The following is a 144,179-nucleotide window of genomic DNA, read 5'->3' as shown; positions in this document are numbered from 1 at the left end:
AGGCTTCTGTCTTGTTCACTCTGCAGTCAAGGCAGACTGAAAATTAGAACACCTGCAGAGGTGTGGATGTCTTTCATCTGAATAGGATCTTAACTTCGAAGGCGGTATTTGACTCTTTAAATGCTTAGGGCTCAATTTTCAGTTTGTAACAAACTGCAGAGAGTTTGTGACCACAATCACAGTTTAGTTTCCAGTTATTCCTGTTTCAGCAGGAGTAAACCTGATAGCACTTACTTCCCAATGTACCTGCAGGGAGCTACAGTCTCGCCACCTCAGTAAGCAGCCCAGCGAGAGCTTCTGCACAGCTCCTGCGGCAACTGCAGTAAGGCCAGTCTGGCAGGGAGAGAGCGAGTGCCTTCAGACCCTTTGCTGCACAGGTCTGTCGAGGGAATTACAGACTTGTCCTGGGGTTCACAAAGCAATTTAACAAATAGATTCCAGGTGGCCAAACCTGTATTTTTACATGTAGCATTTGACACATACATGGGATGTTATGCAATCTCACTTAGAACAAGTAATAAAATGTCTTTTTTTGTTCTACACAGGTGAGTGAAAACCAAATCAAACTGAACTGCATGCAGATGAATTTTGCCCTTCATTCTCTGCAGTTCTTAAGTCCCAGTGATAATTACAACTGTTTTTACAGTGTTAAAGACTCATTGACTTCTCATGGAAAATATTGACAAACATTCAACACTGGGAAACAATCTGCCCCCTCATGAATTATAATGACAAACAGCTTCCACTCTACCTGGTGGAAGCACTGATAAAAACAATTGTGCTTATGTCTCACATTTATGATAAAGATCTTTTGTATAGATTTTCTTGTAAAATAAGAGAGGCTGTATTGACAAACATGTGAGTATCCAATATTATTGGAAGACATTTCTGAAAGCACTCAAGATTTTTAAAGTAGAAAATATTTGAGATGAAATTAAATGTAGCATTAAAATTGTAACATAACTTCCTGAGAACACTGTAAAATAAAATCAAGTTGAGTTTGTCTCTTGGATTCCAAATGATACAGATAAGTATCTGAAGTGTGATGCAACTCCTCCACACTTAACATATGCTTATGGTATATGAGTGCTTAGGCCCCATTTATTCCCATTATCCAGGGCTGTTCACATCTTGTGGATCTTATTTTCTTTAGGCACCACAAATTAACTTGAAGTTCCCTGAACTTTGCACTTTTATTTAAGTTACATATTAAAAAAAAGATGCTGTAGTCCTATTCTGTGTTTTCTTTATATTACTTATACTGCTTTTGCTGTGTAAAGTGTGAAGAAGAATCGTACATGGCAAATTTTATATTTACAGAAATGCAAAGTTCTCTGAACTTTAAGATCCAGGCAGAATGTGGGGAGTGTTCCTGCCTGAGCAGGAAGGCATTTACTTGCACATTGCTGCACTCAGGTAAGTCAGTTTTGCTGAAACCTGTGAGAGACGTCTGAGAGGTTAGATAAAATTAGATATTTCCCACATAGGATACAGAAAATTTAAGCATGATGTTTTCTTCAGCCTGAAGAACATGAAATCCCAAAGGACCACCAGACGGTGGGTTATCCTTGGCAAAGAGGACACGAGTGACTTTTTGGTCAGGACAAGCATTTCTGTAAATATAAAATTTGCCATGTACGATTTTTCTTCACACTTTACACAGCAAAAGCAGTATAAGTAATATAAAGAAAACAGAGAGTAGGACTACAACATCTTTTTTAAACATATAACTTAAATAAAAGTGCATATTCCTAATATCATATTTTTGGATGGCTTCCAAAAATCAGCTGTTAAACATCACTAGCAGTCTTAGAAAGTTCTCAGAGGGATAACACATACTAAGCAAATTCATTAGTTTGATTAGGCAGGGTTAGCAGCCATTTCATGCAGACCTCCATATCACAGAAGATGTAGAGTAGGAGAACAAAGTTGTATGAATACAACCAGATACAGAATATAAGCTTAAATCTACATAAAGAAATTAATGCTCAAAAATTCTGTGCCTGTGATTTGATCGCTGTGGTAGAAATAGTACTATTCCAATTAGAAATTTGAACAGGTTGAGAATTTTAGATATGAAAATTCGTATAAAATAGTGTGTCCCATAATAATAATAGAACTCATCTTCACAGAAAATTATACTTTCAGCTAAATGAATGTAATTTGTTCCAAGAATTTCATGGCATAGTTTTGAAAAAAACTTTTGTTACTATGATGGGTTGACCTTGGCCAACTGCCAAACACCTACCCAGCCACCCTCTCACTCCCCCTCTTCAACAGGGCAGGGGGAGAAAATAAGGTGAAAAAGCTTATGGGTTGAGTCAAAGACAGGGGGATCCTGTACTGGTTACTGTCACAGATAAAACAGACCTGACTTGGGGAAAATGAACTTAATTTCTTGACAGTTAAAATCTATATATGGATGGTGAGACACAAAGAAAAAAACTAAAACACTTTCCCTCCACCCCTTCTTTCCAGGATTAACTTCAGTCCTTCATTCTCAACTCTTCGATTTCACCCCATCCGGAGCAGTGCAAGAGAGATGGGGAATAGGGTATAAGGTCAGTTCATAAAAGTTCCTCTCTGCCGCTCCTTCTTCCTCACACTCTCCCCATACTGCTGCATGAGCTCCCCTCCACAGGCTGCAGCTCCTGCCAGGAGCCTGCTCCAGTGTGGACTCTCTACTGGCTGCAGCTTCCTTCAGGGAATATCCATCTGCTGCAGCATGGGGTCCTCCAGGGGCTGCAGTGTGGGTATCTGCTTCCCCATGGTCCTTCATGAGCTGCAGGGGGACATCCTGCTCCACGTTGGCCTCCCCATAGGCTGCAGGAAAATCTCAGCTTTCGTGTCTGGAGCTCCTCCTCCCCCTCTTTCTTCACTGACCTTGGTGTATGCAGGATTGCTTCTCGCGTGTTTTTTTCCTCACTCCTTTCTCTCACAGACCGCCATGCAGCGTTTTGCCCTTTCTTCAATATGTTTTGCCAGCGGTACCACCAGCGTTGCTGATGGAACTGGTTGGAGTGTCTGGCATGGGGTAGCCCCTGGCCTTTTCTCACAGAGGTTAGCCCTGCAGTCCCCCTTCTTCTACCAACACCTGCATACCTACACACAATACAGTTACAAAAAATTCTGATGCCTCTTTCCTGAAAAATAGAAAATAGTTTTCAACTAGCATTTTCACTTCTTCAGTAAAAACTCCCCAGAAAGGAGTGAGCTGGTTTGACATCTGAAAACTGAAGTTTTCTTCTTTCCTTGTCTTTTAATGCTCACAAGATTGCCTTTTCTCATTTTCCATTTGCCAAAAGAAAAAGCAGACTTTTTCCTGTTTGTGATTAAAAGAACCATAAAATTATGGTTTTAAATCCCCCACACATTCTATTCTGTGTTCTGCAAATGTTTCTAATTGGCTGAAGTGATAAGATTTTTCAACAAAATACAGGTGTTTTTGGTGTTTTGTTTTCCTAATTAGAGGTCAAAAGTCTTTGGAACAGTAACAAACAGAAATAGATGTAGGACATACCTATAAGGTGCACGAAGCATACAGCACAGCCGTTGGAATATGGCAGGAACAGACAAACAGAGAGTGATGACAGAAAAGTTTAAAAATTACAAATGTAAAAGAATTCACCTTTCTGTCTCCTCCTGTGTCTAATGATGCATTTCAGACTGATTTTAGAGGTAAAGAGCTGCAGTAGTTGACCTTGAAAACCTAAAGAAAAGTCCTATCAATTTTCCCTTCAAACATGTGTCAAATAGGATCAGTTCCTAATTCCAGACAAGGTAAGGAAGTTGTTTTGCTACAATATATGCAGAGAGTCAGTTATTTGGAAAGAGATGGTAGCATTTGTTCTGTATTTTCAGTGTGTCTGGAAGAGTGCACAGAGGAACTGTAGTCTGTAACTACAGCCTCGTCAGTAATAATGCAGCTAATTAATAGCAATCCATTATGTAATTTATATTATATAAAACTTAACTTTTCATTCAGGAGCCAGGTGCACTACTCAAGAATCACTCAGAGCAAAACGGTTTTACACTTTTAGACCTCAATGCCTAAGTTCTAACTGATCAGCATTGTATGACTTCAACATCCGTGCACTCCAACTGGTTCCAAATGCCTTTTTTAAAAAGTTGGGGTTTTTTTAACTGCATTTATTTGATTGGAGTTGTAGAGGCAATTTAGCAGCAACCTTACTCTGCTATTTTTAGTCTCACTTTAGATTAAAACTAACCTTCTTGTTCATTCAAGCAAATCTACACCACTAGATTGATTATAAATTGCATTGGTGACAGTAGCTACTGTTCCACTGGCAATGCTGAAGAACTAGAAAGGCACAAAGGGCAAGATTTGCAAAGTGGACTTTGATGTATATTTGTTGTGTTTGGTGCCACTGGCAATTACAAAATACAACGTATTTGCCACCTACATCCTAAATTTCTGTTCATGCAGTGAATGATTGCACAGATTATATGCTTAGTTTACAGCTAAGTTTGAGACTGATTTGCAAAACAACAATTCTTATTTCACTTACCTACATACTCTGATTCAGTAGGCATGCTCAGAGCTTCTGGTTGCATAAATAATGCCAAGAAACTACTGCTCAATAAGTAATTAGGGTTTCTATATGAAATATGGAAGATTAGATGAAATTCCTTTCTTTAATCTTTGATCTGGAGTACGAATTAGTAATTTGTTTCTCACATCCTCCTTCCTTGTAGGTAAGGCAGCACAGGCAGCAACTTATTTATTCTTACTCTGGTCTGCTGTATGCATGCTAAAACACTTGCTTTGCCAGAAAATAGCAATGACTCCGTGGACAGATTATTAACACAATCACCAGGGTTCCAGTTCCTCATTAACATCCTTCTCACTGTAGAGAAGTTTAACAAGAGAGACTTTGCCACGCCATGATATACCTCAAAAAGACATATAGAGTCAACTCATGCATAAAAGTATGTTTTACATGGCTGAAATGAAGAGTAAAACTAATAGAATATGGGAAAACAAATTTTTTATTAGGAGAAATGGCTGGCAAGAATATCCAGTGTCCAAAGTGGGAATACTGTTATGCAGCCAGAAAGACTTCTCTCTCAAAGTTAGATGTCGACTTACTGGATTAATCAGTTAGACTCTGCCCATGGTATGTCCCAGTAGTTAGCTTAGATGACTCCCTAGTGAGCATATAGATTTACCTGAACTTTATATCTAGGTGTCTGCCTCCTCTTGTGATCGTAAAGCTTGTATCCCTATACATTTATGGACCGTGTGCATACATCCTTATACATATATCATTAGGTCCTTGAGGGCACTGCTAGGCCTTATTGTCCCTGCCCAGCCCCACCTGCTCCCCATCCCTTTGCCCATGGGCCCAGGAGCCCTGTTTCAGCCCACCCTAGAGTCATCTGTCCATGCCCCAGTCATGTGGCCGGACTACCTGTCTCCAGCCCTCTCTCTGACCCTGCCTCCTGGAAGGACCTTGGCTCTTCTTTGCAAGTAGCTCATCTCCTGGGTGGACCCTCAGGCGCCCACCTTCTTTTGCCCCTCACTGGTGCCTCTGGCTAGCCTCTGGCCCCGGCACATCGCTTGCCATGCCTGGGGTTGTTGATGACCCTGTGCTGTCCACCTTGTGCAGGTCCAGTGCGTCTGCCCCCCTTGGAGAGGGCACAACCTGTGATGGGGTAGCCCTTGGCCCCTGGCTCCCCTGGCTCCCCTGTCCCTGCTGGGCCTCGCTGCACTCTTATATGTATATTCTATGAGCTTAATTGAGAATTGTGTTTTTCACTAAGTACATTAGCGTGATATTGTGACACTTAGTAACTTAGACTATATTCCTGTTGGAATTATAGATCCAGCTGCTTGCTGAACAGTAAATCCACCAAAGTTCCTCAGGGAAGTCAAAAGAAATCCAAGTGAATGCAGGCATGTGGAGAGACAATAGCTGGAAGCAGACGTTTTATCTCCAAATCAGAGTCTTGATTAGGGGAACAATTCACATGTATAAAGTATGTCAGAAAACCTTCTTTGAAGAAAAAATGAGACAGAAAACTCTGTCTTGAACTGACAGAGAAAAGCGTGGTATCCAATGGGAATTGTTTGCATGCTTCTGAAACATATTTCTAAAAGGCAGAAAGTTATAGGCTTCTTTCCAGAGTATATAGAAATGTCTGTTATATTCTCTCTCTTTTAGGTATCTAAGCGTGAAACCAAGTGTTTTAAAGATAACACCAACTTACTACACAGTTTTCTCTTTTCTGACCTTTTTGACTGAAAAGTGCACTTAGATACAAAACTTGTGCAAACATTCATCTTGAGCTGCATTTGGGATGTGTAGCCAGCTAACCATGTCCTGCACTTCAGGGGTTATGAGCACTGTGCTATCATCAGGAACCACAGTGAGGTTCCTCATCTTTAGATGTCCCTGAAGCTTAGCAGCCAACTTTGAAAGCATCTAGTTTTTCTCCTAGGTGTTGATAATTAATGATAGCTACTTCAGAAAACACTCTCCTCTCCTCTCCTCTCCTCTCCTCTCCTCTCCTCTCCTCTCCTCTCCTCTCCTCTCCTCTCCTCTCCTCTCCTCTCCTCTCCTCTCCTCTCCTCTCCTCTCCTCTCCTCTCCTCTCCTCTCCTCTCCTCTCCTCTCCTCTCCTCTCCTCTCCTCTCCTCTCCTCTCCTCTCCTCTCCTCTCCACTCCTCTCCTCCCCCTTTCCCATTCTTTTCCCTGTCCCCTTCCCCTTCCCCGTCTTATCTCTTATGTATGACATTAGGAGAATTCTTTGGGCATACTAAATTGGTTTGACCATTTTGGCCTGCCAAGTATGTATTTCATGAAAGGTGCATCCTTTACAATAAAGGCAGCAGAGCTGGCTGTTAAACGGGCAGCCAATTCCTCTATAACATATTTGGTTGTCCTTTGTGTAAATTAATTAAAACAACATATTCACTGAATATGTAAAAACCTCACAAAATCTGCAGCAATATCACCAAGTTAGGAAAATATTACCTGTGGGCTAAAATCTCAGACATACTCAGGTACATGCCTATCTAAATATCAAGTTTCTACTACAATCCCTATAATCAGTGTTGCCTGCTTCTGCTTAAAGTCATGTTTCTGCTGCCAGACATATGCAAAGTCTTCAAGTATGCAACTGCCTTCAAGTTAGTAAGCTGCTCAGAGCTCTGCTCAACCTGAAGCTCAGACAATCTTCCAAATCACTCTTGCCAGGGGCCTGAATCAGTAACAGGTACTGAATACACCTAAAGATAGAATCTTCCTAAAGTACTGATGAACAATCTGATTGCATTACCCCAGAAAAGATATGTATCTAAAACATAATCATTTTCCACTGTAATTGTGAAAACAAGGGAGGATTCCTGCCTAACCAGAGCTAGACAAATGACAGACCTTTTCTTTCCCTGCAGTTCAACCCTGGCTTGCTTAAGGCAGTTGCCTCCTGAAAAAACCTGGCTAACATATGTACCTTGTGGCAACAAGACACCCAGGAACTGGGCATTGAAAAGCCAAAATGCCTTAAGGACCTATTGCTTCTTCTAGATTTCTTGTTTTCTTCAGCTATCTGTTTCAGTGGATTTCTGAGCTTCATTTGGGAGCACAGGAAATTACCATGTCCATTAAAGTTTCTGATGCCTGAGACCTTTGTTACAATGTGCTCCAAAATGTGCTTCAGAAATACGCTCTTTGCCTATCACTGGTCATAAATTACACTCTGCCTGACGAATGGAATATCTACTTATTTGAGATGTTTTAAAAGTCTCTATCATTCTACTTGTGCAATTAAGGTAGGTTTAGAGATCTTTTGGTTCAAAGGTGCTCCCCCTCTATTCAAATACAAAACTTGTATATTCTGATGCTAAAACGTACTGCAGGCTATTGTGGCACTCCGGTTAGGTGAAGAGAAGAGAGTGGCCCTTTTTCACATTTATTGCTATTTGTTTGAAACTCTCCTGACATTTTACAGGCAATAGAGAAAGCAATGAACCTTATTTTCTGACAGATCTGCAGTTTTAGGGGCTTTGTTTGTTTAAAATAAAGGTTTGTCCTTTGTAGAAGAAATTATAATCATACATCTTTTCTACTCTGTTAGGGCTATTGGTTCAAACACACACAATGAAGAATCTATATGTGGCAGAAACTTGCAAGTTACTAAATTTTTTCTTTTCATTTAAACCTTGAATTTTAATACATCACTCCTTGATGAAACTCAGGAACTGCTGGTCAATCAATAGATACATCATATACACCAGGAAACATTTGAGGAAATGTTATACACTAATAAAGTCATGGGGTGTATAAGAGAAGAGATTTGGATCACAAAAAATTACTGTTCTCTAAGCAAGTCTTAAAATAGTGTTAACCTACCAGATGTCCTCCGTGAATCTTGGATATTTAAAACTCCTTTAAGAATCTAGTTTTTTTCAACTGGGAACTGGTTAAATTACAGAGTAGAAAGCTCTCTATTTGCCAAATGTCTGATAATTGCATCTCATCTGATTAAGTACCATTGTTTCATGATTTTGTATCCCATTTTCAGTGTTTAATATGATCAATTAATTCCTCTTTTAAAATTATTTGCAACATTGGCAACAAATTGAAATACACTTTGTCTCAAAACTGGACAAAAATATATTGATTTAAAGAGACAGAGAATATCAGAAGAGGAAGTGGAGGAGTGACAAATTTAACCAGGCACAGTTTGGTTGTTAATGCTGTGTTTAATAGCACTCTCACCTGTTAAATTCTGGAAACCAAAGAGTCTAACTGTAAACCAGTTGTGATCTTTAATGTGAACAAATAGAAACAGGATAGGTCTAAGTTCAAAAGTAGATCAGTACTATTTACCTGGAGCTGGCAGAAAATGGCATCAATAAATCTTATACTTCAGTTCACTTAGCATGATGCCTTCCTTTGTGTCAAAATGAAATGAGCTTTGTGAGCTGCTTGGATCTTAAGGTATTTGGACATAAGCTTTGTTTCCTTGTTTTTGTTTTGTCTTCAGAAAAACTTTTATTGTGTGTGTGAGTGTCTCCATACGAATTAAGTCAGGCAGAAAGTACAAATCAGTGACTTTGAAACAGCAGCAGTTTCTCCTGAAAATGACAGGACCTGGGGACATATGAGTCTCTAAAGATACACAGTCGTCTTCAAACACTGCACAGAATTCTTTAATCATTGTTCACTGCAGTTATACACTTGATATGATGACTCAAAAGAATGATTTGGTGAATAGAAGAGTAGACTCACTAAATAGACTGGTAACGTCAGAAAATCATAAGTTCCAAGGCAGAACATTTAAAATTGACTTGAAAGTTATTTGGCATGCTTCCTAGTACCATACAATCATGTAGGATATTGAAGAAATTAAAACAGGGTAATTCATAAAATAGATTGTGAGTTTAAGAAAAGAAATCACCGAATGGTTAGGATTCTTGACATTATGAAATCAATGTAAACTATTGCAAAACAAGAACTGCCTCAAACCTTTCAAACTCAGGGTGTATTGTGGTTATTTCTAGAGCCTCTAGTGAGATTTTACCTTCTCAATAAATTAAAATATTATTAAAGCTGCACTAATTATCTGTATGCTTTCACTTGCACATGATTATACGCTTGAAAGCAAAATAGCAAAAAAGGCACTCTGTTGTTTCATGATAATAAAGTCTTCATTACACTCAACTCTAGTTCAATTTTTCTTCTTCCCTGTTTTTTTTTTAATGGGGAAAGCTATAGCAATCTTTGCTAATGTTAATAGGCAGCAGAGAGACTTAAAATAAGCATGCATCCCAAGTATATGCATTAAAGAACAAGCTCATGTATTTTTTACCCTGGAGGAGGTGCTGGGTTTGTGGGTCACTGATTCAGCAAGACAGATAGAAACAGGTGACCTGAACACTGACACTTACAATAGCTAGAGAGAGGTTAAAGGGGAGCTGGTTAACCTTTACAACACTAACTACTATGTACAAATTGCTTTAACAAAACTCTGCTTCCTCAAGCTGATGACTTGCAGTGGCTTTCCCATACCAGGGCATTCTCTTTCCCTGAAAAGATGGAATTTTGGTCTCTAGCAACGGCTCAGACCTATTTCTTCTTTTTTTTTTTTTCCTCCCCTGCCCAAAGGCTGGTTTAAAAGGCTAACAAGAGGGAACAACTGCCACATTGCTGCCAAGAATATTAATTGACTATTTATGGTTGAAGAGAGCATTGGGGCCTTCATGTCCTGGGCATGCATCCCACAGCTTTCTTCTGCTTCTGGGGGCAAGAGCAGGGTTTTAGTCACGAGTGTTTCTATGTCTTCTACAGATTCCAGTGAGGATAAAGTTAAAAGCATTTCTTTTTTGCCCCCTTTTAAGTTAAGCTTCCTTTCCACTTGGGAAATAGACATTTCTCCCTTCCATCTGAAAAGATGCAGGTGAAAATATGACCACAAGCTCTCCTCATTCGCTTATGGCCTCATGTGATATGTAAGAAAGTATGTGGATGGTCTTGTGAGATATTCCTTCCTTAATAACTCTGTTTTGGGGGCAGACAGGCAATACATAACATTGAAATCTACCCATAGCTATTTTAGATTCCTGGAGACTCTAAATCAAGATACATAACTGTCTGGACAATGCTTTTGAAGTAAAACTGGTTATTGACTCATTATGATCTTCATTTTTTCAGAGGAGAAAAATGGCTGGAAAATGAGAGAAGCAAAATCTCACTCTCTTGTTCCGATTTTGACATCATAATACCAGGTGTGCTAACTTTCTTCTTCCACAGCAGAAAACAGTGCTTGGGGTAGCATTTTGGAAGTCCTCACTTCAGAAGTATTGAAGATGTCTCTGAAGAAGCACTAGAAGTGAGACTCAGAAGCCCTTTGAGTATAGCCATCAGCAAATTATTTATTGACAGAGCTTATACCGGAAATCTGTAAAAAAAATAAAAATAAAAAACCCGCAAAACACAACACTGCTGGTTATGAGGAATTCAAGCAATAGCTTTGGATGACTAGAAGATAAAAGGGTAAAAAATGAAATGTTAAAATAGATCATTCTGGTAGTTCCAGAACACTGTTTTTCATTCATGTAGAAGTAATAATACTTTGATGAACAGAAGTATCCCTAGGAAACCTAATTAAGGAATCTAGTCTCATCTTCACCACTTAGCTAATTCAAAAGACATCCTTTGACCAACTTTTCTCACTGTCTCAGTGATTTCTTTTGGTATTAGTCTATAAGCAATTTTATAGGAAGTAAATCAGTTTCAACATAAGCTGTGCAAATAACTCAGTATCTCTTACCGCCCAATTGGTGCTTGCTGTAAGGAAGAATAAGGCTTCAGAGACAAGAAAGAAACGTTGGCTTTGTACCAGGTCTCCAATATCCCATTCTAATAGGTAAACATTTGGTTGGAAGTGGAAAGGGAGATCAGCTCCATATTTCTGGTGTCGCATGGGATCTATAGCATTAAAATTTAACCATGCGGACCTAAACTTTTATTTTTGCTAGAAATGCTGCGGGGTGGGGAGGAAGTGCCATAAATCATTAGCTTTTAAATGAGTTGATGGTCAAGAAACAAAGTTTGAACTGAACCTGAACTGGCCTTTCTCTTCTCTTTCATTCTCCTTAGGTCTTCCTGAAAATTTTTACCACAGATCTAACTTATATCACCAGTAGTCAGCATTCCCATTTTCCAGAGGGAAAAAAATCCCATTATTTTCCTGTATAAAATTATCATATCTAACATATGATTTTTTTAGGTCAATTTTACTATATATTGATATAGCTTCAACTGGTTTTATTATAGGAAACCTCGAAGTACTGGGCTTTGCATTGGGACTAGATAGTGGTGAATCTTACGGTCTTTCTCAGCTTCTCTAGGCAGTGAATTCCAGTATTTTATTCTAATCTTCAAAAATATGACGACTCACCTCCTTTCTCATGGAGTTAGGTAGTTAAATTCTGAAGGTCAGAGTAACCCTGTCCCTGCTCAGTCAGAAACTGGAAAACACTAGATGAAACATTAAATGTGACTCAGTGTTCCTTCTGTAAGGAGCTAGTGCCAAGAGCAGAACAGAGGGTGTAGGTACTTATTGTGTTCAGGCTTCAGTAAGCTTAATCATGATAATTAATTCATGAGATAAGGAAGGTATACATGGTTAAGGTCATTTCATCACCAAACAAAAAGTGAGAAGTCTCTTAGTCCTGGTGTTCGTGTATAGGCTGCTATTTATGAGTCCACGTTCAGAGTGGAGTCTAGAAACTAAAGGCTCTTTTGGTGATTTGTGTGACGTCTTCAAATGAAGAAGCGAATATGATGGAAAGGTCCCTAGAGGTTTTCTTCTGCCTGCAGGCATAACCTCTTTCTTACTTGGATTTAGTTTCAATTAACTCCTCATCAGCTATGTGCTGAGCTCAGCCAGGCACCAGACCAGCCAGCAGCCTTCATAAATCGTGACAAATAAACAGATTTTAATGTAATCTGAATACTGAACAAGAGTGCATCATATCCTAGCCTTTCTTCCATGTTTGGTTGCTGACCATGTGCATGCTGATTCAGCATTACTCTGCATTTTTGCATGGTTATTTGTGCTCCCACATAGTGTCTGTAAAAAGGTACCTTCTCTAATCTGCTCATATTTTGCAACCCTTTTTTCAGTGGCAGTGAATAGATCTCTAGACATTTGGTCTACATATTTTTACGGTCTACATTGTTTTACTTTCTACATTTCTTTAGGTTTGCTAAGTAACATCTAAATTAGTGTATCCCCAAGACATTTAAATACAGTCAGCAACTATATCTGTATTTATTATTGTAAAAGTGTTTGACGCAGGTGACTAATTTAAGTGCAGCCATAAAAAAATGTTTATGCAGGACAAGATAACTCTTAGAATATATTTGAAAATTGCCTGGAGCTGACCTGACAAAAGGGACATTTTTAAATGTTCCCTCTAGCCATGATCTAATATTAAAATACATTTTATGTACTATCACTTGAAAGCCAGCTTCTGTTTTACTTTCACAGGGTTGTTCTGGTATGTCAGAAACCATGACAAAAGACACTGCCTAGGTCAAAGCTATCTGCCAAAAAAATCAGCATCTCATTCAAGAAGAGCATGATGATGAGACAAACTTTTTAAAAAGAAGACCAAAACTCTAATCAGGAGGGTGCCTTAGGGAACGTTGGTGATCCAGATTTATTCTAACTGCTTAATGGAGTGGGAAGCTGGACAAGTATTCATAGTATAGGAACAAGATCTATCTCAGAAATTACTTCAGATGTCCTTCTACGAACTTATCATGTTCCTACAGGCAATGTCCGTTCATAAATTTTGCATGAGTCTGCCAGAAGTCTGGGAGAAATCATTACAGAATTCCTCAGTACATGTAGGCTTGTTTTTCTTTCACTGGTTAAGACCTGGAAAGGTCCTAAGAAACCTAAGTGGTACCCAGTTTCTGCTTACATATCAAGAAGGATGCAGGGAAGTTATTGAGCTAGTTGCAGAGGCCTATCATACAGAAGATAGTCCTTCTCAGGAAAATCAGAATGGAATATGGGAAAGACCATCTCTCCATCCAACACCACCTTATTTTAATAAAGTAGTCTAAGATACTGCTTACCTACTTACGTTCTTTTCATTGTACAAGTTAATATCAACCTAGTATTGTAATAATGCTAACAATTTCCAGTTTCTTGCTACTGCTGGAAAGGGTTTTTTTTCTCCCTTTTAGGTATCACAGAAGAATGCAAAAGAGTACAGACAGACTGAGTTTTTTACTGGCTTTTGTCTAACATAGCAGTGAGGATATTGCATGATGAAGTGTGTTCCAAGAAAAACTTAAAGCAAGCCTTGAATGTTATGGCTTGTCTTTGAGAATTCAGGCAGACCAGATGACACCTCTGATGCCTGCAGAAGGTGCCCTGAGGAGGATCCCCACTGATATCCTATTAAAAGGTCATTTTCTAAGCAATGTGTAGTAATTCAATGCACTTCTATGATAAGGGGAAGGAAAGAAGCAGTAAAGCTTCAAGTTGTGTCTTTTCCTTTTTTTTTTTTTTTGGTTACAATTATAGTGTTCTCATAAGCAAGGAGGAAAGTAGATAAAATTAGCTAAGAGCAACTATGGCATCTACTAAAAGTGGTAAATATCAGTAGCCAAGTGGCAGACCAGAATCTAGCTACTGCAGGACTATGGATAAACTTTCTTTTCTAGGTCCAGTAGCGCTCAGTATTTTCATTAATAACCAGGATAGTGAAATAAAGTGATAAGAAAATGTGAAAATTACATTGGTCCGGAAAGGGACTCAGGCCCCTTGGAAGACAGCCGTAGAGTTCAAAATGATCTCTGCAGTTTGCCATGACTATCAGTTGTAAAGTCCTGATACTAATGACAATACCAAACAGCCAGTACATACTCGGTAGATAAGCAAAGGAGAGAGAGAGGCAAGCTAAGAGGTAGCTAATGAGCACTAGTGGCAATGGAAAGGCCTCTGCTCAGTATTAGACATTGATTTCACAGTGACACTTAGGAAAAATTTAGAATCAAAATGACACCATCAAAATCACTGAAAAATTTAGAAAATTTGAATGTGGAGACAGGTTAAAGGAATTTGCCTCTGATTAGAAAAGGCTGCAACTGAATTTTCCAATATAAAATTTTGCAATTAATGAGCATGATCAATTTTTCTTTATGTCCCTTGCATGCAGTACATTAAGTATTCAGCTTAATTTACAGTAAAGAACATTTTGGATAGAACAGGAAAACATGCTTCTAACTATAAGGATAGTTAAAAGTTAGAACAGGCTTTTTAACGGGCTGCAGAAACAGTATAATTTCAAGCTTTAAAAGAAGTCATACAAGCTTCTGTCAGGGACAGCCTGGCTATACTTGAATTGTCTCAAAACAGATAAATGATCTTTTGTGGTGAGGGTTGGGTTTTGGTTTTGTTTTTCCATTTCTATGCTTTTCCTGTTTAGGCTGGTTTGTACCTAAAAGATAAAATTTACTTTTCCGTTTAATTTTTTTCCCACAAGCCCATGATGAATTTTCAGGTTCAAAACATCACATCCAGTTTATCAAGTAATCTGGGACCTCTTAGGCTTATAGAAGATTCCCCCTATCTTGCTCAGCTATTCTTGATGCAGCAGTAAAAATTAAGCCAGTATGTTAAAACAGGTTGACAAAGATTATGATAGATGATAAAGAATAATTGTAGAAATGGGGGCAAAAATTACTAGTTACTAGTGTATTAGAAGCATTAAAGTGAATCTTAATGTAAAGGTAATGTTGGATTGAGTGACAAAGCTTTAGAAAACTATTTTAAAACCCTATGAAAACTACTGAACAAAAGATGTCAGCCTTTGAAACATTACCCAAGGAGGAATTATGCAGCCAGAACATCATGTAGTCAGAAGGGTATCAACAAAACCTGAAGGACATATCCAAGAAAGAAACAAAAGAATCTTTAGAACTGCATGCAGTTCTTACTTAAACTGTGGGTCATGCTGAAGCTATCAGAGACGCAGGAAGGAAATGCAGATAGAGAAGAAACTATGAGTCTTCCATAATGAAAAGAACAAAACAATCCAGCTTCAGCAAAAAACCCAGACATTTTTAAAAAAACTCAAGGGTCCAGCAGAAGACAATGACTTAGATACATTCCCCAAGATAAAGCAGAAAAGCAGATCTTCGTGGTCACAGAAAAAGAGCATGTCATATCCACCTGTAAATCTTGGAAACAGCTTATTTAATGCATTGCTTCGGCTGAACTGAATAGGAATTGAGCAATAAAACTCCCCTGTATCAGCTTAGTCATGCGATAAGAGAACTCAGCTGATATTGCTAGCTCAGAAAAGAGTTATTTTTATTTTGTCCAAGAAAATGTTGGTGCTGCCTCTTTTTAAGTTTCTATGAATCAGAGAAAGAAAAGAATTGATTAGCTACTTTACTAATACTTATAAAATGTTTCCTATTGAGATCCATCCATTATTCTTTTATTGTTTTGGAAAAGAAACTAAGACAAACTTAATAAATAAAGAAGACCCTCTGAGACAACTACTGTAAACTGCAGGAGAGAAGGAAACTAAGAAAAAAATTGTACAGCTACTTTTGTGTGTCCAAATCAAGAAAAAAAATTAATACAATTTTACACAAGAAAAGTGCTCAGCACTCTTTGGAACACGAAATGTCTTCAGCTGAGCAGCAAGAATTCCTAATTGCTTTTGAATTTTGAAAAAAATATTTTCTGCAGAGAAACTTGCACTTTTCCCCATCACATTTAAACAAGTCTTCTAAAAATGCACGTGGACATCTGCAAAGTAGCACAACATTTCATCTACACAAGCTGAGTTCATCAACTTATCTTGATAAAAGTTGATAAGATATAGCTCAGGTCTAGGCAATAATTTAAATGTATTTAAATAAAAAAAATCTTGTATTTTTTATTTTTTTCTACTTTTCTACTTTACTACTACCCAAAACATTTGAGTTTTATTTACTATACCTAAAAGTTTTTTATTTATTCTACCTAGTACTAGTATTAGATCACCATTGTTGTTCCCCTCACAAGCTGTTTTATTATGAACTGGAAATGTGTAGCAGCAAATCAGTCCCATTGTTGCTTTTTCATATAGATGTACCCTGTGAATACAAATTGTAACCTTTCCTTATTATCAATCTTTTAATTTTATCATTTAACATCACTAAAATTCAATATGTAAATGAAAGGTTTTAACTACAGGAGAAAAGATGAAGTCAACCAAACATGGAACTTAAAGCTTGAGGGAAAGAACCAGAAACATTGCACTTCATCTTTCTACGGGGCCTGGCATGTTCAAAGGGCTGTACGGGCATTCATTAGCGAAAAATGTCTCCTTTCATCCTCTCATGCTAATGACTGAGAGAAGCAGCAAAACGTTAGTAGCGGTAATGTGCATATACACTGCACAATGTAGTACTTTACCATGTATTAATTAGCATGAGAGCAGGAGAGAAAACTTTTATTGGAAATATTCCAGGAATGCAAAAGCAGCATGAAGGGAAAATACTGTTCCAAAGTACTTGAAGGTAGCAAGATATAAAAGCCAAATAAAACAAAATCTGAAGAAAACAGCTGGCTGCAATATTTTGGCAATTTTTTAATTGTCATAGTGAAAGGGGAAGTATTTTTTTAATGATGAATCTCCACTCATTCTCATTCAACTCGTTGCCTGTATTCACAGAAAAGTGTAAGTGCCTGTTGACTGATCCTCAATTAAATATAATTAGTAAGTTATCTTCCATCATAACCCTGTTTGTGCCCATAGTGAGCTTGTAAATCACACAAGTTGAGCACTGTGCCTTTCTCAGATGCTGTGCAGGGTGAAGACTGTGATCTCTCAGATATTTCTTAGAATGTCTGTCTTCCCCTGTGAAGTCTCTAACTGGAACTTTAATGTGATTCTCCACTGGTTTGTTTTATTTTAGAAGTCTGTGGCAACATTTCTTTTTTGTTTTAACCAATTTTCCCACTAATTTTCTTTTCCAATGAGAAATGCAAAACTTCATAATACTTTTAAGAATAACACTTGTTCATTTCCATGGAGAAAATAATATTTTATCTGTTATTTTCTCATTCCACTAGTAACTAAAAAATGAGGAAAACTGAACAATCTTCTGGCAGAATGGAGGGAAATGAGAATTATTTTTCCCTATATGTATATAAAGTTAAAGTTATATAGTTGTTTAAAATACTACCAGAGAAATATTAATATAAATATATAAATATAATGTTTAAATACTTTGAAACAAACAAACAAAACCAAGAAATTATGACTGTTTAAAGAGAATAGTCTAAATACTACCAAATATTTTGCTTCAAAAGAATCATTTTCATGAAATAAAATTATCATTTCCTGTATGTCAGTCTTATGTGTTTTAAAGCCACATGTGGAAGATGCAGTTAAATTCTCCAATAACATGAATGCTTAGTCCAGTAGGAGGTCATCCTTTTCTCTCCCACCTTTGAGATTTGAAATCTTTATGGTACAGCATACTACTTAAAAATGTAATTCACATCTGGCTTCTGAAGTTTTTAGGCACACGAGGGAAGACAGAATATCCTAGCAAAAGTCAGGGTTGATTAAGAAAAGAATGCAGCTATGTGAAAAATCTTATTACCACATGTGATTTAAAAACATAGATGAGAGCGTAACAAAATGGAGTAATAATTTGATGTTTATTCACCCACAGGTGCAAGGGTATGCCTAAACATTGCAACCTGATTCAACGGCCTGATATACTGTAGTTATTAGTTATACAAATTCCTTCTTACTGATTTGTCAGAAGGTTTCTTCCATGACAAAGAAACTCTCTCTTTTGAATTATTATTTTTTAAAACAGAGTCTATTTCAGCCATCTTCATGTCTTTGTTAAGCAAAAGGGTTAATTGCTGCCAACTGCTCCGATACGTTTTTTCAATAAGTACTTCAGAATCTGTCTTTTATGGACTGTACTAACATTGCAAATGTACAATATATTTTGGACAACCAAAGAGGTAACAAGCACAGTTAGTCCTCTGTAAAGCCCCAATACGTATCTATGACATTACACAAACAATTGATAAAAAGAAGATATCACTAATAAATGGTGTTGATCAATATCTCTATGCATTTCAAATAACTGAATTTAGGATGAAGGTCTCTGTGTTCTTCAATGAGTCTCCAGAGTATGGAGATAGCTATGGTCATTTTCTAGGATTTTCTTTCCCCTGCTAATTATCTGTCTTTTCCAAGAGAATCAAAGATTCATCTCCATTGTAGAAAAATATCAGAGTGCATAGCAGAAAAATATGATGAATTTAGAATTTAATATTCATCTTTTAAGTTTACTATATCATACAAACCTTACAGATTTTGCCTTCACCAATAAAAAAAAAAGAGTTCCAGTAGGGATACTTTCAGACTTGCAGGTAGCAAATATTCAAGTATATTTGAATGCAGTAGGAAAATCTCAATAACAGAAAAACCCGCCATGTCACTTTGCAAGTAATTTTTTCCATATAAGTAATTGGAATTGTGAATATTTTGTGAAGATATTCTATTCTGAGAGATTAAAAACTAACTACAACCTTCCAAAATCTCAGGTTTGTAATTCTGCCGGCAAAATACACTGGTATACTGCACCGAGCTCTTCTACTACTGTAGCAGAGTCACATTTCGCATGCAAGTGAAATTATTTATTTACAGCATTTCAGTCACTTTGTCAACAGTGAACTTTAGAGCTTGGAAGACAGCAAACAAAACAAATAAATGGAAATATTTAGAGGGCATACGCGTCTTCGTTTACATCATATGTCCCATACTTGCTTATATCTTATCAATGCTGCTGGTAAGACAAAGATCCAAATCAGTTTCTTACCTGAAAGCGGACATTAGAATGTGTCAGCCATAAATCAGGTGAAACACTGAATATTTCTTCCTTGTTTATATGTTCAAATAAGAGAACTGTACAATGCAACTGCGTTGTGGAGGTGTTGTTGGTTTGGTGGGTTTTTTTCTTCTTTTGCTACTTTAAGAACATTTTTTCGAAGCAAGGAAATAAAATAGATAGATACATTTCATTCTCTGACATCTTCACAGTTGTTTATTTAAAAAATATATATACACTATGAGAATATGGATACTGTTTTAAGAAGACTCGAGATACACATTTAGAACCTCATGCAACCATCTTACTACCCAAAGTGTTAAAAAGTGGACATTTTCATTTTTTCCACATAGACTTTCTCGGACTACAGCACTTCTTCTGTATGGAAGATTTTGCAAAATACTACAGTTTAAAATACATGCATGGCACGGATAAACAGATACAACAGATGCCATCTAAACCAAGCATCACCCATAAGAACTTGTGAGACAGGGTATCGACTGGAAACGAATACCATAAAAATCCACACAATTTTATCACAAATCCACTGAGATCTTGCATGTATCATTCTTGGGATTCCAGCATCTGCAATAAAGCCAGTGGAAAAACCCACAGACCCAGAAATCACTAGTGTATTTTCCATTACTGGAGACATTAGCTAGCAGTGAGCGACTTCGCTCCCGTTCTGTGCCGTGCATTGTGCCAGGGTTTTTTGCTCTATTTATTAAGCTGGCGATACAGGCAGTGTTAACTCTGGCATTGCAATTGTGTTTGCAGTCAAAATTGGTTGTTCTGGTCAGAAAAGCCAAGCCAAGAAAGTAGCAGCATACCCATCATCTCTCAGCAACTTTCAATCCAAACTTCCTTGGGGAATGCGAGGGAGGAAGGGGACTTTTCAGCATACGGCCAGTGAATGAGCTGTCAAACCTGAAAACCAAGATCTCATTCACTTAAGTCTCATCATCTCCTTTTACAGGTCCAGCGTGTTGAGGTGACTAAGAAGCATTGGCAATGGAAAACTAGTGGGGAGGAGGGATGCCCAAAAGAAAAAGGAGGCCAAGATCCTTGTAAAACTTTTCATGTTGCTGTCATGTTTTTACGCCCTGTTACGCCGTATGCAACTATCACAGAATCACAGAATCACAGAATCACAGAATCACTAGGTTGGAAAGGACCTTCAAGATCATCAAGTCCAACCATTAATCCAGCGCCACCATGTCCCCTAAACCATGTCCTGAAGCGCCACATCTACACGTTTTTTGAACACTTCCAGGGATGGCGACTCCACCACCTCCCTGGGCAGCCTGTTCCAATGCCTGACCACTCTCTCAGTGAAGAAATTTTTCCTAATATCCAATCTAAACCTCCCCTGGCGCAACTTGAGGCCATTTCCTCTTGTCCTATCGCTAGTTACTTGGGAGAAGAGACCAACACCCTCGTCGCCACAACCCCCTTTCAGGTAGAGAGCGATAAGGTCTCCTCTCAGCCTCCTCTTCTCCAGACTAAACAACCCCAGTTCCCTCAGACACTCCTCAGAAGACTTGTGCTCCAGATCCCTCACCAGCTTCGTTGCCCTTCTCTGGACACGCTCCAGCACCTCAACGTCCTTCTTGTAGTGAGGGGCCCAAAACTGAACACAGGATTCAAGGTGCGGCCTCACCAGTGCCGAGTACAGGGGCACGATCACTTCCCTACTCCTGCTGGCCACACTATTCCTGATACAGGCCAGGAAGCTGTTGGCCTTCTTGGCCACCTGGGCACACTGCCGGCTCATGTTCAGCCGGCTGTCAACCAGCACCCCCAGGTCCCTTTCCGCCGGGCTGCTCTCCAGCCACTCCTCCCCAAGCCTGTAGTGTTGCATGGGGTTGTTGTGGCCAAAGTGCAGGACCCTGCACTTGGCCTTATTAAACCTCATACAGTTGGCCTCTGCCCATCGATCCAGCCTGTCCAGATCCCTCTGCAGAGCCCTCCTACCCTCCAGCAGATCAACACTCCCCCGCAACTTGGTGTCATCTGCAAACTTACTGAGGGAGCACTCAATTCCCTCATCCAGATCATCAATAAAGATATTGAACAAGACTGGCCCCAGAACTGAGCCCTGGGGAACACCGCTTGTGACCGGCCACCAGCCGGATTTAACGCCGTTCACCACAACTCTCTGGGCTCGGCCATCCAGCCAGTTCTTTACTCAGTGAAGAGTAAACATGTCTAAGCCATGAGCTGCCAGTTTCTCCAGGAGAATGCTGTGGGAGACGCTGTCAAAGGCTTTACTAAAGTCCAGGTAGACAACGTCCACAGTCTTTCCCTCATCCACTAGGCGGGTCACCTGGTCATAGAAGGAGATCAGGTTGGTCAAGCAGGACCTGCCTTTCATGAACCCATGCTGGCTGGGCCTGATCCTTTGGTTGTCCTGCAGATGCCCTGTGAGCACTCTCAAGACCAACCGCTCCATAATCTTCCCTGGTACAGAGGTCAGGCTGACAGGCCTGTAGTTCCCAGGATCCTCCTTCTGGCCTTTCTTGTAGACGGGCGTCACATTGGCAAGCCTCCAGTCTTCTGGGACCTCCCCTGTTAACCAGGACTGCTGATAAATGATGGCTTGGCAAGCTCCTCCACCAGCTCTCTCAGTACTCTCGGGTGGATCTCATCAGGCCCCATAGACTTGTGGGTGTCCAGGTGGTTCAGCATGTCCTTGACTGCTTCCTCCTGGATTATGAGGAGTACATTGTGCTCTCCATCCCCGTCTTCCAGCTCAGGGGGCTGAATACCCTGTGGATACCTGGACTGGCTATTAAAGACTGAGGCAAAGAAGGCATTAAGTACCTCAGCCTTGTCCTCGTCCTTGGAGACAATGTTCCCCGCCATATCCAGTAGGTGATGGAGATTCTCCTTGCCTCTCTTTCTGCTGTTAATATATTTGTAAAAACATTTTTTATTATCCTTTACGACTGTGGCCAGACTGAGCTATAGCTGGGCTTTTGCCTTTCTAATTTTGTCCCTGCTTGACCTAACGAGATCCTTGTACTCTTCATGAGTTGCCTGCCCCTTCTTCCATAGGTGATAAACTCTCCTCTTTTCCCTGAGTCCCAGCAAAATCTCCCTGTTCAGCCAGGCCGGTCGCCTTCCCTGCCAGCTCTTCTTATGGCACATGGGGACCGCCTGCTCCTGCGCCTTTAAGAATTCCTTCTTGAAGACTGTCCAGCCTTCCTGGACCCCTTTGTCCTTCAGGGCTGTCTCCCAAGGGACTCTCTCAACCAGTGACCTGAACAGGCCAAAGTCTGCCCTCCGGAAGTCAATGGTAGCAGTTTTGCTGACCCCTCTCCTTACTTCCCTCACAACTGAGAATTCTATCATGTCGTGGTCGCTAAGCCCAAGACGGCCTCCGACCACCACATCTTTCACCAGTCCTTCTCTGTTTGTAAACAGCAGGTCCAGCAAGGCACCTCCCCTGGTGGGCTCACTCACCAGCTGTGTCAGGAAGTTATCCTCCACACACTCCAGGAACCTCCCAGATTGTTTCCTCTCTGCTGTGTTATAATAACAGCAGATGTCCGGTAGGTTGAAGTCCCCCACAAGAACAAGGGCCAGCGAATGCGAGACCTCCGCCAGTCGCTTATAGAATGTCTCATCCATCTCTTCATCCTGGTTGGGTGGTCTGTAACAGACTCCCAGCAGGATATCTGCCTCATTGGCCTTCCCCCTCATCCTTACCCACAAGCACTCTACTTGGTCTTCACAATCTTTGATTTCTATGCAATCAAAACACTCCCTAACATACAGAGCCACCCCACCGCCTCTCCTTCCCTGCCTATCCCTTCGGAAGAGCTTATAGCCATCCATTGCAGCACTCCAGTCATGAGAAGCATCCCACCATGTTTCTGTGATGGCAACTACGTCATAGCTGTCGTGCTGCACAATGGCTTCCAGCTCCTCCTGTTTGATGCCCATGCTGCGTGCATTGGTGTAGATGCACCTGAGCTGGGCTATCGATTTCAACTCTGGCACATTGAACCTACCCCTAGGTTCAACTCTAGTGAGCCCGGTTTTATCCCCTCCCCCCTCCAAATCTAGTTTAAAGCCCTCTCGATGAGGCCTGCCAGCTCATGAGCAAGAATCCTTTTGCCCCTTGGCGTCAGTTGCACTCCATCAGCTGCGAGCAGGCCCGGTACTGTGTAAACAGCCCCGTGGTCAAAAAACCCAAAATTCTGGCAACGGCACCAGCCCCTGAGCCACGTGTTGATCAGGTGTGCTTTCCTGTTCCTTTCAGCGTTCTTCCCTGTCACTGAAGGGATTGATGAAAACACTACCTGTGCTCCCGCTCCATCGACCAGTCGCCCCAGTGCTCTCAAGTCCTTTTTGACTGCCTTTGGGTTTCTTAGCGCAACCTCATCGTTGCCAACCTGTAGGACCAACATGGGGTAGTAATCAGTGGGCCGAACCAGACCAGGGAGTTTCCTGGTGACGTCTCTCACCCAGGCCCCAGGGAGGCAGCAGACTTCCCTGTGAGTTGGGTCTGGGCGACATATTGGGCCCTCTGTACCCCTCAGAAGGGAGTTGCCTACGACAAGCACCCTCCTTTTTTTCTTAACTAAGGACATCTTGATGCGTGGGGCTCATTGACTCACCCTAGGCACCCCCTTGGATGGACCTTCATCAGGGTCCTCATGTTCCTGTCCCTCATGTTCCAGAGCCCCATACCTGTTGTGTAAGGGCAGCTGGGACGGTGAGGGAGGCCGGGAGGGGATTTGCTGACCTCTCCGAGGAGGGACCTGCTTCCATTTCCCCTATGCAGAGAACTAAGGCATTGCTCAGGATCCACTCGAGCTGTCCTAGGCAGGAGCAGTACTTTATTTAGATTTATTATTTAGATTTTTATTTAGATACCCAAAGGCAGGGTCCACTGAGAGAATTCAGCAGGTGGAGCTGACGTTGGCAAAACTGAGCTGCAGTCAGGCCAGTGTGTCAGCATCTGCTCTGATATGAAGACCTGAGACATAAAGATCTAATCACACACACACACACACAAAATCATTCCTTCTGTTGTTATGTTTTGCTCTTTCTTGAGAAGTCCAGTCCCTCAGCATATTGGTGAAACTCACTGACACCACAGTTCATTGTTAGTTACATCTATACTAGTAAATTAAATCTGGCTAAGGCATGGTCTGACGTACGGGCATGGAAGTATCTCTCCTGTCCAGAGGTTAGTTTGCTTTCGGGCATGGCTGTGGCTTGCGGCAAATAACACCCCCCCCCCCCAACCCCTATTCAAGAGATAGCACAAAGCAGAGACAATTCCCAAACAGCAGGACACCCTGTGGAAAGACCAGAGTTTAGTTGCACAGACATAAACTGTGCTGCACCAGGGCCACAGAACATGATTTCTTTATATTAGTACAGTTATAGTCTAATATAATAAAATAAATAAAATCTAATTTTCCTTCAGGTTCTCTCACCTTTGGTGGTCTGGGATCAATCCCTTCTTTCTTTTGGCTCAGATTTTCATACTTCCTGTGGCAGGGATACATCCTTGTCCATCTGCAAACGGTTATTTCTAGCATCACAGAATTCAGCAGTCATGGATTTTCAATACTCAGATCAGATGAAAAAGAGGTTCACAGCAGGACCTGAGGCTGTGTCCATATTTTTGGAATTCTATCCCAGTAACTGAATCTCGGGACTCTCCACTATTCTATCCAGAAAGCATTTACTCCTTGACCCTGTCTTCAGGGCATTCGGTTAAAAAAGTGATGTTGCATTCAGATTCCAAATCCTTTCATGCATTCTGAAATCTGTCAAACCAGTCACATTTCCACATTCACAGCATTTCACAAACAACCCAGGGCAGCTTGACTGAATGAATTGCACACCAAAAAGCCACAGTATAGTCACCATAATGTGAACATAACAGCACTCCCAAGGTTGCCTGTGACAACTGGATGCAAGTATAGGGAGGTGCTTATCTCTTTTTCAGGAGAAAAAAAGGTTATGCATTACAATAAGGAGATTGTGCATTACGTATACCTGTACAGTAACTAAATTTTGAAACCATTACTAACCATTTCTATTCTGTTCCAAGTGGTCCATATCATGCTTGAAAAATTCCTTTACGTCTGCCAAAGGCCCTCTGAATACTTCATAATGTTGACTTCTTCCTACTCAATAATCACATCAGCCACCCCACCATCAGTATGCAATTATATAACATTCCTATGGCAACTACAGCAACTGCTTACATGGAAAATTAAGATTAGGAGACTAACATATTTTTAGCCATCTTCTAATACAATTTTGCTGCTGGAAGTCTTAGAGGAATGGTACCACTGTGAGACGGTGCAGTTCCTTGTGGCACATCAAGGACTGCTCTTTGAAAGGGAGGACCGCTATGTTAAGTGGCCACTAGAAGCCTATCTAACATTTTCACTTACTACTAGTCTCTTAATCTGAGAGCCAAATCAGATTTATATTCCAAGGCATTGCTTCTAAAACAATAAATCAAACTGAAATATTCCTTGGCCATCTTCCAATGAGCTGCTAAATGCTAGTTGCCTCCAAAGAGTAGAAATCAGCATCACTATCAATGCTGGGGAAAAAAAAAAAAAGCATAAACTGTGATCTGTGAGTATATTTCTCTACCTACCTACATTTTCCATTTTCCATTCCCTCTTACTGTCAGAGACTTTTTCAAACGTTCTGAAGCACTGCCAAAGAACAAGAGACAGATGAAGATCCCTTGTAATCTTAATCTAAAAAAATCGCTATTTTTCAGTGATTTCAAGACCTTGGTTCTCACTCAAAACCTTACAACACCAACCAACTAGATTCTCTAGACACTGATTTGGCAGTATTATGCCAGTTTGCACCAACTGACATCTAGTGCATTACATTTTGCAAACTGTAGGTGCAAAGTCTGGGTGCATGCTGGCCCTGATGTTGAGTAGGCAAATGTATGTTCCATATAACAAACTGTTGTCTGCCTGTATTTTTTTTATTACCTAGTAGCTAGGCAGGTCAGAAACTCAAGCATTTACTCTATCATTTAGGAACAGCTTTTAAATTTGCTACAGTCCCTAGAGGATTCTGTGTCTTCTAAACTAATCAAGGATTTATGAGACATAAATACTATATTATGTCTGTGATAGATGAATTTTTCTCCCCACTAATGATCCTCTGGCCAGTCTAAGAACTGAAGAATGTTGCCGGATGAAAAATAGATATCGTAATAAGTTGCCTGAAGGGAGTTATACCAGAGAAACGAGGGAGGACCTTTTCCACGCATGGTCATACAACTGTAAAATAGACATGTGTTTAGATATCGCGATTATGGAAACTTATTTGGTTTTAATAGTATTTGGATTTTGATGAATTCTAAAAACATCTTATGTGCAATAACTTTGTTAACTGCACAAAATTCCATGTTGCACAGAATATCTAAGGAAGAGATGAAGATCTTAATATCAAAAAGTTGCAGTGGTTTATATCAACTGAGAAGCTATCAGAAAAATGAGATGTGGCTAATGGTTGTGAAGTGCACTTCTTTTTGTAAATTGTGGAAAGCAAAATGTGGTATTTTTAGAAGCAATATTGTAAGAGACAACTTACGCATACATGATATTAATGGCATAAGACATTAAGCTGTGAATGATTGCTTTTCCCTGCTTGCATACCAATGCATTATTTTATATTTAACTGATATCTCAGATGGGTATCTGTTATTTCACCTCCTTTATTTATGTAAGATGTTTTCTCCTTTTTCTCTTTTACACATTTTGTTTGTTTGCTTTGGTATTTTTAGGGTCTGCACATTCATTCTGGGAATAGGTTTTGTTTGTCAGGGTGAGTCATGCCCATCCTCTTTCTCTCATCCATACAAGCACACAAGCAGAACCGAAATGTCCCTTATGCCTTCAGAGCAGGAAGACATTCTCTTGGTAACATGTAATTTATTTCATCTAATAGAGCTCTTATCACAGGTATACTGTGAACAAGAGCTACTTTTGACTCCTTTACAGGTGGGTTTGGTTTTACTTTGTTTTCTTTTCAATCCTAATGGAGATAATCTTTACTAGAACCACACTTCTTCTATGACCTGTGGGCTAATGCAAAAGCTGTTGGGTTCCTTACTGTTTAGTAAAATACATATTTATTTATTCTTCCCTTTATTTTTCCCCTGTTTCTCAGATTGAGATGTTAATATTCAGTGCATGACCATACATTGCTTTATGGACAGTGTTAAATGTCTCCATTGAGAATTTTATCTTTCAGGATTTTTTAATAACAGTGACTATTTTCATACTATTGTGCATTTTTTTTTGTATGCAAGTAATATTTCATTCAGTTGCATCTCTCTATTTCCTTTGAACTGAAATGTATGCGTGATTGTTATCAGTTATCACAACTGTAATACCTCTTGCACTTAGGACAGTGATACTTTTGCTTCCTTGACACATCCACATGCATGTGTTGCATACATGTAACAGACAGGAAAGTGGCAATTCCTAAAGACAATATATTGGAAATACATCCTTTTTTTTAAGCATGTGTAGCTATCTTAATCAGCATTTTTGTTGTTCTTTTAAGAGCTAATTTATGGATAAAACCTCACGTTGAAACTGTAGCTGTTGACTAGAATTAGAAAGTAGGTTTCTTTGGATAATTAAATCAGCATAACCATGGTAAGCATAACCTATTGTTTTTTTTATTTCAGTCCTGGTCACAATATGTAACGTAATCTTTTTGTTCCACTTTCAACTCCCATACTTCACTCAATTTTTCTTCTTAAATTGGATTAGAATCTCTTGAGTGGAAGCAATTACCTTGATTCCTTAAATTCTGTCAAAGAAATGAGGTTTCTGAAACAGTGTGGAAGGAACCATCTTCAGGTTTATCTGTCCTTTGTTGTGAAATCTGCCAATCATTTTCCAGAGAGAATGTGAAAATAGGAGGAGATGAAGAGGGAAACAAAAAACATGCCAGAAAAAATAAATATACTTCTGTTTGTGTTTTACTTTTTTAACTTCACGGTCATAAAATCAAAATTATAATTATTTTAAACTTGTGTAATTTGCAATCTTTTAGTCCTTTCAGTTTGACTGTACTGCTCTTTATGAGATAGACTCACAAGGACATTATCCTCAGCTAGTGTAAATCACAACAGTGCCACAGTGGATGCATGAAGTTTGTAAACAATTATATATTTGAACCTTCAGAGTCACTGTCATGTACTGAAATCACAGGCATACACAGAAATGTAGCTTGTAGCCCTCTTATCATCTCCAGATCTGTCCACTGATTCTAACTGAACTTGAGAGATTAAGCCTGTGTGAATTGCATATGGAAGGATCAAGACAGAGAGATGTAGAAGGAAAAGCAAATGTATAATGCATATGCATCAGTTCAATCCACAAAAGTGATCTGATGAATACTTTATAAGCCTTATTTATATGTGCCCTGCCTCCCCCAGTGTGCATTGTTTAAATTCAAAGTTTGTACATCCTGTAAGGCGTACTCAGATTGTATCAACACTTCAGTGTTTCGTCTCTTCCCCAGCAATGGAAAGTGCTTCTTGTACACATTTTGCAGAGGAAAATGAGCCCCAATGTTAAGACACACAAAGAGGGTATTGCTGTGAACTTCCAAAGCGTGTTGGCTCATTTCCTTCAATTCTTCTCATTGATTAAAAATGGAATACATACGAGTATTTTGTGCCAGCTTAGTTCCAATGTTACGGATAATCACTTGATGAAAAAGTTGCAGATCGCACACACTGCTAACGTAGGCCAAGGCAGAGCAGCTCAGGTACAAGGACTGCATCACTGGACGTATCATAACCTCCCTTAGGAATAGCATGTTCTAACCTCAGATGAAGCTGTACCTCCTCATCCACAGATTATCCCAACAAAAAAGTCTGAGTAGTGACTGGAAACTTAAAGGTACAAAACCTTTAGCAGCCATGAGATTCTTAAGTGAATCAGTTGCATTAATTTTCAGGTCAGAAAGAATTAACTATGTATTGACTAGGATTCTTGTCTTCTCAAGCAACGGTTCGCTGATTCGTAACTACTGTCTTCACGATGCATAAAATGTACAAAGTTAAGGATACAAAATATTACGGCCAATTCTATGGAGCTGCACATTTGTCCAATGCCTAACGTTAGCTCCAGACATGTGGTGAAAGGAAAAAAGACCATGAAAACTAGAAGACTATCATTAACGGTAAGCATTATATATAAAAAACCTACATATACTGACCTGTCTCACTAACAAGACATTCTGCCAGTAAGAATCACCAACAAAAGTAATCGCTTTTATGCATTGATGAATATATTTTCCCAGATCTTTTCCAAATCCAATATAATCTTATAATTTATTTTAGATACATATTTTTTTAATTCTCTACGTTTGGGTGTATGGAAAAACTAATTTAATTTAGCTTTCCAGTCAAGTTACTTTTTAAAGCTTTCATGCCTTATTTAAGTTTTTGCTGTAAATTCTGAAAGGATTTTTTTATCTTAAGAAAACCTCAAACCCTGGTTTATCTTTTTTACGTTATTAAAAATGTTTCACAGTAGGTTTTTTTTTCTTCTTGCAATGTCTATGTCTTCAACCAAATTTGGCCATATAGTCTCTTTTCTAAGGAAACACTGAAGAATTAAATGCTTAATGGGCAGGATACTAGAAACTCAAGCTCATATAATTACAATAAAGTATATTTTATTGTAAATCTCCATTGTTTCATAAAATACCTTTATGTGTACCTGTATAATTGTCCAGACAAAAAACAATCAAAATTTAGGATGTTAACTTTCACAAATCATTTAGAGAGTACAAAATGATGATGGCTATACCAGCTGCTATATCTTTTAATGATAACATTGACTTTCTTTTTCCTCTGTCTTCACTTTTAATAATTAATAGTATTCCAATAAAAGGGTGTATGTTTACTTAGGAAATGTGACATGAGAATCTGACAAAATTATTTTAATAATTGAAGCACTGTCTAACTAGTAGAGATTTAACTGAAGGTTTAGTTAATGAGAGGTATCAGGATCTATATGCTTCATCAGCAAGAGTGAATCTAGTGATTATGAGTATTAAAATCCTCTAAAGAGAAATATTTGACAGTAGTCTGTGGCCATTTTCTGTGTAACACAGAGAATGAAATAAACCCAGAGCAGTGAGCTGATGTGGCTGCTACTGAGCAAAGGTACGTCCTGGGTCCACATGCCTGTGCAGAGTAACCTACATGATTCCTAACACACAGCTTCAGATCTCAGATGTCTCAGCTTAGGGTGCTGCCAACAACAAAGACCCTGTAACCGTCTTGGATCTATGAAAATTCAAACTGCAAATTCAAGCATCTGAAAAAATGCAGATCTTAGAAGATCCAATAGAGAAGGTTACTTTTTCTATTTCTACTGGTGAGAGCAGAAAGAATATTTTCTATTTTATCAAAACAAGGAGAAAAATCCCTCAGCAGAATATTTTGTAGTCCATAGCCCTTTGGAGGAGTATGACATTTTCTATGGAAACCTGTGCTACACTATTAGCACAATATACAGACTAAAATACATGAGGCAGGTACGTACTCAAGGACATAATATATGCATGACGGAATAAAAGAGAAATGTCACTGTAGCACAAAGAAGTTAGTAGAGGTAATTCTCTTAAAATCTTTCAGATATGAGGGAGGTGGGGAGTGAGGTGTCTTTTATATCAAAAGGTCATTTTGGTCTTGCAGTCTACAGCTATTCTGCTAGAAAATCTGTTTTGCCCTCTACATTTTTTCATTCTTTCAAGTCAATGTCTCTAGCACTCAAAACCAGGTGGAAGGAAATGTTTACTTTGGAATGTTAAACGATTGTTTTTTTCATTCTTTTGCTTACAAAAACAAATGTATGCAAGAATGGGTATATTATGAGCACATACATGTATATAGTGTACACGTATACACATAAAAGCATAGAATTATTTAAGTTGGAAAACAACTTTAAGGTCATCCAGTTCCACTGTAAACCTAACACTGCCAGCTCCACCACTAAACCACGTCCACAAGCACCACATCTACACATCTTTTAAATACCTCCAAGGATGGTGACTCAACCACTTCCCTGGGTAACCTGTTCCAATGCTTGACAACCCTTTCATTAAAGAAATTTTTCCCAACATCCAATCTAAACCTCCCCTGGTGCAACTTGAGACCATTTCCTCTTGTCCTATACCTTGTTACTTGGGAAAAGAGACCAACACGCACCTCACCACAACCCCCTTTCAGGAAGATGTGGAGAGTGATGAGGTCTCCCCTCAGCCTCCTCTTCTCCAGACTAAACAACCCCAGTTCCCTCAGCCGCTCCTCATAAGACTTGTGCTCTACACCAGCTTCATTGCTGTTCTTTGGATATGATCTGGCACCTCGATCTCCTTCCTGCAGTGAGAGGCCCAAAACTGAACACAGGATTGAAGGTGTGGCTTCACCAGTGCCGAGTACAGGGGCACAATCACTTCCCTACTCCTGCTGGCCACACTATTGTTGACACAGGCCAAGACGTTGTTGGCCTTCTTGGCCACCTGGGCACACTGCCGGCTCATGTGCAGCCACCTGTCAACCAGCACCCCCAGGTCGTTTTCTGCCAGGCAGCTCTCCAGCCACTCCTCCCCAAGCCTGTAGCATTGCATGGGGTTGTTGTGACCCAAGTGCAGGACCCGGCACTTGGCCTTATTAAATCTCATACAGTTGGCCTCAGCCCATTGATCCAGCCTGTCCAGATCCCTCTGCAGAGTCTTCCTGCCCTTGAGTAGATCAACAGTCCTGCCCAACTTGGTGTCGTCTGCAAACTTACTGAGGGAGCACTCGATCCTCTTGTCCAAATCGTTGATAAAGATATTGAACAGAAGAGGTCCCAATGCTGAGCCCTGGGGAACACCGCTTGTGACCAGCCACCAAGTGGATTTAATTCCATTCACCACAACTCTCTGAGCTTGGCTGTACAGCAAGTTTTTTACCCAGCAAAGTGTACACCTTTTCTAAGCCACGAGCTGCCAGTTTCTCCTGGAGAATGCTGTGGGAGATGCTGTCAAAGGCTTTACTAAAGTTCAGGTAGACAACATCCACAGTCTTTCCCTCACCCCTCATAAGTGGGTTACCTCGTTATAGAAGGAGATCAGGTTGGTCAAGCAGGACCTGCCTTTCATAAACCTATGCTGACTGGGCCTGATCACCTGGTTGTCCTGTACATGCCATGTGATAGCACTCAAGATGATCTGCTCCATAACCTTCCCCAGCACCGAGGTCAGGCTGACAGGCCTGTAGTTCCCCGGATCCTCCTTCTGGCCCTTCTTGTAGATGGGAGTCACATTTGATAACTTCCAGTCAACTAGGACCTCCCCAGTTACCCAGAACTGTTGACAAATGATTGAAAGTGGCTTCATGACCACTTCTGCCAGCTCTCTCAGTAGCCCTGGGTGGATCCTATCCTGCCCCATAGACTTGTGTATGTCTAAGCAGTGTAGCAGGTCGCTAAGCATTTCCTCTTAGATTATGGGGGCTTCATTCTCCTCCTCATCCCTGCCTTCCAGCTCAGGGGGCTGGGTACCCAGAGAACAACTGATCTTACTACTAAAGACTGAGGCAAAGGCAGCATTAAGTACCTCAGCCTTTTCATCACTATGTTTCCCCCCACATCCAATAAAGGATGGAGGTTCTCCTTAGCCCTCCTTTTGTTGCTAACGTATTTATAGAAACATTGTTAATTGTCTTTTATGGTAGTAGCCAGATTAAGTTCTGGTTGGGCTTTGGACCTTCTAATTTTCTCCCTGTATAACCTCATGACATCTTTGTAATCCTCCTGAGTAGTGTGCCCCTTCTCCCAAAGGTCATAAACTCTTTTTTTCCTCTGAGTACGTACATAGCATTTCTTATGTTGAATTAAGAACTATTTGAAATAATGGCATATTAACCTGATTAATTTGAATACAACATGGTGAATTTGATAATGTTTAGAAACAGTAGTCCTCATCCATCAAACTTCTAAATATCATTACAGACAAGCCTGACAAAATATTTTCCCCTTCTCATCAACTCTATTATGATCATCTCATGCATTTTTTTTAATTATACGTACTTTAATAGGAATAAAGAAAAGGTTGTGGGAGATTTTTTTTAAGCAAAATAAGAAAAATAACCTTTAAATCCTTGACTCCCCTCCCCCGGTCACTCTTTTTTGTTTTTGTTAGTACCCTATTAAGAGCAACTGCAAAAAGATTAGTATTTTCATAGAGCTTTTATGTCAGTTGCTTGCATGAGATCACTATGGGGGTGTCCCTTTCATGTACCATATTTCTTTCTCCAAACTGAAAAAAAAGAAGGTTTGTCTTTTCTTGAGGGAGGCAAAGTTGATGGCTATATTGCCACCACTGTCCACAGCATTCTTGCGAGCAGACGCTTTTCTGAAATTCCTATTTGGACAAAAAACCCCACAAACCCCAAACTCATGAAAATTCATTGTCAAGGCATTTCCTGAGATACTGTGTTTTACATATTATACTTTTCTACCTTAAAAGATTTAAAGCTGAACCTGATTTTAAAAGTGACATTGCATTTTATAGTAAAAATTTCATACAAATGTGTTTGTAATGCCCACAAAAAATGATGGTTGTCCAGTTAGCTATATTATTCTCTTTAAAAATTGATGAATTGCTTTTGAGACTCATTCATGTATCTGGTACTAAAAATGCATGAAAGTTTATGTCTAGCTGGTTTTTGTTAGTAAAAAAACTTCATTTAGCAGAGCTGGGTGTGATGTAAAAGGATGTTTCAACTCAATGTTTCACCAGGATGAAAGACTGGGAACATTTTTCAGCAAGGACTAAACAGCTCCTGAAGTCCATTTTCATAGATTATAAGGCAAAGTAAAATACTTACGTTCTTCAGATCTGACCTACTCCTGGACAGACAATGAAATATTTCCCTGAATTAGGTCTTACAAGAATTAAACATAAATTAAAACCAAAACAAAACAAGAAGCAAAACCCAAAAAACTTCCTAGTTCTGATTTCAACGTTTCGAGAAATAGTGAATTCAACAGAGCAATTGACAAGTTGTTCTAGCACCAACATGGTGTGCCAAACCCGCCCACTTTCTGACCTTACCTAGCTTCATATTTAAGACTTCTATCTTACAAAAACCCTGCTAAGCTGAAGAGCTTCTCAGAGTTTCCTTTTCATAGCAGTGGCACCAGTACCCAACCCGGAGGCTACTCTGCTCCGGCTGGACGCTGCCGCGGGCATGTGCGCAAGGCTGGCTTCGGCCGTTCCGCTCACAGCGGCTCCGTCTCTTGTGCTGGGCAGGGGTGCAGAAGGGACCCCCCCGTGCACGGGTGCCCTGCGGGACGGGGAAACTAGCCTGGGGGCCAAGGGTGCCTCTGCTGGAAATGGGGGCACATGGATGGGTGGGTAGTGCGTTCCCAGTTCTGGCTTGACAATTAACACGCTGCCGTGTCCCAGCGCGCAGATACTCTTCGGTTGTGTGATAAAAACTCTTCTGGGCAGACGGAGTGCCTGAGCTCAGCTGCTGTAGGGATCCACGTTGCACATGTGGGTGCACATGTGGGTGCATATGTGGACACACATATTCTCAGTAGCCAACCTCCACCCTGCTCGGGCGGCGAGGGGGACAGGGCGAGTCCCTTGGTGCTGCCTGTGCTCCTGCGAGGGCTCCGTGTCACCTGTGCGCCTGGCGAAGCACCGGGCCGTGCTACGCTGAACAGCGTAGGTGACGCAGACGTGCGCTCTGTGGGCGCGGGCCTGCTGGGAACGCGCGCTCGGCCCCACCGCTGGTCGCGCCTGCGGGCAGGGAGCTGCAGCTGCCTCCCCGCTGCAAGATTCGGCAACTCCTGACCGACGTGTCTGCTGCTGCACTGGAGGCTCATTCCCTGCGGACCCATCCAGTGTGACCCCGAGCGTTTTCGGAGCCGTGGCCTACCAGGACAGAGTTCCTGTGGGAACAGACTGCATTCATAAACACTTTGCTGAGAGGCACAGTTAGTAACCTGTGAAGATTTTTCTTGACCAGTATCCGGTCATTCTTCTGCCTCCACCTGTGTGTTTCCTCCTTCTGTAATTTGTGCATCATTTGAGGACTGTATCGGTAATTATTTTCCCCCCAAGACATTCATAACCTTGTTAAATAGCTTAGAGCCAAAAAACGATCCCTGTGAATCAACCTCCGTAGCCACTTAACAGTAAGTCCTGCTTGTAATTACACTGAGCTATTATTTAGATAACTCAATAGATTTTATGTATAGCATGCAGATTTTTTTATTGTTTCACATTATTTATCAAGATACCGTGCCATATCAGGTCAGAATAGAAATCCAATAAAATTACAGCAACAGTACCTTTACAAGTCAAATTTGTACACGTCCAAAAAGCCCTCAAGTTACTTTAACAGGACCTGTTTTCCAGAAACCTGTGTTAATTTGCATTAATTCTTCATAAACTAAGTCCCATATTAGGTGTTTCTTTTTTTTTTTTGTCTCAGACTGATTGTATGATCACAAGCTTATAACTAAATAGGTTATTCTATTTATTCTTTTTTAAATATTGGCGCAACATTGTTTTTTTCCCCAGATGTTTCCTGAATGTCCTCAGTGTTTCAGTATTTTCGAAAATCAACCTTGACAGTGTAGAGAACAACTCTGACACTTCTGTTATAATTCCTTGATGCAAATTACATAGACATGCCGATGGTACATCCAAATGAGAGGGAGAAAGAACTTAACATCCTTCAGAGTAACTTTTGTAATGGAATTTTTTTTGAGCTTTGACTATCATAGGGCTATATTATCTGGATGTTTCGCAAAAGAGAACAGAATTACTGAAAGAAACCTGTTATTTGTCCAATGATAATCATTGTGAATTCATTATATTTTATTTTATTCCATGCTCAAACACGGGGAAGCCATACCCCAAACAGAAAATTAGCCACGTATTTTCTTTGACGATTCCAGCTACCCTGGAAGCTTTGGGTCCATGATGTAGGACAGCATGTTGAAACAACTTTGCCATGATGCGTGTGGACGGCAGCATTCCCAGGAGGCCTCCTGAAGCTCCACAGCCACATTAGCCCACAGCCAGTGCACAGCAAGGAAAGGCACAGAAACATTAATTTCGCTAAGCAGCTGAAGGGCTGCCATTACATTCAGCTCACTTCACTATTTCTTTACTTTTACATTGTGGTTGGTCACATTTGCACTGGAACAAAACTGAAAAAGAAGCTTGATAAACGATCTAAAGAAAATCTGCTCGATGGGCATCTTACCCCTTCTCCACCCACCCTAGACCTGCAGCATGAATTACTGCTACCCACAGTGTGGAAAGACAGCTCGACCGCATTGCTTCCAGTTACCCTGGCTTTATGTAGGCAAAGATAATTTTTTTTCCTTCAGTCTTTAATACTTTTTATTATTCTGAGATGATAACTTCTTATTGTGTTGATCAGAGGAAGTACACAGAGTAATCCCGGGTGATTAAGCTCCATATTTGAAGGGATAAAAGAGAAAGAGAGATAAAGAAAAAGGGGATAAAAGAGCTATCTCTTCTCTTTGTAAAGAGAATGGACAGCTAGGGATTTACATATATTCTAGATTTAGGAGCCATTTTTGGTTGCTATTACAGGTTTTACTTTATTTTATATTAGTCTTTAATCTTAATCAGAAGTTTGTCTTTGTAAAATTTACAGGTATAATTAAATAATGAAATGATTTAGAATATGGGTAAAATACAGTATTTGGGTACATTTGACATTTTCCTTTCAATGGTGTTGAAATGGTTGTGCAGTTATAGTTACAATATTCCTGACAGCAACGGTCTTATAAAAAAAAAAAAACTACAAACTGTTTACTTAAGATATTGTATAAAAATTTTAAAGTAAGCTTCCTGTTAAAAAATCCAAATGCATCACTAATATTTTCCCAATATTTCAAATCCCTGTTTGCATTCTGCTTTGCAAGTTTTTAACTTTTATGACACAGAATTACATTTTTGTGTGTGTATTTGTGATTAATTGCATCTGCAAAGCTCATGTCTGCTGATTGTTTACATCTGTAATCAGCTGTGCAATCAGACAACTAAAAGAGTTGAATAACTCAAGTACTTTACATGCAGTTCCAAAAAAACCTGCAGGTACATGAGGGGAAAAGTATTGTGCTATCATTAGTGAGCTATAATCAAAGAGTTCACGGCTATGCTTTGGACCTCAGAAAGGGGTGTAACTCTGTAGCGGTGACAATTCTTACTTCCAGCATTTTGGATGCAGAGATAGTTCTGCTTTTCTGGCACAGGGAGCTCTGTGCGCTGAAGGTGGCTACTGATACCGAAGGGGGTTCAGTGAGGTCTGAGTTGCCGTCAGTGATCAGTCGATCACTGACTGTATGTGCATTTTGCTCGTAGTTGTTGATACCTTCTCCCTGTCTTTCCCTTTGAAGAACATGACTACTGGCAGCTCTTTTGTCATGTAGAAGCAGTTCTAGCATACAGCAGTTTCGTTATTCACCCTGACTGCACATGGCAGGTGTGGCTGGTGCAATCGGTTGGCTTTGTATTTCCAGGAGTCCCAGGGTATTAGTTTTAATCTTCAACATCAAAAGTGATTTGCGTTCAGATCACTAGGGGTAACTGTGCCAGCATGCTGGGCTGTAAACCGAGAAATCTGAGAATGACATTCACTGCAAAACAAAGACCTAGGCAGTGTTTCCCCAAAAGACCCCTTGATGAGCTGAAAAATTTTACCTTTTGATAAACAAATCTCAGGTTGTTTTTCATTTAATTAGTAGAATGCACTTTTTCCCTTTTCACATTTGATATGGCTTGTGTTTTCCCTGGGTACCTTTTAGGTCAGAATCTGATATCAAAGTCAAGGTCTCTTGTCTAATGTGTAACTGCAAATAACTATGGTTATTTGGAATTATTGGAATCTTCAGTTTTGAATGGATTGTCTAGGATTTTATTAGACATTTCATTGGACATTTTGCTTACAAAGAGATGAGGGTTTTTTAATTATCAAGGCAGGTAGGATATTTATCCAGCTGAACATCCATACATTTGAAGAGAACATTTATCTTAATACTTTTGATGGAATCCTGACAGAACTGAAAAAATACCGAACAAAGAATGACACCTCAGCTGTGGAGCCCAGAATGGAAGACGGCATTTAATCACTAGTATTAGAGTCACATATATGTTAATGACTTCTTACCTTCAAAGATGAATTAATATGAGCCATAGAGTTCAATCATGTCAAAAGTATTGATCTACTGTTAGGAGTCTAAAACATATTTTAATCCTTGCATTTAACTTTCAGCACATGATAAACTCAAATGTTTATACGTGGCAGGGGGAGGGGAAGAAGAAGGTAACAGGGGAGAGGGGGAGATGGGCTAAAAGGAAATTGCTGGAGTATACTTGTGTGATCTATAGCCCATTGAACAGAGGATTTTATGAGCTGCAATTACCTGTACCTCTCATGAGAGATATTTTTCTTTCATTCTGACGTGCGGAAAACAGACTCCACAATCTATAAGATTGTAAAGTAGGTATGTTTATTCAGCGCTGGGCAGCACGGGGGGGTAGTCCCACCAAAAACTGTGCGCACTCCAACGCGGCACTTACTTCAAATATATACAGCAAAGTGTTGCATGTACATAAAGTTTCGCAATATGCCTATACATATGCATGACCTGTCCTCGCTTCATATTGAAATGAGTTCCAAGACGTTATTTCCATGAACTCCTCCCATCTGCGTTTGCGCAGTGCCTTCTGGTGGTGGTCGCTGAGGGTCGTGAGGATGAAGGCCGGTGGCTCCTCTTCGTCACCACTAGTAACCCCTTGCTCTTACGCAGACTCAATTGTTCTTTGGTTTTCGTCCAAACCACAAGGTCAGTTTCAGCCGGTTCTTGAGGCACTCTCCTGGTTCTTATCAAGGACCGTCCTTGTGAGGGGCCACAAGTCTTCTCACTCCTGTCAGTTTATCAGGAACTGTCTTTGTAAGGAACTACATATCTCCTGCTTTAGTTACTTTACGCAATAGCTAACAAGATTTCAAACCTTATCTACTAATTAACTGCTAAGATTCCCTTAACCCCTCCTCTCAATTCTAGCCATCACAGTCAAACAAGAAATGTGTGTTGCATCCTTTTAGTTGTATCACTACCACTCAACCAGGTAGGAAGATAGTATCATGATTTGTCATAAATCATCATAGTCTGCAGTACTGTTTTAAAATTTTCTAATTAACTGTATGAACAATTCTACACTACAACAATTCTACTTAATTTACATCAATTAAGTGTTGATGAAGTTTTCCTAGTGCCATAGTCCAAAGTGGATTGGACATTTAGCTGTACTGAATATTTAGCTATATTAGCACTGAACAAATTTCAGTGCAAAGCAGTGTTTGAAGTCTTCCAGTAAAACCCAACCCTCTTGGAGTCAGAGGTTTGTCTTATCTCTAATGCTCACTTGCCTCTAACTGGGGCTTAGAAACAGCATGTCTACTCTTGTGAGATAGACATCTTAATAACAACCAACAAGGCCAATACTGTGGTAGTAAATTCAGACAGCTTAATGGAAGGAAGAGTGTAAACAGAAAAGTATGTAAATTATTGAACTAACAATGCAGGGAGTTGTATAAAAAACATAGGCAGACTAGAACAAATAACTATGACAGTTCCAGCTGGATGGTCCCAGTCACCTTTGTGAGAGGGTATCTTAGATACTCATAATCACTCACAGATATACTCTCCTAGAAGTACAATCTTTGGTGTGGTCATTACAGCAGTTAGAAGCTGATATAACACATGTCCAGATTATCTAAAGAATAGCTAGACTGGGTACTGATACTACCAGAGCAGCATACAAGTAGAGGTAGCTGTAAATCGTAGACCACAAGTAAGGTAAATATTATTGCAGTTATCTTACTCTGAAAAGAAGGCTGCTTCATGTTAGGTGCTGTTATTTGCTAAACGTCAGAGACGTAGTCTACACCTGGTTCAGTATCACTGGAAAACAGAATGTAAACCTCCCTGTGGGGTGCTCATAGTAAGTGTTTAGACCTTTAAGCAGTCTCTCTCTTTAAAGCAGAATTTATGTCGATAAGGGTTTACTTCCATTTCCTGGGGAAGGTTTGTAATCTAAGCAAACTTAATTGAGAAATAAATATCCTGTATTTTTAAAGCCCATGGAGTCTGAGCTTGGCAGAAGAGACAGACAGATCTCACAATCATAAATGTCTTCCACATCCAAACTGATGATTCACTTGACTGAGAAGGCTTGGAGTCAACTCAGTGGGTAGGGTGCAGTTCTGCTGCTTCCTTTTCTTTCCTCCCTTCCTTCCTTCCTAGAGCTGGATTCGGCTGTTCACTTCCATTCAGCAAAATTTCACACAGGTGTGAACTTCACTAAAGAAAAAGCACTCTTTCCTGAACTTGCAAGGAATATTAATCCCGTACCAGATACAACAATGGTCTTAAGAAGTGCAGATGACAGCTGTGCACCAGCTCCTTTCATCCAGATGTCAAAAAGTACTTTGTTATCAGAGGAAGTTTACAAGCTGTTCCAAATACAGTTGAGTCTTTACTAGAAAATCACAGCTGAAAGGACCTATGCTCTATATACAATTTCACAAACCACCTTCCTTCAACCATACCCACAGAAAATGAACAATTTAATAATAATAATAATAATATAGCCATGGAATGCATTTAGTACACTCCAGACAAATAAATTAGTTTCCAGCCACAAATTTCAGTTATGTTATGTGCTCTGTAACTTTGATAAAATAATTACTAACCAGCATTAAATAACACAGGGTAAGGAAATCCAACAGGATAAAATTATAGGACTAATAATCTTTACAGTAAGATTTGCAGCCATGTTTTCCTGCCTTCTGAAAAACATGAATTCACCTTCCTAATTTGTTTGGTCCAAAGAAAGTGAACGCCATGGGTTTTCCAATGTGTCAGATGTAGCCATCAACAGGAACAATGTTGAGGGCCATAATCGAAACGTTTACAAGGCTGTAGTCATAGGCCACCAGGAAATCCATTTTGACTTAATCAGCTTCCCAATTTTTCAGGTAAAGTATAGCACTTCAGGATCATATCCAAGCAATGAAGACACAGTAATAAAATGATTCTATACAGTTTGCGCAGTCTTCACAATTTTTAAATCAAGATGATATTTTAGCAAAGATTAATACTTCTTTGCCTGTGCACCCTATTCCTCCCCCTTTTTTGGTACTGCAATGAAAACTGCACTCTCCCTACTTAAAGCTGGGTTATGATATCCATGTCTCTGTGGATATTCTGCAGCAGGTTCAATGTGTGAAATATTGGTATGTGATAAAACTGCTGTTTGCTGAAATCATGTTCTGCTACAGTAGAAAGACATTTCACATGGTACAACACTATTGAATAATTTTCAGCATTTTCTGAAAAGCGAAAACATTCTTTTTTTTTTTTTTTTTTTCCCCCGGGGTAGGACTTACCTTCTCTTTCTTGAGCTTACTTGGCATGGTTCAGTGCTTGATGTGCCTAGTGTCGCAGCTGACTAACTGAAGAGCATGAAAAGCTGCAGCTGGGGCAACCACTGAGAACAGCGGTTGTTACTGGTATGTCACAGAGATGCTTGTTTGCATTTCTGGCAATGTATACAGAGAATTTTCTGCAACTGAAGCCCATCTGCATTGCACATATTCTTGTTTACCTCTGAAGTTCATATGCAATAGAGCAAACTGCAAGAACACAGATAAAATTTGTGTATCTGAATTTGTTATGCCAAAGCAATACTTTGGTTAACAGCTAGAAGAACGCCTCCCCTTTTCTTGGTCTCAGGCACCTCCTCTGGAAGAATCAAATGAGGCCCAGAATGGTTGATCTGCGTGTGTCTTCCTCTTGCCCCTGCATATTTCTACTCTGCCTTTGGAAAAAGTCCTTAGGAATAAAACTATTTTGTGGAACTATCATATTTACATTCTTCCACAAACAAGCTGCACCTTTGCATGAGGAGACCATGGCAAGTGTGTTTTTCTGACTATCAGTTGCAGACCTACACGATCCCCTGCTAAATACTTCCTTTTCATGGAAAGTAGGAGGATAATATGGACAATGAACCTCAGGTTTGAAGTTCCCAATTCTTTGATTTTACCATGTAAGTAACAGTAAGTTAGCAGTTTTACCTGCAGTTGTACAGTGATTTGTATTGGATACTGTTACTATTAGACACATTGCCCACACCTTAGATATGTAGGTAATAGTAATTAATGAAATTAATAGCAAGACATTCAGATGACACAGTGGAAAGTGCTTTGTCAAATCTATAGGAATGTAATTAAACCTCTGTTCTCAAACTTCCAAAGTTCTCTAAATGAGGAGGAGTTGCTGGGCATATAGTGTTGTTGCTCTTTGTGAAATGACAAGTAAATGACATCACCACAATACACTTTTTTTAAAGTAACCATGATATCAGGGACAAAAGACAGTTAAAAGTCCATTTCCAATGTCCCCTTCTATGAGCAAATTGCTCTAGTTGCCATGGGGGTGGTCTTGACTTGAAAGAAATTAAGAATTCACTCCATCAATATAGTTTGAGGTAAAGATGATGAAGAAAAATGGCATGCAGCAGTTTTTTTCAGTTGTCTTCAAGGTGATGACATACTCTTCCATTTTGTAGTTGTTCAGCAAATTCAGAATTTTGAAGTCAAACCTTCAATGATATTTATGATGATTTCACAATCTTATCAGCACCTGAACTGAGGCATCTACTGATATTTTTTACACTGATGCTTGTCAAAGGCAATTTACATCTCTTTGATTCTGGATTCCAACTGCTTCATTTTCTTTGGACCTTGGTTTTAAGAAATACGCTTCAGGAGGTTGCCTCTTATCTCTATAAATCTCAGTGTCGTAACACAATGTCTTTGGAATATGTTTTTGACCTGGGTTTTGCTTCTGTTAATGCAAAGATTTTCCCTCCGTAATTGCTGGATTTACATTTTTGCTAAGGACAAGTGGACGACTTGACCCTACTGTTTCCTTTTCCTTCACTTCATTGGAGTGCTTGGTTCTAGAGCGTTTATATCATGGATTGCTTCCTTGTCTCCATCTCCTTTCTTCTACCATTTTGGTTTTCTTCATTAAATACTGCCCTCTCTGCTATTTTTTCAATTAAAGGACCCTTGGATATAGACAATGATTCTGTTAATATTTTGCTTCATGTTCCAGTTTCACATTGCAGATATTCTGGGGAAAGAGCTGCAAAGAGAGGGGTGAAAGCTGAAATCCTTTATCCCTGCTGAGACTTGTTTTAATCATGAGAGTGAGCCAACTCCTAACATTTTGAATATGATGGCTTAGAGCCTGTAGGTCAAAGGGCTGAAGAACCGAAGAGACCCACAGCCTTTCTCATGCTACCTCCCTGCCCTCTAAAGTCTATTTTTTTGTTGCACTGAGCTACCTAATGAGGAGACAGCAACTGGCACACTCACTGAGCCCTGCTGCCAGGGCAGGCTCCTCTGCTCTTGGAAGTTCTGGTGCTTAGTTTGAGTTCTTGTCTTCCTTCTGTTCTCCACTTTAATAAGGCGATTAGGCCCACAATTTGTGAAGCGTCAGCCAAAGGGAAGGATAAGATAAAGTGTTGATGACAGTCATGTTTCTCTTGGGACAGAGAAGTGTTCTGAGAGCGCTCCTTTTCCTCCACTCTTTCCATTTATTCCCACTAATTTGGCAAAAAAACCAGTTCTACCCTCTCAATGTCAATACCCAGGAAGATACAAAGTGGTAAATTAGAAACAAATAAATGGAAACAAATTAATTGGAAAAAAGGTTTCTCTTTTTTCATTTTAGTATTTTTTGTTTAATATTATTCTAGTTTTAAAATATTAGAAACAAATTGTTCATATGGCCTGGGGAATTCAGTGCGTAGCTGGTGTTTAAACAGCTAGTGTCTAAATTTATCAAGATTAAAAGAAAAAAGTGGATCTCTGTATGGATAACCAGTATCTAGAGCTAGTAATAAAGCAGAAAATTCCAAGCTTCATTCTGTAGTTTTTAAAGATACAGATGAATTTTAATGGAGTGGGAAATAATTTCGTTTCTTCTTATTAAAAAGTTTCTTGTATTTTTTTCTAATTTATCTAGTTTGGCTTCTGCTGAAGAGATTTTTTGGAATATATGAAACATAAGCTTGATTCTGGGCAGAGGTTTCTACGGTTTAACTATAGCATTGTTTAGAAAGACATCCAGTCCAAATGATGAACATCTCAGCTTTGTCTGACCTTTATTTGTAGAAGGCAAATGCCAACTTTCACAGAAGTCAGACTGCATTTTGAAATTAATCCTGTTCCAATGCAATGAATTTTCACCTGCATATGGTTGAGGAAACTCCTGTTTATGTATATCTTTGCAACCTGGAAATTCCAGCAAGAATAATCTCATTGGAGTTCCAGTAAAATGTAAAACCTAATTCACTTGGAAGGCAGAAAGGAGCTTAAGTTCCACTACAACACTTCATACATCACTACCTTGACTTTTTTTTTTTTAATATATTTTCATGGCTGAATTTAGCTCCATCTTGCTACACATATGCTATTTTCCAATGGTAAAAACTTGATCATGAAGTTTTGCCGTGTCCTGGTTTCAGCCAGGATAGAGCTGGTTTTCTTCACAGAAGCCAGTGTGAGACTGTGTTTTGGATTTGGGATGAGAAACTGTTGATAATGTGCTGATGTTTTGGGTTGTTGCTGAGCCGTCAAGGACAGTCCAGCTTCTTGTGCTGGCCTGCCAGCGAGCAGGCTGGGGGTGCCCGGGGAGCTGGGAGGGGACACAGCCGGGACAGCTGACCCAGGCTGGCCAGAGAGAGATTCCCTACCATACGACGTCATGCCCAGTACATAAACTGGAGTTGGCCGGGGGGTGGAAATCGCTGCTTGGGGACAGGCTGTCGATCGCCGGGTGGTGAGCAATTGCTGTATTGGGCATCACTTGCTCTTGTACATTCCTTTGTCGGTATTATTGTTGTTGTTATCATTGTTGTTTCCTTCTCTCTTTCTGTCCTATTAAACTGTGTTTATCTCAACCCCCGAGTTTTTTTTCTAATTATCTCCCCTGTCCCACTGTGGGAGGGAGAGTGAGTGAGCGGCTGCGTGGTACTTAGTTGCCGGCTGGTGCTAAACCACGACATGCCTTTATTTTGTGGAGGCTGGAATTCTTCTCAGGATATGCCTGAAGCACATGTTCTAAGCCAAATAAAACTAAACATATCCTTAAAATTAAGTTGGTGCTTACCTTCTATGCTTAATAAAACTGAATTAAGCTTGCACTTAAGTATTTGTTGGGATTGAAGTCTGCTTGCTGAGTTAGAGGATACAGTTTTTTAACAGTCCTCTTCCTACTAACACAGATGGAGCATTCAAGTGTCCTGATCGCTCATATGTCCTCATGATCTGTAGCCAGGATCTGGTATGCATTTTTTTCATTCAAACAGAACAAGACTTCATCTGGAAAGCAGCAGATGGAAGGAAGAGATCTAAGTTTTTAATCCTTTTTTTTTTTTTCTCTTTTCTAAACAGACATTGTTGAGATGATTGAGCTACAGAGCCACAAATTCAACCAAAAAGTGGGTAAAAACATATATACAAACCTATGTTGATATTTGGTATATGGTTAATCAGACAGGCTACAGTCAACCTACTGCTGACAAGAATATCCACTTTGCATATGATGAAGATGACAGGATTTTTAAGATTACTATAGATGAGTAATTTAATTCTGTGTACTCTTTCGATTTCTCATTCAAGAGAAATGCTAACCACAACACTGATACTTAAACAACAGTCAAATGGTACATCACAGGACCAGGAAGTTGGCCAACAGCAAGCAGTGAAGTATATGGAAGGGAATTTTACCGAAAGGAGGGGAAGTTTATACCGTATGGCTCAGTTTGGCAGATTTCAGTTTGGGGCAATAATCTCACTGACAACTGTCAGGTGAGATACTAAATGCATGGAAGAGTAATTGTATGGGATAGGATTTACTGCTGAGTTAAGAAGTGATAGTTTTCTGACTTTAATTCTCAGCAAAATATAAGGCTATTAAATTAGAATTGCAGAACATGCTGATCTCATCATGGTGGTCATGATGAAGTAATTCTGATTTTGTCAGTGATATATTTATTAATGTCTCTACATCTTTAAAAAGAAAATTCAAGACTTCAATACCAGTTCATTCAAAGTAAACCGTAAATGAGTCGTGCTTCATTTATATTTTTTGTAAAACACCCCAGTTAAATTAAATATATGCAAAACTTTGAAAAAGTTACTAATTACAGCTTATTAAAACTTGTTCTACCTAGTAACTTCCCTGTTGGAATTCAGTAATTATGAGCGAAGGGGATCTCAACAGGCACCTGTTTTACACTTGAAAGATCAGAATCATTGCTCTACAGTAACACTTTGTGTTCTGTAACATAAGTCAAAGGAAGAATTACACAGCAATATTTCTGTTGTCTTGTCTGGAAAGACCAGAAATGGAATTCATATTGGATAGGACAGGTTGTCAGTTGTACAGTTGTCACTGTACAAACACTAATCACTGCAATATCCATGGCCCTAACGAAATAACGTAACATGCAAAATACCTACACTGAAACAGTATTTACCCTTTTTTGGAAAAAAATGCTTCCAGATCCTTAGATGAAAAATGTTTAACTGCAAACCATTATACTATAGGTACTAAAAATCTTCTGGTACCATCTAGGTCATATTTGATTGACCATATGGAATAAAAGTACTTAATTTTTTGAGGTATGAACAGACTACAGTAACAGAAAATAGTAACAGTCTGGCTAAAAGATGTAAAAGTTTGTGTTTTTTTAAATTCAAGAGGAAAACATATGTAAGGAAACTCACCCTGAATACTGAAGGGTCTATGATTCATTAATTTTTGTCCCTGACAAAACAAACCTTAAACCTAAAACAGTTAAACACCAGAAATGCTTAGAAAAGATTTTTGAGAGTAAGATCAAAGATAAACAGATGATATTATTAAAAAAGAGGTCAGAGAAGTCTTCTCATAATACATGGAAATTCTCTTATTTGACATATTTCACGCTCCTTGTCTTTATGGAGTTTGACATTTTCCCAAGACTCTGGATTAACTTCTGGACAGTCACTTGGAAATGTAGGTTTTTAAATGATGAATACAACCATTCATTTTATAAAACTGTCATAAACCCTACATAACATAGCTTTCTTTAGACAAAGTAAAAGACATTGCTTCCACCATGTTATACACGTACTTGTGGATTCCACCAAAACCTGTCTACGTTTTCTAAAGAGACCCTTACCTCACGAGATGCCAGAAAGACAGAAGTAAGAGGGACAGATGACAACATAAACATTTCGTAGTAATTACGGGAGACAGGAAAATAAATTTTAACTATTTAAATAAACCAAAACTACAATTTCTGTATTTTAAAAATAGATAGCAAAATTCTCTGTAGGGAACTTGTCAGAAAAAGGGCTCAAGAAAGATGTAAGAATGGAAAAGTAAGGATGGCCTACAGAAAGCTATTTTGATACAAATGAACTAAGGCCATAACTTTATCAGATTTGAAGCAGGGAGACAGAATGGATTAATTTCACAAGCATGAAAGGGAAGGCTACATGGCAACATGGAAAATGAGAACAATATAACAAAATGAAAGAAGGAATTTTGGTTAAACTGTAGGATCACATAACCTTGTACAGCTCCTAGCAGGCCATCACCATGACAAAAAAGATAATGACAGAATTATAGAATAATGGAGGTTGTAAGTGACCTCTGGAAGTTGTCTCATTCAATCCACAGGAAGAAAACAAAACAAGAAAACACAGAAAGTACAACAAAACCCCTGCAAATAATTGCAACAAAAATGACAACATGATGCAAAGGGGAATAGATGGGCAAGTACAGGATGAGAAAATGGATAAGCGTGTTGATAACAATAACTTTATTAAAAACTATGTAATGGGATAAAAGCCAATCCAGAACAGATTTCTGGTTAAGATCTAAACAGTAAGCCATTCAAGTGGGAACAAAACAAGAAGCTTCCAATGCAGTTACAAAAAATTGTCTAAATAGTTTCATAATATTCCCAGAAAACATTATGATGTGCAGAGAACAAGGCTGGATTCACTTCACAAGACAAAATGCTGCTTTAATTTAGCATTTATCATGATGACAAATTATAAACACTCCAGTCAACTTTCAAAGGTACTGTGTGGAAGACTTCGTGCTAACAGGATTTTTGTGCTCTGGTTTTGAGGAAGGGAGGAAAAGATGTAAACCAATCATAAAACCATAACAATATTTCATTCCATTTTCCTGATCTCCAGTCAAGTGAGTGTTCTCAGACATTAGGCATTAATCATATGCTGGTAAACCAAACAGTTCTGGTTTGAAATCCTCCATGGAGTTCAGCAGTAGTGTTGCCTCCTTTTTAAGATCTGGATTTAATTTTTCATCTGGAATCATAACCACTTGCATTCCTGCTGCCAATGCTCCTTTGACTCCAAGTGGTGAATCTTCAAACACGAGACACTGAGAAACAAAGAGATGAGGGGAAAAAATGAAAGAATAATGTTACTATGAACTTTTAATCTTTTTTTTAAAGAGAGAATGATCTTGAATAAAACTTAGTAGGAAAGATAAATTCAATTCCTGGTTTAGACACCCCTAATTAGAACAAGGGCAAAACTCTCAGTTCGAACATTTGCACGGTAATTTAATTAATTTCAATTCAAAACAAATCAACATGCATACTTTAATCCCAGCAACTGGTTATCCAGATGTATCTAAGTGATTTGTTTTATAGGGATGGGTTTAAGCACAAGCCTAAAGTTAAGCAAGTGCTTAAATACCTTTATAAGCTGGCAATTTAACTCTTTAAGACCAACTTTACAACCTGCAAAATGGCAAAAGCAGTGCTTTCACTTACAAGTGTGGCATTTTCTACATACACAAGGGGGGAAAGACTACACTACCTCGGTCAATATTAGGACATTGGATGAGTGGAGAGTAAGACAGAAGTCACTTGTCAGAAGAGTGCTATTGAATTCGTGCTCTATTTGCTTAATTCTTCCAAAGTAATGGTAAGAAAGAAAATCAGCAATTATATTGGAAGGTTACTTTTAAAGAAGAGACAGATTACTCAGGTAAAAGCTCCATGTCTTACAATAGTCATAATCATTCAAGATCATAGTTGGGAAGCAAAGTTGTTAAAAAGAATCAATACTTTATTTATGTGATTTTTGTAATTTAACATCAGAATATTGAATAATAAATATAACATTAAAAAAAAATGACAAAACATCTAGTCCGAACTTTCATATAATAAAAAATAATGCTTGTGGAGTTCATTCCAGAATGTGTATAATGAAGCACCTCTTCCTGACATTACCCAGTCCTGAGTTTGAATTTTTGGTCATGGACAATCCAAAGCAAACTTTGGCATCCAACCATCCAAAAAATTCTGACCTACACTGAGAAGTGGTTGCTAACACTTCTGCTATTCAGACTGCATTTAATATCAATATTACTAGCACTGCTACTACTACTAATACCAAAATTACTGCCACAAGTAATTTCAATAATTCAACACAGAAGCTGAGACAGTTAGTGCAATTTTCCCCACACCCTTCAGACAGTGCAACTCTGCCTTATCACAAATTTCTCGCATGCATTAAGCCCTTCTCTACAATCATTATTGATCTTCCAAACCCCTTCCTACATACCCAGGATGGATTTTCTTATCCTTTTCTTCACAACACAATAGACTACAGCAACTAACATGGAATGGGTAAGAGTAATGATTTGCTAAACTTAGTTTAACTTTTGACCGAACCCAGATATGACACACTGGGAGAACATACACCAGCATACTGCATCTTTTAGGCTCTCTAACACACAACTATTTCACCAGGAAAGATTAGGGTTACACAACATTTGTCTGCTCTGGCTGTGCTCTAGGAGAACCAAGTTGCAACCGGCAAAAACTTTATTATGTTCAAAGAAAACGTTTTTGCAAGATGTATTAAATGTCTGCACTACATATATACCTATCCGTATCAGAGCCTGTGGGAGAGGGAGTGAACCCTTTCTTTCTGCTTTCTTTTCTTTTTAAAATATTGATTCTGGCCCATCAACATGTCAGCAACCACTTGGAGTCTGCCAATAGAGAGTAAGAGGTGTTTTCTACCTTGCACATAATAACGTAAAACTTAATTAATGATTTTTAGTGAGCCGATGGAATCACAACAATCTCTTTTGCGCTCATTTCCTTTATACAGTCACTGAATTCCAGTTTGAACAATGTGGTATTTTCAAACGTGGATCATTATCAGTATTACTAACTACAAATATGTAACCAGCTGATCCTGCAAAGCTTGGAACAATTGCTGTTGGAATGGCAGCACGGCTCTGCCTATAGGTTTTGTTCTTAACAATACCTTAGTTTGTGACCCTAAGCACTTTGAGGACTCTGAGGACAGTAAATGAAACCTTGACAGGCTTTGCCTTTTGAAGAGTAAGCTTAAATGTTGCACAGAACAGCATTATCAAGGCCTTTCAGAAACCTTTTCTAATCCAGCCCATACAAAGAAATGTACTTTACTGCTCTGCCTTGAAAGGCCTAATTGACTTCCATGATGTCGCTAAGCTTACTGTACGAGAGGAGCTGATGATTATAGAAGGCAATATGCATAATGAAAAGCTTAACTAATTCCCTGGAACTAGAAGCAATTAAAAGTCTTAATTACCAAAGAAGCCAGGCAAATGACCCACAATTACAGTGGCTTTAATGTTACAGGCAATAAGTGTACTAGGTCTTCCTCCAGTCTTTCTTGCTACTGACACTTACTGTCAACAGCACAGCAACATTTTTAATGGATGATGAAAGTTTTACAGAGGTTCACATACAAAATGGATTTATTAACTTTGCTGCACAGAGATGTTATAAACTGTTCACAGTCCTGGCCCACCCACATACTAAATTTAGAGATATGAAAGTAGCCAAGTTCTTCCCCATTTTGCATAAGTATTGCAACATCAGCATCACTCCACTGAGAGAGACAGATGAGATTTATACAGACTTCAGCTGAGATTCTGGCTGCTTCTCTGAATTATTTCTAAAACTTGTGTCACTGATCAATATTACTGCTATGAGATCTCTCAAAAGGTCATATTAATATAAGACAGTTTTCACTTTGGAATGAACTAGATGCTTAAAAAAGTAAAGTAGTAAAGCATACTAATTTATATTTCACTCTATGAACCTAGAAAAGAAAAATTAATCACTTAACCAAGGGAAGAAATAATAAAATCACTGCAGCACCTCATTACCTCCTCCTCCTACATGCAATTTAAGAATATAAGAAAAGAGTGTTAGTTAGGGCCTTGGTATGTACGGCAGGCCCTCTCCAACCTATATACTGTAAATGTCCAGATGGAATATTTACATAACTAACAGGGATATCCATAAGTGTTATTCCTACTAGTGATAATCAAGGAGTTTGGAAGGATAAAATATTAAAATCAGTTTTGAAATTAAGATTTTGAAAAACATGTGAAAATGGTATATATGCATGGGGAGTGCCATCGAACAAATATCCTGAGCACATATGACACTACTGTATCAACTCTAAAATGGAATAAAGGGTGAGACTAAAGATGGCATAATTTATACACACGGAACTCATCTGCAAATTAAACATTACCATCTATTGTTCTATAGAGTAAGAATGAAAAGAGAATGTTCATCATGTTTAAAATGGCTAAATATAGCCTCAAGCTCTTTCATACTGTATTAGAAAAATCTACTGTTTGCTGGTTCTGGTCTGGTTAGGCCCTTAATCTCAGTGATTAAACCACACATTTTCGTGCTTTGTCTTTGAACCAGAGTCTTACTGGTAAGGGTATCAAGTATTTCATTCCCTTTGATAAAAGAGTGAGAAGAACAAGAACTAAGTATTTGTTAACTCCTTCCTTTTCTCCCTGAACAGTTTTTTTAATATATTATTATTTTTATATTGTATTCCCCATATGGTCCCTAGAAAACAGGTACTATGGAATTAGTGAGAAAATATCAAACTTCAGTTTTCCATTTTTTTCTATCTTCACTGTAACATTTAGCTTGTAGTCTGTTGAAACTGAAGCCAACATGATTAAGTCTTTCACTGGGCACTGAGTAAAAAACTTCAGTCTAGATAGTCTTACACAGAAGTAAGTTAAAACTTCCCCGGCCTTCTGAGGAACTACTGACAGAATGACTCTCCCACCATGCATAAAACCCCAGTTCAAAACCACTGTATATATGTACTCTGACTTAAAAAAAACCCAAAACCCACAATAAAATCAAAAGTCATTCTGGGGAAAAAAGCAGTTAAAAAATAAAGAATAATAATTAATTTTTTCTTCCCTCCTGCTGCATGAAAGCAAAAAGGCAAAACAGTGGAATTTTGAGGTTTCAAATTACAGTTTCAAAAAGGGCTGGTAAGACCTCTGAGAGGTTATTCCTATATTCATTCTCCAACTTCTGAACACGACCAGTCTCTTTCTGTGCTTGGTGAGAAGAGATTGTAGAAGATTATTGTATCTTCTGTCTTCAAATGACACAGAAACATTTGGTATCAGAATGTGATGTATTATGTTTGGGGCTTCTTATGGATTGCACCTTATACTTCTGTAACTTTATTTATCATTGATTTTTCTCCTTCATGATCAAATCAACTAGTCAAATGCGTGACGTGTTATTTCTAAAATTTGCACTCTGGAAACACCTGGTAACCTTACACATTAATTTATGTATACATGCACAATACAGTCTTCTATAAACATTTAAGCCTGACTCAAATTGCATCATATCACTAAAAAAATCCCCATTGATTTCAGTGGGCATCAAAATGAGTCCTGAAAGAGGCTACAGGAAGAAATCCACCAAGTACAGCCAACTCACGTTGATTTCAGAATGACAGTGCTCATCTCTGCAAACCAGAAAGCAGTCAGGCTTTTAATTTCTACAGGTAGCTTGTTGAATGTTCACTTCCAAAAGTATTTTTACTTTCCTCGTTGTGAAAACTAGTTCATACTCTGTGGTCATAATCCAAAACTAAGTTGTATTTAAGAAATAAATTATCAGTCTGAAAGATATTACTACTGCAATCACGGTTTTTGTTTTGTTCAACAATTTTTATCTCTTTTTCTTTGCTGACTCAATTTTTTCAGATTTTCAAAATAATTGAAACTGACTGTGTTACTAGTGTGAGTGACCCAGGAATTTTAAGAACCGTAATGTAATTTAGAATACAACACAGACCCATCTATATCCCTTACAAAATGCTGAGATGCTGAAAAGATGCTGTTTATCATTTATGGGAGGTGCTGGAAATTCATGAAAAGAGAGAGTAACCACCACCAACTTCACTAACATGCCTGTAACACAGATGCTGGGCTATTTTTTAGGTAACGTGTTTGCTTTTTTCCTACGTTTTAATACACAAAGTATCTAGAAACAAGGGGAAAATGTATTTCTGGGTGACCTATTTACCACCAGAGTTACTTAAACATTATTGAATAAATGCATTTTAAGCAGATACAGTATTTGCAATTTTTGCCTCCCACTGTGTTAACTCTCTGAAGAATTAACAAAAAACAACAATGAAATAACTTGATTAATGCGTCTCTCCTAATCTTTGGACCTACATTCTTTCCAGAAATAGCTGGGAAAAGTCTCAGCAGCAATAATGAATTACACTTCATTTTACTTTAAGGACATATGCCAATTTGGCTATCCAGGGATAACAGAATCATATTAAATATGCTATTTAAGAAAGTCATGCAGCTTAGAGCCCCACAATTTAGTTCCATTAGGGAAAATGAGGAGCAAGCCAAGATGTTTTTAAATGCTATAACAAATGAACAAACAAGCTGGAAACTTATAATCAAATGAATTAAGCATTAGAGTATCCAGAATAATAACTACCAGCCACCATTCTTTACGATTCAATGATTCATATTAAGAACTGTTTGGAAATTATACGCACATATGCTTTTTAATACAGATTTTTATTAACTTGCTACTGTGAGTATGTTGGAGACCAGTACAAGAATCAAATTAGTTACCAGAAGACTTATAAGATAAAACCAAAAATAATTAGCATAATTTAAAAAAGAAAAAGAAAAAAAGGAAGTGTGTAACATCTGCACATAATTAGATCACTCTGCATTTCCAGCTCTTGCATAAATGCCACTTTACATTTCAGTCCACACCAGCAGCTACTCTCACAAACCACTCCATGGGATGTTATCTTACGGTGGGCCAGAAGAAGCAAAATGGTTTGGAAGGGGAAGAAGGAGGAGAAATTTCAAATTTCTTGCTTGTTTTCAAGACTCGATCAAGTGAAAGAAAGTGCTTCTGTGAGTGACAGTCGGACACAGACACAGCGGCTCTGTGAGGCAGGGAGAAGGTCACATTTACATGCAGGGTTACTCTGATCATTCCGGATGGCTGGAGCACTCTTTTCACAGAGGACTGTGTGTTTAGAGGACAGCACACTGGGAACTTTGTATGGCAACTTGTGTTATAGGCCTCAAGAAATTCCCAGGCGTTTCTGAAACAGTGTCCAATTATCCTGGCAGCAGAAATCTAACTCAATCAACTGCAGCTTGGATTAGCCATAGAAGAGCATTGTTCTTTTACGGAGAACACAAGGCAAATACTCAAGATGCTCTCTACTGAGCCTACTCATACTGTGTAACGTGCTGGTCTTTTACGCCACTTGTCTCTAAAAGTGGCCTAAAAAGGAATTCTGCGCAATGAAATAGTTAATTTGTGCTGCCTTCCTTTCCACATAGATGTACCTTTACTAAAACCACTGACTTTGCTGGTATGTAATACACAACACATACAGAGCTCAGAACCATAGGATAATTCACACTGGAAGAGATCCCTGGAGGCCATTTAGAAACACCCCTGCTCAACGCACATCCAGCCAGAGCAGGCTGCTCAGGGCCTTCACCAGGTGAACGTTCAGTCAAGGACACAGATTCCACATACCTCTGGGCAACCTGTTCCTGTATTTCACCACCCCTATGGTGAAAATGCTTTTCCAAGCATCTGGTAGAAGCTTCTTGTGTTCCAGCTTGTGCCTGTTGCCTACTGCACAATCACTCTGCACCTTGGAGAAGCGGCTGGCCCCATCTCACGAGCAAACACATCAGAGCTATGAACCAGGTACATCCAAAGGAGGAGCTGATTTGATGAATCAAAACTCTAAGTCTCAAGCGGAAACTGGAAGTAGGTATCAAAAATATTTCCTGAATAAATGCAATGACCTTTTTGCTGCAGGGAATGTATTACAAAGCTGCAGGTGCAGCACAGCAGGCTGACAATGGCAGGTACCCTGTTTTGTGTCAATTGGGCACCACCGCGTGCCTATAACCAACTCAGCAGGTGCTGCAGAAGGCAGCTGATTCTCATGGAGCAATCCAATTTTTTCAAGCACCACAATTTTTTGGCAATAGTTTCTTTTTGTTCTATAATGTCTCCTTGAGCAGCGTTATTTTTCCACACAGAATGACCAGCCTGCAAAGTGAAATGTACCTTACTCTGATGTAAACATCATCTTAGTTACTGTGTAATCTCTGACAGAAGTGTTAATAACAACCCATATGTACTTCATACATAAAGTCATTTCCTAATTTCTTCAGTACAGAAAGAAAGGGTGAGAAGAGGCATTCACCTTTAGACAGGTTTTCATTGGGAGGGAAACAAAGTCATGGAAAAGGTCTTTTTTTTCTGTTCAGTACAAGCTTCTCATGGAACCATACACGACACAGTGTCATCAGTCTGGAGTGACTTGGTAAGATGTGGTTGTGTTACATTTTAACTCCTCATGATCAGGAATAAAAGCCGTTTTCTTTCAAACTTCAAAGAGCTGAAAGTTATCTTTTAGAGAATATTTAAGATTAATAGCATAAAACTCCAAGCACAAAGCCACAAACTAGCACCTTTAAGTAAACAAACAAAACACTAACAAAATTCCAATTATAATTTTCTACATGTTTCAACTACAGGAAACAAATACCTATATTAAAGATGGCAATTCTATGTGCTCAATATATGTTTTCTAAGAGGAGGGTGGACAACAAAGTACAAAAGCAAGTTGGAAAAAATATTAACTCATGATTTGTTGAATTTGAGTAAATGCGTGAACTGATTCTTAAAGACCTTCTGTTGGAAATTGACTTTTGTAACTTTTAAAAGAAAAAAATTAACCATTTTTTACGATAGTGCTTGGAAGAATAACTTAATAGCATTAGCTTCACAAAAAACACTAGAATGAAAGCAGGAAATTAAAAGCTGGTTTTACTCCAGTACAAACCAAAAGCGAGAGCAACACCTAAAATCTTTAAAAATTCTAATATCTTGGAGAGAGTCACAGCTCATAAAAGGGTTAAAGAAAGGGAAGAGCCAAATAAAAGGAACAAACTTAAGATAATCAGCACTAGGAAGAAGCATTAGAATCTGAAATAAAAACACTATTTTGAAAAAGGCAATAAATTAACATCATAGAGAGATACAGACTTGTAAAGCATTGATTTTGAAACACAATAGTACCAAGGTTTGACTCTGGATCATTTCAGGGGATGTTTGCTAAAACTAAATTACTTCAGTGTTTTCTTTTCAACTCATATTCAAAGTACTATTTCTACTAAAATATGAACTTGTAAAATAGCAATAGTATTAACAGTAACTGTTATAAAATTAGTCTGTTACATCTATGCAAGGATAATACATGCTTCAGTTTAATGTATTTCCATCACATGTCATCAGATTAAATTCCATGTACCTGTTTAAGACAAAAGCAAAAGTGACCAAATTAGACAATTTTCTCCTAATCAGGCTCCTAACTTGTTCCTAGGAGGTAGCTGAAAAGTGGCTGAACCAAACTGATGGTTTTCTGACAAAAGGTTGTTTCAGCCTTCTCTTTCTTTAATCTCCTGTTAACCGATGTACGCTTCTGTCTGTCTCCCAGTGATGGGCGCTGGGTGTGTGTCCTGTGAATCAGCTCTGTATCCTAATAGAAAACTATTCTCCTATTTAGGCTTATAAACTGGAGAACAACGACGTAACAGCCAGGAGTGAACAGGAAGACTGAAGAGGAATATAAATCCTCCTTTTTAGGCAGCATTTAAATCATAGAAGGGTTTATCCCTTCAAACTACAGTCTTGCTCCTGGCGTGCCTTGCATTTGCCTAAAGCAGACTGTATGTGTAAAACCACAAAATGGCTGTGCAAAGTTTTGCAGAACTTGCTCTTTCAACACAAGCCCAACCGTGGGCATGGGGTTACGGTTATGAACGTTGCAATTCCATAATTTATTTTGCCATAGCAATCTAAAAATACCACATCTGAAATGAAATGCCTCATTACATCGATAATCACATGTAGTTAAGTAACTGCTCTCATGATTCCAAAAGATGATTTCTCAGCCTCTTAGTTGGCAAAGCTGCTTTGTCTGTGCAGGCAAACAGAGCTCAGAACTCCAAACTTCTTACATTTTCTCTACCTGAGAAAGTATTTCTGTGCGCTAAGTACAGTATTTCTAAAGAACATGAAATCTACCACCAAAAGTAACAGAATTAATAATAAACACCATATTTCTACATATACTATGTATGATATACCCCTTTTGAACAATTCGTTATGAGAAATAACTAATTCAATGGAGAGCACCCTCCTAACCCTGAATGAGGGATTAACTTTAAATGCACAGCAAGATCCACTAGATCAATACAATTATTATTGTAAAAAAAAAAGTATTAAGAGGAAAGTTAAAAAGAAAGTGTGATTTTTTTTTTTTAAGAGTTCAGTAGAGAACTAATCTCTTTCACATTAATCTCTAGCTTGTTTTTATCAACTTCCTTTGTTTATTTTAGGGAAGCAATAATTGTCCAGGTATTTGAAGCTATGAAAACTGTAAGATGGAAAGCCAGTGAATATCAAGCAGTTTTATGACTACTCCTCTAAAAAATTTCCTTCCACTGTGAACTCCAAGTTCAAATATTTCTATGAATATGAAAATTAATACATTCTTAAAATGAATTCACACGTAGACAGTTATTTAAGTCTTAATCTCCTGTTGCAATATATTTCTAAAGACTTCTGTCAAATTCCCCTACTAATATCACAGAATCATCAGGAATCAGAATCATCATATCACAGAATCTTTGCATTGAAAAGGACCTTTAGAAGTCGTCTAGTCCAAGACCCCTGCAGTGAGCAGAGACATTTGCAACTAGATCAGATTGCTCAGAGCCCCGTCCAACCTGACCTGGAATGTTACCTGTGCTGTTGTTTCAGCACCCTCATTGTGAAAAATTCAGTGACCATGTCCAGACAGTGTTTGAGTATCCCCAAGGAGGGAAACTCCATGACCTCTCTGGGCAACCTGTGCTAATGCTCAGTCACCCTCACAGTAAAAAAGTGCTTCCTGATGCTCAGAGGGAACCTCCTGTGTTTCAGTTTGTGTCCACTGCATCTGGTCCTGTCACTGGACACCACTGAAAAGAGCCTGGCTCCATCCTCTTCACATCCTCCCTTCAGGTATTTAAATACATTAATAAGATCCCCTTTGAGCCTTCTCTTTGCCAAGCTAAACAGTCCCAGCTTGCTCAGCCTTTCCTCATATGAGAGATGCTCCAGTCCCTTAATCATCTCTGTGGCCTTTTGCTGGACTGCCTCCAGTAGCTCCATATGTCTCTCGTACTGGGAAGCCCAGAACTGGGTACAGTACCCCAGGTGTGGTCTCACCAGTACTGAGTAGAGGCGCAGGATCACCTCCCTCAACCTACTGGCAACATTCATCATCAGCCGCTTTTGGCACTTTGCTGGCTCATGATCAGCTTTGTGTCCACTAGCCATCACAATTATCTTTTTTTCTGAGAGTATGAAATTCATTTGCTTTTCTTCCCTGTTGAAAAGTGTGCAGCCACATTCACTGGTGCAGAGACAGATGGCATTGTAATGGAACTTCTAAATTTAAGGTCTGAACAACAAATGTGCAAAAAATACAGACAAAACATATTGCTACGTGACCATTAGAGAACCTATGATGAGAATTCACTCCATTAGCAAGTCTCTCAGTCACCCCAATATGATATAAACACATTTCTTTACAGTTAAGTCAAAGGCAAATTGCCCTCTCCACAAATGCTCTCAGTCAACTTACTTACAAACAAGCACCTGAATGAGAGTTAATGTACTTATAACACATATTTGTTCTGGGAAAAAAACCTAAGTCGTCGCTGCCAAAGCACAGGCTACCCCTCTTTTCTTCTTTTTAAAATCAAATTATGTGTATTTATATATTGGTAAGGCTATCACAGCATACTGCAAATGGTGACTTTACATTGTAACACATGACCTGAAAGAAACCACCTCTAATAGAGCAACACAGTCAGTTCAGAAATAGATGCTGCCACAGGTATTGCCAAGAATCTGGATAAACTGACAGGCAGCTGAGTGCTAGGAGCAGCATTTTGCTGATAACTTGGAAGCTTCAGCTCCCAGACAGTATATAAGGATTCCCTGGGGAAACCAGACTGCAGCAAGTATGTCAAGGTGACAAAGTATCACTGCCACACAATCCACTGAAAGATACGTTCTGGCTACCAGGTAAAATATGCTGTGACTACAAAAAAAAAGGAGGACAGGCTGTCAGTTGAAGAAGCAAAAGAAGAATCTCAAACACCATGATTCATTATACAGGAAATATCTCAAGTAATTTTTTCCTCCATTTTTTTCTGATTAGAAGTTGTAGTGTTTTCTCCCTATTTTATTTTAAAACTTTGCTAATTGATTTCAACTACTTCTAGTGATATACAGGTAAGATTCATTACTGAATAGAGAAAATTCATAAATCAGATGGCAAATACGTCTAAAGAGTGAGGACTGAAATTTCTCATCCATACATAAAGATTGTCTTGGGGATATATGTTCTGGGTTTGCAGGTCTTAAAGGTGTAACTAAACACATCTGTTTTGTATCCTTCAAAGGTTTGTAAATTCTAGTCTTAGCAAGGAAAACAACATGAGAAAAGACACTAAAACTTCTATTTTCTCCATTGACCCTGCATCTGCAAATAAAACTTCAATACTTTCAAAGCCGTAGAGAACAGTCTCCTCATTAATAAGTAAAGCAGTAATTTAACAAGTAGTTCTATGGAATATGAAGAGATAATGGGTTAAACCCAGGAAGAAACAACTACTCTATCTAGAACTACTGTTGTTATAATCTCAACCAGGTGAAAGTTTTAACTTTGTTACCAAAAGAAACAGGAAGAAAATCTTACAAAATCAAGGAGCAATTGTAATTTTGAGCTTCTTCAGATCACCAGCATCTTGCATCTAGATGGAGAGCAAAGGCGTTGCTCATGACACTCTAAAAGCTTTTCTCAATATGATGTTCTTGAACTTAGCAGTGGCAGTGCTGCAGGCTGCCAAACAAGGTTCTTCGCTCCCACATGTTCTCCTACTTCCTATTAACTAGAAAAGTTTTTTTCCCTGCTTTGGGCACCTTCCTAAGTACCCTCCTTGGAGAAAAGGAGCACAGCTTAGGTAGACAGTTTTCAATTAGTAAGAATCTTTCTTTCCAAATCTCTTATGAAACATCACATTACTAGTAAGTCCAAAGAACATCTATGGAGCATTAGGAGTTAAAATTGCCAAGTACGTTTCTACGGAGAGGGATCTGTCCATTTTCATACCTGGAAATACACACACATATGCACACACACATGTCAGTTTATGCGATAGAAGTGCTCGTCTTTGCACACAGAAGGAAGCACGGCAGGAGCAACAAGGGCAGGTGGGGGAGCCTGAATCACACCCTGCCCGGCTGCTCCCAGGACCACCACAGCAGCCATCAGCCTACTGGAAGCTCATCCCTGTGCCACCTGATGGGGCAGGAGGCCCAGGGGCTGGGGCAGCCACAGCAGCCCTGTGAGGGCAGTGGACGCCCCGGGCCCAGCCACTCCTGGCGCCACAGGAGCCCCCGTGAAACCCAGGGCAGGGCCAGACCCCGCCAGACATGCCAGTGGCAGCGGCTCCATGGGTCTGAGCGCCCCGTGGGAAAGGGGACAGAAGGGGCCGGCGGGGTGCGAGCAGGGGCCGGTCAGTCCCTGTGCACAGCTGTGCCGTGCCAGCCAGCGCAGCCTCTCCCATCTCCTCTCATTAAACTCCATTTCTGATGGTTTCCCTGGGCAAGGGCTTACTATTGTGCATGCACTCGTGCATGGAGGTCCCAGTGCTGGCCCTGCCATCCCCACAGCACCTGCAGCGAGGGTGGGTGTGCAAGTGAGGGTGTGAGAGCTAGCGAAGAGCACGCTGGACTAGCTGGCAAGTAGATGAAGTGGCCTGGGAGCCAGGCATATCTCTATGGGCAAGAGCACAGGCAGCACTGGCTGTTGGAAGGACAAGGTAGGCATAGGGTAGCCCTGGTCAGCTGCTGTAGAGATTGTGGCGTCTAGGGGTGTCCGAGGGACCTGTCTGTGTGTGCACGAGAGTCTCTGTGGGAGGTAATGGGGGGAGCACTAGGATCCAGGACCACCGAATGGACTGTGTCTAAGCCATCCACTGCATGGGTGTGGGTGAGAAGAAGGGGAGAAGGAACTGCACCGAGGGCTAGAGTGGGGCTGTGGTCTTGGGGGCTTATGCCTCCATGTGCCAGCAACTGGGGCAACTGGGATCTGGGGCCATGCCTAAATCCAGCTGCTGGAAGGATCCTCATTGCCCATAAGTATATATTTTGCACTAACAAGCCTTCATCCTGATCAGCCCGAGAGGGGAACACAACGAGGCCATCAGTGCTCTCTGCGCTTGTGTGAGTGCTGAGCACTTCTGCTGTGCCGTTCTGGGGGGCTGTATACGTGTCTCGTATATGCTGTGTGTGCTCGTGTGACTACTGGAAATAAGTTCTCATCCTCGCTACTGGCTGGATTTGGGGCCATGGAAATGCAGCAACCTTGCTGTTATCAGGTTGCAGTTTAAAATATGTATCTGCATGTACCTCTATGCAGATAAATATTTCTATATATACAGATGTAAAACTGCATGCATTTATAAAGCTAACATCAAATGCAGTAAAATGTCAAGAATAGTAACTCAGGAAGGGCTGGGGAGAAAAAGGCAACTTCCATGATACTTTGTCAGGACTGAATCAAATCCCCAGGATGATGGGGATTTGTCAAGAACTAAAACTGTTCTTCAATTCAACATAAAAGTACCACCAGCACAGCATCAAACACGTTTTGGGAAGGCATTGATAAACCAAAGTTAGTAGTCTTAAATTCTACATTATCTGATATTTCATTGTCATTAGATATTAAATCTAATTCAGACATATGCAATGACACTTTGCCTATCATCTGAATGATATCTAATTGGAAAATGAAGTGTGTGAGGTCTTTGCTAAACTTCCTAACAGATTTAGCAAAACAAGCAATAATTCATATCCCACACTTCCATGTGACATTGCTGATACATACTAGAGTCTCTCAGATGTGACTGAATTTATGTATCAGACACAGTACAGTATACCACTGATATTTGGACTCAGTTTCCTATTGTTTTCTCCAATTGCTTCCATCCCGGAAACTGTTGCTGAATCTGAAGAAGGCACACAGGAAAAATTAAGACAGATTTTTGTTTTTATTCATCCCAGTATCTTTCTGCATTCTACTGAAAATCTGTTTCTAAACAACTAACAAATAATTTTCCACTGTTTAAATTAATCATGAGTTCAACAGTCAAGCCCTAAATATTTTTACAGTACTGCTTCCAAGCCTTTTACCAAAAGATAGCCTATTGGACTGTTATTGCAGTTGGAATACAGGGCTGATTTGTCTCGCATGTCTGTGTGTGAAAGCGACAAAACAGATGAATCCACAAGGTCAACATAGGTGTAGGTTTGAAAACATAGATTTAAGTTCTCTAAAATTCATAAGCTTATTGATACTAGCAAAAGCTCATGAAGTCAACAGAAGGTTTGGCACTGCACCATGAACATGTGTACTTGTTGAAGAACCATGGCATTTTTAACTTTTTGCCAATTAAAGTGATTTTTGTTTATGCTCTCCACAAAAAACAACAAAAACAAACAAACTGTGTGGAATACCCATAAATAAAGGCATTTGCAAATAAAATAAGAGCCACAGTCAACTGAAATAGTACTGAGCTGTAAAGAAAGGCAAGAAGGTGGTTCGTTTGTTTGTTTTTGTCAAGCAGCACAAGCTTTTAATATCTCTAGTCATTCAGACCTTTGACTGAGATTTATTAACCTGTCAAACAAAAGCAATTTTACAACATATACAACTGCAGTTCATTTCAGAACATTTATTGCTCTGTAAACAGAAAATCCAGATTCTCCTTAAACAATCTGTCCCTTTTCTTCTCCTGGAAGCAAGAAAGAAGGCATGGTAGAGAATTTCTAAGTGAAACAGCAAGAAGTATCAATGAACTTATTTACACAAAGCCATAAAAAGCATAAAGTTAGAAAGTAAAACTGACTTTTACAGTGACTACCTCTATTGAATAAAATCTTTGGTGCCAGTAACTTAAGTAAAACAAAATCAAATAGGGGCACAGAAATGAGAAACAGTTTAAATTAAAGATGGTCCCAATACTGAAAGGAGGATGGCCTCTTCCTGGGAGATGATGTAGAAGACAAACCCCCCCTCCCATTTGGGCAATATGGTTGAGAGGGGATGTGAAAACAGAACAGGGCCACAGCTCCATGTTTACTTTGAGTATTTTGTACTATGTAACTCCCTAGACATGAGTTAAAGCTAAAAGATGTGTCAGGTTTCTGTATGCTCTTCAAACCTTTAAACACAGAACAAAACTCCAAGGAAATCTAAATAATTGTGGAAGGTTATTTGACTCATAATTTAAAGTTAATAGTATCTGTTGAGCAGAAGCTTGATTACAAAATTCTGTTACTATTTAGTATCATAATTCTCCAATATGCAAGGATTATGTTTCAAAGGTTCATCAGTCATTAAAATTAAGAAAGAAGGAAACAGAAGGATGATGGTAAACTTCAGGAAGTCCAGCAGAAGGCCACCAAGATGGCTGGGGTTGTAGCAATCTGCCCTATGAGGGAATGCTGAAGGAAAGCTTGGCTTGTTCAGCCCAGAGAAGACTTCAGGAGAGCCAAAGAGCAGGTGCCCAGTATCTCTTGAGGATGTTACTGAAAAGATGGAGACAGCCTCTTTACTAAGGTGCATAGTATGGATGTGAGATGATGGTCCTAAATTGAAATTGGAGAGGTTCTGTCTAACTAGATATAAGGAGAGAAGGAAGAAAAAAATTAGAAAAAAATAAAACAAAAAAATCACAGCAAAAATTAATCAGTGGAAAATGTTGCCCAGAGAAGCTGCATGGTCTCCACCCTTGGAGGCTTTTAAGACCTGACTGGACAAGCCCGGTGCAACTTGGTCTGAATTCAGTATTGACCTGCTCTCACAAGTTTGGATGAGTTACTTTGCAAGGTTCATTCCAACCAGAATGACTCTACAGAAGATTTAAAACAATGTATTAAGTACCATTAAGCATTCCTCTGCTTCAGTTTTTAATCCCTCAAAACATTAAGAATAATTTCTAGAATACTACTAATACACTGCATATTGACCTTTTGTACCTACTGCATGTTGGAGCAATTACTACCTAAAAGAAGCCCTGCCTGCTAGGCCAAAGGAAAAGATTTTCTTTCTCGTACACTCCGCTTCCTGGCACCTCTGCAATACAAAGCAAAACCAAGAGATATCTGAACAACTGAATGATTTTTCCTACCATAAACTAAGATGATTCCATGATAATATAATCAGTATTAACTTTAGACATTTTTTGATCTCTCAGTCTATGTCTAGACTACAAGGACACCCCATTTCCTGAGTCAGGGGGTGAGGAAAGTAGGTAGAACAAGGTGATGTTCCCAGATGGAAACAAATGGGGCAAGACTCATCCCAGCAGAACTGCAACAGAAAATATGTAAGATACAATACTGTAGACTTACTGTAGATCCTACAGTCGAAATTAGGAAACTAGGGTGGAAGAGCTGAAACAGCTCTGAGACATGTTTAGAAAGGAGAGGTTTTATTAGGAGGCTGAAACAGAAGGACTAAGATACCTGCCTGGAACATCTACACCTGAACTGGTTATCTAGTCTCCCCTTCATGGAGAGAAACGTGATCCTAGGGAACGGGTTACTGCTGTTTGGGAATAGGGCCTAACGTGGTAGCCTGACAGAAGGGAGGCAGCCGCAGGTCCGTGCCCCCTGGTCCAAACAGTAGTGAGGCTGTGCACGTATCCCCAGCAGGCACGTGCACACAAACACATACGTAAATATATATATACATGGCTAGCCACACAGATCAGTGCAGCTACACTCAGCACTCACATGAACCCATGGGCTCGTTCAGCTGGCTCTTCAGTAGTGCTCACACCTTGCCCGCATTCGGTCCGGCCACTGGCGCTGCAGATGCACTGGCCAGGCCCCTGTGTGACCTGTGGTCCCAAGCCGGGGGCTGGCACTTGGTTTCACCCAGTTGCCGGCAACCAGACCCCGGCTCGCTCCAGCCACTGGCAGCACGGACATGTGGGCCTCTGCCCGGGGTGGGGTCTGACTCCAGTTGCTGGGCGCACACAGAGACACAGAATAGATGTCCTTCAGCCAGGAAAAGAGTTAGAAGAGGAATTTGGTAAGATAGGAGAGACTGTGCTGGTCAGGAGCAGGGCATGGCCAGACAAGCCTGTCACCTCTTTACACACATCCAGCTCTTTTTATGCCCTTATCCATATATTCCCCTTTAACAAATCCTGAGCAATCCCAAAATGCTCTTCCCCTGCATCCCATACTGTGTGCCATGTCCCAGGCAGCATCTCCCCTCGGTCCAAAAGGGGATCCCAGCATTGATTCACCTTGACGGCTCTTCTGGGACAGCCCTGTGAGGGCCCGGACAGGCTGTCCCTCCCTCTGAGTCCTTAACCTGGCTCCTGTCTGCCTTAGGGACTCTGTGCTCCCCTGGCCTTCTGGAGATGGGCCTCTGACAGGCTGATGGCTCCTGTGGTGGGCCTGGGAGCAGGTGGGCAGGGTGTGATTCGGGATCCCCCACCTGCTGTCACCCTTTCCTGGGTGTGCAGACGAGCTTTTATCACACAACCTAACAGCTCCACCTGTGGCGGGTCTTCCAGAGGATTTACCCAATTCCCTGCAAGTTTATGCATCACAGGCTGCTTAATTCCTAACATGCAAGACCAGGAATCCAAGTAGTTTCTTTCACAGGTGTTTGTAACCAGGGCCTGGCATACTATACGCTAATCACAGAAATCGATAGAAGAAGAGATGCTCAAATCAGACATCCTATTTTTTCGTTCTTCTCGATGCTGCTATTATTCCAATGTTCAGTCTGATCCTAAAGCAATACAGCACAGCATGTCACAAGCATTATTATGTCTTTATACTGCCAAGTAACTGAAATCCTTTTATTAAAATACAGCATTCTGTGATGGATTTTTTCATCCTTGGGCTGACATTGAGCCTGAAGCTCTTACTAGTAATCACTTTACACAAAGCCAGATCACATAGTCATACAGAGAACCTAAGGACTCTATTCACGGATTTTTAAAAATGGTGTGAAATCTAGTGAGACTGAATTGTTCCTGCAAAGAATGGACACATTTCAAAATTTTTGAGAGCAACTACACTGAAGGCCTATTCTGAATAATCAACTTATGGAACGTTTTATTCATCCTTCATTACCACTGTATTATTAAAACAAAATCAGTTCCCCAAAACATCAGAGAAACAAGAAGAAAGTTATTCCACTGAATATCAATCATCTTAAAGAAATTTAAGGCTGTCATGTACTAACACCACAGCTGTAAAGAAGAGCTGTAAATAGTAAGATATCAGTAAAACAGTCTTCCACCAGCCTACTCAAAGTCAACCACCATCTTTCAAGCATACTTGCTCTTCAACTGATTGCTAAGATGGTAAGAAAAAAATCAAGTGACAAAAGAAAGGGACAGTAATAAATTGTCCAAATGCCTTAGAATTACTAGTTAATGCAAGACAGAATAGAAGATGAAACTCCGACATCAGTGTTTCTAAAGAAAACCTCTTTACTTTGAGAGACATGCCAAAGCACACATTTGCAGTTGACTCTTCTTTCCACTATCTTCATGAGATTTTATATTTAGACATGTAGTATCCTAAATGTTTGAAGAGTTTTTGCTGTAATGTTAGCCCTGTCACATCATCTATCAATCCTCTTGAGACACAATGCTTAGCCTCAAAAAAGTAAATGCTTTTACTATTTCAGTATATACATCATTAACTTATGTACTGTTTCCTCACTCCTCATCTACACTCCCTAAAAAATGTCTGGGAAAGCATTAAGGACAAGCGGGCTACAGCACACTATTAACTCTTCATAATTTATAATGAAGACATACAGATTATTTAATACAACCACAAATTCAAGTTTTCATTTTCACCTTCAAGGCCCTGTATTATCTTACCCACAATTTCTGTATGTCTTGCTTTTATTTCCTTCTACTTCGTAGACATCTTCCATCCTTTTACTTAATTGCATTCTTTATCTCTTTCTCCCACTTTCAGCTGTACGTCTTATATCATGCTGACCTCTGTGCCTTGTACAATCTCCATGCCTACACTCTTCATCCTTCTTCAGCAGCATCTTTAAAAATACACTCTTTCAGGAATCATTGGTACATTCTCTTCTTCCTCCCCTTCTTATTGCTGAGCTATTAACTGAAATTTGTCTTGCTTAAGCCACTTTTGCTCCTTGCTGGACCAGGGCATCAGAGAACACAGCTGAAAGCTAATGCAGAGCTGGCTGATTCACTTAATTCTATCAGAAATGACCTCAGTTAACACTTGGAGGAAAGCTGAGGGACAATTGTTGCTTGTCATCTAAACCTTGGAACCCTGTTCACTAGCAAAGCTACAACATTCATTAAATAAATGACGAGTGTGCGTATGTGTGGGAGTGATTAGTTTCTACAAGATACATCTGTACTGCTTACAGTCTTAGAAGTTTATATATATTTCCTAGTGCTCTGACAGTTGCCCAGAGCAGCCTCCATGCCTATCGTTGAGCCTATACAGATGTGATTTTTTTTTCCCCTGAGGATTTAATGTGTACTTAAATATAAATATGATGTACACATTGAGTAGCCATGGCACACAAACATCAGGAAACTCAGGAGCATTCCCAGGTCTAGTAACGGTCATAGTATGGTAGTCATAGCATTATTCCTGACTCCTAGAATGCCTGACTGCAGGACTCCAAGCTTCCCAACCTTCAAACACCTGCTCTACACAAAATTACTCTTCATGGAAGTTATCATATGAACATTATACTAGTCATTACTATAATTAGAAAATTTTATTATCTTCTGAGGGAAACATTAAAATAATTGCAAACACTTCTTGCTGAAGTTTAAGAAAAAAAAAGAAAACTTCTCAATGAAAATTTTTGGCCTGGTAAGTTAAAAACTCACAACTGAAAGTACTCTTCAAAGGACGTATCATAGATAATCTTAAAACTGCAAATGCATTCTACCTAAGATGTATGATCATTCTTCATAGAATAAAAGATTCTGTTGGCATTCTCTTGGGATAACTCCATTACTGAAAGTGGAAAGCAGTAAGATAAGTTACATACTATTATGCTTTTTGCCCATGGCATTTTTTTGAATCAGTAATACTTTGAGTCTGTAATAGTTTTGAAGCTTAGGACAATAGGTGGCAACCTCTAATGTTCCATTCTTTAGTCTGAAGCTGCAGGATACAATAATGTGTTCTGGACAGAGCAACGGAATGGATCACTGTGACCAGGTATCTGTTCAGGAGAAAAAGGACAATTTCCTAATCTAGGAAAACATGTTCTGTAACAGAAGATATTTTCAGTAGTGGATGAAATCTCATCAGCTAGTCTTTCCTAGTCAGCCAGACCCCAAGGCTTTGAAGCAACTGAACTATGAAGTGAAGGAGTTACCAACATTAAAAATCATTTCTCATTACTGTGCTACTATTTTAGAAAGTAGTTGTAGATGCATTTTAAAAGAATTCTGGTGTTACTCAGGGAATTCTTGACTAGTAATCCTTACCTCTACGCTTGGTTAAATCTGGTGATGACACAAAGTTATGTAGGTTAGCTGGGATAAGAAACATCTGTAAGAAACTTGGGAGTGAGAAGGTAGTCTACTGGGCAGTCAAGTGTCAAAAGAAATGGTCAAGAAATGTAAGCAATACACATTTGCTGGGAAAAAATAAATGGCATGTACATCTTCTAACATTCAGTTTATATACTGAGCATCACTGTGACAGCTCAGTGAAAACTCAGAGCTTGGGTAATATGCTGTCTCATGTGGAATACTCTATGTACTGTATGTCACAGACATTATTGTATATTAAAATGTTTATGATAGGAAGGGTCTGAAGAAATGCAATCAGAATGCTTACAAGGAAAAAAAAAACCAAAATACAAACACCCACCAAAAAAAATCCCAAATGCCACCCTTTCAGATGGTGAGAGTCTGAACAGGCTATAAAGTGTTTTACTTATGGAGCAAGAAATAAAAAGGCATGTGATGAGTAGTACTTAAAATACTGAGTGGCAGATCAATTACTTCTTATCTTTCTCACTCATAACATAAAAAAAGCTGACATTCAAAGAAGTTAAAAAGTGAGAAATTCAGAACATATGCAAAAGATTTACAGAATTCATTGCCTCGGGTAGTCATCAACATCAAGAAATAAATAAATACCGTGAAAGGGTTACTAAAACCTTTTTTTTTCTTTTGTTAAAAAAGAGCCTTTAATTACTTGATATGGGAACAGAAATTAAGCGGATAAATTACCCCCCTCTAGCTAAAAAAGGTGATTATTAAGCCTCTGGTATTAGCTGTCATCATAGATGGTACTGAATAAGATGGACACTGAACCTGAGCATGAACAGCAATTCTTATATTCAGTTCTATTTACACAAAATTGAAAAGCTTTTTTTTTTGATGGAATAGGAGAACAGCATTTCTACCACTGCTTGGAATTGTTTTCTACTTTAAAAAGAGTTACTTCAGTCCTACTGAAGCTTAACTTGAACCATTTCCTTCTTGGCTTTGAATCACACTATTATTCTAAGGTAAAGAGATGCTGGAATGAAAATGTTAAGCATCCTTTTTTAGCAGATAAAGCTGTCACTTCTTCAGCTCTTGTGTGTGCTACAAGGTCTTTTATCTTTATACCACCAGTCTATCACAATAATAATAAAAAAACCCCTCTCAAACATTGCTTTATAGGGTACACTTTGTAATCATCGTGTAAGTGCCCTTATTTTGTGATAAAGCAATCAGCCTGAGCAAAATGCTTTGCCCTCTTTAGACTATAAATTTGTCAGTGTTAATTGATGGTCCTGTATGTAGTTTTCTGCAATCACGCCAAAAAAACAGACTCTTACAAATTCTTCACCACACAACAGAATAAGCAGAACTCTACCATGAATAGCAGCTCTCTGCAAATTACCTACAACTGCATCTCCACAAAGAGCAAGTAACTTACAAAAAAAGGCAGCAAATGAACTCTCGCTCCTCAGCCTTAGTACATTAAAACAACACATAGTTGACCTTAGTCTTTCAAAGGTTTCTGGAGGTCTCCCCATGACAATAATTTACAAAGAAGCAACTAAAAAATACTAACAATGCAATTCCTTGTTCCAGTCTTTATTCTTTGTCCTGAAACTGTTGAAAAGCATTGTTACGACAAGCTCTGGGGTGATTACAAAGGTAACTTGTGATACAGAGAGGATCAGTGCAATAGATCTTTTTGAAAGAGGATTTATTCATGCTTGCTATAACCCAAAAGACATTAAAAACATTTTTTTTGGTGAAAATTCTTATGAATTAAAATCTAATTATTCAATGACTGCTCTGTTTGGCATCTCCAAAAAACGCTCAAGGTCTTGAAAGAAAGAAAAGATAACTCAGTGAGCAATTTGTGATAAAAGAAGGATTTCCTCCCTCTTTTTTACTACTTACCATGCATAATTAATATGTGATAATACCCATAATGAGTTCCCTAAAACAATTAGCAACGCATCTCCAGTGACCTGCTAATCTGAATATAATGCTTTCAGAACTTGAAGGTGTACCAGTCTCTTTGTGCTTACACACTCACCTCACGTAGAAGCAAAGAAGGCTGCAGAACATAATTTATTATTCTGCATCACATTTCATCAAGTCCCTTAGCAACTACTTGATACATTATCAAGACATATGCAAGGAAAAAAAATTATTCCTGCCTCCCCACCCCCCAAGTAGGGCACCCCAAAGACTAAGAACCAATTAAAAACCTTCTTTCCTCTTCCAATCAGATACATTAAGTGAAAGCAAACCTTGACCAGGCTATTTTTTGCATGGGATTTCAATGACTTTTTTAATCTCCATAAGACAAATACATCCATAAATAAACATGCACTGCAGTAACAAGGGCAATGTCTGGAACACTTAAGAGCTAAATTACTTTCAAGCCATGCAACATCTCATTTTTCTTCCACAAATATATAATAAAGATTGCCAGCATGGGCGGGGGGTGCGCACACGCAAGCACACATGCCTCAGGAGAAGAGGGAGGAGGAAAACCAACCATGTGAACTGAGAGCATGATAACTGAAAACAAAACTACACAAACAACTTTATAACTGTCTCCTTCCTTTAACTGTCTTGTAAATATAAAATAGTGGCCTGTTAAGGATTTAGGGAAAAGGTACATGTGTATAGCAGATCTTCAGAAGTCCTGGATTGTTAGATGTGGCGAAATATCTCATATTCTTCTCTCTACAGCCATGTCTGTTACACTTACGAAGCTGGATGCTGAGCTTCATACTCACAGACTTCATCATCCAGCCTGGGAGACACAAATAAGGGCTACATGCTTAGACTACTTAGAAGCTGAGGAAGGTGTAGGATTCAGTCAACAGGCTGTCCAGCAGCTTATCACATAAATATTCCACGAGAGTGCTGTGATCTTTGCATCTCAAGCTTTAAGCTTCTAGCAGTATTTCAAGATATAGGTCTTAACTACACTGTTCAATACCAACTTACTTTAAATTACCTAACAGGCAATTTAAAGGTATAATTTATTGTTTTAACTTTCTCCAGTGTCTGTCTGAAATCAATAGCTTCTCCAGCAGGGGTGGGTAAAAAAAACGTTATGCTGTTAATTATTTTGCGGTGCCCCACAGTGGCAGGAATTCAAGAGCTAGGAAAGCAACACACACTAAATACTCAAAATCACAACTTGCCTTCTAGAATAAGTCTACAGTCACACTGCACAGCAAGAAAAATAAAGGCTTTATGAATTCAGGAACAAGTTTTAGTCAAGAACCTTTCTGAGCAAACAGTTGGCGTACCATGTGGTAATTATGACAACTCCCAAGGAAACCCCAAAACTAGAAGACTAAACTCCTTAGGTCGAAGAGTCCTCAAAAAGCTGTTTTCCCTAATTCTTTGAGGAAGTATTCCACACAGTGGACAAGATAAGGACAACCCTCTCTTCTGATGTTCTTTAAAAAGAAAACAGAAGTCTCAGATTGCTGTTACGTTCTCTATGGAGCCAATTTTTCTTGGCATTTTAGGAATGCACTGGGACTACTTTTCCAATTATGCTTTACAAAAGATTAACTGCAAGAGATGTTTAGTTCCTGACAAATAGACACAAGTTGTTGAGATTGGGCAGTTTTGGATGCACACATGAAAGCAAAAAACTAATTTTTCAAAAAAATGCAAACTCAGAAGGGAGGTTCCTACTGAACTTTGCATCTCTTGGTTAGAAGGCAGACAAGTGGAAATGTTCTGTTCTCAGGCCAATAGACGTACCCTTTCAGATTTCACTTACCATCCACTCTCAACACTTAAGGCTATGTCTGCATGTAACAACTGAGCTAATCTGGGTATACATAAATGATGCGACATACTTCATTCACCTCCCAGTCACGCCACAAACAGTAACAGTAAAATCTGCTATACGTAATCAAAAGTCATCAAGGGAGTGAACTCTGCTTTTGCCACAAACTTAAGCATGCCGTGTACGCAGGAGCAGCAGTTTCAAGCTCTCATGACACTGAACCAGTTGCTCAGTAGTCCCACCACCTCCCAGGGAGCACCATTCCCACCACACAACACACTTCTGCCAAAGGAGAGTCTTCTGTGTTTGGAAGTTGGCCACTGTGCAGCATGGGATGCAAGCCTAACGCTAATGCTAAGGGAGCACAACGTTGCAGGTAAGGGACTCTGAAGGGGCAAGCAGTGAGGAAATTATCTCCAAAAAAGCCCAACAAGAAAATACACACACCAGAAACACTCAAACATCCCAGACATTCAGTCAGTGTCCTAACCACCTGGCTACGAAGGTGTTGGGACCAACAAATCAGATGACACAGGAATTTCTTTATTGGCTCTAACCCATCAACTGCCCAAGTTGAATTAATCAATGAACCATAATTACATCCGTACAGACAAGAAAGTCAAGTGGCTTCTGAAAAGAAAGCCCAAATTCTGCTTTCTACCTCAAAATGCACTGGCATCTAGAAAGAGTCGTGGAGCAACACTGTTCCTTCTTCATGCAGTAAGCGGCCACTGGTATGTGCTGTATCTGCTTCTGTACAGACCGCAGTGCATGTGAACAGCAGCGATCTACTACAAACTCTTCTTCGTCTGTCCCACTGAATGCAGCCTTTGAAAGTCAAGTGTACTACGACCATTACAATCGTAGGCTATACCACTGGAAAAAGCAAATATCTAGCAACAGGCTAAAGTAACTGGTAAAAATTGTGAGTCCAAGGAGATAAGACAGCAGAGCTTGGATAAATCAGAATGGTTTATACCATGAACAGCTGTTTAGAAGAGTGTTTCAGCCGAGGAAAAATTGGTAACATAGGCCTATTCAAAGGACAGACTAGAGCCAAGGTTGAAGGGACAGCCATTGATGTAGGTTTGAATTAAGCTGAAAAATTTCTCTTTATTTTTACATTTAATGCTTTTTTTATTTCTAAAATAAAATGTCTGATTTGTGAATTGTAAATACTCAGGAAAGAGTGCAAGTCTATTTATAAAATGGAAAAGAGGCAGATTTATGATGACTAAAAGACGTGACTTCAACAGCAAGGATTCCAATTTACAGCTCAGTACACCACCTAGAACGGCTGTTTGTGCCTTTGTAATTTCTGTACTTTATTTAAAGTACTCCCGATAAATTCAACCGCTAGATATACATAAGGAGTAACAGAAACATCACTAATAAAATATCTGCTTATCTGAAAGCCATAGTAAGTGGCACACATCCACTACATGCATATACTAAAAGTTGTGCAGTTGAAGGGGGAGGAAAAAAAGATAGAAAAAGGAAAAAAATGGGGGGGAGATTAGAACTAAAAAATATGTTTTGGCATTCTTTTTACACAAGCTCACAATAATAATGGTCACATTAAGTCCTAAAGTGCTAAACCAGCCTTCTTCACCTTCTGTTTTCCGTGTACAGTATAGACTAAAATTACAAAATAGTCATAATGTTCTGAATCTCTATTACTCTTTCACTACAACTTTTGTAGAAAATAAGTCTCAGAAAATTTCTCTTTGAACTTCTCTTTTCTATGACATAAAAAGTCCACTGAGACTCATAAATCCTAATGCCATTTAATCAGTCTGAAAAATTTTAATGAGCTCTCACTAGATTTGGTACAGAGATTATTCATAACTATGGGATCAATTAATTAATTAGAAGTGGAATAAACTGCAAAGAAATAGTGTTTTAAATTAAGGCGATGATTTACATCACTTGGAACTTTTTAAATAGAACAGATTGATTCTTCGTAAGAGAGTTATGACCACTTTTACTACGATCTTTCCCTCATTTTAGATAATGGATATAAATGGTATGTTTGTTTTTAAACTACACTACTAGTAAGGTCCTTTATTTTACAGAAAAGCTATAGGCAAAATAACCAAAATATTGGAAAGAAAGGCCTTGACCTGCCACATCCTCAAGTAGGTAGATAATTAATTCATGTGTTTTTAATGACATAGGTATATTGGAAGTACGTATAAATGTTTGCATGGGAATGTCTGAAACCCTCTGAGTTAGAGCAACATTTGAAATAAATTTAGTAGCATAACATTTTTGTTACTATTAAACAAAATTGCTTCAAGATAACATTGAAAAGTTATAGTTGATATATATATAAAACTTATAAACAAGCACACACAGAAACACAGAAACAGCAAGATTATTAACTCTTTTAAAACAAAAATTAATATTCTCGCATTTATAAATCACAAAAGCATTATTTTAAACAATTTGAGTCCTTTAAATCAAAATTGAAGAGAAAAATATTTTTTAGTGAAAACACTTTTCCTTTTTTTTTCCGGATCAAACCTGCCAAGTGCATCACTGAATCGCAGGATGACTGGGGTTGGAAGGGATCTCTGCAGGTCATCTAGTCCAACGCCCCTGCTCAAGCAGGGACACCTACAGGCTGTTGCTCAGGACCATATCCAGATGACTTCTGAATACCTCCAAGGAGGGAGACTCCACCACCTCTCTGGGCAACCTGTGCTAATGCTAGGTCACCCTCACAGTAAAAAAGTGTTTCCTTGTGCTCAGAGGGAACCTCCTGTGTTTCAGTATGTGTCCACTGCCTCTGGTCCTGTCACTGGACACCACTGAAAAGAGCCTGGCTCAGTCCTCTTTGCATCCTCCCTTTAGGTATTTACATAAGTAAATGTAATGTGAGTAGGGTCCCCCTGAGCATTTTCTTCTCTTCATCAGCAAACTGCCCCATCAACCAGGTCATTAATGAAGATGTTCAATAGGACTGGACCCAGTATTGACCCTTGGGGCACAGTGTTAATCACTGGCATCCAACTAGACTTTGTGCACGTGATCACCACCCTCTGGGCTCAGCTGTTCAGGCAGTTTTCACCCCACCTCACTGTCTGCTCATCTGGGCCATACATCAACGGTGTCCACTGCTCTCCCCTCATCTGCCAGACCAGTCATTTCAAGGTAGAAATGTAACAGCTCAGTCAAGCATGACTTCCGCTTGGTGAAGCCATGCTGACTACTCCTGATGATTTGCTTGTCCTTAATGTGCCTGGAAATGGTTTCCAGGATTAGTTGCTCCATCACCTTTCCAGGGACTGAGGTGAAGTTGAGCAGCCTGTAGTTGCCTGGGCCTTCCTTCTTGCCCTTTTCCAAGATAGGAGTGACAGTCTTCGAGCACTGCCCCCAGTCACCATGATGGATGAAAGATTATCAAAAGTGGCCCTGCAATGACATTTGCCAGCTCCCTCAGTAGTCAAGGGTGTACCCCATCAGGGCCCATGGACTTAGTCATCTCTAGTTTGCTTAAGTATTTCCTGACCTGATGCTCTTCCAGCAAAGGTACATCTTCCTTGCTCCAGCCCTTCCTCTGGTCTCTGGGACCTCACATTCCTGACTCGCTACATTCAGGACTTAAGGCTTTTTCATATCCTGTGTAACCAAATCCACCATATCATTCAGCAATGGGCCTACATTTTCCCTCGTCTTCCTTTGGTTTCCTATGTACTTCTTGTTGTCTTCGACATCCCTCGGCATGTATAGCTGAATTTGCCAAATTTCACAGTGGTGTCATCAATGAAACATCAATTTTGCCTCTGCAGCACATTTTAAAGGTTCCCTTAAAAGGAATTCCCATTGTAAAAATTTGAAACAGTAAACCACTAAGTAACTAATTCTAGAAAAATATTAAACAACTTATTTTCCAAATTATGATCACATAAAGGAAAACAATAAAGAAAAATGAACAAAAATAATACTTTGAAAAGTTTTTTTCACTTGTCTAAATAAAACATATGGAAAAGAACACAGTGTTTTGAACATTGTGGTCTGAAATTTCTACAATATTCAAGCACACTTTGTTTCTAAATATGTAAAGCTCCAGCTGGTTTTCATACAAGTTGCATCTGTGTACTTGAGAGCAGAATTTGGCACATATTTAAAAAAAAAAAAAGAATTCTAGTAAAAGACAAAAGTTCTAGTGTTTAACCTACAGATCACATTTTGATTACCTGACTGATTTAATTAATTAATCATATGACAGTGTATTGTTACTAGTGTTTGAAGTTCATATGAAACTTCATGCATCACAAGACTTAGTAAGACCTGGATAACCTAATCTTGTCTGAAATTACTGTGCTGTGGTTTCATGATTATGCTTATTAAGTTCCTAGTTAGCCAAAGACTGCAAACCAAAAGATCAACATTTAAGAAATTCTCCAATGGACAATTATGACATCCTTCAATGATAGTAAAGCAGACATCATATCTATTTTTATATCATTTTAGAAATGTCTACTTGTAGAAGTATGCCTGCACAGCAACAGTTACAGGCTGGTACGCCACTACAGCCACATTCTGGATTTGGCCTTCTGTGGCCACTTTTTGCTTGGAGCAGCAGTGAAGTTTTGAAACAAACCAATCTGACAGTCCTCAGTTGCCACCTGATGGTTTGTTTCACTAAGTAGTTTTGGTGTGCACTAGGCTGCTTCAGCAGGAAGCTAAAGTGGCAGTCCTCTCCAGGTGCATATCAAGCAATCACCAATGCTTAAGTGGACATAAAGCTCCAAAGAACCTTATACAGCTTTCAGCCAGGGATCAGAGTATATCTAATCCAATGGAAAACATTCCAATCACATAAAGCATAGATGTATGGGCCCAAGCACCAAATACATTGCTCTAATAAACTGTTTCTCTTGCTTATGCAGACATTACCTATAGTTGGGCGGGAGTGTTCATCTGCTGGAGGGCTCTGCAGAGGGATCTGGACAGGCTGGATCGATGGGCCAAGGTCAACTGTATGTCAGGTCCTGCACTTGGGTCACAACAAGCCCATGCAACGCTACAGGCTTGGGGAGGAGTGGCTGGAGAGCTGCCCGGTGGAAAAGAACCTGGTTGACAGCCGGCTGAACATAAGCCAGCTGTGGGCCCAGGTGGCCAAGAAAGCCAACAGCGTCCTGGCCCTTATCAGGAATAGTGCGGCCAGCAGGAGTAGGGAATTGATTGTGCCCCTGTACTCGGCAGTGGTGAGGCCGCACCTCAAATACTGTGTTCAGTTTTGGGCCCCTCACTACAAGAAGGACGTTGAGGTGCTGGGGTGTGTCCAGAGAAGAGCAGTGAAGCTGGTGAGGGGTCTGGAGAACAAGTCTTATGAGGAGCGGCTGAGGGAACTGGGGTTGTTCAGTCTGGAGAAGAGAAGGCTGAGGGGAGACCTTGTCACTCTCTACAACTACCTGAACAGAGGTTTCAGCGAGGTGGGTGTCAGTCTCTTCTCCCAAGTAACAAGCAACAGGACAAGAGGAAATGGCCTCTAAGTTGTGCCAAGGGACGTTTAGATCAGATATTAGGAAAAATTTCTTTATGGAGAGAGTGGTCAAGCATTGGAACAGGCTGCCCAGGGAGGTGGTGGAGTCACAATCACTGGAAGTGTTCAAAAAACATGTAGATGTGGCAATTCAGGCCATGGTTTAGTGGGCATTGTGGTGTTGGGTTGACTCTAGGACTTGAGGATTTTAAAGGTCTTTTCCAACCTTAATGATTCTATGATTCTATTACCTTCTATTACTGATACTTTTCTGCAAACTTGCATACTCATGGGATCACAGAATCTTTGGATTGGAAGGGATCTTTAAAGGTCATCTAGTCCAACCACCCTGCAATGACCAGGGACACCTGCAACTAGATCAGGTTGCTCAGAGCCCTGTCCAACCTGACCTTGAACGTTGCCTGGGATGGGGCATCCACCACTTCTCTGGGCAACGTGTTCCAGTGTTCCACTACCCTCATTGTCAAAAACTTCTTCCTTATATCTAGTCTGAATCTACCTTCTTTTAGTTTAAAACCATTACCCCTTGTCCTATGGCAACAGGCCCTGCAGTCTGTCCCCGTCTTTCTTACAAGTCCCCTTTAAGTACCGAAAGGCTGCAATGAGGTCTTCTCCAGTGCCTTCTCCAGGCTGAACAACCCCAACTCTCTCAGCCTTTCTTCATAGGAATGGTGTTCCATCCCTCTGATCATTTTGGTGGCCCTCCTCTGGACCCTCTATGGGGTTTTCAGCATGAAATCCAAACCTGTGGCTCTAGTAGTTCACCACTTGGGACTAAAGACTGCAGATGCCATCACTACACTGCAATTGGTCATGAATGTTTCAGATAGTTTCGCAAGTACTGTTTTGATTTTCTTCTTCTTGAGAGTTCTGTGCTTGTGCTAAATTCCCATACTTCAACATTTGTGAATTTTGTAGATGCAACAAAAAAAATTCAGCTGAATTATCTGCACTAAGGAAACTCTGCTGTTAAACTTCATATAAAGGAAAAGCATGGGTCCAAACATTTATGCTCTTCTTCAAAGAAACATTAAAGAAAATAACTAAAGAAAACTGCCATGAACATTCTGAATTTTTGTTTGTCTAACATACCTTTAAAGTTTAAAATTATTAAGTGTAGTACAGATAGTACTATTATCTTCAAATATTTTTTTGTTGTTAACATATCTAAGGCGACTTACTGGTGAAAAAATACCTACGACAGTGTCACTGGTTTTTGTTGTTTGTTTTTTAAATGTTTTTGTCCTTTTTAATTATTACCATCTTGTGACTTTTCTGAAATAGAGCCAAATAAACTGAAAGTTTTGGGAAAGCTGTCCCTCTGGATATTAGTTAAGCTCCTCACATTAAATAATAGTTTAATTTGTCATTAACACAGCTGAGATTCAATTTCCTTACCTCTCCTTCAGATACAATAACAGTTATGTCCCAGCTTTATAGAAATTTTCAATACTTTTTGCTCTTTTACTTTCAGAATTACAGAACAGCTTACAGCCACATGTCCATACAACTGAAAAGCATGCATTACACACCTCCTCCTGTTGCACAAAAACGACACCACACAACATTACAGGAACATACTCTGATTTTTTTGTTCCCTAGACCTACAGTTAAGCAAGAAAGAATAATTTTGTAGGAAAGCAACATTAAGCTGTAGTTTAAGCTTGTTTTCAACTCCTCTCTTAATCCCTCCAAAACCTTAGTCTGCTTCTCAATATTTGCTCTCAACTGAGTATTAACATGTTCAAAATTTAACTACGTAACTCTAAGGTGAGTTTTACAGCTGTGCTGCTCAGATTCTTCAACATTTGGAACGTACCATACATACAAGGCCTACTCACAGAAGTACCTAACATGTCCATACAACAGCCATCTGCATGAACATGACCATGAACATTTGGTGTATCTTTTCTGAACATCTAAGTTTCCAAATGAAATTGATACACATACACAGAATGTCAAGAATACACACATACAGAATGCCAACTTGCAACAGGAAAAAAAAGAAAAAACGAAAACCAAAACCAGTTTGGTTAACACTGTTCGTAATATGCCACATTGCATCAAACTTATTTCACTTTGTATTCCCAGGCAATGCAAATACCATTTAGACTCTGGGTGAGAACTTGAAGTATGAAAGGCTGAAGAATCTTAGCTAATCCTTCCATATGTATTTGTGTAACCATTTTTTCCTCAATTTTCCTACTGAGAAAACAGTAGTCACAGTCTAATCCACCTAAAATTGTTCCTTAAAAATTAGTATGTAATGCATTTTTATGCAGTGATGAAACTCCAAAACTGTTCTGCTCAAGACAGACATGAAGTGAGAAAAATATTTTAAGGAGAAAGGCAACTTAGTTTAAAATAAAAGCGAACGCATTATTTTAACTAACTATTTATCTTTCAAATATTCTCCCTACAGATTTCTAGTTCAGAATCAACTTTGAGAAGTTATATGTAAGAGAGAGAAACTAAACACCTGTAGCATTTGAGAAAGATTGCTCAAACTGGCCAGTTTTAAATCAGAAAACAGGAATTATGATCTCAGAAATTTAGAATGCAAGAGGAAAGACATGGCTTAGGAAAAATAGATGCCCTCTTTACCAAGAAGTATCTTTAATGTTTAGACACATAAGAGGTAAATCAGCCATGAATATATGAAAAATAAACTGATCTATGTTTAAATAACTGTTTCCAAACTTTGTGTAGTGAAGTTATGCTTGCAGATTTATGCTTAGAGCGGAAAATAATTACTTTCCTATTACTGCACACTATCATGTAGCAAATCAGAGCAATTTGCATTACAAACATTATACATAGCAAGGGGAAATGATGCTTTCCAACAATCTCTTGCTTCAACAGCATAAACAACTTTGAAAACAGAGGTGGGTGATTTTATAATGTTTCTATTAAATATTAATCTAAGTATTTATCATGTTGAAAAAAAAATATATATCCAAATATAGGCCAAACAGACTATTCTTAACTTTTCAGTTAATTCATTCCCTCCCCTTCTTACCTTCGCTGGAGGTGCAGGAGGGTGAAATCTCTTTGCACAAACAAGAAATGCATCAGGCTGTGGCTTGCCATGCTTCACCTCGGGGTCATCTCCCAACACAATATGATGAAAAAGACCAAAGAAGTCTTTGTGTCTAGCTGTTTTCATCTGAAATGTCACTTCAGCTGAGCTGGTGGCAACAGCTATGGGTATGTTGTGTTTGTGTAAATGATGGATCAGCTTATCAACCCCTGCAAGATAAATATATACATTTAAATTTTTGAATCTATGCATGTATATAGGTATATGTATTAATATTCATAGCTACTTACAATATATTTAACAGTATTTCAACAATGTTATCTTACTGAAGGTAACAACCAATCAGTTAGTGTAGAAAAAAATTCTTGCTATATCTGAAACATTCCTTATCCACACAAAAATCATGGAACATTCCTCAAGGTATATACTTGTTCTGTCATCAAATGATGTTTTTCTCAAAATATGCCAAAAATGGGTTCAACATTATTGCATAACTACACCCACTAGAAGCTCATTAAGCAACGTCCCCAACATTATGTATATTTATTATTTCAAACTCTCTAGAAATGAGAGAAAAGCACACAGAGAAACATTTTCTTTTATACATAGAGTTATGCTCCCGGGAAAAAGAAGGCAAAAAAATATACTCTCCTCACTGAAGTATTAACTTCTGAAGCAGGTATCCAACTGGCTTAAACCAGCCCCTAAGAGAGCTCAGTTTCTGTCTTTTGCAATTACTAAAGCAAGTAACACTGGGCAGACGAGGGGAGCTGTCAGTCACGGTTGTTAATACCAGAGTTTTATCTATGGATGCTGTGAACCCAGAGTAATGAACACCTAAAGTCTAATGGATAGAAACTTCAATCCAACCCAGTTTTCTAGGGAAGGTTAATGCAGGGAACAGTGAAAACACAGCAGTCTGTGTAAGAGGGAAACATACTTCATTATTCACTGTAAGTTTTGAGTTTCCTGTGCAGGGGTTTCAATGGTTCTTCGCTGCAGCATTCTGAACGCTGGATACCTCTCCCAGATAAAACAACTAGCAGTGTCTACTGTCTAATCGGTCTTTACCAGTTCACAAGAGAAAACCCCTCTATATCTGTAATATCAGTTCAGCTCTGCTTTTTGGCATGAGTCCAAACTGTGTTGGACACAGGATATTAGTTTAGGTTAGGTAGATAATCCTCCAGTTGATTTTTGGCCCTTTGAACCAACTTGAGAACAATTGTTTGTTTTCATCTTCCAACTGCATGAATTCTTATCCTACTTTTCATGCCTGGTTATATTAAAGTAATCTTATTCCCTTCCTCCTGATTCACTGTCTGTCGTGGTTTAGCCCCAGCCGGCAACTAAGCACCACACAGCCGCTCACTCACTCCCCCCCTCCACAGTGGGAGGGGGGAGGGAATTGGAAAAAACTCATGGGTTGATAAAAAAACAGTTTAATAGGACAGCAAGAGAGAAGGAAACAACAATGGTAACAATAATAATACCGACAAAGGAATATACAAACCCAAGTGACGCCCAGTGCAGCAATTGCTCACCACCTGGTGATCGATAGCCCGTCCCCGAGCAGCGGTTCCCGCCCGCCGGCCACCTCCAGCCGATGCGCTGGGCATGAGGTTACACGGTGGGGAATGTCCCTGTGGCCAGCCTGGGCCAGCTGTCCCGGCCGTGCCCCCTCCCAGCTCCCCGGGCACCTCCCCACTGGCAGAGCCTGGGGAGCTGGAAAGTCTTTGATTTAATGTAAGCACAACTACTTAGCCACAACTAAAAACTTCAGTGTGTAATCAACGTTATTCTCATACCAACTCCAAAACACTGCACTAAACCAGCTGTTGGGAAGAAAAAACAGCTCCATCCCAGCCAAAACCAGGACACTGTCATATTTATGCCTGGTCTGTGCTCCCTCAAAACATTCCTGCTCCTCATGTCCATTTAATTCTTTCCTTTGCGACCCCAGCATCTCTTGTGTTTTCCATGTGATCCAGCCTTCCTGTTCCATTTTGACAAGTCTATAAAGAACAATCTTATCCCCAAGTATAAGCATACAGCCCAACTTTGAGAAGTTATAATTACTACTGATAATAAAGTGTGTAGATTAATAAATAGGTGCATTAATTAACCCATCTATCTGGAAATATGACCTGTAGATGTGGCCCTCTGCAGATTTCTTCTCTCTGTTCTCCAGAATCTAATAAACCAAATAATAACTGACATTTCCAGCTCCACACTTTTATTTGAAGACAGCCTTTAAACTATAAATACATGCACTTCTGTGATGTTACATTTACAGTTGGACAGAAACAACAACAGTGTTATTCCTCCTCTAATGTCACTGTATCACCCATTTAAAAGCCCTCCTATGCCCCCTTAAATGATTATATTAATAATAAGCAAGTACATTTTCTACAAATGATGCTACTTTGTCCTCTCACTGAAATATGATACTAAATACAAGTTAACTTTTTATTCTAGATACAGATTATGTCTTCATTCTGAAACATGTGAAGTAAGTCCGTATTAAATTAATGGAAGTACTAAGATCTCTTAATGTAAAACAGTAGCCTAAATGTTTCTTTTTTAAAATGAAATGCATTCATTCAAAGGAATTTATTCTAAATAATCTGCAACATTTAGCAAGGCTAGCATATAGTGTGTGTAGTACTATAAAGAAGTCTAAGGATTACACAGGTAAGAAGACTTTTCCTATCTCCTATGCTCTTGCTATGATATAGCTAGTTTTCTCTAAAGTTGTGCTCTTTTCAAATACCTAATTTTCTTCAGTCCCACTGCATCACAGCTTCAGTTCATCTGTCACAGGGTATGTTTATTCTATGTTTCTATTGGAGGTAGTTAGCCACAGAAAAGCACTGTTGCAGAAAGGTTATTTCTTCAGGGTTTTCTTTTACATTTCCCCAGCACGTCATGATTTCGGTGTGTAAATGTGTGTGTGTGTTTACTTTCTCTTTTTGGCTTCCCTCACTACAAAGAGCTAAAATGCAGCTGTCCCTAATAGCTCCAGAGAGCAAACGTTTACTTACTCAGAAAATACAATTTAATAAAAATATGCCATTAAAATGTATTATTTGAATATGTGTAAACATAGCAAAATAGATTAAAAAAAAATTGCAAGGGGAAAAAATTAAATTCATGTGGAAGAATAGCTAGCCTAACTTCACAAGCTCAAGACAGTAGCAGATGAAAAATATTTTCATTCCAGGTTTGTTATTTCTTTGTAAAAGCTATAGGTCAACAAAATCCATTTTTGTTTGCATTAATTACCTCAAATATAGCTCTAGACACTTTGCCGCCACATCAAATTACTGACACAATTATTGTACTAATTCAGCATATAATTCTTCATTAGAAAGGTAATATTCTTAGTATCTTTCTTGTGCTTTTTGTACAGAAAACGTCAGCACAAGAGGAAGTGAGGAGATGCTTTAAAGGTCTGTAAGAAACTTCCCTTGGCATATACTTCGTCATTATACTCCCCTATAGCTACACAGATTTTTCAATCAAATGAAGACTTCGGTTACATCAAAAACGACCAATTAAAAACTCAATGGCTATGAAGAAATATGGTGAAAATTCCTGTGAACTCACTAACTTCTAACTTACTTGTAGCGACCATGTAAGGGATTGAGGCCCACCCGTCACAGAGGGACCCGTATGCTAGGCTTCCTGGGACCATCCTCCACCCTTCCTACTGAAAGCTTAGCTACATGCAGCAAGTTTTTTTTTTCTTTTTCTTTGAGCACCTCTGATTAAAAACAAAAAATAAAGAAAGATCAAAAGAAACAAGAATCTCTTTTTTTCCAGCATACGGATACACTCCTAATGAGGTACACATGCAATAACAATCTGAGGCAGTACAACATAAATTCTCCAAGCAATCATAAAAAAGATCAGGAATAAATATCCCACATTGCTATGCTTTATTTCCAATGTACTCTTTCATTTCAATTAATCAAAAAGGTAAATACTGTTTCTTTCCTCTATCTCTTTAAACACTAAGTTTTAGAACAGAAACAGAAGCCTACTATATTCTAAATGTAATAGTTAAATACCAGTGACTACTGGAAAGAAAAATAGGTGAAAGGAATTGTAAACTGAGTTTAGTTACAGAAGCTGAAAAGAAGAAGGATCAACTTTAAATGTCAGCATCTTTAAAACGTGATTATCACAAATGTCAATGAAGTTAACAACTTTAGGAAAAGGAAAAGAAAACAAACTAAACCAACATAAAGGAGGTATTTCTTCTGAGACCACAAGACACATTTTAAAGGAAGAGATCAGCCTTTTTGTTCCGAAAGTTGCAGAAAAACATATATAATACATATAATTTTTTTTTTTAAAAAAAAGGAAGTATTATTCCTTCATTAGACTCCCAATGTGGTGTTTGTTCTCTTTAGATTTCAGCTGAAACCCCGGTGACTAATACATTGGATCAACTGACAAACAAATATTAAGACTTATACTGAACAACAAAACCCTGGGGCTAACTGTCGCATTTTCCTTTTCATTGACTAGTACAAACATGTACAGCAAGAGCTCAGGAAACCAAATAATGCTGTGCTAAAATGATCTAACGATAGTCCCTATCCAATTATTTATATGCTATTACAACACTGTTTTCTACGTGATTTTTTTTCAGTTATCATATTTTATAATCAAAAGGCATTATTCATTATGAAGTGAAAATTAACAAGTCATAACTCCTGAGAGCTATCAAATTGATGGAAAACAAAGGGAATTTTTGTTTTCCTTTTAGCTTTATACAAATAGGAGCTCTGTGACATACAGAATACCTCAGAACAGTGAACAACAGGTAAACTTTTGTTACATTTTATATACTTTCAAATTTTCGTATCATTCCCTTTCTTGTGTTTGTCTACCGCTGAACAGAACATTATTCTTAACTAATATCACCTCTGGAACTCCAGATTCTGACCTTTTCTTGTGAAATGCCTCCAGACAAATAAGGAGATAATATAAAGCTCTTTTTTTTTTTTTTTTTTTAAAAGTAAGTCTCCAACCAAACTTTTGTCTTTCAAAGCACTTTTTAGGTTTCTTTTTTCCTGAAGTGAAGTTTCTATGAACATGTTATAGTAGAGTATAGGAATACTTTTCAAGATAGAAAAGAAACTGAGCTCCATCATAAGCTGGGCAAACATATGAGACAAGGAAGAGGATTATTCACGCCACTTCTGCGCTGAACCGTAATTTCAGTTTCCTCTGTTCAACAGCTGAATGATTTTGTGTGTTCATATTTCTGCTTGCAGTCGATTCATTTGAAGGCATAACTATACCATCATGCAGACAATCACACACTAAGCTCTGCCAATACCTTAACCTGAAAATCCACCGTCTGATGGTCTTATAAGCACAGACAAAGTCCTACAGTCTTATGGCTTCAGGAATACAGCACAGAGTGCAGGAACAAAGTCCCATAAATGCCCAGGCCTACACAGACAGTCTCACTGTGGTTTCTAATGTCTGTTTCAGTCCTAAAAAGATGAACATAAGCTATGTAAGAAAAAGCCCTTAAAAAATGAACAGAACTCCCCAAGGTCTTCCCTTAAGCAAAAGCATACATTGTAAATAGGACCACAAGAAGTTAGTATCCTAAAATTTACAAGGTAGCTTTTATGAAAGGTAAGTTTCAAAATTACATTACCTGGCTAAGAAGGCCTGTATTGGATTTGCTTGGCAAGGTTTTGGTAGAGGGGAAAAAAAATGGCACACAGCACTTGCAGCCAGAGAGAATATATGAAAACAGCTCTGCAGACACCCAGGTCAGTGAGGAAGGAGGGGGAGGAGGTGCTCCAGGCACCAGAGCAGAGATTCCCCTGCAGCCCCTGGTGAAGACCACCGTGAGGCCGGCTGTGCCGCTGCAGCCCATGGAGCTCCACACTGGAGCAGGTATCCACCTACAGCCCGGGAAGGACCCCACACCTGAAGGAGGCCATGACCCCGTGGGCAGCCCACGCTGGAGCAGGCTCCTGGCAGGACCTGTGGACCTGTGGAGAGAGGTGCCCACTCTGGAGCAGGTTTTCTGTCAGGACTTGTGACCCCGTGGGGGACCCACGCTGGAGCAGTCTGTTCCTGAAGGACGGCAACCCATGGAAAGGACCCAGGCTGGAGCAGTTTGTGAAGAACTGCAGCCTGTGGGAAGGACTCACATTGGAGAAGTTCATGGAGGACTGTTTCCCATGGGAGGGACCCCACACTGGAGCAAGGGCAGAGTGTGAGGAGTCCTTCCCTTTAGGAGGAAGGAGCGGCAGAGACAACGTGTGATGAACTGACCACAACCCCCATTCCCTGTCCCCCTGCACCACCTGGGGGGAGGTGGTAGAGAAATGGGGAGCAAAGTTGAGCCCGGGAAGAAGGAAGGGGTGGGGGAAAGGTGTTTAAGATTTGGTCTTATTTCTCATTATCCTACTCTGATTTGATTGGCGATAAATTAAACTGATTTCCCCAAGTTGAGTCTGTTTTGCCCATGACAATAACTGCTGAATGATCTCTCCCTGTCCTTACCTCAACTCATAAGCTTCTCATTACATTTTCCTCTCCCCTGTCCAGCTGAGGAGGGGGAGTGATAGAGCAACTTTGGTGGGCACCTGGTGTCTAGCCAAGGTCAACCCTCCACAAGGCCTCAAATAAACAAACAGCAGCATTTTCAGTGGCAAATCCTTTCACAAACATCACAGTGTACTATATACCTCTCTTGCATCTCTTTAGTCCTCTCTTGGGTGCCACCTAGGTACTAACTACATCTAGTTAATAGTATTTTAACCATTATGCAATCCCAGAAAGAGAAACAGAAAATCAGTGGGCCATAGAGAAGACTCTGTGTGTGTGTGTTATGCCTCTTTAAAAATTTGTTATTTGAAAGCTAACATGTTCTGCTAGGAAGGACATTTAGCAGACACATCCCCATTTTTCCCATGCTCAGACAAAATCCGAACAGCTCACAGGGGTTTTAGTTCTGCACCAACCATCACAGATAATATTCCTTTACAGTTTCCAACTAATTTAGCTATGGTGTTAACCAATGTAAAGATATTTTGAGCAACCTCAAACAGGGAGCCGTCATATACATTAATACCTCACAGTCTTCAAAATGAGTGTTCTTATTCAAACAATTACAGTCTTGGACATCTAATAATCAGAGAAATAGTATAATATAGAATTAATTTAGTTCAAGATAGTAAATAATGGGGAAAAAACCAAAACAAACAAAATACCATAAATACAGCATATTCCTCATACTAATTAAATGCAAGCGTTAAGTAGCCAATGAAAGCACATTATATTGTGGAGTTTCCATAGATTCTGCCTGTTCATTTTCAGATTCAAGTGAAAACTCAAGCTAAACTACGTAAAGCTAAAGGCTACATGTACAGAAACGATAAAAGCTTCAGATAGACTTAAAATGATTATTTTATCTGTTTCTCTTCATAGCTGCTTTTTTAAAAAGCAAACACACGTGAACTCTTAAAAGACCCAAAATAGAAATTGGGTATTTTAAAACTGATATGAAGATGGCCTTCTATGCCCAAAAGCTTCTCCACAGTTCAGTTAGTTTAATGAATGATACTACTTCTCATTTAAAACCTTCTCTCACACAGGCCTCAAATCATTATGATTATAGTAACAACATTACTGCTATCTACAACTGCTATGTATCTTTTGACGTGGATTGGGGACTACAGAAATACTTCAGAAAAAGTGAGTTATTTAGGACATTTTACTCATTAAAGTGCCTTATCCCCCTCCCTAATTAGTTACTGGTTATATGATTATTTATCCAGTAAACTTCTGTGCTATTCTTATTTTTTGTCTGTACTTTGTAATCACAACATGTAATTTGGTCTCCAGTTAATTGTAATTGTTGAAAAGATACTCATTCTCCTTACTTCAATAAGCTATACAGGCCACTGTCATTTGACAATTTAATCATGAGTACTATTAGTCAAATTTATTTTATTGTCAACTGTAATTATAAGCCAAAGGAACGATTCTCTCCCTAATCTTTTTGATAAGAAACGTGCTGCTTTGAAAAATGGAGTGGGGTATTGAACCATGCCACAAAGTTTTTTTAATGCCCTGTATTTCACGGGGAACAAAATCTTTCCCTGTGTATATTTTGCTGTATCTATATATGTTTGAGTTTTTGGGGGGGTGTGTGGGGGGGTAATTTAGTTAGTTAGTTAATCTGAGCTACTTACTCTCATCAAAAAAATACTCATTTTTGTTTTCCTTTTTGTGTCATGTTTGACTAGTCTGTTAATCTGCTACCTCTTTTATCCTGTTTCCCTTCTCCTTCACTGCTGTATGTGTATGTTTTGTTTCTCTTTCCCTGATATACTTTTGGAGCTTGTCTGCACTATGTAGCCCATGCTAATACAACTATACTTTTTAAGTCCTGTAGCTGAGACGCAGCATATTCTGGAGAAGAAACAACATGGCTACAGATTTTTTTAGAGAACATTGTCTTGATCAACAGACTTTTGCCCTGTGCACTGAAATTTCTATTGGAAGAACTATACTGATCACCATGCTCTTTCTTAACATAGCTTGCACGCAGATTATGATCTCAAATACAACTTCACGCTCTTTTTGCAGACTGTCAACACTCCCTCCAAGAAGATCTTCACATACATCCATCACAGCATTGCTCTTCATTCACCACTGTGTAGATAGTTAACTTTCTACTCACGCTAACGAGAACAGAGGACACCTGACCTCTGTGGCATCAAAACCAAGGCTCTTTAGGCACCCATATTCAAGTCCACTTCATTTTGCTGTAATGTTACGCAAAACAAGCTGTCCGAGAGCATTCAGTGTGTATTTGGAAGAAAAGATTTACTGCTGAGAAAACAGACTAAAGGAAACCAGTGTGCTCCATGCATTGTTTAAATTAACTCTGTACATGCATTATGCATGTCTTGATGATTTATGTCCAGCTGTGTACAATCGGAAATCTTAGGGATAAATATAGCCTCTGTAAGAAAAGATTGCCCCTCTTTTTCAAAATCATTTATAGTACCTACATGGAATGTGGTATCAGACCAAATTTAAAGCTCATCCAGATTTCATCACTCTCTTTAATCAAAGAAAAACTAGCATTACCACTCAAGGATTTGTCAAGTTGATTGGATTTCTAGCCAATTCAATGATAACCCTTTAAGTTCATAAAAGCAATTCTATGGTTAAAAACCTCAACAGCCCCTGAACACTAAAAGCACCCAAAAAAGAAAAAAAATAAAATAGTCTTACTTAGAACAAGAAACATCTCTCTGTTCACTTAAGTCACAAACTGATTAAAAAATATTTTTTATGTAGTCTGGTGTGCTGCAACAGTTGCCAGCCCATCAGCACAGTGCTGTTCATTACCTAGACTTGCTCTCAATCCTCAAGTGAAGTGAGCATTGCTGCTGTGAAGGTGACAGTGTGACAGAGGTGGGGTTATCCACCACCTGCTGTAACTGCCATGAATGCTTGAACTTTGTCAGCCCTGAACTGGTCAGGCAGTTGGACCAGATGATATTTGTAGGTCCCTTCCAACTGAAAGAGTCTATTTATTCTATTCTATTCCATTCTATTTCTGAATCTCATAAGACTATGGAAACATAACTCTCAGAACCACCTGTTTCTTTTTTGTTCTGAGACATTTTGGGCCCCTCATTACAAGAAGGACACTGAGGTGCTGGCGCGTGTCCAAGGAAAGGCAAGGAAGCTGGTGAAGGGTCTGGAGCACAAGTCTTACGAGGAGCATCTGAGGGAACTGGGGTTGTTTAGTCTGGAGAAGAGGAGGCTGAAGGGAGACCTTATTGCTCTCTACAACTACCTGAAAGGGGGTTGTGGTGAGGTGGGTGTTGGTCTCTTCTCCCAACTAACTAGTGATAGGATGAGCCTCTAAGTTGTGCCAGGGGAGGTTTAGTTTGGATATTAGGAAAAATGTCTTTACTGAGAGAGTGGTCAAGCATTGGAACAGGCTGCCCAGGGAGGTAGTGGAGTCAGCATCACTGGAAGTGTTCAAAAAACGTGTGGACATGGCACTTTGGGACACGGTTTAGTGGGCATGGTGGTGTTAGGTTGATGTTGGACTTGATGATCTTAAAGGTCTTTTCCAACCTTAATGATTCTGTGATTCTGTGATTGTTTAAAAATGCCACCTGCAATGGTATGTTAACCTTTCACTAAGCTACAGTGGATAAGGAGCCAAAAACCAGAGACTGCTATGAAAGAATCACAGTAATTTCATAACACTGACATAATTATAGTAACTGTTGGCAGCTGTGTAACCTGGTGTTAGGTTTTTCTGGATCTGTGTATATTCTGGGTTTATGTCAAGCAAAAGCACACCCAGATGCATATAAGTAAAGGTAGATATGCATAGATTTCTTCTGCTGCACTTGTCACTACTTACTTTTCTGACAATCCATTTCCATGCAACATAGTACTGCATCTGCAGAAACAGAAAGCCTACTATGTTACTCGTGCAGATAACAATGTTTGTACTCCGAAAGAAATATTTAGAAAAGCAGTACAAGCAGCAGTGCTGTCATTCTGTCAGCACTGTCTTCAATTAACTCCTTTTCTACTGAATCAAAACTAGCCTTCCCTAAGATTCTTTCAGAACTAAAAGTAAATTTAACTGTGAAAAACTGTCAAATAGTTACCAGAAAATTCCACATTAGAAATTAATATATCCTCTTCATAGGTGAAATCTCTATTTTGACCACAGCCTGATGTACTGAAGCTTGTCAGTCAGTTCAGCCATACTGAAATAGTCAGAATTCCGTCTTCAACCACTAGTGTCTCGTAAGCGTTGTACATAAAGTGGCACGGCTGGGATGTAGCCTCTCAGGCAAAGAACTGCTTTGCCAATCATATATTCATACATCGTCTACAACATCCTTAACTATCACTGACATATCTGTCAATTACTTGATTTGGGAATTAACAGAGTTATCATAGCTAGCAAAAACACATGCATAGCTCACTCTATGTCCAGAAAAAAGTCCTGCTTTCCTTGAGTCACTTTTCCAAACATCATTGGTCATCATTCAGCACCACTCTCCACCAAACCAAATTTTAATTTTATTTTTTGGAAAAACTGTACAAATTGATTGAAAAATAGAATTTTACCTGCCTATTAACTGTCAAAAGACAGACAGAGACTCAGCACATCAGGGTCATCCTACAACATTAATAAATATGACAGTTGGCTTTCACTTTCCTGTATTTACCTGTAACTATCTGAAAGATCAGTTTAGTCAGAGAACATTGTAAACTCAAAATGCCACCACAGTCTTACATCTTACAGAACACCTGCATGAAGTCTCTTCGTAATTAAAGAACATTAAGAGGCTGTAGAATAAATCCACAAGGATTACATTAATAAATATCCTCAGAAGATACAAAATGACAGAAGAAAAGTATCAGATTGAAGAATCTGGTTATTAGATTGAAGAACAGGTCAATCCTTAAAGAAAAAATGTTGCGCCAGGGGAGGTTTAGATTGGATATTAGGAAAAATTTCTTCACTGAGAGAGTGGTCAGGCATTGGAACAGGCTGCCCAGGGAGGTGTGGAGTCGCCATCTCTGGAAGTGTTCAAAAAACGTGTGCATGTGGTGCTTCAAGACATGGTTTAGGGGACATGGTGGCGCTGGATTAATGGTTGGACTTGATGATCTTGAAGGTCCTTTCCAACCTAGTGATTCTGTGATTCCGTGATTCTGTGAAACTAATAGTAAGTAGCTGGAACCACTTCTTTCTAGGTTATTAGCTGAGACCATCCTGGTTTTCTCAAAATTTGTGGTAATTCAGTTTGTATTTCATATGCTGCTACCAAGCAAACTATAGATCCCATTACTCCAGTGACCAAGGCTGCCTTTGCGCCCAACAATGGCCAGTGAGCATAAAGTATTTAAGTTCACATCAATTATACTTTAGAAAACAGCCTGAAGAAAGTTATCACATGTATTTAGTTGAACTGAAAAGACAATCAGTTGAACAATTCTAGTGATGATAAAAATGTTTACTTGCTTGTCCCAGGTTTTTTGCTTGTTTCATCTACGATAGCCCAGCTTCAGTGAGCCCAGAATTCACTTCTTGAAGGCAGGAAGAACACAAAACTTGATGTTTCCTTTGGCTAATCTGTTCCATCACCTATCTGCAACTCTGTTCAAGCCAGGTCAGCGACATTACACGCGTGGTTAACATGTGGCTCAGAGGTTGTTGCCATCAACGGAATTTTGGTTTTTTTTGACCATGGGGCTGTTTACACAGCACCGGACCTGCTGGCAGCAGATGGAGTTCCACTATTTCCAAGGGGGAAAAGGATTCTCGCTTACGAGCTGGCAGGCCTCATCGAGAGGGCTTTAAACTAGATTTGAAGCAGGGAGGGTATAAAACCAGGCTCACTAGAGATGAGCCTATGGGTGGCGTGCTCAATAGCCCAGTTCCAGTGCATCTACACCAATGCACACAGCATGGGCACCAAACAGGAGAACCTGGAAGCCATTGTGCAGTGGGACAGCTATGATGTAGTTGCCATCACAGAAACATGGTGGGATGCTTCTCATGACTGGAGTGCTGCAATGGATGGCTATAAGCTCTTCAGAAGAGATAGGCAAGGAAGGAGAGGTGGTGGGGTGGCTCTGTATGTTAGGGAGTGTTTTGATGGTACAGAGCTCAACGATTATGATGACAAGGTTGAGTGCTTATGGATGAGGGGAAAGGCAAACAAGGCAGATATCCTGCTGGGTGTCTGTTATAGACCACCCGACCAGGATGAAGAGGCAAAAAAAGCATTCTACAAGCAACTGGCAGAACTCTCACAATCACTAGCCCTTGTTCTTGTGGGGGACTTACTTACTGGATGTCTGTTGGAAGTATAACACAGCAGAGAGGAAACAGTCAAGGAGGTTCCTGGAGCGTGTGGAAGGTAACTTCCTGACACAGCTGGTGAGTAAGCCTACCAGGGGAGGTGTTCCTTGACCTGTTGTTTATGGACAGAGAAGGACTGGTGGGAGATATGATGGTCAGAGGCTCTCTTGGGCCTAGCGACCATGACATGATAGAATCCTCAATTCTTGGTGAAGTAAGGAAAAGGGTCACCAAAACCACTACCATGGACTTCCGGAGGGCAGACTTTGGCCTGTTCAGGTCACTCGTTGAGAGAGTCCCTTGGGAGACCATCCTGAAGGGCAAAAGGGTCCAGGAAGGCTGGAGAGTCTTCAAGAAGGAAATCTTAAAGGTGCAGGGGCAGGCGGTCCCCATGTGCTGCAAAACAAGCTGGTGGGGAAGACGACCGGCCTGGCTGAATAGGGAGATTTTGCTGGGACTCAGGGAAAAAAGGAGAGTTTATCACCTCTGGAAGAAAGGGCAGGCAACTCAAGAAGAGCACAAGGATCTTGTCAGGTCATGCAGGGAGAAAATTAGAAAGGCAAAAACCCAGCTAGAACTCAATCTGGCCACTGTTGTAAGGGATAAGAAAAATGTTTTTACAAACATATTAACAACAAAAAGAGAGGCAAGGAGAATCTCCATCCCTTATTGGATATTCCAGGGAACATTGTCACCAAGGATGAGGAAAAGGCTGAGGTACTTAATGCTGCCTTTGCTTCAGTCTTTAATAGCCAGACAAGGTATCCTTAGGGTATCCAGCATCCTGAGCTGGAAGACAGGGATGGAGAGCACAATAAACTCCCTATACTCCAGGAGGAAGCACTTAAGGACCTGCTACGCCACCTGGATGCCCACAAGTTTATGGGGCCTGATGGGATCCACCCAAGAGTGCTGAGAGAGCAGGCGGAGGAGCTTGCCAAGCCACTCTCCATCATTTATCAGCAGTCCAGGTTAACAGGGCAGGTCCCAGATGACTGGAGGCTTGCCAATGTGACGCCCATCTACAAGAAGGATCAGAAGGAGGATCTGGGCAACTACAGGCCTGTCAGCCTGACCTCCATACCGGGGAAGATCATGGAGTGGTTCATCTTGCGGGTGCTTACAAGGCATGTGCAGGACAAACAAGGGATCAGGCCCAGCCAGCACGGGTTCATGAAAGGCAGGTCCTGCTTGACCAACCTGATCTCCTTCTATGACCAGGTGATCTGCCTAGTGGATGAGGGAAAGGCTGTGGATGTTGTCTACCTGGACTTCAGTAAAGCCTTTGACAGCGTGTCCCACAGCATTCTCCTGGAGAAACTCGCTTAGACAAGGTGTACACTTCGCTGGGTAAAAAACTTGCTGGACGGCTGAGCCCAGAGAGTTGTGGTGAATGACGTTAAATCTGGCTGGCGGCCGGTCACAAAGTGGAGTTCCCCAGGGCTCAGTTTTGGGGACGGTCTTGTTCAATATCTTCATTAGTGATCTGGATGAGAGGATCGAGTGCTCCCTGAGTAAGTTTACAGATGACATCGAGTTGGGCAGAAGTGTTGACCTGCTGGAGGGTAGGAGGGCTCTGCAGAGGGATCTGGACAGGCTGGATCAATGGGCCAAGGTCAGCTGTATGAGGTTTAATAAGGCCAAGTGCTGGATCCTGCACTTGGGTCACAACAACTCCATGCAACACTACAAGTTTGGGGAAGAGTGGCTAGAGAGCTGCCTGGTGGAAAAGGACCTGGGTGTGCTCGTTGACAGCCAGCTGAATATGAGCTAGCAGTGAACTCAGGTGGCCAAGAAGGCCAACAGCATCCTGGTCTGCATCAGAGACAGTGTGGCCAGCAGGAGTAAGGAAGTGATTGTGCCCCTGTACTCAGCACTGGTGAGGCCACACCTCAAATACTGTGTTCAGTTTTGGGGCCCTCACTACAAGAAGGATGTTGAGGTGCTGGAGTGTGTCCAGAGAAGGGCAACGAAGCTGGTGAGGGGTCTGGAGAATAAGTCTTATGGGGAACGGCTGAGGGAACTGGGGTACTTTAGTCTGGAGAAGCGGAGTCTGAGGGGAGACCTTATCGCTCTCTACAACTCCCTGAAGGGGGGTTGTGGTGAGGTGGGTGTTGGTCTCTTCTCCCAAGTAACTAGCAACAATATGAGAGGAAATGGCCTCAAGTTGTGCCAGGGGAGGTTTATATCGGATATCAGGAAAAATTTCTTTACTGAGAGAGTGGACAAACATTGGAACAGGCTGCCCAGGGAAGTGGTGGAGTCACAATCACTGGAAGTGTTCAAACAATGTGTAGATGTGGCACTTTGGGACATGGGTCAGTGGACATGGTGGTGTTGGGTTAACGGTTGGACTTGATGACCTTAAAGGTCTTTTCCAACCTTAATGATTTTGTGATTACCAGAATTCTCAGCAGGCACAGAATATCCACTTAATGCTGTTACATTAGAGACTCTTCTCTGTGCCTCCTAACATTTCACCCAGTCTCTCCACCTCCCATTTTCTGAGCCCAGAGTAGGTTTTTTTTGGTTTGCCTTGCAAAAGATGTAGCAGCAAAGTTAGTTCCAGAAGTTTGACAGGAAAAATGAAAAACACATCCCTCCATCTTTGTTTTCCTGGTGAGTTTAACTAAGCTTACAATTTTAGGTGGATGTATGTAAGGGAGGAAGATGTAATTTGAAAAAACTTGTATATAAAAGACATGAGAGAAGTAACTAAGTTGGCTGCATAAAATACTCAAGTTTTTAAGCTGCCTACAAAAATTACACTTTTATTTTTCCTGCTTGTTATTTATTCCTAACATATCACATATTTTAAACTTTCATCCTCTTAATGCATTATGAAACTAGGTATAAAAAAAAATCTAAAGATTAAAACATCATTACTGCGCTGTAGAGATTGTCAGAACAAACAAGCATACATTCAAAGAGAAAGAATTGTAACAGTTAGACTTGTTATAATGACATGTAGTTATTTCACTTTTAATACTTTTTTTTATTCCTCCCCCTCTCTCCCGCCTTCTTTTTTTTTTTTTTCTTTTTTCTTCTTCATAAATTACTGATATATGCTCCAGGAAGTTTAATACTGTACAAAAAGTTAACAGCAATCCTAGCTTTAGGTATCACTTGTGTTGCATGGCTGAGAATTCTTCTCTAAGCATTTCAAATGTAAATATAATGGAATATAAATGTATGAGATCACATCACAGATAAGATTCATCCTGTTGCTTATCTTTAGGTACCTTTTTTAAGCTACCCATTCAGGCTTCCTGCACAATCACGGGTAAAAAACGTGTATCTTCAGAAGGTGATGATACCTACCTGTTCTAGGACAATCTGAGAAACCCTCCCTCCCCGTTGATTCACAACTGGCTAAGAAGCCATGCTTAATTTTCAATGTTCAGTTAGGCAAGATCAATCACAGCTGAAAGAACCCATGGGCTCATACAGTTTAAAAGTGTATTTGTGCTTAACAAAGTCAGACTACACTCGTAGTCAGAGAAAACCAATTTGTTACACAGCTGCCAGCAACAATTACAGAGAATGTCTGGTTTACAAAACAGAGTCCCTGCACATTTATCTAGTCTTTTTTCTTCTTTTAAAACATATAGAAAAAAAGCTGTTCTCCAAGTAAACAAAAAAATAAAAAGTTTTCAGTGACCTTTTACAGGTAAAATATCTCTTTAACAGGTAAATATCAGGTAGATTTGGGTAAAACTTGCTAAAAGAAGAGTAATGAAACTGAATCTGTAAGAGAAATTGTTTTGTGGAAGGCAGATTAAAAACTTCTACTTTGGTTAGTATTTAAGTAATCCCATAAACAATTTATAAATACTGTAGAGAAACATACCTGGCATCAGTTCAGCAGTAGGGAATATCTTCTCCTGCTTCATCTTACTTTCATGTAACAGCTCTTCTTTGGTTATTGGAAGATCTAGAACATCTCGAATAATCTGTGCCCCTTCTAGGGCTTTTTTACCCATGACCAAGGATTTCACATCCCAAGTATAGGTCTTTCCAAAACGCCCACAGATCTCTTCAAATACTACTGTATAGAGATGCTCGGTATCTGGAAAACAATAATAATAATAATAAAAAGATTAAAACCATGTACAGCCAGCTGAGCAGCCAATCTTACAAGGAGGACCACATAAATGGTCACAGAGTGAACTGCCAGGAGCCAGAGTGCATATCAAAGTGGACAAAATTGCCTCCTTTTATTTGCAGAGGCGAAGCCAGCCTTCTAAGATCACCTCTGAGGTATCTAGATTTTTCAAGTTGTCAATTCTGTGTTAAGAAAAGGTTACTGAGGTTACTGTGTGGACCTGCTCTTTCATCACCTTTCCTCACTAATTAAGACATTGCTTTCTAGCCTGTGTAAAGCACTCTATTTATTCTTTGGATGAGAAAGAAAAGAAAGGAAGGAAATCTGGTACTTGAGGGATGTCATTACATATTCCATGTAAATTGAAAAAAATATATATATTTAATTATTTAAGAGTGTCTTTGAATGGAAGCTTCAGACAGCCTTCAAAGACACTACAGTCATTATTATAGCGCTGCTGGCACCTCTACATTTACATATGATTACTCAAGCAGAACACACCCACTTGCATTTCCAGGAGGTTTCTGGCAAGAGGAATCTTCAGGCTGAATTTTGCCAGTGAAACTATTAGCTTCTATGTCAAAGGTGGTTTTAGTTTTCAAACTTTTTTTTTTTTAAACAAACACAAACAATTCTTCCTGTCTTTCCCCCAGACAAATCTGTGAAAAAGAAGGTCAATAACATTTAATTTAACACCAAGATGGGGAAGCAAAGTCCTTTCAGCTCTTGGCTTTGTTTCAACAAAGATCTTGAACAGTGTCTTTTCTACCAGTCTGTTTAACTTTTTAAGTAGACTCTTTTGAAATGTCAGCTACTGCTGTTAACCATTCTTTAATTTCCTTCTCATGCCTGTCTTTGCCTTCTGTATCTCTAAAGGTATGTTTATTATTATCACTTTAGCAATGAAAGGCAAAAGCAAGGAAAGAAAGTAGTTGCTCATATGAGATTTATTTAATTACGGAATTCACTTATCAACATGTTCTTTGCCATGTAAAAATACTTTTTATAGGGATAATAAAATAATAATTATTCATCCAGACATTGCCTCACTTTCTGAATATATAAGAAGTATGCAACAGAGTTTAAACTTTAAGCTTTAACATAGATACTATGAAGAAGACAGACTGAAGAAAGAAGAGCAGAGACCATGACTAACAGATATGCGAGGATCTTCCCTGCAGTCTGACAGATGGTTGCTGCTTAACCACAGTAATCTGCTTTTCCCGAGATCAGCAGATGACTCCGACCTGAAATCAAATGAGAAACATAGGGGCCGTTTGCCATCCTCACACCTACCATCATGTGAACACACAGCAATGCAGAAGACATGCTCTGCCACCTGCCAGAGTGCTCTTCTCCGTGTTCCCCTTCAGTAACAAGAAGGGGCGCTGAGCCAAAAGACCAGCTAAAGATCCAACGTACTTCTCTGGACTGCTTAACAGGGCAGCAAATAGCTCACAGAAACCTCTTAGCTTGAAAATGAAAGAAAAAAAAATAGCACCTGTAATACTCTTTGCAAATGCTTCTTATGGAAAAAATTACGGAGTAATCATGGAGACCATAAAACACAGGCAAGGTATCACAACAGAAACACAAGCAACTGGGCTCTGAAAAGTGTTAAACTGATTAACACCAGGAAGGAAAAAAAAACCCCACAGTTTGCTTGATACTGCCAGGTGGTACTCTTCTGCAAGCTGCGGAGGTGAATTAAGAATACAGTGTTTAAAATTTCACAGTTCTCTCTTTCCTTTTTTCTGATATACTGATTTTTTGTTCTATATCTTAAGACTTGCCAGGTGAAGGACATAAAACTCTCACCCTAAGTTTAAAATTGAAAATTAATCCTCATCCTATTAAGTAATACATAGCTGTATTAACTGGTTTAACCCAGCAGGCAGCTAAACACCACACAGCCATTTGCTCACTTCCCCTGAAGTGGGATGGGAGAGAGAATTGAAAACGAAAATGTAAAATTAATTAGTTGAGATAAAGGCAATTTAATAGGACAGGAAAGGAAGGGTAAATAATAATAATGATAAAAGAATACAGAAAACAAGTGATGCACAATGCAACTGCTGACCAGTCACTGACCAATGCCCAGCCAGTCCCCCAGCAGTGACCACTGGCCCCCATCCAACTCCCCCCAGTTTTATTGTTTAGTATGACATCATATGGTATGGAATATCCCTTTGGCCAGTTTGGGTCAGCTGTCCTGGCTCCCAGCTTCTTGTGCACCTCCAGCCTCCTCACTGGCAGGACTATGTAAGAAGCTGAAAAGTCCTTGACTTACTGTAAGCATTGCTGAGCAACAATTAAAACATCAGTGTGTTATCAACATTATTCTCATCCTAAATCCAAAACACAGCACTGCAGGAAGAAAATTAACTCTATCCCAGCTGAAACCAGGACAAGAGCAAACTAAGCAGAAATAAAAGAAAACAAGGAATCAAAAAGTATAATTGTATAACATGAAGATTTTCCTACAGGTCTCTACAATAATGGCATGTTAATCTATCTGAAAGTGAAAGACTCTGCTGTATAGCTAAAGATAATTTAATAGCCTTCTGCATTTTAAATATCACGTACTACACTTGTGAATGAAAATTTCTTTTTCTTCTTAAAGAAATACTTAATAATGTCCAGATTGCACACCTAAAAATAATGTGTTATGCAATGTCGCAGTTTGCCAAGTGAAGAGCACTCACGAACAAGTTTGAGTCAAATATATTAAAATGGTTAATTGTTTTCCTATTCGTGTTGTGTTAGAACTTAGTTTTCTCAGTGCTGAGGAAAAAAAAACCAAACCAAACCAAACAAACCCCAAAACTGGTCAACACACCACAACTGATCACTGACTACATTTAATTTAAATGTGAGTTAGTCTCACGCTAATTCAAGTGTTTAAAGCAACATAAATGCTAAAACAAGCAGGATGTCAGAAAGTGTCCTTTCCTGTTAAAAGAATTGGCTTACAAAACCTCCAACTTTTCTTTCAAAGAGATTACCTTCACTCTGCCTGAAGTCATAGCATTTGGACCCTGGACATCAACTTGGTTGCAATGAAAATTATCATCATCTCAAGATTCATGACCTCTTGTAAGATTCAGTGAATTTGTAATTCTTGAGAAACAACGTGATTTTAATTCTCATGATTGGATACAAGCATAGATGTGGACACTTGACTTGCTGGAACAGACATGTTTCGCTACAGCACGTGAATAAAAGCTGAAATCGGGGCGGGGGGCAATTACACACACACAAGCGCGCGCACACACACACACTGCAAAATCAGAATCTGAGGAGACCACTGCTGATAACAGATAAGGACATACGTTCCTTTTGATTGAAGACAAAGGAAAATCTGTATGTCCTCCTTATAATTAAGACAGCAGTAAATAAATACTAAATAACAATACAACTTCAAGATTTCTTATTCTCATTTAAATGGAGGAACCTAAAAAAAAGTGCTTAAGAAATACAAAGTAGGCTAGCTTTTTCACCATTATAACAAGAACTAAACCATAGCACAACTGACTGATCAGAATTTAAGTATAGCAAGCAATCATAATTTCAAACTACTATAAATTTGCAATACAATAGGAAATTATATCTAACACACACACATGAATGTGACACATCAATGAAATAAAACAAGCAAGAAGAATTAGAAGTTCAATTCAAGTGCCTAACTATAGACACCTACTGGTATCTTAGACACCCTACTATGTCCAAGACATCCAGCCATAGCTGACATTAAAAGGAGAAATCTGGGCAAGACTCTCTCCTTACTGCATGAGCAGCCGGATGCCCTGCAGCATCCCAAGTGGTAATAAACACATACATTTCAGCAAGTGAATCCAGCCCCAGCTGCTAGCTCCCATCAGAAACACAAGCTGATAACACAGCAGGACACATGTGGCAGTGGCCTGTTCTAACAGAGGGAAGGAAAAGCAAGACATCTTAGCCCCTGCAATTTGCAGTAAATGTATAACCTCAGCTTCATTCTCTTCTGCCTTTCAAAATACTCTTCATTTTTCTAGTTCTCATCCCTTGATATACTTTTACATGGACATTATCAGCACAACATACTGTCCATCCACTCATGACGTTTCACTGTGAATGAGTGATATTCATTCTCTAGCCACTTATCATCTTCTAGTCATTTTTATAGCAACCCTTCTTCTACATAAAAAGCACAGTCAACTCCACTGGTGCTGTTTACTGTGTGTAAAAGCCAGCCACAATAAATACAAATAAAGTGACAAGACTGACAGAGGCACTGCATTACTCAATTTGTGATCTGGCACAAAAATATGCTGACCATATTCAGAAAAACCTACAGGTCACTTGGCATCAGACCACAGTGCATAATTGGGGTGTATGATGTGCTCAAATCACTGCAGAGTCAGAATTAGAAGTGCAGATCTGCCTAGGTTAGGGGTACAGCAAGTATCAAGGCAGTATCTAAACCCCAGCTTTATCAACCGCTTACATATGAAGACAGTTTAAGACAGAAGATTATGACTTCATGGATGAATATGGAGCTAGATTTTTTCATAAGGTTATACACCTTCTGAATTTATTAAAAATTTTTTATTATTCTAAAATAACCTGTAGTTTATCAAGGAGATGAGGTTAGCATGCATGAAAAATAATCTTAGTCATAGCTCATCTTAACCATTGGTTCCGAGTTGTTTGTTTGAATAACCCATCCCATTTTTGCATCAAACTTTCCAGACGAAATACACCTATGAATTATCCTTCTGCTAGGAGTCTAAGCAGAATTTTAATTGTGTACACCCAATACACAATACACAGTAAATCAAAATCAGATCCTGGACACCAAAACGCTGCAAGATTTTTATTTTAATGCAGGATAAGTATATGGTCAAAGGGAATAATTTTAATTCAAGCAATAGGTTTCTTGTGTCCGTACCTGTGAGGCAGATTTCTGCCCATATGTAAAAGAGTACCACCTTCAGTATTCAGTTTAGCCATATTCAAACACAATTAGTCATTTTTACCACGATTTTGGCCCAAGATTGATAAAATGCCATTAGATTTTGTCACCATCAATACTGAATGAATACCCAGATGAGTATGATTTTGCTTTCCAATCAATCTTTCACAATACTCCTTTAATTTCTTTAGGGTACGCAGCAGTGTAAGAAGCCATACAAGTTACTGAAATGCTCATTTGAGGTACAAGAGATAATATAATTATAAACCAGAACATAATTATATAAGTGGAAATTTTTGCTTTGCTTTTTGCAGCTCAATTGGTGGCATTTAGCACAGTATAAACTGCTAACTTGCAATCAAATCTATGCAATTGTTGAAATGGTGGGGGCAATCAACATTTCAGAGAGTATTAGATGTTTCTTCTACTAATGGAGTTATAGTAATAGTAATGACATTTACATTTTCTCTCATTTCTGGATTTAAATGTAACACGGGCCTCTGTGTGTTTATTGTCCCACTATATCCACTGAACAGTGTTAAAGAACACAAGATTTAAACACAGTAATGGCAAAACCAAAGTAATGACAAATTTCCCGTCAGAAAGACTAACTTTGTCAAGTCTTGAATATCACATGCAGAACTCGATCAGCGGTCCTTCCAAGCTTCATGCACACCTACTTCAACATTGGCAAAATCAGGAACTCATGGTTCCATTCCCTCTCTCTCCAGCATACAAAAGACATGGCTGATCATCTCACTGACCAGTTGGGTCAAGTCTGTGAGACTCAGGAGTGTAACAATGCTGCAGCACTGCATGAAAGCCAGGGAACGAATGTCTCTCAGTAAGGCACTGTGCTCTAAAGAGATCCCTTGTCAAGCCTGTCAACACCTCTCCCCACAGGCAGTACATGGTCTTAGCTTGTTCGATTACAGAAGCGAACCAATTGTTGAAGTATCCATATTACTGAGGATATGACGTGTGTGAACAGTGGTACATTCACCACATTTCTAAATGGTATGTGGATGATCGCAGAGATCAGGAAACACCATTGCCAAGAAAAAATCCATATAACTATCTACAAAACTTACAAGATCCTGCTGATGGTTGTCACAGAATCATAGAATATCTCAAGTTGGAAGGGACCCATACGGATCATCAAGTCCATCACCTTGCTCCTTGCAGGACTACCTAGAACTAAACCATACGACTTAGACTGTCATACAGACGCTCCTTGAACTCTGACAAGGTTGGTGCTGTAACCACTTCCCTGGGGAGCCTATTCCAGTGATCAATCACCCTCCCAGTGAAGACCTTTTCCTAATGTCCAATCTGACCTCCCGCTGACACAGCTTCGTTCTATTTCCTCATATCCTGTCACTGGTCACCAGATCAGAGATACCAGACTAGAGATCACCACCTCCCCCTCTTCTGCCCCCCTTGAGGAAGTTGTAGACTGCAATGAGGTCACCCCTCAGCCTTCTTTTCTCCAAGCTGAACAAGGCAAGTGACCTCAGTTGCTCCTCGCAAGCCTTGCCGTCAAGACCTTTCACCATCTTGATCACCATTCCTCTGCACACACTCTAATAGTCTGACATCCTTTTTCTATTTGAGGTGCCTTCTTCTATTGTAAAACTGCACACAGTTCTCAAGGTTGGGCCACACAAGTGCAGTGTAGGGTGGGACAATCACCTCTTTCAACTGGCTAGCTATGCTGTGCTTGATGCATCCCACAACACAGTTGGCCCTTTTGGCTGCCAGGGCACACTGTTGACTCATGTTCAACTTGCCATCAACCCAAACCCCCAGATATCTTTCCACATGGCTGCTCTCCAGGCTTTCGTCCCCCAATATGTATGTATAACCAGGATTGTCCCATTCTAGATGGAGAATCCAGCACTTGCTCTTGTTAAATTTCATGTGGTTGGTGATTGCCCAGCTCTCTAGTTTATCCAGATGTCTCTGTAAGACCTCTCTGCCCTCAAGGGAGTCCACAGCTCCCCCTGGTTTAGTATCATTGGCAAACTTGCTTAATGTACATTTGATTCCTGTGCCCAGATCATTTATAAAAACATTGAAGAGCACTGGCCCTATAATCAAGCCCTGGAGAACCCCACTGGTGACTGTCTGCCAGGCTGATGTAACCTCATTTACTGTAACTCTTTGAGCCTGACCTGTCAGCCAATTGCTCACCCAACACGTGATGGACTTGTCTAGATGTATGCTGGACGTTTTGTCCAGAAGGATACTGCGAGAGGCAGTATCAAAAGCTTTGCTAAAATCCAAAACCACCACATCTACTGGCTTCCCTTGGTCAACTAGATGGGTGACCTTGTCAGAAAAGGAAATTATGTTGGTTAAGCAGCACTTTCCCCTCATAAACCCATGCTGGCTACGAACAATGTCTGTGTTGTCTCTCAAGTATTTTTCAACAGCTCCCAGAATAACCTTCTCCATAATTTTACCAGGCATTTCAGTGAGACTGACAGGGCTGTAATTACCAGGGTCTTCCTTCTTGCCCTTCTTGAAAATTGAGACAACATTTGCCAGCTTCCAGTGAACTGGGACCTCCCCAGATTCCCAAGATCATTGAAAAATAATGGAGAGAGGTCCTGCAATGACATGGGACAGCTCTTTCAGCACCCTGGGACGAATCACAGAATCACAGAATCACTAAGGTTGGAAAGGACCTTCAAGATCATCAAGTCCAACCATTAATCCAGCGCCACCATGATCCCTAAACCATGTCTTGAAGCGCCACATGCACACGTCTTTTGAACACTTCCAGAGATGGCGACTCCACCACCTCCCTGGGCAGCCTGTTCCAATGCCTGACCACCCTCTCAGTGAAGAAATTTTTCCTAATACCCAATCTAAACCTCCCCTGGCGCAATTTGAGGCCATTTCCTCTCATCCTATCGCTGGTTACTAGGGAGAAGAGACCAGCGCCCTCGTCGCCACATCCCCCTTTCAGGTAGTTGTAGAGAGCGATAAGGTCTCCCCTCAGCCTCCTCTTCTCCAGACTAAACAACCCCAGTTCCCTCAGCCGCTCCTCATAAGACTTGTGCTCCAGACCCCTCACCAGCTTCGTTGCCCTTCTCTGGATACGCTCCAGCACCTCAGCATCTTTCTTGTAGTGAGGGGCCCAAAACTGAACACAGAATTCAAGGTGCGGCCTCACCAGTGCCGAGTACAGGGGCACAATCACTTCCCTACTCCTGCTGGCCACACTATTTCTGATACAGGCCAGGATGCTGTTGGCCTTCTTGGCCACCTGGGCACACTGCCGGCTCATGTTCAGCTGGCTGTCAACCAGCACTCCCAGGTCCTTTTCCACCGGGCAGCTCTCCAGCCACTCCTCCCCAAGCCTGTAGTGTTGCATGGGGTTGTTGTGGCCCAAGTGCAGGACCCGGCATTTGGCCTTATTAAACCTCATACAGCTGACCTCTGCCCATCGATCCGGCCTGTCCAGATCCCTCTGCAGAGCCCTCCTACCCTCCAGCAGATCAACGCTCACACCCAACTTGGTGTCATCTGCAAACTTACTGAGGGAGCACTCGATCCCCTCATCCAGATCATCAATAAAGATATTGAACAAGACCAGCCCCAGAACTGAGCCCTGGGGAATACCACTTGTGACCGGCCGCCAGCTGGATTTAACACCATTCATCACAACTCTCTGGGCTCGGCCATCCAGCCAGTAATGGGCCCCATAGATTTATGCGCATCCAGCTGGAGCAGCAAGTCTCAAAAGTATTCAGTGTCAGCTGGGAGTTTATCATCCCCCCAAGTCATGGTCTTCCAACACAGGTCTCTGAGGGTCCCAGGGCCTATAGCTGGTGTTGAAGACAAAGGCAAAGAAGGCATTAAACATCTCTGGTTTTTTACGTCTCTATTTGTGAGGTGACTGACCTCATCAAGCAACAGACCAATGTTATCTCTGATCCTCCTTTTGCATATAACATATTTTAAAAAACCCTTTTTGTTGTCCTTCACAGTGCTGGCTAGCTTGAACTCTAATCAAGCTTTGGCCGCACAAATTTTCCCCCTACCATGGCAAACAGCACCTCTGTAGTCCTCCTGTGTCACCTGCCCTTGCTTCCAATGTCCGCACATTTTCCTGTTCTGCCTAAGTTCTAGAAGAAGATTCCTGCTCAGCCAAGCCAGCCTTCAGCTCTGCTTGCTTGACTTCCGACGCTTTGGAGTTGCCTGCTCCTGCATTCTTACGAGATGGTTCTTAAAAAGTGACCAGCATTCATGGACCCCAATACCTTCAAAAGCAGATGCCCAGGGGACCTTACCAACTAGCTCCTTCAGCAGCCTGAAGTCTGTGCTCCCTATATCCAGTGTCAAAGTTTTGCTGGAATTTTTTACTTCTCTCACTAATGACTTGAAACTCAACTACCTCATGGTCACTGTGGCCAAGAGAGGAAAGTAAGCAGGAAAAGAGTGGGAAACCAATAACCTCTGAACAGAAAACTTAGAATGGAACAAGAAACATCCTCTCAACCCAAAGAACAGTTTAATATATTACTATCCAGTTTATCAATTACAGCTCCATCTCTAAAAAAATTAAGAAGAAATAATACATTATGAGAAACTACTGAAACAGAAAAATACAAGAGCATTATAAAAAAGAGTGACTGAGGGAGCAATAGACTATGACACTGAATAAAGCATGGTGCATAATTCATTCTCCATTTTTTTTCTATCCTTACCATTTCTTTCAGTGGGAATCTGAGACTTTCCCTTTAAGATATCAACAGTCAAAGAAGACAGACAAAACCAGTACAAGCAATGCAAAAGACCAGCAACTATACAACTGTCACTGCAACAGGTCTGAAATTGCAAAAATTAGTTTAAAACACCTAGAACCACTGAAGAATTAGAGATGAAGGCTCCTGAGTTGGCAAAACAATCAAAAAAAGCAAAAGAAAATCTGAAGTTTTTTTTTTAAATAAATGATCTTTATTAGACAACTATTTTGCAATTTATGGCAAAATGTCAGTCTTGCAATTCCCTCCAAACATCCTTCCATTCACATTTTCACTACTGTGAAAGCTAGTTTAAAAATGCATAACTATGGTTACCCATGATGGCTAAGAGGAGAAAAAACAGCATTTTAACAGCTGACCTCAAAATCACTTACAGCAGCTTAGCAAGAGTGGGGATGAGGAAGGCAGGCAACAGAAATTACTGTTTGCACATTAGCCTCACTGTTACAGCACTAGTCCAGAAAATGAGACTTAGCCTTTCAATCTACCCTTAGGGCCTGAGCCTACTTCTCTAACATCTCATCAGATTTTTTAATGCTATTATGTTGTATACATATATATACACACATATATATACATAGAAAACATTTATATGCTTGTGTGTATATATACATAAAGAGTATAAACATGTATTTTTATATACACACATATATATGTAGTCTGTGTGTATTTAGCATTGAGTTTTAAAGGCAAAAGCTGCCTTTTAAAGAATAAAACTCAAATGACTGTCAGCCAGTGAATACACATCAACCTGCAGCCTGTTGACTTAAGGGCTCATTAAAGGGCTGTCGGTTAAACCCCTTTGCAAAGGCAACCTCCTGACAAGATGAACAACAGGAATGTCCTAGTCTTTGCTGTAGTATTCTTCCCATTCCTTCCAAATGAACTCATTTATGAAGAAAAATGATATCTGAATTTATCACCTTACAGGGACACCCACTTTAGTCACTGTCACAGGAGGAATTAAGCACTGCTTTTATGCATACTCAACCAAAATATCCGAGCTGTGCCTAAATTTCAAGGCACGTGGTGCTGATGTACCCGACCAGGCAGGCTGAATCTAAACAGTCTGGCTCATTAAACCAGTCAAAGGAAATGCTGCTGCAGTATTCATGTCTTGCACCTTTCGACTGATCTAGTCTCATAGATACCATTTAAGTTCATCTTATTGTTAACTGGAAGTTAAAGGAAGGTAAAGCCTCTGTTAAAATAAATAGCAAGCACCAAATAATGGCTACTTCAAAATCATAAGCTAGTTATAAAGAGCAAGTTATTCGGTAAACCATTTTATGTGGTTGATAAACCATAACTTCCAAAGATAAATCAAAAATAATGACTATAATTGCTGAAAATTAAAATTACTGCTTCCAATTTAATTGAGTAATGATGTGCAAATCATTATTTTTTTGATTAGCACTTAGAAAAACTCACCAAAATGATCCATTACCCATTTTACTAGGGAGCAGGTAGAACTCTATTCTGGAACTTTAATTTTTGCAAATTTATTTCTTTTTTTCTGTTGTACTAGAATATTAATGTAAGTACACTCCAAGATATACGAATATGCTACACGGTGATTACTTCACTAAGCCCAGAGAAACACACTGCCACTGGCTAACTCACTCAAAGCACTGTCAGTCTGTTTGCCCTTCTCTGATATGAAACATCCTACCATGAAATCAAGTTATTGCTAACAGGCTTAAAAAGAAAGTAAGTTTGGTACCCAGAAAATAATAGCTGCATAAAACTGTTCCCAAATGAGTATCACATATTTGCCCCTCCAGGCTTATATTACTGAGAGAATTCTTCAATGGCAGCTACAGAAGCAGCCACTTTCTCATTTTATATGCAAACAAACATTTTACTTTTACGGGGAGGGGAAGAAGCTTCTGAACAAATTCAAAAGGCTTTTAGTTTACCTTAATACAGCAGACATATCTTAACACTATCTTGTATTCACATACACACCTTATCCTTCTTTATAATGCCACAGGGAAGTGAAAAAAACAGTTCACAAATAAACTATGCAGACACTCTTCTGATGTGGAGCTGTAAACAAATACTCTACCACTACACAACAGCACATGAAAAAGTAAAGAGAAGTCTGTATTTCAATTCCGGAACACGTGGGAACACAACTTTGAAACAGCAGAAATATACATGACAATTCAAAACATTCTAAAACTGTACTTATTAAAAATCAACTATGTGACAGAATCTCATTGGTTTAAAAATGGAAAAGCTATTGATTCACAGAAACTGCCTGATACGCTTTCTTAGGCATTTACGCATGCTCTTAACCATTAAAAATAGAACTACGCAAACAGCAGGTGATACGGTGCCTGCACAATCCCATCGAAACCTATGGCTAACAAAGACATAGCTTCTTAAAACATGCATGACAAGGCCCACATCAGGTAACAGTTACACTGTCATGAGCATATGAGCTACCGTAACAAGGCAACAAGGACTTACACAAGGACTGTTCTCACCAGAGGAGTAATTACTAGCTCTGGAAGAACAGCTCATAGCATGTTCACAAGGAAGTTATCCTTTCACCAAGGGTGCATCTATTCTCGATACGTTGCTGACAATGCATGGCAGCAATTCACTGACCTGAGAAATGCAAAACATGGTTTAATAAGTTGTTTGGAAATGAGATGTTCCGAGGCACTTGGATAAAACTACCACACAAGATAGATGAAACCAAAAGGGTCACTATGTTCTCAAAGTCAGCAGAAGAATAACCAAATGTATCTTCTTAGTTAAGATATACTTTCTACAGGAAAAGCTATAAGAAATATAACGTTCCCTGAACAGACATCCCAGAGCTGTTCTGTTTAATCCACAACCTAAAGCAGCAACAAGAGAGGGACAAAAAGAGTCAGAATACTTTATTCCTTCCTCAAAAAAAACCCAGCAAAATGAGGCCAAAGAGAAAATTCTCTTCAGGATACCACAGTTCTCTTCTAATACCGATTTCCTTATTCTCAGAAAGCTTCTGCTTGCCCAGGAGACTACATACGTATAAAAACTTAGGCAAGTTGCAAATTCAAGTTGTTTGACTTTCAGTGTTACATGTTTCTAAATCACTTTCTGTAATACTGTCCAAAAAGTCAGTTTCCTAAAGAGTGGAAACATTTCAAACCACAGAATGACTTTAATAGAAAAGTAAAACATTATTCTTCCAGCGTGGCCTTGGACAATGTTCTACACTTAATTGTGGCAATGTGTCAGACATGATCCCACAAAAGAAGTGTAAAGAACTAGATTAATAGAGCTCATCTCTTCTGTTCACTCATGAGCACCTAAAATTTTTGAAGTAAATCTGCTGGTGGGGTAATTTCTCTGTGGTGGTAACACTGAGAGGAGAAAACCAAACATCATCAATGTGCTTGATTTTCCAGGAAAGAGGACATTTCATCACTGACCGCCTACAGTCAAGAGGAAAGTGTCAGAAATACTGCAAGACCTAGTCACAGTATCTCTCTAACAGCTGTATGTCAAGAACTCCTAATCCTAGCTAGAATCTAACACACAAAAAAGAATCAGACCTTTGCGATTCAGGTGGCAAGTGTGATACAGCAAACAGAAAATTATGTTTTATGAGCTGTAATCACTGCTTGTTTGAAAACTGTAAATGAAACCTCAAAACCATAGTACAGATACCGATTTAAGGGACTTCCAGCACCACCTGGTATGTGTGAACTTCTACCCAGGTGAGCCACAGGCTTCTCTGATGTTGCATGACCACAGCCCTCACCTCCCAGCTGGGGCTGAGGATCAGAGTAGAGGGCTAGTCTCACAGAGCGTTGAAAACCTCACACGGTAACAGCCGGAGTTGTTCCACCTCCAGACTCAGCAGTAAACTGAAGGCAGACTCAGCAGTTAACTGACTCCTAGGTCAAATACAGCCTGCAGCCCAGAGCGGGACCACTCAAAGATACTGGGTATCACGACTGACAGCACATGAGTTCTTTTTGTTTCCCAACACGATACGACTGACAGCACACGAGTTCTTTTTGTTTCCCAACACGATGGGTAGAAGCACAGAACTACTGGATGACTGTATATGTTTCAGACTATAACCATCTTGCTTATAATTGGCATGGTGAAACAAAAACTTATACTTAGCCATAGAAGCTCTTAACTAAGCCCCATTGAAACCACTGAGATACAGGTACCTAAATCATAGAATGGTTTGCGTTGGGACAGACCTTTAAAGACCATCTAGTCCAACCCTCCTGCCACAGGCAGGGACATCTTTCACTAAAACAGGTTGCTCAAACCACCCTCCAACCCACAGTGCTTTTGTGCCTCTGAGCTCAAACTTGCACGCCAGCACCTTAACAGCAGATGCTGAGCACAAGGACACCTCCTATGGCAAAAGGAGCTTTTCCCAGGAAATTAAGCCAGTCTGCTACTCAACTGAAGTCAGACTGTATGAGTACTCACCTCTGTATCAATATTCCCCAGTAAACGGCCATTTACAAAGTTCAGTAATTCACTAAGTAATACTCAGTTCTTCATGATTATTTACACATTAATTCTCAGTTCTGCTGTTGAAGAGCTGTATAGTTTTCCTCCCAGTACATATGTGAAATTTTGCTGAAAATCTTTGGCCTCTGCATAGATGATGTAGTCTACTTAGTAATACTAGCCTATACAATCACACTAAAAATAGAGAATATGTTAGCCTTTATTAACTGCAAAATCTTATCAGCATATTTTGAGCTAGGTTTCTGTTGTGAAAATTGTTGTACAAGGTTGGGTGATCTGCCCAAGAACTCTACCTCCCATCTCACAAAGTCTCCACTTAATATGGCTGATACAGACTGATTAGGAAGCCTGAGAAACAAATGTAAATACAAAGCATCAACTACAGTTCCTGTACGACATGGAGGAGACATTTCAAAATTAAACATTTGATGCAAAATTCCTGTGAAAGGGTTTCAAATCACCTCAGTTTGAAACCACCCCAGGGACCTCCATCTGGAGAACAAATTATCAATCTCTTCACTGCACACAAAAATGATTTTATTTTAGTAGAAGTGCTATAAAGAACGCTTAAAAATTTGGCACACATCAGGTACCTAAAAGGTGGATGCACTGGACCCATTCCCAACTTTCAAGTAAAATATTTTAGCTTTTAAATCTTTTCTAAGAGTGTCATTTCCTGGCAGAGAGGAGGTGACTGAGAACAGATCCACCTCTTAAGTCCTGCACTTGGATCAAACTGACCTAGTATTATTTTAGCACATTATGACAATTCTGAACTAGCATAAGGTCTTCAAACATCATAATCCATTTAACCTAAACTCTCCTGTCTCTTGGTTAAAACAGGGGAAAAATGAAAAAAAAAACAAACCACAAAACAGTACCAAGGATGTTTTATAAAAAGACATGAAACTTATCCACACTACAATCCTGGAAGAATATAGAGATTACAAAAAGATTTAGACAGAGAATCTCACTAACACATCAGCGAACCCAATTCACATGAGGACTACAGCAGAAATAGAAAGCTGCAAGAAGGCTCTCTGACAGTAGCTATTAAGGCTATATGTTCAGCTAGCTCAAAGGGAGGAGGCTGAATCTTATTTTGCTAGAGAGAGATTCTGGGCATAATGGAAATGTTATGTTATGACTCTGTTTTGAGTGTGACAGCTTAGAGTTACGAGAAACACTGCTGTGTATCCTACCAAATGAAATAACAAATATGTGTTCAGAGACCTAAAAAGTGCAAAAAACTTTAGTCCATCATTTCGTTCTTCCATATGATAAATGTCACAAAAATAAAAACAGATATTGTGAACTGAACTGGCAGTCATTCCACTTTCACTCAATCTTTCTTCCCTTCTACCTCAGTTCTGCAAGCCAAGGTCAAAGTTTACATCTTGAGACACAAGCAGCTTTCTCTCCCGTGGCTGGAATTTAATAAGCCTGACACAGGAGTTACTTCGCTGGGGTGTGCTTAGTTCTACTGCAACAGCACTTGCAAAAGACAGGCTGAAAAAGTATATGCTCAATAAACAGATAAGAGAAGATTTTTTTACTTTGTTTCCATAAATAGCCCCAACTTCCTTCCCTCCATCCAAAAACTAAAGGAAAAAAAAATTTAAAAATCTAGTAGCCTTTCTCTTACTACTCAGAATTAGGTACAAAATAACCGAAATAAATTAAGTCACAAAGGTACAAGCAAGAGACAATCAAGCTCACAGTTTCTGAATACAAACATGTTAGATAAGGCATGCATTTCCAATTCCACAATAAATAACCTGAAACTAGTTTTACAAAAAAAAATTTCTTTGCTCCATTGCGACAATTTACTATCATTCTACTTGTAAATGCAAAAATATTTTTTGAAGGTGCGATGCGGGTAGCTTCACAGTTAGAAAGGGACAAGAAGTTTAAGGAAATTAGGAAAAAAATTAGTCTGATTAACACCTGACAAGGTGTGGCAAAAATAATAGCTAGGAATGGTTAATATAAGCATCACTTACACAACTATGTAAGGAGTTAAGTAACTATGAGAATTATTATGAATATTCAGCCATGTTCAGCAGTATCCAAACAGATCTGACACACAAAATCTAGAATTAAGTAGAAATTACTAACACCTGAATGTGAAATAACTCTAAACTGCCATTTGTAACAGACACTGTTCAATAAATAGCTTCCCTGACCCCATCCTGGTAATTTCCTTTCGCTTGATCTAAAATCAAGCTTACAATCAGCAAAATAAAAAGCGTATCCTTCATTTGCTGAATACACTGAACTGAGCCACTGGAACTTAAATAACTTTTAGACAAAAAGATGAAGTCCTAAGGCTATATCTTTTGACCCATTATGTTTTGAAACTGTTAGAAGGACTAACATGTCCTAGGCATGTAGTTAAACCTGCATATCCAGTTAAACGGGGTAACTTACGTGTCCCCTAAATGTAAGGAGAAAAGAATTAGAAGGTATATGAGCTGCAATAGTAATAAAGCAGCGGGTCACCAAAGCCCCTTCTCTTCTGAAAAGAGGCAAACGCCCCATAAGCCACATCTTTCTAACAGCCTCTGGATACTAATTTTTAAAGAGATTGAAACATTTGCATAAAAATGCAAAACGGGTATTCCATCAACAAGCTGAAAAGCCTTTTGTTTTCTTCTGTAGTCTGAAGAGCAAATATAACTATTGATATAAGAATCAAATAGCATGAAATGTTGCAGTCAAGGAAAACAGCTGACCACTGTTAACATGGCTGCAGTCTACCCTCCAAAATGTAAAGGGCAGATTCAGTCACTGAGCTTGTCATAAGCAAAGAGGTTGGAAGCTTTTTCCTGTGTTAGGTTTACGTGGTTCATGGTGGTATTGCTACAGTGCCGTCAGCCTGCCATCATTTTTGTTATGAACTTGTGTTTTCTAGAGCTTTAAAACTTTGCCAGTAAAAAATAAATAAAATGAAATTATACAAGAATTAAAGCTGTTTTCTTCAGGAAAAGGATTTCTTCTGACAGTACCCTCTACTGTATTAATAATAATTATAGAAACTCTAGCATATCTCTTAAGAATTTAACTCCCTCCCATAGACTGTCAGAGGAGCTTAAGTAGGTCTTGAAATGGGAAACATCTACACTGTCAGTACTGAAACCATTAAAATGCATCATCATCTCTCTGAGAGAAAAATTATTTCCTTGGTATTAGCTTTGTCTCAAAGGCTCCATTAGAGACAATTCAAGTGGGTAATACATTTTTCAAACTTAGACTATCATTAAGTACAGTTATACAATACCTGTAATCATTGATCTTTGTAAACTATTTTCTTTAATATTTGACTTATGCTTCTGGGTCTGTATTGTCGATAAAAACTTTCATAGCTTGGAAGAAAGGAGTAGATACTGTTATTTAAACAGAACTGTGGGATTCTGTAACATCTGTGTCAACTCCTTTACTTCGACTGAAGGAAAAAGCGGTATCTGTAAAGTACACCTTATTACACCTCTGACATGGTACAGCATCTATGTATAGGGCACCTCATAACCACCCATAAGTACAAACACAATCTTTCTGAATGTTGTATTTCCATGCTGCACTCATCTCTAAAAAAAGAATGGCATGAAGGGACAAGGTTTTGGGGAAAACTTATTGATAAGCACTATCAAGATACTATGAAGAGAAAGGTAAACTAAATATCTACTGAAAAGTACACAGAAGGAAAAACGTATTCTGCCTTCCTTTTCTTCATATATAAATACAGAAAGATTTTAGTCAAACAAGAATATTTGTTTCAGTCCTGTAAAAGCTGCAATTATAACAGAAGGAAGAAAAAGACAACATGAATCTATTCAGGCAGGAGAGTTCATCTGCTGGAGGGCAGGAAGGCTCTACAGAGGGATCTGGACAGGCTGGATCGATGGGCTGAGGTCACCTGTATGAGGTTTAATAAGGCCAAATGCCGGGTCCTGCACTTGGGCCACAACAACCCCATGCAACACTACAGGCTTGGGGAGGAGTGGCTGGAGAGCTGCCTAACAGAAAACGACCTGGGAGTGTTGGTTGACAGCCAGCTGAACATGAGCCAGCAGTGTGCCCAGGTGGCCAAGAAGGCCAACAGCGTCCTGGTCTGTATCAGCAATAGTGTGGCCAGCAGGAGCAGGGAAGTGATTGTGCCCCTGTACTCGGCACTGGTGAGGCTGCACCTTAAGTACTGTGTTCAGTTTTGGGTCACTCACTACAAGAAGGACATTGAGGTGCTGGAGCGTATCCAGAGAAGGGCAACGAAGCTGGTGAGGGATCTGAAGCACAAGTCTTATGAGGAGCGGCTGAGGGAACTGGGGTTGTTCAGTCTGGAGAAGAGGAGGCTGAGGGGAGACCTTATCGTTCTCTACAACTCCCTGAACGGAGGTTTCAGCGAGGTGGGTGTTGGTCTCTTCTCCCAAGTAACAAGCAACAGGACAAGAGGAAATGGTCTCAAGTTGTGCCAGGGGAGGTTTAGATGGCAAGTTGGGAAAAAGTTTCTTCACCGAAAGGGTTGTCAAGCATTGGAACTGGCTGCCCAGAGAAGAGGTGGAGTCACAATCCCTGGAGGTATTTAGAAGACATCTTAATATGGTGCTTAGGGACATGGTTTAGTACTGGAGTTATCAGTGCTAGGTTAACTGTTGGACTTGATGATCTTAAAGGTCTTTTCCAACGTAAATGATTCTATGATTCTATTCCATGTTAAACTACAGGATTAGAAAAGGGAATGGATGAAGAGGGGCATAATTTCCATGGTTTTGCTATAAGTCTTAGAATATGGCTTTTTTTTTCCCACCTCTTATTAGAAACTTTTAAGAACTTATAGGCGTTTCTCAGTTAACCAAGGCAATGAGGAGAAAAAAACCACGCTAACACACAATTTAATCACCTTGTATTATTGCGTGTGGGAGAGGCAGGGGGACAACATAGAAAGATTTACGTAGTGAGCAGCTTTAACCAGTATAATGCAGACAGATACCAGCTACAGGTCCTAAAGTGCCAACTCTTAAAGCCAAGAGCTTTGATTAGGGAAAAACAAGGACCAGTTAATTAAGAAACCATATAATCCAGTTTTATTGTTAACTCTCCATTATGCAAAGAGACTTCTTCAAGCAATTTTTGACACATTTTTAAGGCATATTTCTTTGACAACTTCAGGTTACTGAAAAGCCACTCATTATCTTAATAGTTCTTTTAAATGGAAGAAACTCGCTGCTTTGCACACATATACACACATGAGAAGACATGCCCTGTATCTCCAAAGCTTTATCCAGAAATCGTAGGGTTTTGTAGAGCAAAATGGAAATTTCCAAACTGAAATAATATTACTTGAAAGATTCTGAAGTCTGTAAAGCAAACAGATAGCTAGGGGAAAAAAAAAATAGCATATACAGAAAGCCTAGTATTATGATGAACACTTCACATACTTTCTTCTATTTATGAAATATATTTGAGATAAAAGCAATACTAACATAATATAGCCAAGGAACGATACCCAAGGAACGATAACTGCAGAATTTAGAGCAAAGTCTTAGAAAAACCTTAGCAACCAAAATACACATAAGAACATTCCTAATGCTATGACACTTCCTAAGATGCCATAAAAATTCAGATGTTTTCTCAGAGACCAAGATGTACATGAAGATTGCTATACAAAGTATATTTGCATATACACTTAAGTAATGGGATAAACTCTTACATGTTGTTAACAGTGCCATTAATAAGTACAGTTACTTCTATCTCTGCAACATATACATTTTGGAACTCATAGGCTATTTCTAAACCCTGCGACCTAGAAGCACTCAGGCCATATGTTATTTCAAACCTTGTCTCAACATATGTGTAGACTGCCTGTTCTCTCCACCATCCTGCCTTCCATAGGAGAAGAATGGTCTGGAGAGCAGCAATGGTGCTACAGCAGACTCCAGAAAGCTCTTCTCTCAGGGCAGTTCAGGGACCAGCCTGGACAGGCTAAGTTGTGTGTGACAGATCACAGCCACCCAGAAGTTTTGCAGTTGTATAATGTGAGGTTTTTAGGGGATGCAGCTATTTCTAGAGGTATTAAGACTCAGGTAATAGGCGGCTTAAAAAACATGCCAAAAGTTCTTTAAAAGTTGGAATATAATTAGCAGGTAAAACCAGTAACTTTTTATTTTTAATCTCTAAGAGAGAAATCTAGGGGTTTTTAAGGAAAAAAAAAATGGTTGAACTGGCATTAGTATAGCAAGCAATATAAAGATGCAAAACTTTTATTTAACCTAACCCTTAGAACCCAGAACTTCAATTTTATTTGTTATTCTACAGTGTTTCCAAGTGCGCATGCTAACTACCAGCTCTCTGTAACAAGTTGCAAAAGAGGGAAGGGGAATAGTTCACTCCCTTTTTGAAAAAAGCAAAGCCATGATAAACAGTAAACTATGCAAAGTAAATGGTGAGTCAAACATTTTAAGAAATTAAATTTTACAATACTGTACAATTTGCAATCGACTGCCACATTAAAAGTTTAAAGTTCTAGAACACACAAAACCAGAATAGCAACACTACTTCTTGCTCTTTACTCATCTATGTCTTCATTCATGGAAAATGAAGACGTGCAAATTAAGAATGGGAAAGGATAAATATCATAAAAACATGATCTACAATAATAATAACAATGAAAGTTATTAGTAAGTAGAGTAGCAATTAGATATACTACAATACCTTAGTGGCCCAAATACTTTCATTTTCCTGAGACATGTTCCCCGTGAAACACTGTTTTTAATTTTTAAAGACCAGAAATTTATTGCATTGTGATACACTGTTTGTGGTTCCATCTCCCGAGCCACAAAGCAAAGAATGTTTTGTTAGTCCAATAATAATATAATGCTACAGAGAGGATTCAGTCCTAGAATAAAAAGATCCACCATTTCACATGGTGTAGTTTTTTGCAGTAATGGTCATGTAGCAGAATGATTACATTGTCTAAGGTTATGTCACTTTACAGGCATATATGGGTCTGCTCTTTTGCCCTGAGGAGACAGGTCAAAGGACCTTTCTGTAAGTACAAAAACAAAACCAATATCTTTACCATAGAACAATTTATTCAAATTACATTATGTAATACTCATGCCCCACCTTAAATCCATTAATTTCTCCCACTTCAGCCCTTTTGATACACTATAATCCCAATTTTTTTAATTAAACGCACACTATCTTTCATTTCATTCTTCTTCCAGTATTAGTGCAAATTTTTTCCTCTTCATTAGAAACATTCCCAAATGAACAGTGCCAGCATCAAACTCATAAAACATCTCACTCTAACCGAGACACTTCGTCTCATGGCTGGTCAGTAATCACATAAGGGTAGTTTGCATAGGTACTTCTGTGGTAGTTTACATTACACCCAAATGGACCAACTAAAGCAGATTAAAAACATGGACTGATTAAAACAGAATTTTAAAGACATCATGTTCAAAAAGATGCCCTACCATGAGTCGGCAATTTGTAATATATGGCGACACTATGAAGGAGAACCTGAGGGAACTAGTACTTAGGCACAGCAGACAGCCAGTGCCCAGGAGTGGACAAGCGGGCTGAGCTGCTGGGCAGCAAACCCCATCAGTCCAGCACCCGCAAGCACAGGACTGCTGCAAAGGACCAGCACCCACCCATGCTTCGGAAAGCAGAGGTTACGCAGGGGCTGCTGGCACTACTACACCAGGTCAGAGAACGTGTATTAGTGAGCTGGGAGAATGAGCTACTGCATAATGCTGTACGTATCACACAATGTCAGAGGTCATGAGTAATTTCCCACAGATGTTAGATAGAAAGACTGGGCTGACAAACAATAAATTGGGCTTTCATCTCAGTTGTCTTGCGTTATCCTGAGGAAAAACTGCACATGAAACTTGCCCAGAAGAACCACACACAGGCAAAGCAGAGATGGAAACTAACATCAGAGGAAGAAATTCATATATAGAGTGCTGATACATGACTGATGCCCAAAGGAAAGCTTTCAAGAACTAGAAATAAACCTGCTTCATCAGAGACACACAGTCTGCTAGAAGTAGGACTTAAATTTGATGACTTTTACAAAAACGTTTCACATACCTCAAAAGGGAAGGAGGAAAAAAAGTAAAAATATACTTTAAAAAGAAACCAGCTATTATATATACCAGCAGCAAAACCGTACTTGGGGAAAAAGCAGTGTCCACTTAGATGGAAGTTTTTCCAAATTACAGCATCAGATTTATTGCCAAACTACTATGGAAAAAGGTATTTATTATAAGAGGAGTTAAAAATTATTAAAAGCTGCACAAGAACAGAAAGCATACATAGACACACAAACATTGATACTGTCAATAGGTGTGCAACCCTTCAAGAAGAAATATATCACAAAAAAAAAAAGGAAAAAAAAAAAAAGTTGTCAGCCATCAAAAGAGACCCACAAGAAACAGAGACAAGCATTCCTTACCAGTTATTGAAGGAAAGGAAGTGAAAAGTGAGATAAATAAAACAGGATGGTTTCCTCCTGTCTAAGTACTAAGAAAAATCTTGAAAATGGTTGGCAGTACCTCGATGAACTTTGGGTCAGAACACTGATTTTATTATTAAGGGGAAGGAAAAGGATAAATGAAGGTCAGGAGTCTCTGTCAGAAACACTGTAAGATACAAAAATGATCTTGGTTAAATATTTCTCAGTAGCCTTGTGAAAGAAATGAGGATCAATACAGACATGTACAGAAACACGTAAAAGAAGCAGTAACAATCATGAGCAGTCTGTACACAGTGCAAAACAAACTCAGAAATAACGAAAGCAGCAGATATCAAGTTTGAAGGGAGAAGGTATATATGCGGTGTTAGTTAACATAGTTCCTGGTCTTTAAAAGAGCCATGATCATACTGTGGAAATCATCATGATCATTATGGTCTGCTGCCAAAAAAAAAAAAAAAAAGTTAAAAAAATTAAAGAAGAAGTAAAAAATTAGTTAAAAATAATAACAACAACCAACACCCCTCCCGCCCAACATTAAAAGTGTAAGTGCCAGTATGCAAGAACAAGATTGTCCCTTGGAGAAAATACACCAGCAGAATTCACAGAGCAGTATTTTGCTGGTAAACTGTTCTACCCAGACAAGGCGTCCTTAAAAATTCCAGTCTCAAGAGTTCAATTAGCCAGCTCACAACAAGGCTACATGAATGAATTACAACTACTCAGAACAAGAGCTGGAGAGTGGGGCCCAAGATGGCACACAGTGTAACTACTGCCAGTATGCAGAATAATAAATCCAGGGTTGTTAATGTTGTTTTTCTTCTTAAGTGTAAAGAAAATTGGAACGCAGCAGCTAGAAATAGTTTTATTGTAAGGGAAAATTCTATGCCCCTTTTCTTTGTGTGAAATTCTGTTCCATTTATGACACCTTATTATTTGCATTCAAAGAAAAATAATTGGAACTTTATACACAAAACAGTGTATGTAGCTAACAAATATAAAACCTTATCATCTACAAGCAGATTTTTAAATCTGCATTTAGGCACAGAAAGAGACTAATTTCTATAAATGGTCAAACTGCTGTGTGCATCTTTAAAATCACTAAACAGAACCTTTAGACTCCCAGCACCTTCAAAACATACCTCTCCACTTGCCAAAGGCCCTCTATACAACTGAATGTGTGTAACAGTTAGAAAAAGAAAGCCACATTATTAACAGTGAAAATTTGAAATTCATTTATTTAGCATGTTGGATTTTTTTTTTTTTTTTTAAAACTTGGGTCTGGTACAACTAATGAACAAATAAATATGCAACAAAAAATGCATTGTATCTGTGTGTACTTTATGTGTAATATTAAAATCAAATCATGGATCTTTCAGCCTGGGAGCATTCCTCTTAATTCCTCAGGGAGAAAAAGAGATCACTGTTAATGCTGCTCATGGCATTTTGAAATGTGGTAAACCATTACAGAAATTAAAACCCCCCGTTCAGTAGATTCTGAACTAAGCTCCAATTCTGGTTATTCTAACCACAAACAACAAGCAACCATGTGGATGGACAATTTGCAAATCAGTCATGGGAATATTAGAAGTTAGACTCTAGGTTAGTACGTTTGTTCTGTCCTTGCCAAATTTTCCTTGATGTTAAATTAAAATGTTAACTTTCAAGCATATGACAAATATTACTTACTCTATTTATGGCTAGTTAATTCTCAATGAGGATCTGTTTTACTTATCTCCAAAATTTGCTCATGAAGCATCCATGAGGTATTTTAATCCAACAATATCCTTAATCTCTTTGTTTTTGCAACAAGATACAAGTACAGAACACAGGGGCAAGACAGTATTTTTGTTTCCTTCTTTGTTCCCCGAGATCAGATGGAAATGGAGAATGACAGGAAAGTAAGTTTTCCCTACCCAGAAGCAGAAAATAGGTTTACAGGCTTGCCAGTTCATAGCCTAAGAAGATTAATTCCTGCACTTAAGCCGTAATAGAGGACAATCTAGAGAGGACTGATGTTTAGTTCAATTGGTGCTATTTGCTCTGATGCAAGAAGAAATAGGAAGCTGTTTTAACCTCCCATTCACACTGTGAAATAAAAGACAGCATGCACATAAGCAAACTCCAGCATAGAACTCTTGCCAGTTTTCTTGTAACAGCAATCTCCTAGGCAACTTGTGCAATGAAACGAAAGTAAGAGTATATTTTTGACTTCTGACCTTGTGACAATGGGTAGGTAACAGCAGGGAGAAAGAAAACATGCCAAAACTCTTGTGAATTCCACAACACTGCAAAGAATTTAACTGCAAGTTAATTTCTTCTACACTATAGACCAGAGATTACCTGTATGACTATCCACGCAGGAGTTGCTTAAAAGTGGCACACAAGAACCAGCAGTCTTCTTCCACACAATGGAGACAGTGGTTGCAAAAGCAGCAACTTCTGATCGCAGCCACCTAAACTACTTCTCACCCTACGGTGAATGGTCAGAACAAGCTGGCATGCCTGTGCCTGTACCGTCCAACATGATTTCGAGTTGCAGCAAAGGTATCTTAGCAAAACTATGCTGCTTCAGAAATCATCCCTCTTTTAGATCTACTTGCATATGCTGATTTATCTTAGGTAAAGATGCTGTTTCACAACACTAAGGGACACCAGCAAGGATAATAACCTACATAAAACAGGCACTACTCCTAACAAAAACTTAAACAAAAATAAATACATGACTAAACAAAAATAAATACATGACTAAACTTTCTATACTAAAGTATCATGTTTCTCTGCACATTAATTTAGCTTTAGTTCAGCTTTAAGCACAACGCTAAGAAGCATTCTGTCTTTCCAGCAGTTTTCCCAAGTTCATTTGTCAGGTAAGAAAAGTTAGTACTCGACATGCAGCTTGTAGAAAATGTAATTTCTGATTTAAAATATTTTCAGCCCCGTACAGGTTTAGGCACAGATCAACAAAGGCAACATTCAATCCTGTCTGTGTTCTGGTGGTGGGTAGCTATTGGCTACAATTACATAACAAACCCATTTGTAATAGCTCAAAATACAACATATGCAGGAAATTGAGAAGAGAGAACCTAGGGGGCATTACTCTAGTTGTATATTTTGAAAAAATCCAATAGACTTTTCCTTCTGTATCTTCAGCGTTGGTTTTGTATGTTATATGCTAAAATGCCAGGATCAGATATTAAACAGAACAACTATAACAAAAGTATTTATTTAGGTATCACGGATCTCTGTTTTCCTTTCTGGTTTTTAGTTTTTATTTTAGCCATCTAACCCTGTACCGTGTGTCTCACATAAGCGCACACAAGTAGGTTTAATAGTTTTAATTATACTACATGCTAGTAGTTAGAACAGTAGTCTACTGTGCAAGCTCTGAGCATTTATTGTTAGAATTTTCCGTAGGAGAGCAAGTAGAAATTTAACATTATGAAAGTATTGGGTTTATAAACAAATAAATAAATTTTAAAAGCACAGCAGTACACCAAAAAATAAAATGTAGTTATTCCTTTCCCTCTGGTTTATACTACACAGTGAAGTGAGCACCACTTAGAAACTGTATTAACTAAATCTTGCTGCATATGTATAATAAAGCAGGATATAACTGTAATACATTAGCACAAAGGCTGTTTTTTCTATTACAGCTGGAGTTTCCTACAAAAAAAAGAGTCCTACAATTCATTTTATCTATTAAATAACAAGCTGCCTAGAGGTGCTGTTCACGTATTTTACTTATTAAATGAGAGCACTATTTTCCAGCGTGCTAATTTACTGGCAACTGGAACAACAGACAAAGAAACTAAGATTTCATCCAACAGCTCAAAGGGAAAGAGAAGGTAATCCAGAAGGAGAAAACCCCCGAAGAAGGATGAACTGCACTGATTATAAGTGCTGAAAAAAGGGTGTTAGATAACACTTCAAATAATGATAAGAAGGACTCCGAGTTAAAGGGATGAAATACTTCCACTGGAAGCTCAGGGGCAAGAACTTCCCTATTGAAGTTAAGCTGATACATCAAGGTGGGACTCAAGGACAACTTAATCAGTCTCAATTATGTTAAAGAGATGGGGGAGATAGAGGCACAGAAGAACAGGCTCGGCGACACGTTCACATAGCCTCGTGTTGGCCACTAAACTACCGATGCAGATTCTATGGGGTAACACTTGGATTGTTTCCAAAGTCAAGAACCTTCTAAGTGCCTCAGACCTCATTTAAGGCTTTTACACTCACAGTTTGAAGTATTCACAAATATTTTGCAAATCTTCCTATTAGAAGATACCCTATCTTCTTGAATCAGAAGCAAGCATGTGAGCTATCGAAAGCAAGTTCACGGCACATTACATTGGAGCCATTTAATGTTAAATTTTTCATCATTTATAGATCAGTTAATATTTGTTCTGTAAAATCGGCAAGGTTTAAGTGAAAACTTCCAAAAATAGTCACATATATTTTCACACACTACCTCTTGTGAAATTTTTTGCAATACCTAAAGCTTCAGATTCTAAAAAATGCAACCAGCTATGGAGGTACTTTAAAAAGTTACAAAAGTGTCATTTTAGATCTCCAATACTGAAAATTTTGTTTGTGCTGTTTCAAAGGAGGTAATTTTATGCAGATTTATAATAGCTTCTAGAAATATGTATGTAATTCATTTTATCATCTTTGATTAACACTACGTGACACATTAACATTTTCGTAAGAAAATTAAAGGGGATCTTATTTCTCATGGAGGTTTACATCAATATAACCATTTGTCTCATTCAGAAGATTTACAGCAGATAGGTTGGGCAGAGAGCATCTAGCCTGTGTGCCCCTTATTTTATTCCTTCCCAAAACTTAATCCAAATTTCTTGAAACATTTTGGAATCTTGAAGAAGTCCAAGAAGTCTCCTGACTGCCTTTTTGCCTCCTAAGGGTCACAACTCATCATGAAACAGATTCACCAAAAATTATGTTGGCATTGTGACAGAACTCAAAGTATTTAGAGGTTGAAACATACTACAAGTACTCTGAAAGGAAGCGTACGTTATGAAAATCATCAAGGTGGTGTCCCTTTTATGCCTCCGTACTGAAGACACTTAAGAGTATTTTCAGTTTAATTTTATACATAATTATGCTTTCATCTCAGTTGAAAGATTACTGAAATACAACACACTCTTTCTATGCAACTTTTTTAAATAGAAGAAATCACATCCGCGTTGTAGTGTAACGGTAACTAGGGGAATGGAAACGCAACACAAGAAATATTTATCAGTGCAAATGATTTCTCATATCTAGGGGTAAAAATAAATTATACCAGCATGCATAAACTCTTCAAGTAAGTATAATTTATATGTAAGCACACAAAATGCCATAATTTATGTCTGCTATTTTATCTGAATTCAGAAAGTGACAAAGTCTTTCTCTGTACTTTACAACAGATAAATTCAGTAACCGCAAGGAGTAGGTTTACACCTCGAGTGTCTCAATCTTGGCAAACTTAGGTCCAAAAACTATGGAACCTTTATAATTACCTTCCCGCTATGAGGTACAGTTCATAACCTAGAGTATTTTTAATCCTTTTTCACTGTATGAATCCCAGGAGTGTGGAGAACTGAACATGACTCAGAACTTCAATTTGTATTGTTTCTGACTGTTTGGAACGTTACAGAGAGGCAATTCCTAAATATAGACAGGTTGCATCTGAGAAAAATGTTTTTAGTTCCTAGACTATTGTCCAAAGCTAAAGCACCTAACCTGTAAATACACGTGTATAATAAATTAACTTAAATATGACATATCCGTATCAATGCCTAATATTCCTATTGCTTACCTAGACGGTTCTGCTCAGGTGAGTATGCTGTGTGAAGCAGATTTTTAAATTATGCTAAAAAGCAGTAGTAACTAAAAAAGCTTTCCTGAAACTTCTAAATAAGAGTGAAATTAAAGTAATTGGTTCTGGATTTAAAAAAAACAAAACATAACCCCAGGCTATTTGAGACTCCTCTGGTGAAACTGAAATAACTCACTTCATCACTGTTTTGCACAGCATATTGAGCGTGCAGAAGAAGCAAACAGAAACCAAAGGCTCTAAAATGCTTGAAACTATTTGTGATAACATAAAACCATTTTTGTTTCAAACCACGATAACTGAGTTGCCTTCACCTGTACAGCCATGAAGGAGGGAAAAGTGCACATTTCTTGCAAACAGTAATTCATTAGACTTCACAGCAGTCTTTTGAGAAACCACAACAGCTTGGGTTTTGCACCTGCTTGGAAGGCACACGCCTCAGGTTGACGCCTTCCACGAATTCGCCCACACCCAAAGCTGCTTCCTGTGCGATAATCCGCAGAGACTGTTTCAAAAAGCAGTCACGTACAAAAATGCTCCATTATTCTACAGGAGGCGTGCAGCAGAAGGCCCCGAGTCCGCCAACGGTTAAGACCTGAACACTGCTCTGGTCATACTGACTGTTCAAACCTCAAGATCCAACCTCGCTGCAGCGTGCGGGAGCGACAGAGTTCAGAACTACCCCGGCGAAGCTGCAAGTCTACCGATACAAAAATCGGGAGGTGACCATCACAGCGCTTTCCAGACTTTTCGGCTGGCGACTGCAGGTCCGAATGTTTAAAAACGCTCTCCCGTGGCCCGCACAGCCCAAGCGACCCGCGGGGAGGAGGGCTGGCTGCGCTCGGCGGCCTCCCGCCGGGGCAGCGCCGCGGCCGCCGTGCGCCTCCAGCTCTGGAAACCCGCCCTCCACAGCCGCACGCTTCCCCCGGCTTTTCACCCCACTCTACCCCTCACCTCTCTCCCCACAGCCACCCTAACTTCCTTCAGTTCTCCACCCCTGAGGGTAAGCGCCCTTTTCAACCTCAGCCCAGGGTCTTTTCGTTCAGGCGAAGTTTGCCTACGAAAGGCAGGGGGTGGCAGGAGGAGAAGAAGGAAACAAATCGTTTCATGTTGCTTTAACCCCTTCGGTCGTCTTTAAGCAACCCCGCCCGGGGCGCCCCGGCTGCCCGCCCGGAGCGCGGAGGCCGTAAAGGAGCGGCGGCAGGGGACAGGCCGGCCCGGCCCGCTCCGCTCCCCCCGGCCCCGGGAGGCTCCTCGGCGGAGGGGAGGCGCGCCGAGGCGGGGAGGGGGAGGGGGCTGCCCGCCGCCAGCTACGGCCCCGTCGCCGCCCGGACAGACGGGCCGGGCCTTGCGGCGCAGCGGGACCGACCAGCACGGGGCGGGTGCCAGGCCGCGGCAGGGAAGACGGGGCGAAGGCTACACACCCAGCAGGAGGCCATCCATGTCAAAGATCAGGTGGGTGACCGGCCGCAGCGCGGCCGCGGAGGAAGCGGACATGGCGAGGCCAGGGCAGCCGGCAGCCCGGTTGGCAGCGGCGGCGCAAGCGCTCTCCGCCGCGGCGGCAGGAGCCAAGGGGGAGCGGGAGCGCGGGGCTAGGCCAGGCCGGGGCGGGCGGGTGTTGGGTGAGCGTTTGTTGTTTGTTTGTTTTGTTGGGTGTTTTCCTGTAAAACAAAGTCCGCTTCTTTTCGTGGGCCTCTCCTGGTGGAGGACTTTTTATTATTAAATCCCGCTTGGTACCGCTTGCGGGAGAGACTTGCTCGAGTTTTGACGTTTTAGACGGCGTTTCCTGGCAGAACTTCGGGGTGCCTGTGCAGAGGTTTACAAGGATAGTATTACCGCTGGAGCATGATTGGAGCCATAAACAAAAAAGTGCAAATCTATGTAAAACTGTGAGGAAAAAGTAAAGTAATGGTGTGTAAACCCACCTCTTAAGGGCTGCTGAGTGTGAGAGTAGATAATTTTGGGTTGTTTTGTGTTGTTGGTTTTTGGGGTTTTTTTCTGAAACATTCAAGAACCAAGCAAAATCTTCCTGCAGGGACCCACCACCCGATTTTGACTGGGCAGTTGTGAGGGAAGGAGGTAACTTTCTTCATCGGTCTTCCTTTCCTCCCCTTTTTAATTTTTTTTGTGCAGGTAACTCACTGCTGGGCATCAAGATCGTTGAAATACCAGCTGCAGAAGCAGACATGAAAAGAGCTGTATTTGGCTCCCAAGGTGATATACTGGCTTGAAGACTTGTACTGCTTTGCAGTTGGGTGTGAAGGCAGTGGTTAGTGGCAGCTTGCATGAGGGAAGTCCTGTCTCTTGTCTGTAGGTAGGCCTCTCAGTAATTCATTTTTTTCTGACGGTGCCTTCATTTGAATTGGCAATATTTCACCATTTTAGCAAGCTAGTGGCAGTTTTTAAAGCCCTAACTGTAGGTGTCATACAGTCATATTTGAGTTTTAACTTAGTCCCCTTATGCATCTTATCTACCCCCAAAGCCTATCCCTTAAAAGAACCCTCAACCTCCATTTGTGAGATATATCACAGACGCAAAGTCGTCATACCTCCTCCTATCTTGGAAATAAGACTACAAATAAAATACCCTTGGCCTTTACTTTTAACTTTTTAATAATAAAACTTTACTTTCAAACAAAGTTTTTCGAGTTTTCAGTTCATTTTATGTTTTTTTTTTTTACTTGTCTCATTTTTTAATGGTTATGTTTGATAATGCTGCTTAGGTCCTGCCTGTAAAGGCTAAGATAAAGACTGCACAGTGCCTTAATGTCTTTTAAAAATGACATGCATCTGTTAGTTCCTGTGTAGATTTCAGAAAATGGGTCCCGTGCTTCCACATTAAATTTTTCTTTGTAAACTTACAATATGAATGTTACTGTTTCTGTAGTAAACACAGGAGAGCAGGTCAATGTTTGAACTTTGATTCAGGCAGTAAATGCATTAGTTTCCTTAGTAGTTCACTTAGATGGGAGCATAGCCAGAATCAATAGAAAGGTAAAATCCTAAATACAGTATGTCCAAAAAAGTGTTAATCTGTTAAAAGGAATAAAAAAATCATTATAGTAATGTCAATACATACAGTGGTAGTATTCTGCTATTATATGAAAGAATGTGTTTCTGCTGCAAGAGAGTATGCTGTTGTGGCAAAAATTTCTAGAGAGTGACTAATGAGATTGTGTGGCAATTGTACCTGAGGTGGATGCATCCACTTTCTAATTATCAAGTTTTCTAAAGAACCTGTCTTTAATTGTATTTGCTGGCACAGTAACACCTGTACCTGTTAACAAGAAAAAGCTACATCAGTCAGGTATCTTGATTAATTGTTCTGATTACAGAAAAGCGTAAGTATTTTGATCACAACTCCACCTCCTCCACCCTCCTCAAAAGCAGTGATACTTACTATTTTTAGTGTGTAAACCACCAGTTCATGTTGGAAAACATAAGGCTAGTGCAAAACTTCTGAGTATTTAAAGTGGAAATAAATCCTGAAGGCTACCTATATCAAAAAAGCCCACAAAAATTCAAGTGTAATACACAAGATTAACCTTTTTAGGGTTAAGTGGTCTGTGTTAAAATTCTTACTGTGCACATTTCCAGACGGTCAGGTTACCTGACAGGCTGATGACCTCAATTTGCTTTGCTTTACTCTGGCTCATCAGTGATTATCAGTGTAATGTTAGTTTACTTGATTCTTCAAAGCTACATGCAAACACAGGAAAATGTTCCCAATATAGCCAAACTGTTTAGGTTTATTCAGTATGACTAAGTCTTCTTACTAACAGAATGAAATGGGATGAAAGTCCAAGCAGAGCTTTTAATTCATGGTAGACCATAGTTTTCTAGATGCACAAGTAAGTGAAAATGGTGATCTGACATTTATTTGAGCTGTCTTAAGTATTTGTCTCAAAAGTCTCAGCAGTAGTATTTGGCTTTGGGTTTTTTTTTTAAGGAGTGAAAAACTGAGATTGAGAATTGTGCAATTGATTTTTTTTTTGTTTGCTACTTTTTTATTATTTATTTTAAGCATGTTTCAAGTGATGAGGACTTCAATAACTTTTGAGTTGTGAGAAGCATACTGTGGTAGAGGTACAGGAACCATAAAAACTGATAGTTAATTATATGCCTACAAACCTGATGTATTCTTATTGAGAAGGGTAAACTTGGGTTACTGAGATGTAATCATGCAAGTAGACTTAAATCCTGCAAAGTCTGAAGAGCACAGTTAACTTAGTGTACATTTTTTTAAATGAATTTAACTTGCTATCTGAGCACAGATGAATAAATCTTTGCCGAGTTTTAAATTCATGGTGTTACATGGTACATATAAGTGCTAGATGTCCAGGTTTCAAACAACTGTAAATCAGTTGCCTATAGTTAGCTCTTAGCCAAACAAGTCTATTTTCTCTGGCTTTGTAATAATATGTTGAAATCACTTTCTTTTTATTGTTCTTGCATGTGAGATAAGGTGAAAATAGTCAGGTGCATATCAAAGTGTGCAACACAATGTTTTATGTATGCAGTCCTCATAACCTTTTTTTAACCTTTGTATGTTCTTTTGGGTTTTCTTTACCTTGAAGCTAGAAAGTTTTCCACATCACTGAAACATACCTGACTAAGTTCTTTTCCTGGAGAGGAAAAGCTTCAGAATATGCTTTAGTGTTTTGTTAGGTAATATATGTGACTCAAAAATTGCAGTTTCCTATTTCACTACTTCATATTGTGCTCAAAACATGGATTCATGTACGTGTTTTTTATACTACTGATAGGAGCATCATGCACTATGTGTTTCACATAGAAATGACTGACTGTATTTTTCTTGTTCTGCAGGCGCCTTGGCAAAGAGGATAAACAAATTATAATCCATTTTGGTTTGAATATTAAAAAAGAATCTAAAGACTTGTATAAATCCAGTAATTTAAAAGCTTTCACAATGATTTACATGGACAGCTGTTAAACCCACTATTAGTAACAAATTACTTGGAATGACTTAGTTACACGTAATTTAATTCAGGTATGAGCTGAGATTCACAACAGTTGCTATAGCTGAGCCTGTTAAGCCCTCAGAAAATAAAACGCCTCACAGTGCTCGATGTCATCAAACAAAAGCTTTTCACCCTAAGAATATGAATTAAGTGAACTTTATTGTTTCAGTTCATGTTCTTACGGTTGCAAAAGGGAAAATGAGCATATGTCTTAAGGCAATTAAATAATACCATATACCTGCTGACCTAAGTCATGTTTTATTGGTTACGTAAGTCAAAAAGGAGTATATAATCTCTAATGAATCATATGGGTCTTCTTACAGCCAAGGGAGTAGAGCCATCCATTTTCTGGATTTTGATATTTGCCACCAACTACAGGTGGGTTACTCACAATGGCAAGAAGGATGATGTGTTATGCTTCAGGAGAATAAAGTGAAGAAGATACATGTTGATCATCTATAAATTTAGATGAGGCACTATAAAAAAGGTTCTTAAGCAGCAATGAGGGGTGAAATTCTAGAAAAGCCAACCAAGCACACAAGAGGGAACAAGGAATCCAAGATATTTTTAGATGTCAATTGCTGTATTTATTGATGGGATTTTACAATAGAGTGAACAGTTTCTGAAGTTAGGAAATTAAGCCTTAATGCCATGCTTCAGGGCCTTTTTTTGTTTCCATTAAAGTCAGTGAGAATAATTTTCTCTCCTCTATGGCTTGTGAATTAGCTTTTTGACATCATTTTTGGTCTTATAGTAAAATATTGGCTGCACACAGGCAAAGTGTTCAGGTGATTAGTAGTGTCGTTGTAATTTAAATCCTGAAGTGCTTAATAGGTGGGTCCTGCTTAGCCTTAAACTATCAGAAATAGGGCAGAAGGGATTGCATCCCCAGACAAGATCTGAAGTATTGTATCTTGTTTGCTTTTCCTGTGTGATATGGGCTTCCTCTGTAAGACCATTTGCAACTTTTATTTATTTATCTAGCTTTCCATTGTTGCAAGGAGCCTAAAATAGTGGTTATGCTCTTGGTTTTCATTCTTGTCTGCCTGTGAATTTTCTGGCTATATTTCTTCATTTTACTACAGTTTGATTGTTACAGATTATAGGAGAAGTTTTGTATTTGTAGTGCCATTTGGAATACATGTTCTGTCAAGCTTCCTGAGCAAGACATCTATAATTGTGTTGCCAGAAATAAGGGTAGAACAGAATGCAGTCACCCTTCCAGTGGTCCCCTTCAGTCTTGTGTTCCTAAGCTCAACCTCTTCAAAGGTTGCAGTAATTACATCTTCAGATGGAAAAGAGAGAAGGAATTGTGCTTCTCTGGATAACAAGGTCTATAAGTCACTGGTCTGTAATGCTCCAGATTCAGGTTTTATAAGCGTATTCCCCACTCAGCATGCAACAAACTGGAGAGTTGAATCTCCAGAGGTCAGATATTTTGCCAGCTTTGTGGGTGCATGCCCTTACAGTTTTGTACCTACTGAGAGGAGTCGAGGAGAGATAAGTGAGCTCACTGACGCTCAGCTCAGAATGTCTGTATGATCTGGGTAAACATACTATCAGCCTAGGTAGGTCAGGGAGACTACTGGAGGCCAACTCTTGTACAGTACCACAACTTTCCTTCCCCCCCCCCCCCCCCAAGTGATTCTAGCAGTCTGAATGGCTAGATCTAGCTAGCCAGAGAAGCCATAACAGTGTGCAGGAACATAAAAAGTAGCAACTCTGATTAGGAAGCAGAAGTGGTGAGAAGGCAGAGGAGAGGGGCCAGTGCCAAGCAGAGTTAGCCAGATGCTTCCTGAGTCCCTATTGCAGCCGAGTTGTATTGGATATATAGGCTGTTCTTGACTAGGGGAGTTGAGACTTTTCCTTGACTATAGTTAGTGTACCTCCCAACCAAGTCATAACTCCATTTTTGGAATTCCTGTCTTCCCTCCTGAAGCTACTGCCCTGTCTTCCTCCGTACGTGTGCGGACACGCAAACATGCACTGGTAGTATACTCCAGAACATGCTGTTGTGGACAGCCAATGTCACATATGCTTTGTGAACAGTATCATGTAGGGCACTGACTAATTTTTGGGTGACGAAATAGTCCCTTCATTAGGTTTTCCATCCACTTTTAAGTTAAGCATATGTTTACATGCCTTGAGGAATTAGATTCAGTGTGTTGTAACAAAATATATGAGAAACTGATGTAGACTTATTTCTTATTTTATACTTGGAACTAAAATTTTCATAGCAAAAGATGAATAACATACTTGTTTTCATAAAACATTTGTACAACAAGAAATGCCACTTGTAAATACTGATACGGTTAGATATTAGGGATATCTAGAAGGAAAGATTGTAGTCCCAGTACTGTCAAGCCAGTGAGACTGATTATTTATTTTTTTTCCTAAACCAGCTAGTTCCACCTACTAAGTGCATCTGAAACATTTCACCTTGGGTTCTGTAAGGTGAATGCTGCTCACAGTGACACTGCAGAATTGAAAGATTCCTAGATTTCTGTTTCATGTGATCACATACAGGTAAGACCACAGGAGATGTTCAAGATCTACATAAATTCTTTGAGAGAATTGTATATGCTCAAAATGTCTATCCAGACATTATGCATAAAGTTTTCTAAATCTTTCAGTGAATCTTTTGCTCTACTAGGATATCCCATATTCTTTCTCTGCCTTTTTTTTAATTTCATGAATTTCATTCCTTTAACCTTTCCTCATAAGTTAGCTTTCTGAACCTTTTAGCATTTTGATTTGCTCTTCAGGTTTCTAGATTTTCTGCATCCTTAGAGAAGTCTAGCACTCGGGTACATTTTTGTAGCTGTGGGTTTTGTAAGTGACAAATAGAAAGGCCATCTTTTACTTCGTAGTCCCACATACTGCTTACCTTTGAATTAACATAGGAACTTAACTACCTTTTTTTGCCATAGTTTTATTTTGTTCACTAATGAGTGATTTGTAATTCTTAGAATATTTTTTACTACTGCTGCTTAGTCAGGTCATTCCCCATTTTGTACCAAGCCAAAAGCTGAAAACTTTTGTTACCACTTACCCAATTTAAAATTTCTTTATGGATCACTCCTAGCTGTAACCTCATTAATTAAGAATAGTCAGTGTTATACTTCAGTGAAAGACATCAGTGGCAATGTATCTAGCCCATGAAGAGCTTACAACCTCTTCATACAGCTGGAAGATTTTTCTGCATTTTTAAGTATGAAAACTTACTATCTTGCAGGCCTGATGAGGCAGCTATCTGCAAGAAGCTGTGTTACAGCATGAATTGTTGTATTACTGTTTCAAAAATGTTGCATGTGTCATTTAGACCAGTGGTTGCTACAAGCGATAGGGAATGAGTAATATTAACGACCCCATTTGACAGCCTGGCTTCATAATCCTTTTTCACTGCCTTTTCCTTTTTAGGCCAACAATTACACCCTCATCTGGAAAAAAATAGACTAAAGCGATTTTCCAAAAGCTATTAACAAGACTTTCAAAATTAAGACAGCTGTATATACTAATTAAGTAGGTTGTGCCATCCAGAGACTAGCCACCTTGTGTTACGGTCGTGAAATGAGATATGGTTAGGCTGTATTCTTGATGTGCAGATCTGGGTGGGAAGCCTCTATGCTTCAGGAAGCATAGAGCTTCACTCAGTAGATGGCACTCTTGTCACTGAATCTCTACCAGCATCTTCTGGGGCGGTGTCCGCGCTAAAGCTTTTTAAAGTTGTTGGAATTATAGTAAAACCTTGCTCACTTGCAATTTTTTAATATGTTTAGCTGGGTGATTGTTGTTTCTTGAAGGACCTGACAAAGGGGGGTGATGGGATAATGGTTTTAAACTAAAAGAAGGTAGATTTAGACCAGATAGAAGGAAGAAATTTTTGACAATGAGGGCAGTGCAACACTGCCACAGGTTGCCCAGAGAGGTGGTAGATGCCCCATCCTTGGCAACATTCCAGGTCAGGTTGGACGGGGCTCTGAGCAACCTGATCTAGTTGAAGATGTCCCTGCTTACTACAGGGGGCTTGGACAAGATGACCTTTAAAGGTCCCTTCCAACCCAAACTGTTCTATGATTCTGTGACTTGCATATTCATCTGATTTTTCTGACTTCATTAGATCCAGGAAATAAAATACATTATCTAGTAGATCCAGTTAAATACATTTTTCCTGTCTGTTCAACCCCATCTTTCTTTAAAGATCCTGTTCTGTTTGTGACTTGAGGTAACTTAGAGAAGTATTATTTGATAGTCAGAAACTATGGCTACAGCAACTACAAAACCTGGATCTTTATTCTTACATGGCATAGCTGATATGTTCTTCCAGCTAAGCTCCTATATGCAACTCTTAACTAAATTTAAGCACAACCATGAACAAAAATACCAAAATCATTAGACCCTGTTACTGAGTTCCATGCATAAAAGCCATTGTCACTTCCTCAGAACTGCACAAAGTTCTCTGCAATCCACACATTTCACAAGTTTGTATAACAATTCTCTTATGTCCTTTTGGATAACTACAGGGCCTTAGAATTTTTAGAGTGAAATTTGTCACTGGTGTTTTTGGATTAAGCCGAAGAATGAATGAAGTTTAAGTATCTTTTTTCACTAAAGATCAGTTGCAGAATAAATATTGTCTAACATCCAATCATCCAATTTGTACAAAGTCCCTGGGAACAGCAGGGCTGTTTCTTTTAATTCTGGATATGTGTGACTTTCAAAAATATTTTCTAAATTAGCTGAGTTTCTTGGGTTTTACTATGATAAGAGAAGTTAACAAATATCCTTTGTTCCATTTTTAGCTTTGTTATTGGTATTTCATTTGAATCCTTGTTATAAGTTTGTATTAGTAGATTTATGTGGAAGCTTAAGCATTTAGATGTGCACCAATGTTCAGCAAGTCTAAGACAGCAGTGTATCATGTTTTGTTTGTACAAAGACACAGGTACTGTACCTGGTAGATGAACAATTAGTGGTGTGATTAAGTTTGATACCAAACTTTTAAAGCTTTGGCAGAGATGATTTGATGAACTGAGGCACAAGGTCTACCTCACTGCAGTGCTGCCCTTCCGGGAGATACCAATAATTCTAGTCATGCATCCTTCTATATCCTTTTCTTACCAAACACTATTTACAAAATAATTTCCTTTACCAATTTAATGAGTTGAACTCTTATACATATGAATGTTCATATATAAATGAGTAGATACTGTTTCCTGCTCGGTGACCAGAAGACCAAAGTGTCTTAAAAAACAATATTGCTAGCAAATTATGAAAGAAAAAACAAAGTTGGACTTGGTGTACATAGCCATGTGGGAAGGAAAAAAACCCAAAACAACAAACCACAAAAACACCTATTGGTCGAAGCAGATAATACAATCCATTAAACAGTATCGATCTGTTTGATATCATTGGAGAATACATTAGTGAGTAACTTAGTACCCTATTTACCATGGCTTAAATTCAGCTTCCCTGTTAGCATTTCAGTTTTCTGTTGTATTTATGCATTGAAGTCATTGAGTAATTGTCACTTTAGCACCCTTTAGTGATTTCTAATCAAACATGGAGAAGAAACTCAAACAAAGAAAAACCCTCAGTTCAGTCTTCATTCAGTGCTCAGATTTGGATAGGAGAGGGGGAGAAGTTTGTTTTTTCACTCATTAACTGGAATTTTTTGCATGTTGTTTTATTTAGAATGAATGGATCTTTTTACACTGCATTTTTGTTTTCCATATCAAGTGCCTTGAATTGTTACGTTAATTAGCACAGAGAAGTCTGCTTTTCATTTAATCCATTTATATTTTGGCATACATATCCTTGTTTTATCACTACTTTCTTATAATTTACATTATAATAAGTTTTGGAATTAATGTTGCTTAATAATTCTAATAAAATTTCTTGTAGGTAAATAATTGTTATTATACATTTCTGAAGAGTTGCAGTGTATGAACGTAAGAAACTTGGGGAAGTACAAACATTTTTGTGTTTTGTCAGTGAATGTTGTGTCTCTTGTATCTCTTGTACTGCTTATGTCCATATGAAGGATTTTTTCTCAGTACCTTCTAAAATATGTTGTATCTAAAAATATGATTAATCAAAGGGTTTAAAAACTAGCTGGTTATTTGTTTTAGCAGATTGACAAGGTTTTTTAAAATTGTCTTTATTTTCACTTGTTAATGCTTTCAACAACTGCAAGACAATAGGTGCCGTTTTTCAAAGGTTTAAGGTAGAACTATCATTTCCTATTTGTGTTTGAGACAGAGAAAATGTTGGTAATTTAAAATTGTTTCAAAGTTGTTACAATACAGTGGGTTTTTTTAAAGCAGATGGAGGAAAAATGCAGAAGAGCTCTGAACAAGCTGTACTGATTTCTTGAACCACAGAAAAACATAATTTAAACTTTGCATTTAGACAGCTGTTCAAAAACATTGGTTCAATTTGATTTCTCCCAGTCATTGTTAGCATCAGTGTTTTGCCTGGAAGAAAAGTAAAATTTTATATTTAGAAAGTAAGGCTTGGATTCTGTTAAGTTTCATTAGCATCGATTGTCACACATCTTTGGACATGCATCTTTCTCTTCCTGATCAAGTTTCCTTGTGAAAAATACATAAATTATGGTGGAGGGAGGAGGATAAACTAGCTAGCACTTTTCAAAGTTTAACGAATGATTTTTTGTATTAGGGTCCTTGGACTTCCTGGGAGAAGTAATTTTCTGGGACCACATATAGTTTCTAAGATAATGCACAAGTAAACAAACCAGGATGGGATATGGTGTACAGTATTTATATACAGAGAATCTCGAGTTCTATAAATCCAATGGAAAAGTTTGAAAGACACTGATCTGAAATTATACTTCAAAAGGGGTTTTAATGCAGTGGCTTAGAAGTTGCTATGCAGATATTCAGCAGGAATGCTTACCATGTGTACAGAAGGCAGAAATGTACCTGAGATCCTGGCGCTGCCCTTGTTTTCCAAAAATACATTGCAAAGTCACTAGCATTTGAAAAGCCTAACAGGAGATCTTCAGCAACAAACTAAAACAAGTGTCTTGGCTAGGCATGTGTACATAGGCATTATGAAAATATGTTGAGGCTGTTTCCTGCTAGTGAAGTGGTGTCTTGTAAAGAAATGGTGTCGGTGTTGCATAGTAAGAAGCTGTCTTTTTCAGTGGTGTCCTTCTTTCTTCCCCTCCACCTTTCTGTTTCAGTGCACGTGACTGGACTTTGTACCCATTTACCGATAATAAGTGCACAGCCATCTTGTTTGAAAACTAGAGACAGAAACTGAAACCATTCCATGCTGTAAGGTAAAATGCTGCTCCTGCCTCAAAGTCTGTAATCGATATGTAGTTTCATTGTAAACATTGAGGTCAAGCATAGTTGGAGTTCATATTCTTTCACAGCTCAAAGCAAATTCTTCATGGCAGGAAATTAGCAATTATGAGAAGTAATAACGTGCAGTGTTGTCTTTTCAACAGTAACTTAATGCAATGTAATTTATAGAAGAAAGAAAAAAAAAGGATGCTAATACTGTCTGCAGTATTGTATATATATAATACTTGTCTGTAATATACTATCAACTGTAGTGGCAAATTATTTTGTAAGAAAATGCACTTCAGTAAGTATTGCAATGGAGTAGAACATTCCCTGCCTACAACAGGTTAAAAGGAGTATAAGCTTTACTTGAATTGTGAAAGCGTTTTGAACAAAAAAGCAAGCAGGGTGTTTGTGAACTAGAACATTTTCCAGCTGTGCAGCAGCAGTTTTTCTCTTACCACTTAGGCTCTGGTTGTTTAAAAAGTAATGTTAAAAGTGTATGTAATTTTGATTATGGACTCTGTTTCCAGAATCAAATGGAAATTAATTGTTAAATAGTTTTGGAGTGGGCTAGGTTCTGAAATAAGCTTGTAGTTTTGAAGTGACTCTGGTTTGTGTGCATTGTATGCAATATGATAAAATCCGTTCGATTCAAAGGTAGAAGCCTGCAAAATGTAACTGTGATTTTGTAAGTGATACTAAATAAATCTAATATCTTCCTTTGTAATCTCATACACATCTAACCAGCTAACTGGGGGTAAACACAACTAGTGACAACTTTGTCTCCAAGAACGAGGACAAGGCTGAGGTACTTAATGCCTTCTTTGCCTCAATCTTTAATAGCCAGTCCAGGTATCCACAGGGTATTCAGCACCCTGAGCTGGAAGATGGGGATGGAGAGCACAATATACTCCTCATAATCCAGGAGGAAGCAGTCAAGGACATGCTAAACCACCTGGACACCCACAAGTCTATGGGGCCTGATGAGATCCACCCGAGAGTACTGAGAGAGCTGGTGGAGGAGCTTGCCAAGCCACTCTCCATCATTTATCAGCAGTCCTGGTTAACAGAGGAGGTCCCAGAAGACTGGAGGCTTGCCAGTGTGACGCCCATCTACAAGAAAGGCCGGAAGGAGGATCCTGGGAACTACAGGCCTGTCAGCCTGACCTCTGTACCAGGGAAGATTATGGAGCGGTTGGTCTTGAGAGTGCTCACAGGGCACCTGCAGGACAACCAAGGGATCAGGCCCAGCCAGCATGGGTTCATGAAAGGCAGGTCCTGCTTGACCAACCTGATCTCCTTCTATGACCAGGTGACCCTATGACCAAAGACTGTGGATGTTGTCTACCTGGACTTTAGTAAAGCCTTTGACAGCCTCTCCCACAGCATTCTCCTGGAGAAACTGGCGGCTCGTGGCTTAGACAGGTTTACTCTTCGCTGGGTGAGGAACTGGCTGGATGGCCGAGCCCAGAGAGTTGTGGTGAACGGCGTTAAATCCGGCTGGCGGCCGGTCACAAGCGGTGTTCCCCAGGGCTCAGTTCTGGCGCAGGTCTTGCTCAATATCTTTATTGATGATCTGGATGAGGGGATCGAGTGCTCCCTCAGTAAGTTTGCAGATGACACCAAGTTGGGGGGGAGTGTTGATCTGCTGGAGGGTAGGAGGGCTCTGCAGAGGGATCTGGACAGGCTGGATCAATGGGCAGAGGCCAACTGTATGAGGTTTAATAAGGCCAAGTGCAAGGTCCTGCACTTGGGCCACAACAACCCCATGCAACGCTACAGGCTTGGGGAGGAGTGGCTAGAGAGCAGCCTGGCGGAAAGGGACCTGGGGGTGCTGGTTGACAGCCAGCTGAACATGAGCGGGCAGTGTGCCCAGGTGGCCAAGAAGGCCAACAGCGTCCTGGCCTGTATCAGAAATAGTGTGGCCAGCAGGAGTAGGGAAGTGATCGTGCCCCTGTACTCGGCACTGGTGAGGCCGCAGCTTGAATCCTGTGTTCAGTTTTGGGCCCCTCACTACAAGAAGGATGTTGAGGTGCTGGAGCGTGTCCAGAGAAGGGCAGCGAAGCTGGTGAGGGGTCTGGAGCACAAGTCTTATGAGGAGCGGCGGAGGGAACTGGGGTTGTTTAGTGTGAAGAAGAGGAGGCTGAGAGGAGACCTTATCGTTCTCTACAACTACCTGAAAGGGGGTTGTGGCGACGAGGGTGTTGGCCTCTTCTCCCAAGTAACTAGTGATAGGACAAGAGGAAATAGTCTCAAGTTGCGCCAGGGGAGGTTTAGATTGGATATTAGGAAAAATTTCTTCACTGAGAGGGTGGTCAGGCATTGGAATAGGCTGCCCAGGGAGGTGCTGGAGTCGCCATCCCTGGAAGTGTTCAAAAAACATGTGGATGTGGCGCTTCAGGGCATGGTTTAGGGGACATGGTGGCGCTGGATTAATGGTTGGACTTGATGATCTTGAAGGTCCTTTCCAACCTAGTGATTCTGTGTGATTCTGTGTGTAATTATCTATAAGAGAAATCACTGAGATAGAGAGGATGGCAAGGAATAATAGAGAAAGAGAAAAGGTAAGGAAAAAATCACTTCTGTGATCTGCCAGGCTTATACAGAGAAACTACAGTTGGACAACTGTGCTGAGACAAGAAGAAGGAAAATGGAAGAGGAGAAGCCTATTTAACCAAATGTTGAACAGAATCTGACTACACATACTGCCTGCTATGCAGTTTTGTAATGACTCTTTAATAATATGGATTCCATACATCCTGTTTTCTCACGAACATCTTTTTTGCTTCTGCCTTTAGGGTTCCCTCCAGGTGGATTTTAGTAAGTGCAGACCTGTACCTAGGTGTTAAATCCCTGTCAGACCAACAGCTGAAGGCTCTTTTAATCCCAGGAGAGCCACAGTCACCAACAGGGAGCACTGTATACTGCTGGCTGGTGGAAGAGCCTATGTTGTGGGCAGAGGAGTCATGGAGGAGGCAAGCAGAGAGATGCAGCAGCAGCATCAAGGGTAGTAATGGTAGAGTGGTAGTGACAATAGCAGTACCTGGGCAAGCAGAATCGGAGGCGTCGAGGAGCTGCATCCCAAGAGGTATTCAGTCCAAGTTTAGATCAATGGCACATTAATGTAGGTTTCTTGAGTAGGAAGGGATTTGGAATAGGAGAGGGCATGGTTTAGAAAGATTAGAGTTGCAGAAGAGTTTGTGTATGAGAGGAGATTTGGGGATGTGGAGGAATGAAATAAAATTAGGGTGAGAAGAGGGATAAGAGGAAGACAAGACATTTAAGATGGATTGTTAAGATGCTTAACAAGAATTGTGGCTATGGCACTCTGGGCTGTGAACATAAAACTTTGAACTACTTCAAGTTCACAGTGATAGTGATCCTGGATATCCTGGACTAAAGTTTTAAATTAAAAAGTAATGGTGTAAAAATGCCCTGATCTTTCTACCACGCTAAAGAATTGGTTGATTAACCATATTCATAAGGAAATCTTAGGGCACAGAGCTCAGACCGACCTGTTTTCCTCTGACATTGTCTTAAACTAGACCAGTTGGTGGTTGTATGGTGTTGTATGCAAGCATGCTTTCTGCAGGAATCCTTAGTGTTACAAAATGTGATTAGAAGTCAAAGTCAGTAAACTAGAAGGCTACTTTAGCCTCTTGTGGGTTTTTTTTTTTTTTTTTTGGTAATGTTTATGTTCTGCACTGCTGACAGAACTGGCAACTATGATGAAGAAAATTAGAAGCTGCTGGTATGGATTAGTCATTCACAAAAGTTACTCTTAGCTATGTAAGAAGTATCACATCTCCCATTCATATAAATTATTATAATAGACAAATGGGTATTTTGTCTATTATAGCAGTTGTCTAATAACAGTAGTAAAGTGTTAGTCCAGAAAAATGTTTGTTGGACAGAGGGACTGGTATGTTCTTTTTCACTGATGAACAGAATCCATCCTTTAAAAACATGAGGTTGTGTCTAACTAAAGGCACAGAGCAAAGGACAATGTCCTTTCTTAAAAACTTAAAGACATTCTGATATGATTGGAAAAGCGTATAATTCATTTCAAACATACTTGCAGCATACTCCAGGCCAAAAGATAATGAGACCCCCGCAGCTATTATTGAGAAACTTCTCAAATGCGAAAAGGAAATTAATACTGGTGTACCACAAGAAAATATGTACCACAAGAAAATGGAAAAAATGCCTTTTTGGAATACTTTTTGTATTTATTTGTGCTCTTGAAATGTCATACAAAATAAGGTGAAAATGAAGTGAATT

General features: G+C 39.5%; 1 protein-coding gene across 1 annotated transcript; it reads right to left on the bottom strand.

Moving 5' to 3' along the window:
- Positions 1-48,855: 48,855 nt before the first annotated feature.
- On the bottom strand, positions 48,856-129,097 carry PUDP (pseudouridine 5'-phosphatase; the record flags this gene model as incomplete). Its single annotated transcript, XM_082008881.1, has 4 exons — positions 48,856-49,032; positions 82,012-82,241; positions 98,790-99,008; positions 129,025-129,097. 4 exons carry the CDS (start codon positions 129,095-129,097, stop codon positions 48,856-48,858), a joined length of 699 nt encoding a protein of 232 aa, XP_081865007.1.
- Between the last annotated feature and the right edge of the window lie 15,082 nt (positions 129,098-144,179).

The sequence above is a fragment of the Phaethon aethereus genome, assembly GCF_964289735.1.
Source record: "Phaethon aethereus genome assembly, chromosome: 1".
NCBI classification, from domain to species: Eukaryota; Metazoa; Chordata; class Aves; order Phaethontiformes; family Phaethontidae; genus Phaethon; species Phaethon aethereus.
The sequence above is the reverse complement of the archived record's forward strand: the minus strand, read 5'-3'. Positions and strand labels throughout refer to the sequence as shown.